The sequence below is a fragment of the Ursus americanus genome, chromosome 13, assembly GCF_024610735.1.
Source record: "Ursus americanus isolate L20-20 chromosome 13, mUrsAme1.1.p, whole genome shotgun sequence".
NCBI classification, from domain to species: Eukaryota; Metazoa; Chordata; class Mammalia; order Carnivora; family Ursidae; genus Ursus; species Ursus americanus.
In genome coordinates this window covers 69,380,687-69,522,637 of record NC_142139.1, presented here as the reverse complement: position 1 = coordinate 69,522,637, position 141,951 = coordinate 69,380,687, and the positions used below count along the sequence as shown (strand labels likewise).

The following is a 141,951-nucleotide window of genomic DNA, read 5'->3' as shown; positions in this document are numbered from 1 at the left end:
GCCTGTCGCCCTCTTCCGACGCTGGGAGGAGCCCGGGAGCCACTGACCGAAACCTCCCCGCTCCCTTCACAAGATAAGTCTGGGACAGCCAATCTTCGCCCTGTGCAGGGACCCGTCCCCTCTTCGGTGGCGGGATCCTGCCCTAGGCACCTCTTCGGGACAGGGAGAAAGACCCCCGCAGGAAGCCAGGGGGTATTTAGCTGATTTTAGGTAGAATGCTGGTGTGTCTGTCCTGGAGTCACGACTTGACCCTTGCCACTCATCTCAGCCCTGTTCCAGAGTCGCTAGAACTCCCAGCAATTAAGTCTTCCTGCGGGTGCCAGAGGTCCCGGTTCAGCAGAGGGCAGGGGTGGGGCAGGGGGGTGAGGAGGGCGCATTTCGCTGAGAAATATTCCTTATGTGTGCTGCCACCCTGAACTTTTGCCCCCTGCGTTCCAAGGTCACCAGTGTTCTCAAGTTCTTTCTGGTCATCTTGGACCATCTGGTGGCTTTGCTGGTGATGCCTTGGAAAGTGGCAGCCCAGGCTGCTGGCTCCTAGCCCTTTGGGGGCTTCTGTGGCGTCTGGGTGGGCTCTGACATCCTGTGTTTCACTGTCTCCATCCTGCACATGTGCAGCCACCTAAGCACTACGTGGCCGTGATTGGCGCCTTCTACCACCAGCAGCACCGGACTCCCAGGGCTTCTCTAGTGGCCGTTGCAGTAGTCTGGCTGCCGTCAGTTTTTATCTCCTTCATGCCTGTCCAGCTGCACTCTGGCCTCAGCAGATGGGGCAGGTGGCGCAGGGTGGATCCTTGCTCATCTCTACAGAGCCCCCTATGTCTATTCGAAGATGCAGCCCCAGCCTCAGATGCACCTAGGTGGCAGCCTCCTTACTGGCTATACAGGTCACCTACAGTTACATTTACCAACTCACCTGTCGCTCTGTGCTGCAGCTGGTGAGCGCACCTGGCTATTGGGGGGGGCAGCATGGGGACCCTATCAGCATCTACCCCAGAACACTTTCTTTAAGGAGACCAAGGTGCTAAAGACCTTGATTATCACCTTGGAGTTTTGTGTGCTGCTGGCTCCCCTTCTTCATTCTCGGCTGCCTGATATCCTGCCCTGTTTGTTGGGGAGACTCCTTCAGCATCTTTGGGTAGTGTGGCTGGGCCAACTCAGCCCTCTCCTGTGGTGTATGCGTTTAACAGGCAGTTCCACCAGGCTTTTGTCTCAGCCCAGAGCTGTTGCTTCAGCCCCTGGTCCTCTCAGCTGTGCTGGACATGGTCATCTTCGGTGATGAGGACAGGCCCTGCCTGAGGGAGAGGGCTGCTGCCTCCAGTGGAGGCCCCCCTTCTGTAACCAGCTTCCCTGGTCTAGAGGATGAGATGGCCGTGAGCCTGGTCCTCAGTTAAGAGAGCCTCGTTCCTGGAGAAGTTCACCGGTACTCCTTTATGCCCTGAGCAAATGGCTGAAGCAGGAGGTTATAAGGTGAGCCATGGAACTAGCCTGTGGAGTCTGGGTGGCTTGAAGCTGAGGAATTGAGAGTCTTAAGTTATGGTCACCTCTGCAGCGTTGGGGATGCCCTGTGGAATCTACAGGGCGTTTTGGTATCATGTTCCTGGACTCTAAATCACAGGACTCTCTCCGAGTTTTCTCTTTCATCGCTGTCACTAGTTCTCATTACATGGCATCAAAGCAGTCCTCATCCCAAAGTCTTGCTGGACAAGGCATATAGCCCTTGATCAAAAATATCTTTTCTAATTCCTCAAATCCTTGAAGGGAGTCAAAGTCTTTGATGCCACAACTAGAGCGTAAGCTGTATGTGCACACTTTTTGGAGAGGCAATGCACTGTGTTATATTTACACTATACGCTACAGGGTGAATGACTGAAGACAAAGTACGTGGATGGTATGCCTTGAAGGGGAGGATCTGGGTGTGTAAGGGGACAGGGTGGAGAAGCGGGTAAATTGAGGCATTGATAGAAAACTTCATCATTTGGCCAGGAGCTGGCTCTGCCAAACCGCCTCTTTCCTTCATTGTTGCTGGGGTGTAGTCTGCAAACTGAGTTTACCTCCACTGGGTGGTGGTGATAGAGTTGGTAGTGGGTGATGGTAGTAGTGATAGTGATGCTAGCATTGGTAGTGATTGGTGGTAGTTGTAGCGGTATTGGTGGTGACTGGTGATGATAGTAATGATGGTGATGATGGTAGTTGTGGTAGGGGTAGTGATAATGATGGTGATGATAACTGTAGTCGTGGTGGTGGTGATGGTGGTGGTGATGGTGGATAACGGTGGTGGTTGTGGTAGTGGTGGTGCTTGTAATGATGGTGGTGCCGATGATGATGGCAGTGGTGATGGCGGAAGAATGATTGGGCGGACCTACGGGTAAAACCACCAGAGGGCGGGCTTGAGAGTCAGAACTTCAGAGTGAATCATTATACTCCAAGAGTTCCAGGATGAGGCTCAGAAGGGGAGTCACTTTACTGAGGTCACCCTGTGAGTGAGGGACCAAGAACAAACCAGGAACCCAGTACCATGACTCATGCTTATATTGGGGGCATCTGGACTAAAGGCAGCCCCATGCCCTAAGGTCTGTCCCTGGCCAGCGGGCACAGTTCCCTTGCAACTGCTGGCATCCTCCCCCCTTGGCGCGGAGCTGCAGAAGCCAGTCTTGAAGCATACTTGGCTAAGCCGTAGTTCCTGATTTGCTCATTAGCATACACTTTAGTTGGCCAACTAGTCCCTGGGGGAACTTGAGGGGATGAATCAATAAGCCGTGAAATTTTGAGGTGAGAGCGGAGGACCACGGTGCCTGGGGATGCTATGGCAGGAGGTCTTAGAGGGCGTGCTGCTGAGGATCTGAGAGGTGGACAGAAGTCACATTGCTGAGGCCAGCTCTGTATGTGGATTAACTTTTCCCAGTGCCAAGCGGGGAGCAGGCCGAGGGCCCCCAGAACCAGGCTCTGTGGGGACAGCTTTTTCCCATGCTCAGCCAGGACCCATGACCACTAAGTTAACATTATGACATCCTTCCCCTCCCTCATAGGGTAGAGGCTGGGCAAGTAGGATGGAATGGCCCCTTTTACTTTTGTCCAGAGATGATTTTGGATTGTGGAGGAAAGATGGCAAGACCTAGGGATAGCAGCCGGAACTGTGATTTTGTGGCCTTGGACCCTGGGTCCATAGCCAGAGGAGGTCAGGAAAGCCTTTGATCTGGCTCTTTCGGAGCTGGAGCTCCCAGACCACCTCACCTGCACATCAGAGAGCTACGGGGGAGGGGGGGTGTCCCATCTTGACTAGTCTTTATGTGCCACACACTGTGCTAGACACGTTATGTGGGTTTGTCATTATTCAGTATCCATTACTCGCTGAGGCCCAAAGTATTATTATCCCCATTTCACAGATACAGAAACTATTAAATAGAGAGAGATGGTTAAGGCTTTTGCCCAAGATCACACAAGTAGCCATGCAGTATAGACTGACCCCAATTCGTGCCATTGTGACCACTCTTCTGGCATAATGGGATAAAGGGGAGTTTGGGGATGGAATGTCTGGTTTTTTTGTGTGTGTGGCTATTTTAATAAATTACTTAGAGCCTGCTTCCTTCTTCTGTTGATGTAGGGATTTCCTCTTTCTGTACAAAGTACAGACATGCGTGGCCCCGGCCTGGCTCTTCCGTTGTTCCACGGGCCGAGATGCATGTTGGTTGTCACTGGGGTGGGTGGGTGTTCGGGGCTGCTCTCATTCTCACTCTGCCTCACTCACACAGCCACTGTGGGCTGCCTTCCTGTGTGCACAGGGATGGGCCAGCGTGGCCCAGTGAGGTCAGGAGACAAGGCATTAGAGTTCTGGCACCATCATTTCCCCCAAGTGTGATGTAAGGCGAGGCATGTGCCTTTGCAGAATCTTTCGGGGCTGGGCCATTGTTTGTGAAACCTGTCTTTAACATGCCTCAGGCCTCCTGGCCTGTCCCCTTCCCTGCCTGGGTCGGTGAGCTGTAGGGGCTGGGGGCAAGTTGAACTGGGGCCTGATGGAAAGCTGCCTCTAGTGAAAAGGGGACAAGGGAGCTCTTGGGAATAATCTGGCCACTTGAGTTTCTGGGGCTTCTGGCTTGGTCGCAACAGCCATCAGTCCAGGCTGTCTGGCATGGAAGTGATGGGGGGGTTGTGTTGAGAAAGCCTGGGGTTTTAACTCTTCCCTGGTGGGTGGAGATTGCCAAGGGCTCTGTCCAGACTGCATGAGGCTTGGTGGCTTTGGGAGGGCCTTCCCTGTATCCCAGACCCTCTGCTTCACCCCGCAGCAGGCATGCTGACCCAGAAGGAAACTGAGTGGGGAGGAGGAGCCCGGGTGGAACTGGGCTCGGACTGGAGACAGAGGGAAACCAGGAGGGCTGCAGGGGGCTTTGAGTTCAAGTCCTCCAAGGGCTTGAACTCTGGACGCTGGGTGCACCTCTGTGAAGCTAGCTGTCACCACCCAGAACTCACCCAGAACTCATACCCTGTCCCAATTCTCCTGTTTCCCATCTGCCTGTTTGGGCTTAGGACCTAGTTTGTTAACGGACTTTGGAAACAGTTTAATGCCTGTCTCTTGCCTGGACAAAAAGCCCCTTGAAGCAGGCAGCATGCTTTATCCTTCTCTTATTCAAAGCTTGATGTTTTTATTCAGAAAGCACTAGAAAGATCGGTTTGGAAGCATGGCGGGGGCCAGGCTAGGTGCTGGAAACGAGAAAGATGGCTGTGAAGTTGTCAGCATAGACCTGACGGAGTTGCAGGAGCCACTGAGCCCTCGCAGGAGCCACAGGTATCTTTCGTTCCCACTCTCTTGCCTCCTGTCCTTTCCAGAGGCGTAAACTGGGGCTTCTGGAGCCAGGGACCATGGGGTCTGAGTGCCGGCTCCGCCATTTATTAGCTGTGTGACCTTGGGCAGATCACTTCTCTGTATTTTAATGTTTACATCTGTAAAGCGGGAATGATGCTAGTACTACCACCTAACATTGTTGTGAGGGTGAAATGAGTTGAATTTGTGAAGGGCACAGAGGGTGTCTGGCAGGGAGTCAGCCAGTTCGACACGTGTAAGCGAGCTCTCAGAGCCTTGCTGCCTCCACGTATGTCCTGGCGCCTCGTGTTTTCTTTGTTCATTTGTGGAATTCTTTCTTGCTAGTGGGTGATTGCGTTGGATGTCCTAACAGATACGTAAAGTAGAGTGTGCATTTTTTTTAAAGATTTTATTTATTTATTGGAGAGAGAGAGAGAACAGGGGGAGGGGCAGGGGAAGAGGGAGGGGGGAAGAATCTCAAGCAGACTCTGCCGTGAGTGGAGCCCAATGCGGGCCAGTGTAGGGCGCGTTCGGGGTTGATGTGGGGCCTGATCTCATGACCCCAAGATCATGGCCTGAGCCGAAACCAAGAGTCAGATGCTTAACCGCCTGAGCCACCCAGGCCCCCATGGTTTGTGTTAAATAGTGCTTGTGCGGGCATGAACTGTCACATGCTTTTCTTGACCTCTTTGTCTCTGTGTCCCTCGTCAGTGTTTTGTGGATAAGCTTCAGATTAAAAATAAATATTAAGATGTTCATACTCAAGTATTGACTAATAAAGAATGTAAAGACATTTTAAAGAATGAAGCAAATGAGAGTCAGGATTTTCATTAAAAATTCGTAATTTTTGTGTAGTTCTTAGACAAACATCTGTAGTCTGTTGCAAATTCACTCCCAAGGCTAGGCTGGGCTGGATCACGTGATCATCTTTCTTCTTTAATTATACATTTTCCCCCATCTTTTTTTTCCTTTTTGTTTTGCTTCATATCTTCAATAAAGCAAAAAAGGTATGGTTTTCCATTTGCCATCCTTTACCGATATTTTTTCATTTGTGCTCTATGTTAGGTAAAGTTTTCATATCGTTATTATTTTTCTGTGATTTGGAAGCTGTAGATTATATTTCTGCCCTTTCAGTGGGTACCCTCAAATTTTTAGCATATTGATTTAACTATACATTTTCTAACAAAGTCTAAAATTCTTCCTTATCTCTGTCTTTTCCCACTCAAGAACTTAAAGATGGTCTAGCTACAAAGTGAATGCCATCCTTGCTCATCATTTTATTGTTTTCGAGAACTTTCATTTGGCTTGAAGAAATCAATCTTATTGTGGAAAGTTTTAACTATATGTAATATTAGGGAAAATAGTGTACCCATCGCCCAGTTTTGGTAATGACCACCACTTTGTCAGTCTTGTTTCATCTATAAATTCTCACTTACCTTCTTCCCAGAATATTTAAAGATTCTAAGGCATCATACTATTTTCTCCACATACACTTCAGTATGAATCTTTACCAGATGCAAAAAGCAAAACTGCCAGGTTAAAAAAGAAAATTCAACCAAGTAAATGTGACGATCTAATTGGCTTTATTAAATGGTTCATGAATTATTAAATGATTCATGAATGATTCATTCTGTCTAGCAAGTAGAGGGCGTTCTGCTGAGCTGGACAAAGGCAAGATTTTAAAGGCCGAAAGAAGGGTGCCTGGATGGCTCAGTCAGTAGAGCATGCGACTCTTGATCTCGGGGACCTAAATTTGAGCCCCACGTTGTGCCTGGAGTTTATTTAGAAAAAAAACAAATAAAGGCAGAAAGAGGGCGTAAAAAAGAAGAAGAAAGTAATTTATGAGCAAGGAATGCATCGTATAGGTGGGGTTGCCCTCGTAAGGGGAGTGGACGGGTCGAGCAGTAAATTTCCTAGTATTGACCCGGAAATTCCATGTTAACTGGTTAAAGGTTACATTCCTGGAGGGTTGAAACTGCAGTTAGGTCAGGTATTACGCCTTGGTTTGCAGACTTGGGCCCTTAACTTAAGCGATGCGGTTTTGGGTGTATGGTTTCTTTTTGACAATTCCTCCCTTTTGAGCAGACCCTCAGCTTGACTGAGATGCATTTTGATTGCATCACTCTCAGCTCCTGCCTAAAGTTCTCATAGCTGTTGTTGCTTTGTGCGGTACCCACAGGTCATGATGTTTTCATTTTATCTCTGTGATACGTACAGATTATGACTTCAGGTTTACATTCTTTAGGTCAGCCATCGCTTTGTTCCTTTTCTGACATTACATTCTTAGGGAGATCATTTGCTTAGTGGTTAGTGGCTATGAACTTGCACTTAAAGCTTTTTGAGAGAATACAACACGCCAGGGAGATTATTGTGATTACGATAAGCAGGCTAATTCCCAATATTTGGAGTGTACTTTGAAGCCATGGTCCCCGAGACCCAAAGCAATCAAAATCAAATAAGTCAGAGAAAGACCCCAAGGAAGGAGTCATCTTTTTAAGCCACGTGGCTTGTTTTGTGATCTTATGTAATTGAGTTTCAATTTCCCCAGAAGTGCTAATTCAGGTCCAGCAGATGGTGTTGGCCACAGCACAGAGGCCTCCCTGCCCCACTAAAAGGTAGCCAAGGGTTTATTAAGCCTATCATCCAGAACAATTTAGGCTAGAGAATCTAAGGATCTTTGCTGGGTAGCTATTGCCTTAGAAGCAGATTCTCCAATAACTTTAAGAATTAAGAAGTTAGCTTTGTTCACATGTATCCCTAACCAGGGAAGTAGGCACCTGCCAAAGGAGTGAATCCTGAATCATGAAAGCCACCTGCTAGGTCTTTTCTAAATTCTGAGGTGTTGACCAATAAGATGACTTATTTTGCTTGTGAAAAGTTACAGACACAGTTAGATTTTTCTTTTAGCCTGAAATAAAAGATTATTTTTTTGAAGATTTTATTTATTTATTTGAGAGAGAGAGCAAGCATGAGCAGGGTGAAGGGCAGAGGGAGAAGCAGACTCTCCGCTGAGCAGGGAGCCGAGTGTCGGGCTCGTTTCTGGAACCCTAAGATCATGACCTGAGCCAAAGGCAGATGCTTAACTGACTGAGCCACCCAGGAGCCCCTAAAAGATTATTTTAAATCCCAGAGGTTACCCCCCTTAATAGTGGCCTGGGAGCTAGAGGTGAGGGTGTTATCTTTCCAGGCCAATGCCAGAGAAAAGGAAAGGGAAATACAGGTTTCACGTTTAAAGTATTAAGTGTGATCCGTCATCTGGGGTGGAAGCCGTATTCCTTGATTCAGCTACGTCAGTCTGATTTAGAGGTCCCCACCATCTGTACAGGACTAGGTATCCGGTAGAACCTTTTTTAGCTGTGTGATGTGTACCCAAGGCTTAATACCTTTTAACTTGATAGCAGTGATGAGAACAAAGGCAAGAGAAACGAAGCTAAAATTAAATCTTACAACTGGCAGATAAATCCCTGAGATGTACAGATTGTAACACTCCTACAGCTCCCTCAAGGACTTCCTTTAATGTTTTACCACCACAGCTTTGCTCTTGTTAGTGTTGCTTTCCTCTGATAATCATAAGCAATTCCTCCAACCAAGATATGTGTTAGCAATCATCTTTCAAACAAATGGCCCACTGACATACAACTGAGGGTCTCACGACGGTTTTACTAGATAGTAGCGAATAACCTTATCTGAATAGCAGTGAGCCCCTCGAAGTCCTGGGAACCTTGCTTCCAAATTCCTTAGAGATTTCCCTAACCCCTGTCCCTAGCCATCCCTGACCCCCACTAACTAAAAAGTGTATAATCTGTTGTACCTCACAATCCCAGGGCAGCTCTTTCTGCCCACGGCTCCTGTCCCCATGCTATAATAAAAGCACCTTTTTGCACCAAAAACATCTCAAGAATTCTTTTTTTTTTAAGATTTTATTTTTTATTTATTTGAGAAAGCAAGAGAAAGAGAGCACGAGTAGGGTGAGAAGCAGAGGAAGAAGGAGACTGCCCCATGGAGCAGGGAGCCCCATGCAGAGCTTGATCCCAAGACCCTGAGATCATGACCTGAGCTGAAGGCAGATGCTCAACCAACTGAGCCACCCAGGCGCCCCAAGAATTCTTTCTTGACCATTTGCTTGCAGCCCCACATCAGCAGTGTTAGGTGGTCAGGAGTACTTGGTAAAGTCCTTTCCAATGGGGCTCATGGGCCATTTTCTTCCGATGACATTTTCAGAATACTGAGTCACCAGGCTCTAAAGTGTGACCAGAAGGATCCTTGGAACTTGTTGATAGTGTACTTGGGCGTAGGACATAAGAGACTTTCAGAAGCAGGTCATACTAGCACGAGACAACACAGGGGATCGGCAGAAGGTTGTATACTGATAGAATCCCAAGAAGTTTGCAGAGTTTTTCCTTGAAGCTCATACCATTTGTCCAGTGAAGTGGATGCCTCAGTCACTGGAGATCATAGGGATATACCCCAAATGGGAAATGGATCTTTTAACAGTTTTTTTGCTGTTGTGGGGACATTGGCCTTATAGCAGGGGAAAGCTTTAACTCATCTAGAAAACACACAGTAACAAGTATATACTGACAATGCGGCTGCGGTACAGAGATCACGAGCACCTGGCTCCAGGGGTCCCAAACAGACTAGGTTTGGCCACTTGCCACTGACAGAATCCAAAGGCAAGGACATGAGTGGTGGCAAAACGTTAAAGTCATTTATTTCAATGTGGCCAACACTGAGAAGACAGCAGACTAGCATCTTGAAGACTGTCTTCCCAGGTGCTGAAAATACTTCCAGGTTGATGTAAGGAAAATGTGGGAGAAAGGTTGGTGGGTAAGTGCAGGTGGGCAGTGAAGATCAAGTCCGTTATTGTCTTGGGGTCAGTCACATGGGGTCGTTTTGGCTCAGGGTAGTCATTGCTTGAGCGGGTAGTCGTGGTTCCCATCAGGGGATCCTTTGCCCTCAGGGTCATTTGCCTGAGTTATGAGATAAGCTGGACAGAAGAACTTAATCAATTAGGAAGTTTGAGGTCAATATGGAGGTAGTCGGAGTCCTCTTTCAATAATCTATACCAAGGGCGCCTGGGTGGCTCAGACCGTTGAATGTCCAACTCTTAATTTTGGCTGAGGTCATGATCTCAGGATCACGGGATCGAGCGCCATGTCGGGCTCCACACTAGGTGTGGAGCCTGCCTAAGATTCCCTCTCTCCCTCTACCCTTACCCCCTCCTTTCTCAACTCCCCCATCTTCCTTGCATACACCCACTCTCTCTCCTAAAAAAAAATAATAATCTATACCAAGTGGCAGTTGAGTGAAGTCTAGCTGTAGGTGTTTAAAAGGTTCAGAGGGAGGAGGTCTGAGGCCTCTGGGAATAAAAACAGTTGTTTTCAGGATTACGGACCTGAGAAGTCAGACATTGCTGGTAGATGGTTTTTGCTATTTTGTAGAAGTCTTCCCACAAATGCCTACTCACAGTTTGAATCATCTTCAATGCACTACGGAGAATGAAGGAATGCAAAAGCCCAAACGTGGAGATTATCAGGGAGCTGGGAAGAACCAAGTGGCCGTCTTGGGTTCTCATACCCTGACTGTCCATTTAATTTATAGCCATTGTTTACCCACCTTAATTTCTCTGACTCAGGAGCAGACTGTTTCCATGTTATGGCAAAGGTGTGACCATGGGGGGTCATTTTTGCAGAAGCAGAACAGACTTTTCCGCATATGCCACAATCTTCATAGATCCTGCTGTTGCCTTTGCAGAAAAGCCAGTGACATATTGAAATTTCTTTCCAAAGATTCTGTTTCCACAAACCTTCTACGACTTTTTTTCTTTTTAACATTTAGATTTTGTCCTAAGTTTTTCCTCTATAAATAACCAGCCTCACTTTAGGACCAAATTACTTTCTTTTCCTCAACAAGAATGTGTTTTTATTTCTCATATCTTTTCTTACCAAAAACAGACATCTTACTTTCCTTGCATAGAGTTTTTTCCCTTGTTATTTCCAGTAGTCTATTAAATACACTTACTAGAATTCTTAACTCTTAGAAATCTTAATTTTTAGTGAAAAGTAAGTGGTAACTAATTATGAACTGTAATACCAGCATTTTCGATTTGTAAACTTACAAATATATTCTATAATTTCTAGAAGCGTATGCCTTTTAAAATTTTCCAGGATGGCATTAACACATTCAGGTATCTTTTAGTTTTCTATAATGAGAAGGCAACAGTTGATAAACCTTGATGTGGGAAACAAAGGCAAAAGAAAAATTAAATTTCCATAGTATTTACAGCCCAGTCACAAGTTCTTGAAACAGGCAGAGGACATTCCTCTAGGACCTCAGCTGCCTCGATGCTAATGCTTTGCTAAGGGCAAAAGGCAATCTTAGCTTAACATTATCCCAACCCCCCAGGATCTTGTAAGTCTACTTTAACATATAAAAATTCCTTTGGAAACTTCTTCTATTTCTACCCCCAACATATATGTTGGCAGTCATCCCCCAAGCATAGGACCCACTGATATAGATCTGAAGGGTCTCATGATACAGGTTTTATTAAATAGTAATAAGTGACCTTTTCCTAACAACAGCTAGCCCCTCAGGGTCCTGGAATCCTTGCTTCCAAAATTCCTTCGAGACTTAACCCTATCCCTAACCCCCTCCCAACTTGAAGTATATAATGGGCCACTCCTCATGACCCCAGTGCAGCTCTTTCTGCCCACAGGTCCTGTCCCCGTGCTTTAATAAGACCACCTTTTTGCACCAAAGACATCTCAAGAATTCTTTCTTGGCCTTCGGCTTTGAACCTCAACGATCTTTCTTCCATCAAACCTCTATGTTCGGTATTTAATGCTTTAGTATTTTGTCTTATTTGGAAATGATCTAGATATTTAATGAATTTAGCTTAACTAATTTAACCTCACTTAGCAAAACTTTAAGGCTTTAGGTTACCAAAAAGATTTGGGAAAACAATTTAAGTAGATCTAAATATTGCTGAAAAGTTTAAATAAACTTTTATCTTGTTTACATCTATTTAATTTACTTGTTCTTTTTTTTTTTTTTAAGATTTTATTTATTTATTTGACAGAGAGAGACAGCCAGCGAGAGAGGGAACACAAGCAGGGGGAGTGGGAGAGGAAGAAGCAGGCTCCCAGCGGAGGAGCCTGATGTGGGTCTCGATCCCACAACGCCAGGATCACGCCCTGAGCCGAAGGCAGACGCTTAATGACTGCGCCACCCAGGCGCCCCTAATTTACTTGTTCGTAATAACTATGTTTAGATTACTACACAGACCTCATTAAACATTAGCCAAAGTGAGCCATTATCCTAAGCTCTTAGTTTTTGTTGATACATCTTATAAGGCGTAATATGAATTTATTTGGCTGGTAAACTCTGGTAGAATAAAAGTCTTATGTTTTATGTTGATAACTCTAAAAATATGTCTATTTTAATTAAATCATCAACCTTCAACTAGCTTTTATATTGAATATTTTCCCAGATCGTGTGAACCGTAAAACCATTTGGCTTAGTTTCTGTCTCTCCAAGAGTTTTAGAATGCCCAATCCTTATAAGCACTCGCCTTCAAACCAGCTAAACAGAGAGCTTTTACAAATTAATTTTAGCAGTACCATCTGGAGGTAGAAAAATATCTCACATTTACAACATACATATATGGACACACAAAAACAGATGCAGAGGACCTCATAATTTCTAATATTTGTGGAGGAGATTTTTAAGATTTGCATTTTGTTCCTGGACTTAACCTTAGGGAGGTCGTGCTAGACTTTGGACACAGGAGCCCTTTTAGCAGTTTATATTTTAAAAAGGCCTCTTCCTTTTTTTCCTCCTTAAGTCTCAGGTGATCGAGGCCTGTGTTTACATTTCAAAAGAATGAGAAGGTGCACAACTTTAAGGGACAAAGAAAAAATGTCACTAAGGTCAAAAATTTACAAGTCTTTTTGATTTAAAGGGAACTTTTGGGATTGGTAAAGAATAGGTGAATTTTGCATTGCCTTTATTTTCTTATTTTATTTTTATTATTTTTTAAAGATTTTATTTATTTATTTGACAGAGAGACAGCCAGCGAGAGAGGGAACACAAGCAGGGGGAGTGGGACAGGAAGGAGCAGGCTCCCAGCGGAGGAGCCTGTTGCGGGGCTCGATCCCAGAACGCTGGGATCACGCCCAGAGCTGAAGGCAGACGCTTAACGACTGAGCCACCCGGGCGCCCCTGCATTGCCTTTAAAGCTGACACCCCCCCCCACCAAAGATTTGTAAAATCAGGATAATTGTTCTCGATTCCTCAGAGAATTGGGTTGTAATTTGAATGACATCATAGGTTGATCTAACATATCCATCTACATTATCTTCAGTTTGCTTCTTTTCCTCTGGGTACATAGTTTTCATTTTAAATATTTCTGGCAGTATTGAATACTACCCCCCCTCCTTGGGTGGGGCCCCTAAAGAGGGTGCAAAGAATATTACCTTCCCTAAATCCAGAGTCACTCCCAAAGATCGCCAAAATAAAGAACCAACAACCTGCTAGTCTCAGGTGGGCAAAAACCAAGCTTTCAGTTATGCAAAATGAGACCCAGAGAAGGCAGAGCTAGCCCTGTGAGAGAAGGGATCAGGAAACAATGGGTTTGCATTTGGAAAGGAAGAGACAAAGTGAAACTATTTTTCTCTCTCACCTGGGCACTGGAGACATTCAGAAGAACCGAATCTGGTGGGGTTTTCACCCTTCACTGGCTTCTACCAACTTTCCCAGGACCCGCTCTGCAGGCTCTGGTATCTATCAGAGGTTCCTCTTGGCTGTTAAAGGGAATAATGTAATAGTTTATCAGAAAATGCCTCCGTTTTATCAACTCTGGCAGGGGCCCATATGAGGGCCCTCCTTTCTGGGTAGATATGGGGGTGTCTGTAAGGCCGTTAACTTGGCAGCCTTTTGCTTATGGCTGTGTAGTCTTTTTAGCGGAAAAACAGCTCAGGATTAGTAGAGTAGGTTCTCAAAGGAGGAAAGAGGGGAGCAGTAGGAATTACATCTTGTTTAGTCTAGTTTTAGGCACCTCTTACATGAATTTTTCTTTAGCCTTTTGCAGTGAATCTTTCAATGAAACTGTTTTGGAACTTTGAAAATTTTTTGGAAGTTTCTGCCTGCCAGTTAAAACAGTTTGATTTGGACACCCGTTCTTTCAGGTGCACTTCCTAAATGATCTTATCTCATTGGGATATTCCCCATCATGGCCATTGTAATTCTGGGTTGTTCTTAGTAAAATTTTGCCACTTCTGTAGATAGTCACAGCTGCCGGCACCATAGTTTTTCGACATGAACTAAGCAAGTGTGCTGGAAGATGGTGCACTTGATTCTTTGGATTTTAAGGATTCCAGTAGCTAAGACTTTGTTTACATAAAACAAGACAATCACATGTGTACATTAACACACCAGCAATAACCAAAAGATGTCATTATGGCCTGGCCAAGAGAAGCCACATGTACCACCAGTAATGCCCAACATGTACGAAGCCTGCAGACTCCATTATGGAAACTGGGGACTGGAAATGGGGAAAGGACTAAACCAGCAAGCTGTGGTGGGAACTGGGGATTCCAACGTGGAATTGCCGGCTGCACCAAGGGCTAAGTGATGTGATTTGATGTGAGGTGGGGCCTGTGAGCAAATGGTCAAGAAAGAATTCTTGAGATATTTTTGGTGTAAAAAAGTTGGAGTTATTAAAGCATGGGGACCCGTGGCCGAAAGAGCTGCCCTGCGATTGTGAGGAGCAATTGATTATATGCTTTTAAGTTGGGAGGAGCAGAGATAAAGGAAGTTTCCAGAAGGATTTTCTTTCCTTTTCTCTTTTCCTTTCTTTTCTTTGTTTCCCTAAGATTGAGAGAGTACGCATGCGGGTGTACACACACGTGGGGGGAGGGGCAGGGGGAGAGGGAGAATCTCCAGCAGACTCCCCGCTGAGCACAGAGCCCCAGGCAGGGCTCAGGGCTCATCCCACAACCCTGAGATCATGACCTGAGCTGAAATCAAAAGGTGAGCCGAAATCACCGCAACAAAAACTTACGATGTACTGTTTGTTGGCTAACTGAACATAATGAAAAAAAAAAAAAGAGTCAGACACTTAACTGAGCCACTCAGGCATGCCTCCAAAAGGATTTTCATATGTTAAAGAAGACTTACAGGATCCTGGAGGCCTGGCTATTGTCAAGCTAAGGTTGTTTCTTGCCTCTAGCAAAGCATTAACATTAAGACAGTTGGGGGGCGCCTTGGTGGCTCAGTTGGTTGACCGTCTGCCTTTGGCTTGGGTCATGATCCCGGGGTCCTGGGATTGAGCCCCACATCAGGCTCCCTGCTCTGCGGGGAGTCTGCTTCTCCCTCTCCTTGTGCTCCCTCTCGCGCTCTCTCTCTCAAATAAATAATAAATAAAATCTTAAAAAAAAAAAAGACAGTTGGGAGTTCCTGGAGGAATGTCATACTCTGCCTGTCTCAAATATTTGTCAATGGGCTGCAAGTTGTAAGGAAATTTAATTTTATCTACATTTCCTTTGTTCTCCACGTCCTAAGGACTGGTGCTGGGTTAGAGGTTCTTGTCAGTCTATACGGACCTGTTAGCCCTGGGCTGGAAAGCGGATGATGTCGCTAGGACTCACCAAGGCCGTGGAACCATGAACCAGAAGTGCTCGCGAGGTGCCACATCTGCTACTCATTGTCCCTGAATGCCACCAGAAATATACTTTGGATCCCCACAACTGCCACCAAATCTGTTAAAAAAAACAAAATTCATCCGAGTACATTTGAAGATCTAATTTGGCTGTATTCACCGATTCATGAATTGGGCAACGTCCCATCTAGCAAGTAAAGGGGAGCTGTGCTGAGCTAAACAAAAGAAAGGTTTTTAAGGGCAGAGGGAGAGCATTAAAAAAGAGGAGGAAGAGAATTTATTAGCAGGGAATGCATGGCTTAGGCAAGGTTGCCCTCCTAAGGGAAACAGAAGGCAAGTATCGACCAGGAAATTCCATGTTGGCCGTGGAAGTTTATGTTCCTGGGAGGGGCGTTGGTGGTGGTTTGAAGCTGCAGTTAGATTAGGTCTTAAATCTTGGTTTACTGACCGGGGGCCTTAACCCAGATGTGCTGTTTTGGGCCCGTGGTTTTCTCTTAACAGTAACCATAAACACCCCCTGACACGTAAGAACAACCCGTCATATCATCTAGTATCCAGCCTGCATTCATATTTCCCTGGCTTGACCAAACGTGTCCTTTTACACCTTTAGTAAAAGGGCTGACCTCTTGCATTTGGTTGACATGTCTTTTCTTACCATTTGTTGTTTTCAAGTGTTTTAGCATTTTGGTTTGCAAAATTCTTCTTTTGTGGGTGGTCTTTGCCTCTCTCTGAATTCTCTCATCCCTGGACGGTGACTTTCATTTGCCTCCACCCCTGCCACGGGGCATCCGGTTAAGAACCAGGTTTCTTCTTGGTGGCTGAGAGCCCTGTGGATGTTGGTGAAGCTGCTGGCCCAGTTGGCTGGCAGTTAGCTTGGCTCAGGAACCCCTCCCAAGACAATGTCTTTGGTCTTTGCCTTCAAGAATAAGCCATAACTCCCAGAAGTAGTCAAACGTAGTTTTATTCTGTCTAAGCGCATAAATGGGAAGCTCTCCCTCTGTCCCTGGTGTTATGTGGTTAGGTGGCTTTGATCTCCCTTTCACGGGCACTTTTCTTCCCATTTATTGACAGGGACTGAAATCCCCGAGGGCTCTGCGGGTGTTCAGACCTGTAGCCCAGCTGGCTTACCGCTTCAGCCACCCTCACTTCCTGGTGTTGTCCAGAGACATGGACCGTGTTTTTGAGTACAGCTAAATCTTTTTCCTACCCTACAGCTAACAAGGCCCTCTTGTGCTCCTTCGCCTCTAAGAGGTTTGTCTTAAAAAGCTCGGGCAGAAGTTACCTACTGGTCACTGACTGTCCTGATTTTCATTCTCGTAAAGTGTGAGTCCATTTAGGAGACTCTACTAGGAGTCCTGGAGAACAGAGGGAATCATATTCGTGGGGGAACGAATAGGAAATTTAGGGAAACGAAAAGAGACAGGTCTGTGGATCCTGGCGTCGGTGAGGTTGCGCGTTCCAAGTCATTGGCGAGCCCTCAAAGGAAATGGTTTGCGTGTTTTACTGGGGAGACTGGATGCAGGGCCCCAGGGTTTCAGTCTCAGGATAGAGTCACACAAGCCCTTCTGTGGCACAGAAGCAGAGAGCCCCCCAGAATCTGTGGGACCGCTGTGGTCTTTGACAGGATTTTAGAGGCAGCCACTTCCAGTGGGTTCCATATAAAAATCACCACAGTGAAAGATCTCATGTGACTGTAGTTGTTAAACACAGAGAAGACAGAGCACCCTGAGAACAGCCAAAGGAAGGGCATCATGGGTGGAAGGAACAGCCATTGCAAAGCTCTTGCATCAAGAAAGAACTTGTCATGGAGAAATAGGAGGTCGGTGGGACTGGGAGGTAATGGGCAAGGGAGGAGTGTGGTGGTGTGGGAGCTAGAGCCATACTGAGGTCGGGTGATTCAAGCACCTAGGGCGCAGGGCTTATGGAGGTGCGCTTACTCTTGGTCAGGTGTGTGCCTGGCTTGCCTCACCAGAATCCAGGCCCCAGTGTAGAAGGCCAGATAACTTAGAGCCTGGCAATAAGTTATTTGAAAGCACTGGGGTGCCACTACAGGATTTTATGTAGGGGAGAGGATGATATGATTTCACTGACTCTTTAAAAGATGGGCCTCTGGGTGGCTCGGTTGGGCATCTGCCTTCGGCTCAGGTCATGATCCCAGAGCCCTGGGAGCGAGCCCCACATTGGGCTCCCTGCTCAGTGGGGAGCCTGCTTCTCCCTCTCCCTTGCCCCCTCCCATGCTCTTTCTCTCTCTCTCTCTCTCAAATAAATAAAATCTTAAAAAAAAAAAAGATTACTCTCATAACTTGTAACGGGAAATCTTTAGAAGAGGCCTGAGGAGCATGGCACCGTTTCCCCCCTCATGATGCCGAAGGAACAGAAAATAAAAAAGGGCAAAACCTCTCAGTCTTTTGGTGGATAGTTGCTAAATAATCCCTACAGAAGCTTGGCTGGAGACTGTAGTCAAGACACTCTCTCCCTTAATTAGTGAGTGAACAGAGTCAGCTCTGGGGCTCAATATTATTCAGATACTTGAAGAGTCTCAGTGTTGCCAGCAATAGAGTAGACAGAATTACTCTGCATGTCTCTTACGACAAAAATGCTTAGAAATACTCAGTAAATAAGAAATAAATTTAGACGTATATCTGGTCATAGGATTGAGTAAATGAAAAAAAAATTTAGATATTGTTGGAAAACAAGATTCTCACTATAAGAGAAAGTGTCTATAAATAACAGACGGGAGGAAAAAGGGGAGAATGTGTTGGCTTGCTGGTGTTGGATTAGAATTAAAAAATCAGTATAGACTTATATTTGACAAAATCAAGAAACTCTTAGCTCTTTGAGAGGGCCTTGTATTAGTCATTGTTCTGCAGAGAAACAGAATCAATAGGTGATAGCCCCCCTTCTCTCTCTGTCTCAATTTATTATAAAGTATTGGCTCACATAATTTTGGAGGCTGGGATGTCCCAAGATTGCCATCTGTAAGTCAGAGACTCAGGAAGACCTGAGGGTCGGAGAGCCAATGATGTAGATGCCAGTCTGAGTCTGAAAGCCTGGGAACAGGAGCATGGAGGTCAAGAAAAGATTGACGTACCAGAACTCAGCAAGCAGAGAGCAAATTCCACTTTTTTGTTCTATGCGGGCTTTCAGTGGATTGGATAATGCCCAACCACATTGGAAAGGGCAACCTACTTAACTTAGTCCACTGATTCAAATATTCACTTAATTTCTCCAGAAACTCATTCACAGACACAGCCAGAAATAATGTTTAACCAGATATCTGGAGATCCTGTGACCCAGTCAAGTTGACACATAAAGTGAATCATCAGGAGCCTAGAAGCAGTGGCATCTCAGGAGCAATTAACATACAGAAAGTCTGATCTTGATTTTAAAATATAATTTCCCAGTGAAAGGAATCAGAGATCCTTGGATAAATGAGTCTGAGGGCAGGGTCAGGGAAAGTTTAAGGTGAACTAGAATGTCTTGTTAGTCCAGAAAGGACGCTTTCAAAAACCAGCGGAAACATGTCAAAAGGACACAGGAGGCAGCTTGAAGGAACACAAGAATAATCAGGGAATCAAAATGAATAATGAGAGGAATGGTTTTTAACACCATATTTAAAAATTAATGAGTTTATTTTGATACTAACTTCAGTGATGATAATGACTGAGTTGGGGTGGGGGGTGTCTGTGGGATGGAGAAAGGAAAGCTCTCCTTAGAGAAGAACTAATAAACATCGAAGGAATAATAGAATTAGAACAATTACCATTTTGCAGCAATCACATCAAAACTAATTCAGACAATAATAGCTAATTTAGACACTATTGAGCAAAGTATTTTTGGGAACAAGGACATTCAGACAGTCTGAAAGTATCACCCCTTAACTTATTAATGACGAATGAGGAGAAGTGTCTTTTTAATGGGTAAACCAGGTAGATATTAATCAAATAATCAAACATCATTACCGCAAATGTAGAAAATGGCATCATGTTCCTCCTAATAAGATGGACTGAGAAGGATACAATATTAACTGTGTACAATTCTTGACCAAAAAAAAGTTTACTGTGAAACTAAGAGTAAAATAATCAGACAAATCCACAGACTTTTAAAATGTCAATGTCATGGGGTGCCTGGGTGGCACAGTCGTTAAGCTTCTGCCTTCTGCTCAGGGCGTGATCCTGGCGTTATGGGATCGAGCCCCACATCAGGCTTCTCCGCTATGAGCCTGCCTCTTCCTCTCCCACTCCCCCTGCTTGTGTTCCCTCTCTCGCTGGCTGTCTCTATCTCTGTCAAATAAATAAATAAAATCTTTTTAAAAAATAAAATAAAATGTCAATGTCATGAAAGACAAAAGGCAGGCACACTGTTCCAGATTAAAAGACACAAAAGAGACAAGACATGTAAATGACATGTGTGGCCTTCAACTGGATTAGAAAAAAAGACAGTCATAAAAGACATTATTGGGACAAATGGAGAAATTGGACTGTGTATTAAAGTACTATACCATTCTTAAATTTTCTGAGTGTGGTAATTGTATCATGATTATAAAGGAGATGTATGCAGAAGTGTTTAGCAGTAAAGTGTCATGATATCTGTGACTAACTCTCAAATGCTTTAACAAAAATTTTAAAAGTAAATAAATGGTGTGTCTAGTTTGTTCTTTGTGAGATTTTTCTGTGGGTTTGAAGTATTTCAAAATAGATGGGGGAAAATAATGAATAATTGAGGTCACAAGAAAGAAATCCTTAAGGGACAAGAACAAAAAGAGAACTTAAAACTACACTGTGGCTGCCTTCAGATGGGGTGTGTGGAAACATAGGGCACAGAATTTCACTGTCACCCAGAGATAAAGATGAGTCCAGAAGGCAATGCAAGAAGAGGGCTGGGAGCAAGACTCCCCTATTAAACTGTGACCCTCAAAGTACAACACCCTCCCTCAAACGGTGAAGTAGTAAGAAAAGCTGTCCTCTGGGACAGGGAGATGACAAGGAAGCATGTCAACCTCAACTTGGACTGAGGTGGAAAAAAAGTATCATCTGGGAAATTAGACCCACAGGTCTGCTCACACCGGTTTGGGGTTTAATTTTTTCATTTTTCATAAAATATTACAACTACCGAGATGAGAAATAAAAAGTGGTTCTATATGTGTATTTTAGCACAATTAAAAAATATGGTCCCAGACTATTGACACCATGACTATCTGGAAGGGGCAAAGGCAAGACAACTCTTAAGGCTGTATAAAATCTGCACGGATAAAACTGCTGAAGATGGGCTCATGGCTCCAAACTGTAAAATATACAAGGAAACAAGCCACCATGAGTGAAAGCTAACACAGAGAATAGCAGGGTTAGAGCCCAGAACTTCAGCTAAAGGGATTCACAGCTTATAACTATAAAAATGAAAATATACCAGGGGCGCCTGGGTGGCACAGTGGTTAAGCGTCTGCCTTCGGCTCAGGGCGTGATCCCGGCGTTATGGGATCGAGCCCCACATCAGGCTCCTCCGCTATGAGCCTGCTTCTTCCTCTCCCACTCCCCCTGCTTGTGTTCCCTCTCTCGCTGGCTGTCTCTATCTCTGTTGAATAAATAAATAAAATCTTTAAAAAAAAATGAAAATATACTAAATAATTTCAAAGCATAAAAAGGAGTCAAAACAAAAGAAAGTAATACATTGTGAAAATGACTAGGCAGATTTTTTAAAAAAGGACATAGAATTTCTAAAAATAAAAGTATATTCATTTAATCACCAAATCTCAATGAGTGGGTTAAACAGCAGCTCTGATATATCTTAGAAAAGAATAAGTGAACTGTAAATGGAACTGAGAAAATTACCCAAATGCAGAATAGAATGATGAAAGATGAGAGAAACACTAGGTTTCCAGTGTTCTCTAGACCTTCCACTAGGTGGAAGGAGGAGGAGGAAAGAGAGAACACAGTGAAAAGGTCTATCATGTATCTAACTCAATGTCCAGAAGGAGAGTTTAAAGATGGAAGAGAAACAATATTCAAAGAGAAATCAGTGAGTGTTTTCCAGAACTGATGAGAGATACAAATGCAGGAAATAGATTCCAGATTAAGTAAAAAAAAAATTCATACCTAGTTCTAGATCCTATAGACATCACAAAGTTAGTACAAGTATTGTGAACAATACAATATATTAAAAGTTGTGGAGTGCCAGCATAGCAGTGCTTAGCCTTAAATGCATATACCAGAAACAAAGGAAAGTTGGAAAACCAGCAGTCCTCAGCTTTCATCTCAAGAATCTAGGCAAAAATAACAAATCAAACCTAAAAAGCTAGAAGAAGGAAATAAACATAGATATTGATGAAATGGAAAACAAAAGCAAAGAAATTTACCAAACCCAAAATCTGGTTCTTTGACAAGATGATTAATATTGAGACATCTCTAGCAAGACTGATCAAGAAAAAGAAGACAGCACATTACTAAACCCAAGTTCAGCTGCCTGTCACTTGAAAGCCCATTACTCTAGAGATGAGTTTTTTGCTGTTGTTGTTTTTAAAGGTTTTATTTATTTGACAGAAAGAGAGTGAGGGAGAGGGATCACACAAGCAGGGGGAGCTGCAGGCAGAGGGAGAAGTAGATTCCCTGCTGAGCAAGGAGCCTGATGTGGGGACTCGATCCCTGGACCCTGGGATCATGACCTGAGCCTAAGGCAGACGCTTAACCCACTGAGCCACCCAGGCACCTCTGAGAGTCGAGTTTTTGACTGGAAAGAAATTCGAGCTTTATTCAGGAGCCCAGCAACACAGGGAGAAGGCAGACACTTGACCAAAAGCCAACTCTGAGGTTTCTGCCTGGCTCTTGGGTTTTTTAAGGGGTTTAGGGTAATCAGCAAAGGGAGTACAGTGGCTTGCAACATTTATTGATTTCGTGCAGACTTGCTGATGCCAGCTACAGTATTATCTCAGTGCTTCAGGGTTGTGTGAGAGGGTCCAGTTCTGGTTTCATGATGTGCAGGAATACTCTGTTCTTTTTGCAGAGGAGGGCAGGGTCTACAGATGCACAAAGCCAGGTCAGTAAAATCATTTGTGTGACCTAAAAAAAGAAAAATTTGTATTTATATTGCTAAAAAATGGCTGGGCTAGTCAGAAAGCCGAGACATTTTCAGACTTGCTGGCCTCTGTGGCCTGGGAAAGTTTGGTCCTTCACTCCTCAAGGCCTAGTGGTCTGCAGATCTCAAAGAAAGTAAATTAGTCTGTTACTTGTCAAAGGCCTTCGGTCAGCAAGTAAGGAGTGTGATAAGTTAAAGCAAGTCAACCTTTAAGACTGGTTGGAGTGCTGTTGAAAGAGCATCACTACAGATCATACAGTTAGGCTACAGATGTTAGGAATAACTTTACACTTTTAAAACACAGCTTACCAAACTGACAGAACAAGAAATAGAAAAGTTGAATAGTTTGATATCTATGGAAGAGATTGAATCCATTGTTAAAAACCTCACAAAGAAAACCGCAGGCCAAAATAGCTTCACTGCAAAATTTTCCAACCATTTAAAGAAGGAATAAGTTTTGCACAAACTCTTACTGAGGAATAGAAAAACAGGGAACACTTGCCAACTCATTTACGAGGTCAGCACATTCTAGTCACAAAAGTCTGATAAGTATATTACAAAAAAGAAAAGTAATGCATCAAGATTAAGGGCAGTTTATTCCAAGAATACAAGGGAAGTTTAATAGTTGAAAATCAATCAGTTCACCACATGAAAGGGAGAAACAAGAAGAAAAAAAACCATATAATTATCTCGACAAATTAGGAAAAGCACTTGATAAAATTCAATACCTATTCATGATGGGGGGGGGACTCTTTAGCAAGCCAAGAATAGAGGATAATTTTTTAAAAATCTGGTAATTATCAGCTATAAACCTACCAAGAGTATCATATGCAGTGGTGAAATATTGAAAGCTTTCCTGTGGATGTTACAGTTATTCAACATAGTACTGGAAGTTCTAGCCAGTTCAGTAGGGAAGGAAAAGAAAAAGTGGAAGGACTGGAAAAAACGAAAAAAAAGCTGTCTTTATTCACAGGTGATACAATTGTGTATATAATAAATCCAAAGAATCTATAGATAAGCTACCTGAAAGAAAAGTTAATTTTAGCAAGATCACTGGACACAAGCTCAATATTTGAAAAGTCGATTATATTTCTATGTATTATCAACAAATATAAAATAAAAGAATTTGAAGATATTATCTGCGATGGCCCCCAAAATACCAAATTTCTGGGAAAAAAATCTAACAAAAGAAGTTGAATACCACTTCACCAGAGTTTCTCAACCTTGGCGCTATTGACACTTTGGAGTGGATAAGTATTTATAAAATATTTTTATTTATTGAGAGAGAGCACGCACAGCAGGCAGAGGGGCAGAGGAAGAGGGAGAAACAGACTCACTGCTGAGCATGGAGCCTGAAGTGGAACTTGATCCCGTGGAATCAAGACCTGAGCTGAAGGCAGACACTTAATGGACTGAGCCACCCAGGTGCCCCTACTCTTCCACGTCTTAAACTCCTGGTTTCTACTCTCAACTTGACCTCTACCCTAATTCCACCAGCAGAGGGAGCCCTCTGTTCCAGGTGTGGGCTCAAGACGATGCCTTTTCTACAGATATTATCAAAACAATAAAACCGAGTCTGCTTTTTTTTTATTTAAAGATTTTTTTTTATTTATTCGACAGAGATAGAGACAGCCAGCAAGAGAGGGAACACAAGCAGGGGGAGTGGGAGAGGAAGGAGCAGGCTCCCAGCGGAGGAGCCTGATGTGGGGCTCGATCCCATCACGCCGGGATCACACCCTGAGCTGAAGGCAGACCCTTAACCGCTGTGCCACACAGGTGCCCCCTAAGTCTGCTTTTTATTATCACCATCTGCTGGCAATTCTAAACTGTGTGGGTAATAAATGCTTTTCTGAAAAAATAATTTATCGGTCTAAGTTCAAAATAATGGCTGTGGTTGTGTAAGCTTCAAATGGAACTTACATAGTACTGTCTTTAGTAAACCTTATACTTGGAAGCTAATTCAGGGAATTCACAGTGATACAGTGGGCTGCCACACATTTATTTTGAAAGTAAGTTCTTGGGGTGTTTGAGTGGCTCAGTCAGTTGAGTGCCTGCCTCTTCATTTCTGCTTAGGTCATGATCTCAGGGTCCTGAGATGGACCTCTGCACTGAGCGGGGAGTCTGCTTGGGATTCTCTCTCTCCCTTTCCCTCAGCCCCTGCCTCCTGCACTACCCTCCCCCCCCCCCCGCCCCGCCCCGCCATGGACACAAGCAGTGTCTCTAGAATAAAAAGATCTTTTCAAAAAAGAAAGAAAGAAAGAAAGTTCTTAATAGTTTGGAATCGTTAAAGCTCATTTTAGGTACATTTATGTCTTCAGTCATTATGATAACACATATTCCTGTGTTTAAACAGTAGATTCAGAATCGGCCAGGATAGCACAGCAATTGTAAATACAAAAGAAATAGCATGAGTTAACAGTAATTATGTCATTTTAATTATGACCACTTGGAGTTTTACTTATGTTTAAAATTTAAAACACTGAGAGAATACAAAGTGTTTGGTATATTTTTGTTTGGTAAGTGCAAATTTTAGTTCATGCATGATATGTTTTACCAAATTTGAATATCCTTAAATTGAAATTTATTCTTTTTTTAATGTGAATTGTTGCTAAGCTAAAGAACAAATCAAGACAGTAATAATTAGTACTGATTTCTATGTGATTGTTAACAATAATAATTTTGTTGTCTAGAGGAGGAAGATGTTTAAAAATGACCCACTCCCCAGGTAGCCAATATGCTGGTTGTGAATCCAAAATACTGAATCTTTCATCTCTGAATATACGTATATAAGGACAAAGTTTACTACGTCCTGGGGTGCTCTCTATCCTTGCAGTTTGAGAACTGGGTGAGGAAAAAAATAAGCCGTTTTTTCTGGCCTGCAGAGGGACAGTGAGGAACATATCAGATGAACTATGGCCGTCTTCATAGTAAATCAGCTGATGTTCCATCTGTGGTTCCACAGAAATGGCTCACATGTGGGGTTTTACTTTACTGAGTTTCTGTGAATATTTTCTCTTTTCAGAGTCGTGAAAAGGAGTGACTTCCTAATTATTCATCCTTGAGCCCATAAAGGGGTCTTAGGGAGTGAATGCAGAGTTGGGCTCCTGGCCTCCCAGCCCAGCTTGAGCCCAAACAGGTCACACCTACATATCAGAGTCCACACGTCACATGCTGAATTGTGTTCACTCGGAGTCCATATGTCGAAGGCCTAACCGTCAGTACCTCAGAATGTGACTGTATTTGAATACAGCACCCTTAAAGTGGTGATTAAATAAAAATGAGGCTCTTGGGGGAGGCCCTAGTCCAATGTGGCTGATGTCCTTCTAAGATGAGATGTGGACATACAAAGAGACCCCAGGGGCCCACGTGTACACAGGGACAACCATGTGAAGAAGCCAGAGGCCAGCCCCCTGCAAGCCAAAGAGAGACGTCTCAGAGGAGACCAACCCTGCCAGCACCTTGATATTGGACTTCCGGCTCCCGGAACCGTGGGGAAAAAACCAAAAGTGTGTTAAAGCCACCCAGTCTGAAGTATTTTGTGCCGACAGCGCTAGCAAACTAACACATCAGGTGGCATTTGTTTGAACTGAGGGTTCCACAGCTAGAAAGTGTTCAGAAATTACTAGAATAGGGGTAAGAGCACAGACTCTCAGACCATTCCTCTGGGTTTGAATCCCGGCTTTGCTTTCCAGCAGCAGAGCAATGGGGTGGGCCATTTACTGAATGCTGGGGGTCCAGTTTTATGTCTGCAAAGTGGGAGTGATAACCACTACTTGGGATTTCAATGGGGATGACATGGGGTAGTATATGGAAAGTGCCAGGCCCATCGTGGGTGCCCAATAAATGAGGATGCCGAGCCAGAGCATTCCCCACTGCCTTAGCTCATGTAAGTGAGATATCTTGCCCAAGATGGCCACACTGGGGAGAGCTGGAAGTCTGTGGATTTTGTAATTAAGGGAGGGTCATTTTAAAAAATGTTTGCTCAGTTAAGTTTTAAAAATTTTGCTCAATTTGCATGTAGTGTTAACTTTGAATGGTTGGAAAGATCGAAAAATAAGTGTCTTCTCTCTGCTTATAAAAACAGGATATGTTTATACATATATTATGGAAATACACGTATTCTAATAGATATATTTTAGAAAATTTGTGTGAAAGGTGCAGGGTCTAGAGAAGAAAACAACTCATAATAAAACCACTCAGGGACAATCACTCCCCACGTTTTAGTATGTTTTCTTTCAATATTTTTTTTTCTGTTGTCTTTTTTTAAATCGAGGACATCAATTTTGTGGCACATCTTTTCATTGAAGTTTTAAGCTTGGGCACTTCCTATGCCATTACGAAGTCTTCACATTCATTCTTTCCTCCTGTCCTTTAAGTCCCACTGCAGCAATAGGGTCTGCTGTGAGGTGGCGCTTGAACTGGGGAGAACGGATCTGGGTTTGGGTGGGTGTGCAAACACCAGCATTAGGTCCTCGTAAGGAGTCCCTGGCAGGAGCTTGGAGGCTGAGATGAGGATGGGCCTGAGCCTGCAGCCCACCAGTGAGACCCCCCACCCCGTTCCCCATCTGGGTTCCTGTTGTTCTGGCCCTTTAAGAAGGGAGCTAGATTTTGTCAAATGCTTTTTCTGCATCAATTGAGAGGATCATATGGTTCTTGACTCTTTTCTTATTGATATGATCTGTCACACTGATCCATTTGCGAATGTTGAACCACCCTTGCATCCCAGGGATGAATCCCACTTGGTCATGATGGATAATCCTTTTAATGTACTGTTGGATCCTATTAGCTAGGATCTTGTTGAGGATTTTGGTGTCCATATTCATCAGGGATATCGGTCTGTAATTCTCCTTTTTGATGGGGTCTTTGCCTGGTTGGGGAATCAAGGTAATACTGGCCTCATAGAATGAGTTTGGTAGTTTTCCTTCTGTTTCTATTTTTTGAAACAGCTTCAGAATAGGTATTATTTCTTCTTTGAATGTTTCTCCCTGGGGAATCCGTCAGGCCCTGGACTCTTGTTTTTTGGGAGGTTTTTGATCACTGCTTCAATCTCTTCATAATTAATTGGTCTGTTTAAAAAATCAATTTCTTCCTGCTTCAGTCTTGGTAGTTTAGAGGTTTCCAGGAAGGCATCCATTTCTTCCAGGTTGTTTAATTGATTGGCATAAAGCTGTTGATAAAAGTTTCTAATGATCCTTCCTGTTTCATTGGTGTTGGTTGTGACCTCTCCCCTTTCATTCATAATTGTATTAATTTGACAAAATACAGCATCCTTTCCTGATTAAAACACTTCAGAGTGTAGGGATAGAGGGTACATTCCTCAATTTCATAAAAACCATCTATGAAAATGCAAATATCATTCTCAATGGGGAAAACCTGGAAGCCTTTCCCTTAAAATCAGGAACACGACAAGGATGCCCACTCTTGCCACTATTATTCAACATAGTGCTAGAAGTCCTTGCAACAGCAATCAGATAACAAAAAGGGATAAAAGGTATCCAAATTGGCAAAGAAGAAGTCAAACTGTCTCTCTTCGCAGATGACATGATACTCTATATGGAAAGCCCAAAAGAATCCACCCCCAAATAGAAGTTATAGAGCAATTCAGTAATGTGGCGGGATACAAAATCAATGCTCAGAAATCATTTGCATTTCTATACACGAACAATGAGACTGAAGAAAGAGAAATTAGGGAATCCATTCCATTTACAATAGCACCAAAAATCATACGTTATCTCGGAATTAACTTAACCAGAGATGTAAAGGATCTATATTCTAGAAACTACCAATCACTCTTGAAAGACATTGAGGAAGACACAAAAAGATGGAAAAATATTCCATGCTCATGGATCGGAAGAATTAACATAGTTAAAATGTTTATGCTACCCAGAGCAATCTACACTTTTAATGCCATCCCGATCAAAATACCAACGACATTTTTCAAAGAACTGGAAGAAACAGCCCTTAAATTTGTGTGAAACCAGAAAAGGCTCCGAATCGCCAAGGAACTGTTGAAAAGGAAAAACAAAGCTGGGGGCACCACGTCGCCGGATTTCAAGCTATACTACAAAGCTGTGATCACAAAGACAGCGTGGTACTGGCACAAAAACAGACACATAGACCAATAGAACAGAATAGAGAACCCAGAAATGGACCCTTGGCTCTTTGGTCAACTAATTTTTGACAAAGCAGGAAAAAACATCCAGTGGAAAAAAGACAGTCTCTTCAATAAATGGTGCTGGGAAAATTGGACAGCTACATGCAAAAGAATGAAACTTGACCACTCTCTAACACCATACACAAAGATAAACTCCAAATGGGTGAAAGACCTTGATGTGAGATAGGAATCCATCAAAATCCTAGAGGAGAACATAAGCAGCAACCTCTTTGACATTGGCCACAGCAATTTTTTTCATGACACATCTCCAAAGGCAAGAGAAACAAAAGAAAAAATGAACTCGTGGGACTTCATCAAGATAAAAAGCTTTTGCACAGCCAAGGAAACAGTCAAAAAAACTAAGAGGCCGCCCACGGAATGGGGGAAGATATTTGCAAATGACACTACAGATAAAAGACTGGTATCAAAGATCTACAAAGAACTTCTCAAACTCAATACATGAGAAAGAAAGAAATCAAAAAAATCGGCAGAAGATATGAACAGATACTTTTCCAATGAAGACATACAAATGGCTAACAGACACATGAAAAAATGTTCAAAATCATTAGCTATCAGGGAAATTCAAATCAAAACCACATTGAGATACCACCATATGCCAGTTCGAATGGCAAAAATTGACAAGGCAGGAAACAACAAATGTTGAAGAGGATGTGGAGAAAGGGGAACCCTCTTACCTTGTTGATGGGAGTACAAGTTAGTATAGCCACTTTGGAAAACAGTGTGGAGGTCCCTTAAAAAGTTAAAAATTGAGCTACCCTATGATCCAGCAATTGCACTACTGGGTATTTACCCCAAAGATACAGACATAATGAAGAGAAGGGCCATATGCACCCCAATGTTCATAGCAGCATTTTCCCCAATAGCTAAATCATGGAAGGAGCCAAGATGCCCTTCAACAGATGACTGGATTAAGAAGATGTGGTCCATAAATACAATGGAATATTGCTCAGCTATCAAAAAGAACAATTTCTCAATATTTGCTGCAACATGGACGGGACTGGAGGAGATAATGCTAAGTGAAATAAGTCAAGCAGAGAAAGACGATTATCATATGGTTTCACTCATTTATGGAACATAAGAAGTAGGAAGATCGGTAGGAGAAGAAAGAGAAGAAGAAAGGGGGGGTAAACAGAAGGGAGAATGAACCATGAGAGACTATGGACTCTGGAAAACAAACTGAGGGCTTCAGAGGGGAGGGGGGTGGGGAATGGGATAGGCCAGTGATGGGTATTAAGGAGGGCACGTATTGCATGGTGCACTGGATGTTATATGCAGTAATGAATCATGGAACTTTACATCAAAAACTAGGGATGTACTGTATGGTGACTAACATAATATAATAAAAAATTATTATAAAAAAAAAAAGAAGGGAGCTAGAACTCGCTAGCAAGCCTGACAAGTGGTGTCCTAGGAACTGAAGGACAACAAACAGCTTCGAGATTGGGGCTGGGGTGGGGACCCTCCACAACAAGGAATGGCATACATGGAGGCCAGTCAGATAGAGCAGGGTCTAGGGTTGGGTTTCTCGTCCTTTCTTCCTCTGTCCCCTTCACTGCTACACTTTCCTTTCTAGTCCCGCCCTTTCTCTTCAGCTTCCCCACCCCTGCCTTTCTTTGCCCTTCTGTGAGCATTCCCACTTCTGCTCCAGATGGTCTTCGTTTCTGGAGACGGTTCCTGCTTACTAAGAATTTCTTAGTTGATCTTAAAATTTTCTGTGGAAAAAAAAATTGTGCAAACAATGATACTTTGATCTCATCAAATTTCCAGTCTTTCCAGTTTTCTTTCTTTCTTTTGCCAAATTGATTTTGCTAGGACCTCTAAGAGAAATGGTTAAAAAAGGCATTGGTGGGGGTGCCTGGGTGGCACAGTCGTTAAGCGTCTGCCTTCAGCTCAGGGCGTGATCCCGGCATTCTGGGATCGAGCCCCACATCAGGCTTCTCCACTAGGAGCCTGCTTCTTCCTCTCCCACTCCCCCTGCTTGTGTTCCCTCTCTCGCTGGCTGTCTCTCTCTGTCAAATAAATAAATAAAATCTTTAAAAATAAATAAATAAATAAATAAAATTAAAAAGGCATTGGTGAAGGGCTCCTGGCTAGCTCAATCTGTAGAGCGTGGGTGGGACTCTTGGTCTCGGTGTTGTGAGTTCAAGCCCCATATTGGGTGTAGAGATTACTTAAATAATAAATAAAATCTTAACAACAACAACAACAACAACAACAACAACAAAGGCATTGGTGAATATCCCTGGCTTGCTCTGAAATTAATGTGGTATTCCTAGTGTTTCCCCTTAAGTTCCAGGTGGTATTTTGACTCTTTCATTGAGATCCTTAAATGAATTTGCATAGAGTTGTCCTAGGTGTGAGTTTGGTAAAGAGTATAGAATGAGATTTTGCTCTTTGAATCAATTTTAATGTTCACAGTAGAATGGAATCTATCCCATTTATGGTTTTGCTACAAAGGCTTTATTTAGTCTTATTTCTAACATCACCTCTTTTTTGTCCATTTTTTAGGCTTTTTCCCCCCTGGTGTTATATTTTTTATCATATTTTGCTATAAGGTCAGTTTTTTTTATTAACTAATGTCCCCAGTCTCTGTCAGTTACTTGGAAAAAAATATTACTTGTTGGCTGCCACAGTTATATGCCCTTCCTCCTTCCTCCACACTTTAGAATGCATTTTGGGGTTCCTGTCCTAATCTACTGTGATAAAAAAAATTTTTTATTTTTTTACATTCTGTAGCTCTTCTTTCAAAAATTATAATATTTGTATACCATTTTCTTGCTGTGATTATTGCACTTAACTAAATGTTTAAGCAAATTAAATGTTCGTCATGAAATGTTTTCTCTCCTGACATCCCAGTTTGTAAGTCATCATTCATCCCTTGGTGTCTGCATTATGTCTTTTAGTCACTTCCCAGGAAAGATAATGAATGTCAAAGCAAAGCTTAGAAACGTTTAGTGAGTCGTAGAACTAACTCACAAGTACACCAAAGACGGACATTAGATTCTTATCAGAAAACAAAGACGAAGAAAGAAAGAAAGAGAAAGAAAACAAAAAAAGGACTTACATAAGGGAAAGGGAAGAAGGGGGGGAAGCTGCCAGTCTACAAAGAGTGAATTTTGTTTTCTGATTAAGGTGATTTATCTGGCCGCTATCAAAGAGATTGGTCGGGCAAGCTATTCTGGAATAGATTGACTAGGTCATTAGAGAAAACCGTTTCAGTTACTTGTGGATTTTCCAAAAGTCTTGAGACTTAAGCTATCCAGGACACGGACAGGCTGTCTATAAACAGAGTCTGCCGATGTCCTGGCATCCCCACCATAGACAGGCCAGGATCACTCAGTCCATTGCCCTCAGCAGAACTTCTATGAGAGATAGATTTAAAAAGCCTTTGCAGGTTTGGAAACATTTTCCAGTTGCCATCATAGTTTATAGATTTTTCTGGTCTTAACATTTTTCCTTTAAACCTCCACAGATACTGTTCTATTTTCTTCTGGCATATGAATTGCTAAGGAAATCTGCGGCCACTTGATTTTTTTTTCCCTTTGTATTCTGCCTAAATCTTGTATTTGTCTTTTTTTAATGCCCAGAGAAAAGAATTTTGCCATGATCAGTATCAGCCATTTGTCTGTCTGTATCTATCTATCTATCTATCTATCTATCTATCTATCTATCTATCATCTATCTATTTCTGGAACATGGTAAGCCACTTTAATCTATAGCTTCACATTTTCCTTTGTTTCAACAAAATGTTGCATTTTAATTTTTTTTTCTGTCCCAATAGTTTTGTTTTCTTCCTCAGGTATACTAATTATCCATATGTTAGATCTACAATGCAGGCCCCTGTATTCATATTTTCCCTAGCTGCTTTAATCTTTTTTGCTTTTTCTTTGAATTCCATGTAGTTTTAGGTGGTTTTTCATGAGAGTGGCTTTTTAGTCACAAAATATTTCTTAGAGTTATTTAGCTTTTAAGTTATATTAGTTTATGGAAGTAACGCATTTAAATATCTAGTTTTCATTGTTTTAAATTTCAGTTTATAAATATTGTCGTTTTGTTTGTATATCTGATATATTTTACAGAAAATGAGAACAATTACGGTAAACTTGAAATGACTGAACAAATTTATTTCTCTTAAACGTTTGGTCCTGGTCTTACTCATATTTATGAAATTCTTAAACATTTCATTTGCATTTATAAATTTAATATACTTGATCTTTCTTTTTTATTAATTGCAGATTTTTATTGAGCAAATGGTAGAGTTAAATGCAGTTGTAAGAAATAATACAGAGAGATCCGTGTACCCTTTACCCAGTTTCCCCCAGCGGTAACATCTTGCAAACTACAGTACAATATCACAACCAGGAAGTTGACCTTCGTACAATCCACCAATCTTATTCACATTTTCTCAGTTTTGCTTATACTCATTTGTGTTTGTGAGCATGTGTATTTCATTCTACATAACTTTATTACATGTGTAGGTTCCTGTATCCACCACCACAGTCAAGTTAAATAACACAAGGATTCTTCCTGTAGGTTTCGTAAGTTATATCCGCTTCCTCTCCCCTCCATCAATCTCCCCCCATACCTCCTGTTTCTAACCCCTTCAACCACTAATCTGTTCTGCATTTAAAAATGTTGTCTTTCCAAAAAGGTTATATAAATGGAATATACTTAGTCACCTTTTAGGATTGGATTTTTTCACTAAATTGTTTAATGTATGTGTGTAAAGTTGTTTATTATATTTCTTTATTATACTTTTGGTGTCTGTAGGGTCTGTAGTGGTATTTCCTGTTTTGTTCCTGATATTGGTAATTTGTGTCTTCTCTCTCTTTTTCCATGTCATTTTATTAATCTTTTCAAAGAACCAGCTCTTTGGGTTATCGATTTTCTCTATTGTTTTCCTATTTTCAATTGCATTGATTTCTATTCATTTTATATGTTTTTCTTTCTACTTTTCTTTTTTTTAAGATTTCATATCTAAGTAATCTCTACAGCCAGCATGGGGCTCAACCTTACAATCCCAGGATCAAGAGTCCCATGCTCCACTGACTGAGCCAGCCAGGTGCCCCGCCTTTCTACTTTGTTTGAACTTATTTTGCTCTTCTTTATCTTTTGACTTGAGAGTTTTTCTTTTTTCTTAATATATGCATGTAGTGCTATCAGTTTCCTTCTTGGCACTGCTTACCTGTGTTCCACAAATTTTGATATGTTCTATTCATTTTCATTCCATTCAATGTATTTTTTAATTTTCTCCAGGATTTCCTTTTTAACCCATGGATTATTTTAGAAGCGTGTTTTTTAGTTTCGAATAGTTGGAGATTTTCCTGCTATCTTTCTGTTGCTTATTTCTAGTTTGATTTCATTGTGGTCAGAAAACAGATAACATATGATTTAAATTTTTTTAAATTTGTTGAGGTTTGTTTTATGGTTTAGGAAATTATCTGCCTTGGACTGTGTTCCATGGGTACTTAAAATGAAGATGTATTCTGCTGTTGTTGGATAGAGTATTCTGTACATGTTGATTAGATCCTGTTTATTGTTTTATTTTATTTTATTTTATTTTATTTTATTTTATTTTATTTTATTTTATTTCATTCACTTATCTTTTAAGTAGGCTCTATACCCAATGTGGGGCTTGAACTCACAATCCTGAGATCAAGAATCATGCTCTATCACCTGAGTCAGCCAGGTGCCACACATGTCGATTAGATCCTGTTGATTAATGGTATTGTTGACTTAACTCTATATCTTTGCTGATTTTCTGTATAGTTATTCTATCAATTGTTGAAAGAGAGATGTCAAAATCTCTAACTGTAATTGTGGGCTTTGTCATTTCTCCTTTCAGTTCTATGAGTTTTTGCTTTACATATTTTGCAGTTCTTTTGTTTTGCACCTACACATTTAGGGTTGCTATGTCTTCTTGGTAAATTGACCCTTATTATTATATGATGTCCCTCTCTGTCTCAAGTAATTTTCTTTGCTCTGAAGTCTACCTTATCTGAAATTAATATAGCCACCTACTTTCCTTTGATTACCGTTTGCATGATAGATCTTTTTCCATTCTTTTACTTTCAACCTGCCTATATTTTTTCTATTTGAAGTAAGCTTCTTGCAGATAGCATATAGTTGAATCATGGTTTTAAATTGACTTTGACAAGATTGTCTTTTAATTGGTGTATTTAGAACATTTATATTTAGTGTAATTAGTGATATTTTAGGGTCTAAGTCTGCTATTTTACTATGCTTTCTGTGTGTGTGTGTGTGTGTGTGTGTGTGTGTGTGTATTTAGATGGGGGCGGGGGAGCAGAGGGAAATGGAGAGAAAGAATCTAAGCAGGCTCCTAGCCCAGTGTGGAGCCCAATGTGGGGCTCGATCTCACAACCCTGAGATCATGACCTGAGCCAAAATCAAGAGTTGGATGCTTAACCCACTGAGCCACCCAGGCGTCCTGTTTTCTTTGTTTTTTATTTCTGTTTTCTTTTTCCTGCCTTTCTGTGGGTTACTTGAATTCTGTATTGATTTACCAATGGTATTTTTTAAATGTCTCTTTATATAGCTGTTTTTAATGGTTGCTTTAAGTATCACATAACTTATCACAGTCTTCTGGTGTTCTCAGTTTACCAATTTGAACAAAGTATAGAAACCTTACCTCCCTTTATGTCCTTTTAACCTCCTCCATTTATAGTCAATTGTCTTAAATATTTCCTCTACATACATTTAGAACCATTAGATAGTTGTAATTTTTGCTTTAGCCATCAAGCACAATTTAGAAGATTCAGGAAGAGAAAGCAAGTCTAGTGTATTACTTATGTTTTTGCTTACTGTATTCTTTTCTCCATTGTAATGTTCTAAGATTCTTTATTTTATTGTTTCTTTTCTATTTAGAGGACTTCTTTTAGTTATTCTTTTGGGGTAGGTCTCCTGGCAACAAATTCTCTTACTCTTCCTTTATCTGAGATTGTCTTGATTTCTTCTTCGAATTTGATTGCTATGTTTTCTTGGTAAATTGACCCTTTGCAAATTTCCAAGTGGATTTTCCCCCAAATTTCAGAGGTTTTCAGCCATTGTTTTGACCACTTTTTCCACATCACCCTCTTTCTCCTCCCTAGGACTCTGATAAAATGAATATAAAATCATTTTGTTAAAGTCTCAGAGATCCTTTAGTCTCTGTTCATTTTTGTTTTCAGTCTTTTTACTCTCTGTTGTTCAGACTGGGTAATTTCTATTGTTTTATCTTCTAGTTCATAGGTTCTTTCCTTTTCCTCTTCCATTCTGCTACTGGGTTTTTTATTTTCATTATTGTATTTTTCAATTCTAAAATTTCCTTTTGGTTCTTCTTTACATGTTCTATGCCTTAGCTGAGACTATTTATTTTTCATTTAGTTCAAATGTGTTCACAATTGCTTGTTGAAGCATTTCTTTTTTCTTTTTTTAAGATTTTATTTATTTGAGAGAGAGAGAAAGAGAGCAGAAGTGGGGAGTGAGAAGGGGCAGAGGGAGAGGGAGAAGAAGACTCCCCACTGAGCAGGGAGCCTGATGTGGGGTTCTCACAACCCTGGGATCATGACCTAAGCCGAAGGCAGGTGCTTAACCGACTGAGCTACCCAGGTGCCCCTGTTGATGCATTTCTATCTTGGCTCCTTTAAAATCTTTGTCAGATAATGTAACATTTCTGGCATCGCAATTGCCTTTTCTTCATGGAGTCTGAGGTCTTTCTAATATTTGGTATCGCAAGTTATTTCTGATTGAATTCTGGATATTTGGGTGTTACGAGATTCTGGATCTTAATTGTATCTCTGTTTTAGCTGTCTCTTTTGGACACCATTCTGGCAGGGGCATGGCGGGCTTGCCTTGTTACTGCCAGGTGAGGTCTAAAATCCAGGTTCTCCACTCATCTGCCATTGACACCTGAAGTGGGGGTTTCTCGTTATTGCTGGGTGGGGGTGGGGATTCTGACTTCCCAGCAGACCTCCAGGGACACTTTCCTGGCTGGGAGAGATAGAAGTGCCTTGCTTCTCCCCACATGGCTTCCACTGACACCATGAGGATGAGGTGGTCTCTTGATTTCTGGGTGGTATGAAAGTCCTACTGTCCACTAGGCCTCCTATGACAGCACTCCAGTGGGGAGGGTGATGAGGCGGGTGCTTTTTTTACTGCTGGGTGGGGGTGAAAGTTAGGTTCTCTTGTGGTCTCTACTGACTGTAGGCAGGGCCCAGGTCTCATTACTGCCTGGAGAGCATGAAAGTCCCAGTTCCCTACTGGGCCTTCTCTGGCATTGTCTTGGCGGGAAGGTTGTGGCACTCTGTCACAAGCTGATGAAGGTGACAGTCTAGGCTCCTATTATGTTTTGCTGGTTTGAGTGAGGACAGCATTTGGCTGGGGTAGAACAGTTATTGTCCGAAAGTTTTCTTTCTTGCTAGCCTGCCCTGAGAGAAAAAAGGTTTTTGTTATGTTTTTGTTTTGTTTTGTTTGTCTGTGTCTTTTGATGTTTCTGGATTGCTGGCTTCAAGCTCCAAGTCTGGGAATTTGAGGCATAAAGAAAACCTAGGAAATTTACCATTTCGTTTTTCCTTGAATCCTGAGGTCCCTAGCTGGTCTGCCTTCTTCTCTCCACCTTTCAGTCTCCTTATGTTCATTTTATATATAATGTCCAGGGTTATTAGTTGTATTTAGTGAGAGGAATAGGAAAAAGTACATCTACTCCATATTCCAGAAGTCCTCACTTCTTTGTGCATATCAAACAGATGACTTTGTGGGCTATAAAGCAAAACATTTCTCTGTGCTGTACTTGGACAACTCTTGTTGATCTTAAAATACTCTAAATCCAGCCCTCTTTAATATTATAATACTGTTTGCCAACTTAGTCAAATACTCTTAACTGATGTGATATGGGTTGGGAGCAAATGGTCAAGAAAGAATTCTTGAGACTTTTTGGTGCAAAAAAGTGTTTTTATTAAAGTACCAGGACAGGACCCATGGCAGGAAGAGCTATACTGGGATTGTGAGGAGCTATTGATTATATACTCTTATTTTTAAAAATGTTTTCTTTGGGGTGCCTGGGTGGTGCAGTCGTTAAGCGTCTGCCTTCGGCTCAGGGCGTGATCCCGGTGTTCCGGGATCGAGCCCCACATCAGGCTCCTCTGCTGGGAGCCTGCTTCTTCCTCTCACACTCCCCCTGCTGTGTTCCCTCTCTCACTGGCTGTCTCTCTGTCAAATAAATAAATAAAATCTTAAAAAAAAAATAAAAATGTTTTCTTTATTTATTTGACAGAGAGAGAGTGCACAAGCAGGGGGAGCCACAGACCAAGGGAGAGGGAGAAGCGGGCTCCCTCCTGAGCAGGGAGCCCAATGCAGGGTCAATCCCAGGACCCCGGGATCATGACCTGAGTCAAAGGCAGACGCTTAACCCACTGAGCCACCCAGGTGCTCTGACTATATACTTTTAAGTTAGGGGTGAAGGGTAAAGACCAAAGTTTCCAAAAGGATTTTCATATACTGAAGAAGACTTATAGGATCCTGGAGGCCTAAGCTATTGTCAAGCCTCTAGCAAAGCATTAACATTAAGACAGTTGTGAGGTCCCGGAGGAATGTCTTACTCTGCCTGTCTCAAGTATTTGTCAACAGGTTGTAAGTTGTAAGGAAATTTAATTTTATCTCCCTTTCTTTTGCCTTTGTTCTCCACATCATTACATCTACCCATTTAAAATTGTGACTCTGAGATTCATTTCACTTTTTAAATTGGAATCACCACCTAATGTGTTAGATTCTCCAGTATGCCAAACCGTGCAAACATTACAAGGACTTTCGATAACAGTCATAAACTGGATATTCTCAAACTTCACCTTAAACACAAAGAGAACACGGCAGGAGGGAACTCTAGGTCCATCGCTCCAGATGGGACTGTTTGGGACCCCGCGTTCCCTGCATTCAGTTCTTTCATAATCTTTCAATCATACCTCCCGTTTTGGGTAAAATTCTATAGCTGTGCTATATACTATACTAGCATGCTTCTCCAACTGATTGGATTCATCAAATTTATTTCATTCCTGGTTTCTGCATCTGGCTCCCGGCCACCAAGACAATTCTACTGACATTCTAAAGATGGAGAGTCTTTATCCGGCGCTGTTCGCTGTTCGGGGAGCATGGGTGTGGCAGTCAGGCCAGGGCTAGATTTGAGTGAGTTCCAACTCCGCACTGGGTCGTTGGGTGTCCCTGGCTAAACCTGAGTTACTCTTGTACAGTAGGCAACAGTCTCCATCTGGAAGGGCTGCTGTGAGGATTTAATGAGTGCAGTTTATACGGCAAGCTTCTGTAAATAGTTGTCTTCTTTTCCACCAGCATTTACTCGGCGGCACTGCTTCGTCGGCTCCAGTTTTCGCTGCTTCTGTGATGAACGTCATTGCCTCTGTTACATCTTTCCGTGGCTCTGACAGTTCTCTTTCATCTCAGTCTGTTGGTTTATCCGCTGCGACATGGAAATCAGGCTTTCTTTGATTTCCTTGGGAATGTGAAGCAGTTATTAACTGGAATTTTATTCTCTTTTCTCAAGAGAATCTTCCAGTATACTCTTACCATCTATGCTCTGCTCTTTTCCCTGCTATATGCTTTTCTTCTTGGTTTTGGGTTTTTTTGGCTGTAGAAATTCTGTCTATCCTTTGTGCTGCTTTTTGTGCAGTTTACTCACCTCTGAGTAATAGGGCCCATTTTATCCTCACCTGATATTGTCCCAAAATAGTGTAGGTAGAAGCACTTTGACTCCCTTCCGCGTTTATCCAAGCGTCCCTTCATAAGTTCCACCCGTGGTGGAGGCCTGCATGCTGGCGCTTCTGTTTAGCCCCTGAGCCGCCTGACGAGAGTGTGGTAGAAGCGATTCCGGGGCAGCCTTCCTCTAGGAGCTTTGTTTTTACCGTCTCTCAATGTGTTGAACATCTGTACTGCGGACCAGCTCTAAAGAGGTGGGGGCATGGCTTGTTTAATGGGTTTTTGATTTGTCCCTCTGTTTTGGGGAGAGATAGCCACTTTGTGGAGAAAGTTGGGCCTTTGTTTTCTGAGACCCCAGGCATATTTCTCCCAGGTCACATCTGGCCCCTCCCAGCCTCACGCCTCCCGGTCGGGGAAGCCTGGTCAGAGAAACAGTGCCATCGTGTGGCCACTCGGCATTCTCTCCAGGCCTGCTCCCATTTCATTCGAGCTTGTGTGGAGTGGGTGGGGCTGGTGGGGTCAGAAACCAAAAGGGTGTCTCTCTTGTTCTTCCTGCCACTCTCCCATCCTCAGCCCCCTCAGGGACTGCAAGCCCCTCCGGGCTGGGGACAGAGGACCTGTCAGGCCTTCAGAAGCTCCTCACGACCATGCTCAGAAAAGAGACTCATGACTTGAGTTCTCCCTGCACCGGGTTTTGTCTTTATTCTAGGCCCTTTTTATTCTTCAAACTATCTAGAAAGATAATTGTGGTAAATACGATATAATGCCACCATCTTCTTAAGAAATACTCTAGGAGAAACTGTGAGGAAGCAAAATGCATCTCAATTTTTCTCCATTTTTCTGTTCCCAGGCCTCTCCTCCCAGTCCACCTTTTGAGCTATGCTGTCCCCATAACCTTGCCCGTATCCCACTGCAGGTCACGTTCAGACTGTCCCATCTCTGTATTAAAACCTGGGTCTTAAGTGTTCTTAGCTCAGGGCCTTGCTTTGCTCTGAGGTTCTGGATTCAGGATGATCACGGGCTCACATTTCTGCACCTTTCAGGACACAGGAGGATTTCAACTCTGGTCTTCTAGATTGTAATAGCCAGGAGCTGTCTGATGGCGAGAATTTCAAGCCCCAATTAAGGTGGGTGCAGGAGTTAACTTGTGGATGTAGCAGGGTAGTATAATCTGATGGACTGCAAGTCACCATGCTAGTGTCTACCTCGCCCAGGTACACCTTGTCAGTGACCCCTTGGTGTCAAGCTGGACTTCTTTGAAGATTCCATCAATGAGGGCAAAAGAAGGGCAGTGATGGGCAAGAGGTGGTGAAATATTTGGTGCCCGGAAACTTCCTTCCTCCTTATTCCTCTGTTAGTTGCCTCGGGAAGGGAGCATCAAGCCGGAAAATCTGGTACCCCACGAACTAGCATGTAGGAGCCACTTAAAAGTGTTTGCTGAACTTAATCCTAGGAGACAGTGTGCTCCCATGGGCAAAAAACCCCCCCAAAACCCAGACCACGCCCCTCTGCCATTTCTGCGATGCCTCCCCCGGGCCGCGCGGTGGCGCTGTGGCTCCGCAGAGGCCGGGTGGTGCTGGGGCGCGCCGGGGCGTGCGGGCTTCCGGGGACCCTCAGAGCGGCGGCGGCGACGCGCGGGGCGGCTGAGGTGAGTGCGGCGTGCGGGCCTGGGGGCGGGTCGCCACCCCGGGCCGACCCCGCGCCGCCTGGGCCTCCCGCTCGGGGCCTATTCCCCCGGCGTGGGCGGCGGGCCCGCCCCAGGGAGGACGAGGCAGCGTGGGGCTCGCCCTGCAAGGGTGCACGCTTCCGCAGGGCCAGGAGACGCCTTCCTGGCCCCGCTACCGACTTGCCCGGGTATCCTGGGCACGTCCCTTCGCCGCCTCGGAGCCTGGCTCCTCATTTGTTAGAGGAGAGACCTTGGCCGCGGTGCCTCTAAGACCGTTTGGGCACCGCCACTCGAGGTTGTGAGTGGGCCCGGGGTCTGTGCTCTGATCCCGCCGGGTCCGACCGCCCCTCAGGCTCTCTCACCTGTCACCCTGGCCCTTCCCTGCTTGGACGGCGTCTTCCTCTCCTCCGCCGAGAATGACTTTGTGCACCGCATCCAGGAGGAGCTGGACCGCTTTCTGCTGCAGAAGCAGCTGTCAAAGTAAGTGGAGTGGGTGGAGGGGGGGCCCAGGCTGCCTGTGCGGGAAGGGCGGGTTCACGCGGAGCCACTTTTGCCCTCTTCCCAAGTAGCTGGTTCCTACCTGCCTCTGATCTTGGCCTTTGGGTTCAATAACCTGCTTGCTAGCCTCTCCCGGCCGCATCTTTCCTGTTTAATTCTCAGCATCACCCAGAGATGGAAGGGTGTCAGCACAGGAATGGAATGGTACCACTAACTCCCTGTGATAACCTCTATACTCGCGTCCTTTGCAGTCGGCCAGGGACACAAGGGGGCAGAGGGAGCCTAGTGTCAAGCCTCCTGTAAACTGGGCCTGGACCTGGTGGGGGTGAGGCCCTAGGTTCCTGCTCAGCACCCATTCCCGTCCCTTCCCAGGGTACTTCTTTTCCCCCCACTCTCCAGTCGCCTCCGGTACCTGGTCCACAGGACAGCAGAGAATTTTGATCTTCTGAGCAGCTTCTCTGTTGGGGAGGGCTGGAGGAGAAGGACAGTCATCTGTCACTTGGGTATCAGGTGTGTATCTTAACGCATTGGGGGCCCTCAGTAGCTTCTGTGGGTTGGTGCGTGAGCTGGTCTGGAACCAGGACCAGCAGCCTCCAGGATGCTGCCTCTATCCCCACCTCAGCTGCTTAAAGGCACTGTCGCCTTCTGTTTCAGCAGTGGAGGAGGTGTGCGTTTGTGGGATTCATTTGGCAAATTCAACTATATGCTTGGGCCGAAAGAGAGAAAAATAGAGCCGTTTAAGCAGTGAGTGTTTGCTCTGGGCAACCACGGAATGTGAGAAGCACACCTGAGCCTCATGCATCAATGTTACATGTGCATCTCAAAGAATCTTATCATAGTGACTGTGATCCTAGTGTTAATGTATTTCTTTTTTTTTTTTTTTTTTTTAGAGAGAGGGAGAGAGAATCTTAAGCAGGCTCCGTGCTCAGCACAGAGCCCAATGTGGGGCTTGATCCCACAACCCTGAGATCATGACCCTGAGATCATGACCTGAGCAGAAATCAAGAGTTGGACGCTTAACCAACTGAGCCACCTAGACCCCCCCTAAGTTGTATATTTTTCTAATAACTAAGTTCCTAAATGCAAGTACTTTTAGCTAGCGTATACCCGAAGATTCCGCTTTCTCTGATATAGTTTATAACACCAGAGGGAGAGCTGGTTGCTTTGGGCTTCTTCAAAGCTGGCATCCTCTGCAGTGCCTTCCTCTGGTATTTTCAGGGGTCATTTTGGCTTTGGTTTTGGCCTAATGCTGACTCGAGAGCCTCATGCCTGAATGATAGGTAGCTCCAGTGAACCATGTCTGAAACACTGCTCTGATCACACCTCCTGTTCCTGCTCCAGGTTACCCAGCTCAGATGGACTCTCTGGCCCCTGCCACCTTCCTGCCTCCCAATTTAGCAAGTACCGCGGTCTTCGGCCCACTTCAAACCACGGAGCACCTGCTGGTCCTCGAGGGGCACGGGGCGGCCGGTGGCATCGCGGACGCAAACCGGACCAGGCTTTGTATGTGCCCCGAGTACTGCGTAGGCAAGGAGAAGGCGTACCATCCTCTACCCCAGGTCTCAAGGGAGACCCTCCAGCTGGTGGGCTCCTGGAGGAACCTGGAAATGTTGGTGCTGGGGACCTCACCTCCGATCAGGATCTCCCTGTGTTGATGACTCAGGCACCTGAGGACCCAGAGGGCCCAGACCAACACTGTGACAATGAGCAGCTACTGGACCCACTTGGCATTGAGTCCCCACAGCCTGAGAGCCACTCAGGGATGGGAGAGGGGTTGGAAATGGCCACACAGCTCGGGTCCAGTCTGCGGCTGGACTTGGACGAGGGGAATGGAAATGAGGTGGAGAAGCGCCTGGCGGCAGAGGAGGAAGAGGAAGAGGTGGAAGAGGAGGGGTCTGGCGGCTGCTCCGGGGACGATTACAGTGAGCTGCTACAGGAGGTGATGAGGCTCTTAAGCCCAGAGAAGGGAGGGCGGAAGTGAGGTGGGTGTGGTCAGGGGTAGATGGGGACCAGGGGTCCTGGAGAGGAGGGGCAGGGTGTGTGCTGGCTGAGCAGGGCTGGGTACTGGGTGATAGGGGTCCCTTAGGAGACATGGGGTGGAGCACCGGGACTTGCCCGAAGGAGTTGGGACTGACACAGTGGAGGGGGAAAGGCTCAGGGGATCAGGGCTGTGGATTTGGGTCCCCGTTTAACTGTGTAGGAGCTTTTCGACAAGCTCCTCTATGGGCAGCTCATTTTGTTTTTCTAAATCTTCATTTCCTCATCTGACAAGCAGATGCTTGTTACCTTTGCTTCACGAGGTAACAGATAGGCTATATGAGGAATTGCTTCATAAGGGACTACAAGCCTTGGTCATGAGACTGGTTCTTGTACCTGAAGCTTCGTGTTACAGATCTCATTTCCTTGGAAGTGTGTGTCTGCCCTGAGACTGGCTGTGGTGTTTGGCTGGGAGGGTGGGCATCTTTTATTATTATGTTATACACGAAGGGTAGAGACCAGGTAGACTTGCTTAATATCACGTTGTTAATAAGGGGAGGAAAGATCCTGGACTTCCCAGTTCTGTCTCTTACTTACTGACTGCATCTTTGGGCAGAATTAACCCTTTGATTTATAGTGCTCTTGTCTGTAAAGAGGGTATATAGAGTATAGTTTTCAGGATTCTATGAGATGTAATGCATGTAAATGCCAGTTCCCCAATGGGGACTCCATAAAAGTAAGGTACCTTCCCTAAAACTCCTGCCTCTCCACCTTCTAGCCCATTCTGCCATCATGCCGCCTTTCCCAGACCCCTGCCAGGTGTGGCTCCTGTGGGAAGCGGCTTGCGGTGCTCTGCTCCCTGCCGTGTGAGTCCTGCTTCTGCCTGCAGGGCTCCGTGTGTGGTTTTGAAAGCACATGTATGGAGCCCTGTGTGTCGGAGCTCCCCTTGCTAAAGGGTGTAATCTCTCCCAGATAATAGACAACCTGACTGAGAAGGAGATCCAGGTAGAGAAGATCCATGTAGACGCGTCCTCCTTCACGGAGGAGCTGCCTGGAGAGAAGGATTTTGCCCACGTGGTGGAGATCTACGACTTTGAGCCAACATTCAAGACTGAGGACCTGCTGGCCGCGTTTTCCGAGTTCCAGTGAGTGCTCACGGGGCTTCAGGGAGGCAGGGGAGGCGGGCGCTAGGACATGGCTTTGTTGCTGGGGACACGTCCCCGCCCCTGCCCCAGTGTCTTGCTATCTGGAAGGAAGGGCAGAAAGTGGATGTGGTCGCTCTGGGCTCCATGCTCCTGCTGGCCATGACTGTACGGAAGAGGAGAGCTGGTTTTTAGTGGTGGGCATATTCGGCGGCCCTAGATCTGGTCCTGCTGGCACCTGGTAGCAGCCCTCCATCCTGCCCGCCGCACACCCACACGCCTGCCAGGAGCCAGGCCCCCCATCGGGATGCAGGACACAGGCAGCCCACTGCCTCCCCTTGTTCCATGTCCCGGCCACCCAGCCAGTCAGTCTACACATCGAGGGCCATTTCTGTGCAAGAACTGTTTCTGGGGTGAGCTGGGCCTGAATGCTCTGAGGCAGAGTCAGGGTGGAGATGGGCACCAAGGGGCTATGTTGCAAGCAAAGACTTCTGCTTCCCCACGTTTTTTGGATCTAACTCCAGTCTTTTCTCCTTTTTTTCTTCCCTCCCTTCCCTCCTCCCTCCCTTTATTTATGCTCATTTTCCTTTCTGCAGTCTCCTTTCTCTTTTTCTGCTTAGTCTTTTATATATATTTTTAATGATTTTATTTTCAAGTAATCTCTACATCCAACATGGGGCTCGAACCCACACCTCTGAGATCAAGAGTCACATGCTCCACTGACAGCCAGCCAGGCGTCCCTCCGGCTTAGTCTTTTAAAAATCCCTATCTTGGGGCTCCTGAGTGTCACAGTCGGTTAGATGCCTGACTCTTGGTTTCGGTGCAGGTCATGGTCTCAGGGTGTTGAGATCGAGCCCCGCGTCAGGCTCCACACTCAATGCGGGGTCTCCTTGGGACTCTTTCTCCCTCTCCCTCTGCCCCTCCCCCTTGCTCTCTATCTCAAATAAATAAAATGAAAATCTTTGAAAAAAATTAAAAAATAAAGATTCCTTTCTTCATGCCCCCCCTTTTCTGACTATTTCCCAAACTGCTCTCCCTTGTGTCCCTGAGCCTGAGGAAGGCTGAAGGGGCAGGTTGGTGGGGCACGAGGGGCTCATCTGCTCTCACTCCCTAAAGATGTGGCCACAAAGGCCACTTGTGACTCCTTCAGCCAGCACAGGCAGTGCCCACAGAGAAACTGGGGCCTCAAACTGCTTTTGGCCTCTCACCAGCCCCAGACTCAGTGTGGCTTTCCTGAGCAGTAGGAAGAAAGCTGATGAGGAGTGACACGGACATGCTTATTTTATGTCCTGCCCTGTGTACTCAGCATGTAAACCCTTTGTCTCCACTGTAGACCCCATGCCCTTGGCCTTGCTGTGGCGGTGCCTGTGTGTAGCCTTCTTCACCCTTGTCACTGTGCTCTTTGAGCCCTGTCTCCCTCAGTTCTAGGAGTCTGGGACCTACCGAGCAACAGGGGTGATACTTGTCTTTCTGAAGCTAACCGTGTGGTCTTCAAGAAAGGTTGCTGCAAAGGGTTGTCTCTTTCACAGGGGAGATAGGAACTTGTCTTGGGCTCATAGTGTTGGAGGATTGGAGGTGGGAGGGGACTCCTTTTACAGAAAGGGTTTCGCCTCTTGCTTTCGTACTCACTCTGTCTCCTCTTCCTGGCACAGAGAGAAGGGGCTCAAGATTCAATGGGTAGATGACACGCACGCGCTCGGTGTCTTTCCCTGCCTGGCCTCAGGTAACGCAGCTTCACGGTGGCCTTGGCCCTTTCTCTGTCTGCCGTTGACAAGGGAAGGTTCCCCCGGGTCCGGGGTGCGGGCTCACCTGAGCAAGTGGATTGGCAGCCCGTGCCCAGCCCGCCCAGCCCGGAAGTTGAGAGGCAGCAGCGCGGGCGCCAGGCCGGGCAGCGCCCTCAGGTCAGAGGCTTCAGAGTCCGGTGAGGTTTGCTGAGCACGTGTCACAGGCTGAGCTCTGGGTGCTTCTGCATGTGCGATGAAATCATATGAAAGTGCTCTTTTTATAGGAAAAAGCCTTTAAATTTAAGCTGGCAATTTCATCTGGTTCCCACAGCTGCATTTTCACTCAGCTTTCATCGCAGCCTCAAGAAGTAGGTCAGATTACTTCTGTTTTACAGGTGGGGAGACCAGGGTTCCCAGAATGGCAGCGGTCTGCCCCAGGTGATGAAGCCTCTCCGTGTCGATTCTGGGACCGCGGTGCCCCTCCCCCCTCGGCTGCTCTCCCAAGCCGCCCCGCCACACCGTGGCTCACTTTAGGTGTATTTATCAAGACCCCTGACCCCCTTGGCTGGGCTTTTCATAACCACGAGCTTCTGAACACCGGAGCTGGTGTGGGCCCAGTTCTCAGGAGAGCCTGAGGTGTTGAGGGAGCGGGAGGACCGGGGTGTGGAGGCTGCTGCAGCCCCACGGAAGGAGCTGACTGAGGGCAGGCAGGGAGGATGGCCACGGGGTGCAGTGGAAGGAATGAGCACTGGGTGAGGCGTGGCCGTGGCTGCCTCCTGAGCTCCCCCGAGCTGTGTGTGAGGAGCAGGTCCTGTCCTGGCCTTGGCGTTCTCGTGTGTGAAGGGCTGGCTTGCACCTGCCTGCTCTGATGTGCCATGGCCCCAGCACAGCTCCGGGCAGTGAGGGCATGCCCCGGGAGGATCTCGAGTGGGGAGGGGGGAGAGTTTATTCGAAGCTCCTGGGCTTTAGAAGGTGGGAGCCTGCCTTCCCTCATGTCAACAATTGCAGCCTTGCTGCTGTGGCTCCTGACCGGCCCAGGAGAGAGCATGGAAGCTGAGCTCAGAGAGCACAAGTGCCTTGTGCAGGCCTGTGCGGCTCTGGGGGGATGAGGTGAACAGATGGCGGCCGTCTCTTGCCTATTGGGAGTACTGTCATGGCCGCCCTGTCCCCGAGCTTTAAATGGGTGCATAAAGCAGCTCGGTGAGTTTGGGGTGATACATTCGTTCTTTGGCCCTGACAGGGCCTCACCAGGACGAACTGGGATGGTTCCAGATGTGTTTTCTTTCCATAGCCGCTGAAGCCCTGACCAAGGATTTTTCTGTGCTCAAGATCCGGCCCCTCACGCAGGGAACCAAGCAGTCAAAGCTGAAAGCCTTGCAGAGGCCAAGTAAGGAAGCCGGCTGTGTCCTGATGGGAAGGCTGTGTGAGCTTATGAGTGTCTGGTTGGGCAGGGTGGGGCCTTCCCTCAGATTAATTCCCTGTTCTTCAGCGCTCTGCCTTGGGACTGCTGGGCTACAGTGGCCAGACGGGTGCTCCTCCCATACCCCGGGACCCAGGGGTGCCTAGAGAGGAAGGGCCCCATTAGGGAGAGCTGTTTGCCATCTGCTCTGTTCTGGGCTCGCCCTTCTGTGCTTCCCTCTTCTAGGTGTTGCTAAGGGCAAAGCTTGATCTTTCCTGTAGGGTCATGGAACCGTATTTTACAGTGGGGTAAGAAGAGCTTGGATTTTAGGGGTCAGCCTTGGGTGTGATCCCACTTCTGGCACCTATTTAAGTTGATCTTGAGCAAGTCACCTAATGTCTGTGAGCTGGTTCCTTTCTCTGTAAAATAAGCAGATTGTCCAGGGTTGACTGGAGGGGTGAATAAAACAGCCCCGCAGACCTGCCTGGAGCAGTGAGGGGCACACCGAAGGTGCCAAATAAATGAGAGCGCCTCCTTTTTCCTCTTGTCCTTCCCGAAAGCATGATGGGGGATGTTCGAGGCCAGTTTTCTGTGGCTGCAAAGTGGCTGGCAAGTCTGGCCCAGAAAAGGCCTGCTGAGGCCATCTGATGCTGTCGTGGCCCATGTAGCCTTTGCCCCAGACTTGGGGACAATAAATATCCGGTCAGTCCAAGAGCTCCAGGTGTCCCATCTTGACTTGATTTCCCTCCCAGGTGGCCCAAACAGGGAAGAGGCCGAGGTGGCAGGATCAGGCGAGGACCCCCCGGGCATCTGGCCATGCTGTGGGCACAGCTGGGCCTTGGAGGTTGTCTCAGATGGCCTCTAGGCTTCTGTGTCACTGGGAAGAGCGGTAGCCATAGCCATGAATTCAAGTCCTCATCCTCTGGGGCTTTCCTTTTAGAGCTCCTGCGTCTGGCGAAGGCAAGACCACAGACAAATACAGCCGTGGCCAGGAGGCTGGTGGCCCGGGCCCTGGGGCTCCAACATAAGAAGAAAGAGCGGCCTGCAGTTGAGTCTTCTACCTCCCTGAGGCCCTGAGAGGCCCAGCAAGCCTGGACTGGCGCCCGCAGGACTAGGCCAGTGCCCCAATACCACAAGCCTTTACAGGCACCAGAATAGCCCTGTGCGGTTTATTAGGGTGTCCCTATGGGGCGTGGTGGGCTTTCGTTTGGTTTAGTTCCAGAAGTTGAGAAAAAATAAAAACTTGAAAGTTGCTTCAAAATGAAATGGTCTGCCAGGGAACGGTAGGGGGTGCTGTTTGTCTCCCATTTTAGACCTGGGGCTGCTGAAGAAATGGGTCCTCTAGGTTGGCCTGGAGGATCCCAACAGGGTCTCAAAGGCATTTTTGCCCAGTGTTTACCCAGTTTGGGGGCGGGGGGGGGGGGAGGGAGGAGGTTCCCTTGTTGCATGACACCCACGCAGTCTCCTAACATGCCAGGCACCCTAACCTGCGCCATGTGCTGCGGGGCACCACCCCTCGGCCTGGTCCTCCGGTTACCTGCTGCCGCGGGCTACAGTTCTGTGACCATACACAAAGCCAAGAGGCAACACCTGAAATGGCCGCCGAAGTTGACTCCTTCACAGGACAAGGGTATCTTCAGGGACAAGGTCTCGGGTCACTCATGTTTCTGGTTTCAGTGGAGTTGGTGCCGAGGCGGCCCTGTTTGGTGCTCTGGGGTCATGGTGGACCCTTCCGCTTTGCTGGGCCACAGCATGCTCTCCATACAAGTGGGAGCCCCCGTGCCCTGGTGAGAGTGGTGAGCCCCGGCCGCCCACCCTGCCCGCTCTGGGAAGAGCCCGCCCCTGCTGGTGCGTCCACTCTGCACACCGCCCCTCCCTCAGAGCCCAGCCAGGGCACCGGCCTTGCGGGCGCCTCCTACGACGGTTTCAATCTAGGTGTCCCATCCCGTCCTCACACAGCTGCCACGCCCCGACAGACTCACTAAAAACAAGTACGGGAAAGGTCAGGACTCGCATATTTGTGATTTTTGTGATCCTTAGACTGCTGCTGTCCGAAGGCAGGAGTCGGTCTTTGAAGACGCCCCGGGAACCCACCTCTAGCATGAACTCGAGAGAGTGGGCGAGGCTCCCTCCCCACCTACCGTCCGAGGGAGCTCTGCTGCTCAGGGGTGCGTGCAGGGGCCCAAATGAAACACAGATGCATATCATAAACTTTTTATTCAAAGTTTCAAGTATGTGTAAGTGTCCGTGATGACACATGGCGCTCGGTGGGTGTCCTCATCACCCAGGACCCTGGTTATAGCACCGTTAAATCAGTTACCCACAGAGTTGGAACAACAGAAGAATGAGTCACTTACACAGGTGGGTCGGTTTTCTCTTGAGCTATACTTTCGAAGGCCCAGATGCCCAATATTAAATGCCACTAAATTATTTTGTGTTTCAAAGTCTGTGAAAATAGAATAATGGTATCTTGTAAGAGGATTTAGGAGTGGGGGGAGCACCAACTCTGAGCTTAGTTAGAAAACATGTGGCAGCATTATTTGTCTATGTGAGGATAATAGAGTAGAGGCAGTCTGTTTAATCGGAAGAGAGGTCTAGATATTCAGGTTGGCTAGAAGTGACCTAAGAGGAGGAAAAGGGAATTCAGCCTGACCACCTTAGGTTGATAGCTCACACCACCACGTGGCAAATGATCTGTCGTGAGTTGAGTGGGGTGGTGTGCCACTTGGGGTGGACCGTAGTTTCAGTGGGACAAGCTGCTTCGGGGGTCCCAGACAAGATGGCTCTTGGTGCCCACAACCCTGCTGTCAGGCCCCATCCTGGAGGTTGTCCCAGGCTCCAGAGGTCAGGCAGCAGCCCCCAGCAAATGACAGGCACACCCCGTCCCCCCGAGCCTTGGACACGGCCGCAGGGGGTCGGGACAGGGCAGGGGCCGGGCTGGACGAGGGGGAGTGTGGCCATCAGTCAGACTGCGGTTGTTGGGGAAGATGCGCTGTGGCCTGAAGACAGGAGGTGACCTGGTGCTTTACCGTGTGGAGAGCTGGTTATTTATGAGTCCACTGAAGTGTTCAAACTTTTTTTCCGTCTCTTCGCTGAAGGAACCGCCTGAGGGGTGGGCATTGGGGAGACAGTTTGGCAAATCAGATGCTCAGCCTTCTCCCACATTGGAGCTGTGGGCCTCAGGGGCCCTGGAGCCACTGCCCTCCCCCAGGTGGCCTGCCGGGGCCTGCTCTGTGTGACGCCCCCAGGGTGGCCACTATTCGCTGGCCATCCCTCGGGCCAGGCACAGGTCAGGTCCTCTGTCAAAGCTGAGCAAAGGAGTGGCTAACCCTAGCGAGTTTAGTTTTTGCCATCACAAGAGCAGGAGCCGTTGCTTTTCCTGCAGAAGGGGAAACTCTGCTTCCCCTCTTGTTCTCCAGTGTATGTATAACGCAAGGAAACCTTTCTCTACTGGTGACCAGAAGCCACAGTGGTTGACTAGCTTCTAGTTCTCCACAGAGGAAAACGATAACAGAGCCCACAAATTGCTGACGCCCACATGTTTGAGGTCACATGTGTAACGAGGCGATGGCCTCAGCTCCAGCCGGGTTCGGTGCCGCCCTCTCCCTTGGCCAGAGCTGGCTGCGAAAACCCAGCCTCCGTCCAGGCCTTATGTGTCTACAGCTTCCTTCCTGTGCGTGGAAATGGGAGGCTGGCTCCATTCCCCATGCTCTTTAACCAAATTAGGAAGCTGCTCGGGTTCCTCGACAAAGCAGGGCCGTTCTCGCCTGTCTGCTGGAAGGTGGGCTGCAGCGGACCTGGCAGGCCTGGGGGCTCCCCCCACGCTGAGTGCCCAGGGCCCTCACCTATGTGGCAGTTGTACATCCAGATGCGGTGGCCGTCGTAGCGGGTCCTGCACTTCATGATGTTGTTGCTGTAGTCAGACTCCGCAACCTCGTAGTTGGGGTTAATGACAACCTGGGGGCGAGGCAGATTGCAGCCGGCTGCTGAGTCCTGCCGTGGCCACCCTCCACCCCAATCCCCGGACCCCGCCGAGCCCAGCCCTGCCTTCCAGAGCCGGGGCGACCTCATGAGAGGGGGCATGGCCAGTGCTGGAAAACGAAGGGGTGAGGCCCAGAGGAGTGAGAGTGTGCGCCCCTGGCCGTCTGCCTCTGTGTGATTCACACAAATACCCCCTCCCACAAGGAGGGGTTCATAAAGGGGTTACCCTCTCCTGGGTGTCCTGGGAGGCTTGAGGCTAGTAGAGGCAGGAGTTGGGGACCGGGGGGGGGGGCGGGGCACAGAATAGGCTGTTGATAGGAACTAGAAGGGAGCTGGGGAGCAGGATGTGCTGAGATGGGGTGGGGACAAGGACCAGGCTATGTGCTCCTGGAGGTGTGACCACACATGCCCCTGCCTCAGCCTTTGCCTGCAGGCCCCTGGAAGGCCACTTCCTCCTCATCCGGCTGTCTCCCGCCCTTGGCAGCACTACTGATGGCTGCACATAGGGCCATGTGGTAACGGAGAGGGTCAGTGAATCCCAGGCCAGGGCCATCACACAGCTAAAGCTCTGTGTCTGTCCCAAGGGAAATTTCCATTCATCTGAGGCACTGACATGCTCCTGTTGAGTTAATTAGCTAATTGTGTAGTTCAGGCGTCAGGAACACAAATGTGATCTGGGTTTGCCCGGCTGTGAAATGAGAGCACTAGTAGAGCCCTTCATTGTAGGGCTACATGCGACCACAGGGTTTAGGCACGGCCAGGCCTGGCATCAAGCTTTCAGTGAGCCATCGCTATTAAATAGATGGCATTTCCAGAACACATGATGATACCCATTCACCCAGCAGAGTGATAGCAGCCCTCACACATAAAGCACCAGGCACCGTGTACGTGCACGGAGACATGGATAGTCAGTTTTTAAAATAAAGGGCACTCTCCTCTTTGCTTGGGCCTCTCCAAGTCTGCGGTTTTGGGTTTGTGGGTGGAAAAGTGCTTGGCTGTCTGATTTCCAGCCTCTGAAATTGCCCAGGAAGACTTTCAGAGCCTCTCTGTGGTCACTTCTCTGCAGGTGTTGGTTCTTCCCAGGGCCGTCTGCAGGGTGGGGACCGTGGGCCAGGCTCTGCGCTGGCGGAATGCCCCCTTGGGAAAGTTTTCAAGGCAGAATGACACATTTCTGGTCACCCACTTTGCCACCCAGCGGGTCCAGCTCGAGAGCAAGCCGGGTGGCTGTGTAGGAACGTGACAGGGCACCAGGGCGCCTTGCAGGCCAGAGTGCACCTGTGCTCCAGACGGGGGAGGCTGGGGATGCGGCGCCCCTGCTCCCACGCCGGTCAGGGCCCTGGCTGGAGCAGGCCGTTGTGTCTGCAGGGAGGCGGGAGAATTGTCCCCTCTGCAGAGCCTTTCCTGAGGCCAGCTTTGCTGGGAGACCCAAGTCACAGACACTTGCAAGTGAATGGCTCTTTATGAGATTGCTTTCAGCCTTGACAGCACAGACAAGGCAGTGTGAGGGCTCTGGCAGAGGTGGGGGTGGGGAGGGCAGAGCCTGTGTCAAAGGACACCGCAGGTGTGGGGTGCCTTAGAGTCCGGGGAACAGCTTCTCGGCCTGAGGACCCGAACTGGCTGCACATGTACTTTGATCTGCAAGTGTCAGGTGTTGAGTGTGGATGGCTCAGGAGGCTGCCAGTGCCCCGCAGGCGTGCATGCCTCCCATGCTTAGGTCACCTGTTGACCCTGATGTGCCGGCCCCGGGTGTAGGGCTCCCGCACTTCAGACAGCCTGGCCTCCCTGCACGCGTCTCGTGTTTGGACATGGGCAGGAAGGGGGCTGCCTCCCCCATCACCGGGGAAAAGGCCCCTCCTCCCATCAGCCGGGGCTGGACCCCCCCCTACCTGGAACAGGTAGTCTCCGGGGGGTACGTCGGTGATGTCGACCCACTGGCAGTCGATGTCATGGCGATACATGTCCCAGCAGCCCATGGTGATGCCCTGCTCACCGAAGTTGGCACACTCGTAATTCTTCTGGATGTCTGCAGTCAGGGGCAGAGAGAAGCCTGGTCACCTTGCACCCCGGCCCCACTGCCTCAGTGCCTGCCCTCTGCGCTCCCCTTCCCCCACCGTGCCCCAAGAAGCCCTGGCTGGCTGGGTGCTGTCCCCAGAGCCCACGCTCAGCAAATCTCTTCCTTCCTCCAAGCCCTCCAATCTCGGCTTCATCTGGGCTGGGCGTCCTGTCCCCACCGTGTGGGTTTCCGATCTGCTCTCATGGCCCCGGAGCCTCTTGCCCAATTCTCTACCCACATCCCATCTGTCCTTTTAGGGCCAGCCGAGTGCCCCTCTTCCACAAAGCCCTTCCTAGCCACTCTGGCATTCCCATTCGCTTGGGAATGAAGTGAGTGCTGACCTGGGAAAGCTCTGGTGGTGGTTGTTTAGCTTAGCGTGGGGGTCATCTTGCCCCCCTCTGGAGAATCAGCACTGGGATGTGGGCTCAGGTCTGGTCTGTGTGTCTGGCACACGTAGGTGCTCCAAACCCACTCGTGTGTGTGATTTCACGGCATGGCGTGTCCATGACCGACTAACGCACATTTATGGAGAGGCTACCAGGTCAGGGCACTACTCGAAGCGCTGGGCACATGGGGAAGCAGCGCTGTGTCTCCCCCGAGCTCCGGTCAGGTCAGGTGGCAGGTGTGCCCACCCGTGAGGGCACCAGCTGTGGCGGCCTCCTCGAGGTGTGAGCAGAGTGCTGCCCCTGTCTGGGGGAGTCGAGAAACCCGGGAACCTCAGAGAGGGTCTTTTGGGTTTGTACTCGGAGGGCATGAGCCTGTGGGGCGGGGGCTCGGTGCTGGAACACAGGGAGAGAGGCTGTGGCAGCCAGAGGCGGAGGGGACCACGTGCCAGGTTTGGGCCTCCCGCAGGGGACCATGTGGACCCACCAGTGCCCATCGGCATAACCCTGGGGGATCCAGCACCTTCATAGACAGGCCTTGCCCACATGTCCCAGCCCCAAGCTGTAGCCACGGAAGGCCCTGAAGGGAGAAAGGTCACGGGGAGAGTCGGCAGTGGCTAGGGTGACAGAGTCGGGTGTCAGGCCTGGGCTCCCGGACAGATGGGAGCATTGGAGTCCTTCTGAAGCCACCCACACAAAGATACCTCCTTCACATTCTGTGTCCTCCAGGCAGAAGCTGGCTTTGTGGCCCTCGGCCACCTTGGTACCATTGAGGTTCAAGAGGTCATAGTGGGTGAACACTTCCATGCTGTGGTAGTGCCTGGAGCGAGAGAGAGAGAAAGAGAGGGAGAGGGCCTACAGGTCAGTGACCGGAGCCGCCGCCACCAGCCAGCAGCGGCCTCGAGCGGCCGCGTGGTCCAAAGGCGTGGCCTGTGGAAGAGGAGAGGGTGGGCGGGCCTGAGGCGAGGGAGGGCAGAAGCAGAAGCCTTAACCGTGCTGCGCCCCCGCCGAGGGGCCTCGCGCTCTCACCCGCAGGACGGGACTAACCCCACGCGCCGCGGGAGGCCTTGGGGGGTTGGCCAGGTGCGCTGGGGGGGCAGAGGGCCTGCCGTGCGCCCGATACCTGAGGGCTCTGTGGTACGTGCTTTTCCTGAGCCTCCTGGGCACTAGAGTGGCTCCCAGCCCGTTGCTGTTTGCTATGCTTCCTGCAGACTGATAAAAGTGACTTTCCCAGGTCTCTGCGAAACTTTTCCAAGCGGGGGTATGGCGGGGAGTGAAAGAACAGGAGGGGAGGGCACGTGCGGGAGGGGGAAGAGTGGGCACGGGAGAGCCGGGGGGACCGGCCGAGACCCTCCACAGCCCGGACTCCAGGCAGCGAGGCCCCAGCCCACCGCACCAGCTGCGGAGTGAGCGGCAGGAGTCTGCGCCCCTCGCCCGGGACACGGAGAAAGGCAGCGGGGCTCTCGGGGCCTTGGGAAGGAGCTGAGCTTGGCAGGCGCCTGCCTGTGGGCTCGGGATGAGAGCGGAGGAGGGAGCTCCCGTGCCGGGGGCTCTTGCCCCTGCGAGTCGTTTACAGAGCAGTGTCCCGTCTCTTGGCTCCGGAGGACTGAGAACAGATGCGGATTCTTGGAAAGTGGTGCGCTCGGTTCAGAATAAACAACGGAAGATGGCTGCCGCGTGAGGCCCCGGGCGGGCCAGGCCCAGCCTGAGCGGCAACGTGTGTATCACAGGCGTGTGCAACTCTTTGAACACGCTTGTCTCTAGCATCACTGGGACATGGGGCAAATGGGGAAACAGAAATACGAGGCACCCAAGTCACGCGGAGAAAAAGGAAAGAGGGGATGATCACAGGACCCGCTCTTAGGAGTCCGGCAAGGACTAGAATCAGAGAAACCACAGGAAGACCTCCCAGGCGGCTGGGAACAGAGGGGTACTCAGCACCTGTCAACTCTCCTGGTTACTCCCGCTCACAGTGGTACCACAAGTAGTATTTTCGTAACCACCACCATCGCTACTGTTCCTGCTACCGGGCCCAGGCTTCCTCACCCCCCAGGCCTCCCGGGGCTGGCCTCTGGCTCCCTCCGAGGGAGCAGGGGCAATCAGGACAGAGGCAAGAGGGGAATTAAAACGATAGGTTTTCGGAGAGGAAATTAGAGGCTCTTTCCCCCTTCCTCCTATGTTTGCTCGTGCTAAAAATAATGCCAGGAGTTCCTAACTTGGGCTTTTCCCAGGTCGCTCATGTTTCTGTAAAGCGATGCTGAGCCAGGGGCCCCCTGAGAACACTCACAAGGACACATTTTGTGGCAAGTCGAAGTGATGACTTTGAATGAGTCTATTTTGGCTTCTCGAAGGAGCAGGATGAGACATGAGGTCTGACTCATTGCCTAAAACATGTCTGCATCTTTCAGAGAGGGGTTTATGTTACCATGTTTACTGGCTGGAAAGACTGAAGAGAAATGGGTTTATGTTCCGTTGTCTAAACAAAATTCAGACGGAGTCCACAGATGGACTGTTGTAAGGCTGACCTTCTCCCGCTCCCCCTGCTTCCTGCAGACTTGATTTAAGAGTTTTCCCTAGCTCTTCAGTTTTTCCCCTGCGAACACGAGGAGGGAAACAGCTGGTTTGGAGCCTCTAGATTCCAGCTAGCTGCAGTCCCGGAGCTCCCGTGCTTTACCTCCGGGACAGGTGTGGACGTCACCCCTGGGGCCACGTCTCCCTCCCCACTGGCTGGCTGGAGAGGCCAGGACACCCCGCAGGCCCCCCAGGAAATACAGATGGGGCCCCCAGGAAGGCAGGAGGGCACATATCGGTGATAAGGGTATACTTCCTCTTTCCAGGCTGAGCTGCCCTGACCTTTGGAAGTCTAACAACGGGCCGGATCTGTGGGGTAGAACTGGGGAAATTAAAACTTTTAAAGAAATTCCAGGGGCGCCTGGGTGGCGCAGTCGTCAAGCGTCTGCCTTCGGCTCAGGGCGTGATCCGAGCATTCTGGGATCGAGCCTCACATCAGGCTCCTCTGCTAGGAGTCTGCTTCTTCCTCTCCCACCCCCCCCTGCTTGTGCTCCCTCTCTCGCTGGCTGTCTCTGTCAAATAAATAAATAAAATCTTTCAAAAAAATAAAAATAAAAAAAATAAATTCCAGAACCTAAGGAGAGCGAGAGTGACCTGACACTTGGTGGAAGTCCTTGTAATTTGGATAAAAGGAAGGATGGCCTTCTACCATAAGACTGCAGAGCTCGTCCTCTAAGACACAGTATCAGTGTCAGAAGCAGATGACACGTGGAAGCTGGAGCAAGCTAGTCCAGAGGAAGAGGGCGGGTCTGGGCATATCCTTTGTTATCCTAGGGCACTGGGGCCCACAGAAACTCGGAATCAGAGAGTCAGTGCGCACGGTAGAGATGTTGTCACCCTTCATCCTGTCCCCCACCAGCCACGTGTCCTCTGGTGCTTCCTGGCTGACGCTCAGCGGCAGCTGGGACAAGGCTGCTGTCCCCATTGCAGAGAATACGGCGGGGGGGGGGGGAGGTGTTCCAGGTCCAGGAGGTGCTGTCATGAAGGGCGAGGGCCTCTGCTCGCTCCACCCCACCTTCCCCATGTGCTGGGAGCCCTCCGGCCAGAACAAGGCCCTATGGATGTGACAAGGGCCTAAAACTGGCTCCCAGAGGCCACACCGCATCTGCGGGGCTTTGATCCAACACGGGGCCTGCTCTGCACATGCTGGTAGCCGGGCAGAGTAAAACTCTCCCTCGGTAGCAGGGCTGTCCCCGACTCGCTGGGCAGACACCTGTGCTGGGCATCCACCGCCCTGCTCGCCAGCTCCCAGTGCCCCTTGTGGGGCTGCCTGCGGTGTGACACGCAGGGGCAGAGCTGCTCTGTGTCCAGGTCCGTCTGGACCCTGTGGGACCTGTGACATGACGTGCCAGTTAAACAGGTGTGGCCCCGCTCCCTAGGGCACAGTCAGGGTCATCGACCAAGGGCATGATGCATATGAGAGAGGACAACTCAGGGCATTTTCTTCCATGTCTGGTTGGCAAGGAAGTTGCTAATGGGGTCAGTCTTTAGGTTTCACTTGAAGGCTTTCAAAGAACATATTTCCTCATTGTAGCATTAATTGCATTGGGAGTGATAATTTTCCCCATGCATGCTAATTTGAGCCAGGGCTCTCAACTTTGGCTCCACAGTCTGTAAATCTGCTGAAATAGGATGGTAAATCTTCTAGAAATATTTTTTGAGTGGAAGAAGGGCCTGCTTTCATTAGACTCCCAAAGGGACGCAACAGAGGTTTGGGTCCAGAAGTCCTACTCAAAGGTCCTCCTACAGAGCCTGGAGATGTCCCCTGGAGCTCTGGAGGCTGGGGGCAGGGGGACCCTCTTATGCTCCCTGAGATCCCATGGTCATAGGTTCTCAGTTATGGGTGAGGAAGAGGCAGCTTGAAGGGACATATGGCCAGCATGTTTTTTCCACCCATTCCTCCCAAACCACCAATTGGAACATCTGTAAGCAAAGATGACGGGAAAAGCAGGGGGTGGGGTGGGGTAGAGATCGGAATGCCTGGGTCTCCAGATCAGAAGAAACACTTCCATGGTGTCACCATGTGTATTCTTGGAGGACAGACCACTGCTTGGAGAGCAAGCAGATGTCCCACGGAAACTCCCATCATGTAATGTCTGGGTGGACCGCCACGTGTGGGACAGAGATGCAATTATGTCCAACTTAGAGCGGGCAGCGCCAGCCCCCGCAGCCCCAGGGCTCCCACCCTCTAAAGGAAATCAGGCACCAATCTGGTCACGACTTTAATTTTACTCTTTGACATCCACCCTGCAGAAGGCTGACATGCCTCTACATAGAGATCAAAAATTCTTTGGCTAATTAGGACATTCAAAACATATGGATAATAATTATGAAGGAAAACGAACACCCTAAGTTCTATGCTAGTCTTTTCTTTTGAAACAGATTGAACAGTTCTATCCCTAAACCTGTTTCTTTTTTAAAGATTTTATTTATGTATTTGAGAGAAAGAGACAGTGACAGAGATAGCGAGAGAGAGCACAAGTGGGGAGGGGAGGGAGAAGCAGGCTCCCGTTGAGCAGGGAGCCCGACGCGGGCTCGATCCCAGGACCCTGGGACCATGACCCGGGCCGAAGACAGACGCCCAACTGACTGAGCCACCCAGGCGTCACCGTAAACCAATCTGAATGTGACTGGACCATCTGTTGTGACATGGAGAAGCAGACGAGGACAGATTGCTGATGAAGATTCAGCAGAGGTAACAGAAAGAGCACACACTTTGGAGTCAGACAGATACGAGCTGGGGATCCCTGCCCAGCAACTTCCCGTTGGACTTCCTGGACAAGTCATATAAACACTGAGCCTCCATTCCCTTACCCTTGAGAATGAGGCTTCCATGTGCCCGGCACTCAGAAGGGGGTCAATAAATGTCAGTTCTCGTGCCCCTCACAACGGTCAGTATGTTTTCCCACTGGAAGGATGCCTAGTGGTCAGCTGGGCCGGGGCTTCTCAGACTTAGACGTGATATACACACGATCACCTGGTGATCCTGTCAAAATGCAGATTCTGATGCGAAGGTCTGCAACGGGCCGACTCTGCCAGCCCACGGGCCTCCCTGTGAGAAGCAGGGAGCTCTGCCGCAGAGACGGAGGGCATCCCGGGGGGGCACTCACTGTGGACCCCTTGGGGGCTTGCTGCCCTGTTGCATGGCAGGGCCTACCCCCTTCATTTTCAAAAGTGTGCTCTCTTCTGTTCCCTCTACCTGCCCAAGTCCAGACCCAGCAGGAAACTGAACAGGCTCGGTTAGTGGGCTCTGGATTAGAGTCAGAATCAAGGCAAAGAAACAGAAGAAATAAGCCAAGGCCATGAATCGGGTGGCTTCTGTTGGCTCCAGCTAGGGCTGGCTCTAGGATTTCTGTTCTTGTGCAGAACTAATAGCACTGGGGCCACATCCACAGGCTGAGGGGTGGCAGGGATGCTGGAGGTCCCGGGTGATGTGGCCCGGATGGCCTGACATCACGCAGCTGGTTGGAGGCACGGCTGGGTTGAGAGATCAGGGCTCATGACTACTGGGCCTAAAACTCTTGTCTCCATACCCACTACCTTCCTCAAGATATTTCAAATATATATATATTTTAAGGATATTTTAAAACATATTTTATTTATCTATTTGACACAGAGAGAGAAAGCACAAGCAGGGGGAGTGGAAGGGAGAGGGAGAAGCAGACTCCCGCTGAACAGGGAGCCCGATCCCAGGACCCTGGGATCATGACCGGAGCTGAAGGCAGACGCTTAACGGACGGAGCCACCCAGGTGCCCCCTCAAATATATTTATAAATGAACTCAGAGTCCCAAAATTGCAGAACCCCAAGCACCCTGCAGAGTGTGAACTTGCCGTAGATGCACTTGAAAACCATTGACCAAAGGGTCAGTGGAGAAGCATCGGGTACTGAAAGTTTGTTTCCTAATGTTCGGCACTGGAGGCAAGAACGAGACCGGGTTTGGGGAAGGTGAGGTGGGCCGGGGCAGCTGGGAGTAAATGTGCGAGGTGACTGTGGTGACCCGGGCCCCCTGTAATGTAGGGAGACCCTGCCTCCTGGATGTGTGGCCTCTCAGCTCTCAAAGGGACCCTGCAATTCTGAATCCTACGCAGGCCTGCAGCGTGTCGGGCCAGTGTAGGCTGCTGGCGATGCAAGAGGGCTCACCTGTGGCAGTCATGCCAGATCCACGCGTGGCGGCCGTTCTTGGGTCGGAAGTCGGACTGCCCATTGTTGTGGATCTGGGAGGAGAAGCGCAGAAGGCGTCGGTAGCCTGTGGTGGGGTTGGTCTGGGCGGCCGAGGCTGAGAGGCAGTTCTCCTCCATGGCGCACTGAAGCATGAACATGGGGCGGTCCTCCAGGTAGGTGCTCTGCTGGACAATCTCCGCATTGAGGACCAGGTCAGGGGCAGCTGCGGAGGGCAGACACGATGTTCAAACAAGATGAGAGCCCCCTCACCCCTCCCAAGTCTTTTGCTTCTGATTCCTGAGCTGGGACAAACCCCCATCCCTGCCTAGCACCACCATCTGGGGCTGGCTCATAGTCTCTCAAGGTCACCTTTCTTGAAGAACACTGCTCCAAATTCCTCTTCCCCTTCTCGAGAGTCCTCTTGGACACCTCTGCAGCTATCCGTGCAAAATGATGGGCAAAATGTTGACAACTGTTTAATTTGACTGATGGTGCACGAGGGTTCATTATCTTGCTCTCTCTACTTTTGGGTGGCTGGAGATTTCCCATAATAAAAAACAAACCACAGCAATGATATTGTGGCTGCCTGAGAGCGAGCTCAATGGATACCTTGGTGCGACCCTTCCAGGAGGGATACACACAGAGTTTCTAACACGCATAATACTGTATGTAGATTTACAGTCTGCTAATACCGTTTCCCTTCAAATGTATCTTGACATATTTTCTTGTTAATAAATATCCATTACCACATGCATTTCATGGCTACGTAACATTGAATTCATAACCCTATCTCATATCTTTAGATACACTGGTTGCTTGCCATTCTCACCCTTAAAGATAAAGCTGTGATTAACATCCTGTAGTAAATCTGTGTATGTAACTTATAAGTTATTTCTTTAGAATATATTTCTAGAAGTGGAATTGCTGGGCAGAAGGGCTGCATGTTTTCAAGGCTCTGATGCGTGTCGTTCCATTGCCTTCTTTTTTTTTAATTTTATTTATTTATTTGAGAGCGTGAAAGAGAGAAAGCATGAGAGGGGGGAGGGTCAGAGGGAGAAGCAGGCTCCCCACTGAGCAGGGAGCCCGATGAGGGACTCAATCCTGGGACTCCGGGATCGTGACCTGAGCCCAAGGCAGACGCTTAACCGACTGAGCCACTCAGGCGCCCGCTCCATTACCTTCTTAACAGATCCTTTCAGTTTCCACTCACACTGTTGCTCTACATGTTTCCCCAGGGGCATCTTTTTTTTTTTTTCCCTAAGATATATGTCTTTATTTGAGGGAGAGAGAGTGCAAGCTAAGTGAGGCACAGAGAGAGAGAGAGAGAGAGAGACAGATTTCCCACTGAGCGCGGAGCCCAACACCTCTCCGGGGCTCGATCCCACGACCCTGAGATCATGACCTGAGCAGAACTGAGTCCGATGCTTAACTGACTGTGTCACCCCGGCTCCCCCCCCCCCCGCCCCCGGCCCCAGTGCATCTTTTAAAACGAAGCTTGATTTACTCAGTGAGCATGCTGCACACAGCAGGTGTTAAGAAAAAATTACCAATGGCTTCAGTCTCTGTTTACTAAACAATCCTAGTAGAAGGTTTAGCTTCTTTACGAAATGATTAACTGGAAGTTTCCCTTTATAAGTCTATTCCACTGACTATTTCTAGTTCATTTTAATTCACAAAAGTATTATATATGAATTATTTGCAACAAGCCCCACCCTTTTTTTTCTAACAAGTTGCTTGTAATTTCTGAGGCGGGTGTGGGTCTGAGCTTTGCTTCCCTCAAGGTCACTAGAGCCTGGAACACTCCCCGTGGCCCCCAGGCTGCACGAGGAGCATACATGTTCTCAAGAATACTTGTTACCCCCGGGGCCGGCAGCCTCTAGAGAAAAGCAAGTCCACCTGCGGGGTTTGGATGTGGAACTGAAGAGTCTGAAGGGGGCACACAGATGAGAAGTGGGGTAGAGAAATACTTCCTCTTGGGGGACACACACCAAGAGGCAGAGTGTCCTGGGCACACTTTTACTGGAGGGTGTGGTGAGTCTCTTGTTCATGGTCTGTACAACACTTGGTACTCAATGGACAGCCCCTGTGCTTACCTCTGAGCTGAGCAAACGGGCCTCCATCACTCGCTCCTCTTCCTGAGAGGAGGCCAGCCTTAGCTCCAGCTCCGGAGTCTGCAGTTAGTTGGTAGCCTGGGAGCTGTGCTCTTAGCACCTGCCATGCGATGGGGCCTCGACCTCCCTATCATCTGAAACATCCGCCAGAAGCTTATCCGAAGCGTGCATTCATCCACCCGTCCACCCCAAGTGTTCAGGCAAACCCTGCGCTAGGCTCTCTGGACAGTGCTGAACAAGGCTGACATTACGCTGTCTCCGGAGAGACAGACAGAAGCCCATATTAATTACTTACTTACAGTTGTGCCAGAGCTAGAAGGAGAAATATAGGGGGTGTTGGAAATTATAACCGGGGGACCCAGACTGGGGGAGGAGGTCAGGAAGGATTTCCTTGGAGGCAGTTAGGTTTTAGCTGCTCCCTGGAGGATGAGCAGGGATTAGAGGAAGCAGGTCTGCAAGGCTAAGTAGCATGTGCCAGGCCCCTGAGGCATGAAGAGCACAAAGCCTGCATGGTTGGGCCACCGAGGAGGGGTGGGAGGTGGAAAGTGGCCCCAAATGAGGCTGGACAACACTTGCCTTGTGCAAGTCCCTGTGTTCACCTAAGTGCCTTGGGAAAGCCTGGCCGGGTTTGAACAGGACGGAGGTATGAGTGGGAGACCAGCATTGATTCTGGCTTCGGGGAGGGGGCGCAATCGGAGGGGCACATCACTGTGGGGAATCCCGCCAAAGAGCCTCTGCACTAACGTAGTCTGGAAGAATGGCATCTGGTCACAGGCCGAGACAGCGGGAGGAAGGAGGTAGAAGGAGTGGAGAAAACACAGACAGGTAGCAATGAGGATGGATTGTATGTGGCGGCGGGGGGGGGGGGGTCAGGAGGAAGAGAGAGAAAGGAAGACTTACAGATACACGGTGGAACTGGTTGGATGAGAAAAAGTAATTGCAAAGGGTGGCTCAAAAAATATACTTCATCTCTGAATACTCTAACGTGCATTAAGCCAGATCCGCCAAGAGCTGTGTTCCTGCCCAAATGGCCACTGCCCCCCCCCAGTCGTCACTCTGAGTGATGCCTTTAGCCTAACTTGCGGGGTTCTAGGAGCCCCATGAAACTTATTTTTCATCTGCCATGAGATGTCAAGGGCACTGTTTATCTCATAGCTGTCTGTCTTCATGAGAAATTCCATCTCAGAATCTAGAACAGTGGGCTTCTCTAATCTCATGGGTGTGTTTCTACTTCATGGACACTGTGACTGACATTAATGACCAGGTTTCCTTCTTTCCTTGGCTGTTAGGAAGCTCACAGTGAATTTTATGACCTCCCAACAGTAAATGTATAGGACTCTACCCCTCTCTCTCGGTTCCATTTTGAGCCACTACCTTTTCGCCAACCCTGCTTTTCTCTTATGCTACCTTGAATTTTATTTAGGTTTATATTATGTTACTTTCCTCTTGGAATGATGGTAGATTACAAATATAAATAAATTAAGAAGCAAAGAAGAGGCCCCCGACTGCTTCTCTCTGCTCGGATGTCCTTCCTGGGGAGGCCAGTGATCTCTCCCTCAGACAGGAAGGACAGCCAGCACTGTCTGTCCAGATGAGCTCACGCCGGGGTGGCCAGGCCCGCCTTACAAGGCTTCGAAAATGCCAGGCTATCTAAAGGGGTCAATGGGTGCGTGAAGCTCACTAGCTCAGGTCTGACATCCCCTAGCTCCACGACGGTAAGATGGCGCATCATTGTCTCCCGTGCACGTGCCCATATTCACTGTCACATTTCATTTCCACTGTCTTAGAAAAACAGTAACTGGAGATTGGAGTGTTTAATCAACTCTGCCAAGATCAGCTAATAAATGGCAGGTGGGATCTGCTCTCAAGTTCTCTGGCCAGATCCGGGGCCTCTTGCACCTCCCAGATTGACAAGGGAGAAGGCTAAGCATGGGTTTATCAGGCCAGGGGTGGGAGAGCAGCGCGGGGGCCTCAGGAGAGCAGCGTGCCCACAGGGCTGCGTGGTTAGTGCTTCCTCCTTCTTCTCTCTCTCAGCGCATAAGGGAGCCTTCAGAGCTGGGCCGTTCTGAGTCCCGGCGGGGGTTCCCCTTCTATGTTTTCAGTCTCTCTAGGATTCCCAGGGACTCACCAGGAAGCTAAATTGTCTCCAAGTTGTGAAAACAAGCAATGCTTTTTGGAGAAGGGTGGGAGGAAGGAAGCCAACACACACCAAGCATGTCCTTGTTCTCCTTCCCTGGCCTCAGACGCGGCCCCAGAGGAAGGTGCTGTCTTCCTCGTTAACTGGTAAGAACAAGGAGTTCTCAGTGACAGAGCTAACCGGAGGTCACTTGGTCTACAGCGGCCCTGCCATTTGAACCCAAGGCTCCCAGACTCCCCAGTCCCTCCCTCCCGCTTCTCTTCCCACTGTCAGCAGGCAAGTGGCAGGCTTGTGTGTGTGTGTGTGTGTGTGTGTTTGGGGGGAGTTCCTCCTGCCCCCAGTGCTTCTCACTTAAAACTAATCTCTGCTTTCCTCTCTGGCTCCACTCATGGCAGACGCCCCGAGCCTGGCCAGGAATATCCAGTGGGACTCTGGTCCCCTCTTGGATCCTGGCGGGGAGGGGGGGATGTGACCCTCCGGGACTCTCACTTTCTGAGCAGGCGACTCCGGCCCCGTACTGCACCGCGCCCTGGGGGCAGGCCACGTCCTCATCTTGGCGGCAGTGCGCCAGGGACAGCTCCGTTCCCGAGCACTTCACCCCGCTCATGACCACTTTGTTGCCGTAGGTATTTCCGTGCCAATACCAGGTCTCCTGGAGGAATCAAAAGAAATGGAAAGCGTGTCACCCCCCATTGTCACTTCCTCATATTCCGTCAACTTTCAGCCTCGGGAAAATCCCAAGGCTAAAGCTAAATGAGCCCATTTTTTTAGATGGAGACAGTGGAGGCCCACACAGCCATGTCCCCAAGTCATGCAGTTTGTTGGTGGCGGATTAGGGGAGACCCTCAGGCTCCGGTTCTGTCCCTGGTCCCCGTGGGGAAAGCGTAGCTAAGGTTTTGGTCAAACGGCTGTCCAATGTTGTGCGTCAGGAACAGCATGTGACTCCTGCTGCTCGGTCCCCAGCCCGGAGCCCAGGGCAGACATGACTAGTCCGTCATAGCCCTCTCTCCTCTGAACCTGCATGTGCTCTCAGCACGGTGCTCCGGGGAGACACTACCGATCGATCAGAATTGGCAGGAGAGAAGAAATCTATTCACACATGATAGCACAATATGCATCCATCCTATTCGTTCTGCTTACCTAGAGAACCCCCACATCCTCTAGAGAGAGAACCGGGGCTTCGAGAAGGGACAGGCTGTGTAATCGGTGGCAGATCCAGGCCCACGTCATGACCCTGCTGAGGCCCAGGTGTCTTAAGAATGAGCTGATCGGGAACGAAAATAGCTGGACGAGCGCTCTGCTGAGGAGCACTGGTTTTTCCTCTCTCTGGAGCCCCAGACAGTGCCTTGGCTTGTCCAAGCAGCATCAGCAGAGACGCTGCGGGAAGCCCGGAGCCTGGAGGGTGTGGGCAGGGCTCCCAGAGGCCAGTCCTTCTGAATGCTGCAATGAGGAGCCACAGGGCAGCCTCTGCTCAGGACTCAGCTCCTACCCTGGACCCGGCCGGCCTGCGGCGGGCAGTCAGGCTCTGCAAGCCTTCGGATCTGACCCAAGTCCCTCCCTAAGAAATCCTGTTCCGAGGGACAGGGCCCCTGGGCACGGGAGCTGGAGTCAGGTTAACAAAGCAAGATGGGGGCTCCCGCCATTTTCCTCTTCTCCAAATACTGAGAAAGTCTCTGAAGCCAGGACACTGAGGACCTGGGACTATTCACTCCATGTCACAGGGAGAAGAAGGGATGCATGGGAGGGTAGCTGCTTTGCCCCAGATCATTATACAGCAGGCTGGTGGGGGTACAGATGGGAAGAGACCTCAAGCCTCCCATCTCTGCCCCCCCCCCACCAGCCTCCTTCTGACAATGTGTCCTCACAATACAGGGTCCAGAAGTCAATGAGTTTTGAAGCCAATGCACTTCTTGCCTCTCCTCTGCTGCCTTCTGATTGGGGCAGGGGCTTAGCGGAGTCCCTCTCAGAAAGGGGCCGGCGGGAGGAGGGCACAGATGATGGGACAAGGCTTAGAGGTTTACCAGCCAATCAAGGGGAGAAGGTGTGAGTACAGACAGACACCAGTTGGGAAACATAGTCTGGCCGGAGGGGCCTCCAAGGGAGTGAGCTAAGGCATCTGGGGTGTTGGGCCTTGGGCTCGGTGGTCTCCACTGCCCCGTAGGACTGAGTTGCTTCCCTCTGCACAGGCACATCAGCACACCCCAGAATCAGCCCTCAGCCCAGGGTGAATCCCAGCGCTCTAAGTGGACTGGACCCTGGAAACCAGAGTCCAGCCCCTTATTCTGTAGCGGGGAAACAGAGGCCAGAGGGGAACATGACCCACCCTAGGACTCAGGGCTGTGAGGGGCAGAGCTGAGGCCAGGATGAGGTTCCTGTTCCCCCTCCCCCCATCCAGGGCACTTTGCTGTCCACCTCCCGGGTAGCTGGGGAAGGCGCAGGGAAGGCAGGGCTGACTGGGAGGGGTAGGGCCACACTGGATGGGGGGTCCAAGATGGGGGCTTCTCACCTGGAACGCATTACTGGCAAACCCGAGGCCCAGCTGCCGGCAGACCACCATGGCCTCCACAATGCCCCAGTTCTCGCCACACACCGTCCCCCATACGAGGGACCCGTTCCTCTCCACCAGCACCTCCACCCGGCCCTCGTAGGGGTTCCGGCCGCCGTTCAAGCGCAGCTGTGGACAGAAAGAAAGGCAGAGTCACCAGGTGGGAGCAGAGGGGAGCTGCCCTACCGTACTGCCACCCGTCGCAACTTCCCCCAAGCCAGGGGGTCCTGCCTGGGACACAGTCAGAGTCAAAAGCATCACTGAGAGTCTACACGTGCCTGCACCCTGACCAGCATGATCTTACGTATTAGGTCCCCACCCGCAGGCAGCCCCAGGCCTCGAAGCGTGTGCACTGACCCCCACCACGCACCACAGCTGCACGTGCCTCTAACCCCTGCTCCCCTCCGTGAGACTACCGGGGAGGGCTGCCCTCAGAATCAGACTCCTGGGAGGATGCCTCAAGAGACCTTAAAATGTTGGAATTCCCTGAGACTTCTTCCGGGGCCCTTTTGTCAGCTGGTTCCGGCTCCCGATCTCATCTGCCCCTCCCCCACCGTCTTCTCCACCAGAACTCCCTTCTGAGACCCTGTAGCCAACTGCCTATGTGACAGTTCCACCTGGCACCAGGGAGACCCCAAGTCTGAACTTGGCATCTTCTCAGCGTCCCCCTAAACTGGTGCTCGACCGCCCGCTGTTCCCTATTGCCACAAAAGGCTCCGCCGTCTCCTCCGGGGCAGCACACTTTCTCTACAGGGCCAGGTGGTATTTGAGGCTCCGTGGGCCGTGTGCTCCGTGTCGTCACCACTCAGCTCTGCCGCGCGGCTTAAGAGCAGCCACGGCTGGTGTGTCCATGGCCGTGCGTGGCTGTGTTCCAGTGAAACGATAATGACAAAGACAGGCGCGGGGATAGGTTTGGCCTGTAAGCTGTGCTTTGCTGATTCCAATCTACTCTGTTATACGAGCCGGAAATCCCAGAGCCGTCCTCTCTCTCCCCCCATATCCGGTCAAAACCTTCCTTCGAGGATGTGATCTCCAAAGTCTCTTTCCAATCCATCGCTTCCCTCAACTCCCTGCAGAGCCCCCTGTCCCAGAGCCGTCACCTCCCGCCTGAGCCAGACCTCCTCCTCTCTCTCCTGGCTGCGCTCTGGACTTCATCAACTGACTGGCCAGAAGCCAGCGTCAGCTTAGAGAAACCTCTGCTGGTGTGGCTTCCCGGCTTGGAACACGGCAGCGGCTTCCCCTTGCTCCGCTACTCACGTTTGCATCCTGTTCTCCGACCCCCAGGCCCGCGGGCCTTCCTTTGGGTTCCACGGCTACCCAACTCTCTTGACCGAGTCACACAGGTCACACGTGAGCCCACTACCTACAGATGCGCGTCTGCCCGGCCGCTCCTGGTTCACCCTTTCGATTCCGTACCCTGCGACACTCCCTCTCGTTGGGGTCAATGGCCGTGAACACACTCCGTCGCTGCCTACACGTCTCCTTCTTAACATTTACAACAGTTACAATCAAGCCAACTCACAATTTGTTTAACGTCTGTCTCCTCCGCTCGAATGTAAGCTCCCAAGGGCAGAGCTGTGTTTGTGTGGTTTCCTGCATCATTGATAATTAAGACAGCACCTCACAAATGTTAGGTTCTCCAGCACTACTTTTGGAATGAATGAATGAATGAATGACCAGTCTTATGGACTGAAAGCATGGACCAACTTAGGTGACTTCAAGCAGAGAGATCTGGAGCCTGGGGAAGGGTTCTAAATATGCTGCCCTTAATCCAAACACCTTACCCTGCTTCCTTTATACACTTAGCAATGCATTCTTTTGGGACAGGCGTGATGCCTCCAGGAAACCCTGAGCACATTGGGCTGTTGGCTCGCCAGTCCTTAGCGACAGCATAACTCCTGGGGCACGGGTCGCAATTCTTATTATGGACTTTGGGCTGCCAAGGTCAATGAGGTCACCTGGCAAACAGACAAGCCAAGGGCAGCATAATGCCGGGTCTCCCTCCCAGGCTTGTGGAGAGGAAGAATTAAATCAGATGATTCATGTAAAGTGCTCAGACAGGGCTCAGCACACAGTAAGTGCTTGAGAAATACTAGTCAGCATCCTAGCAATGATCTTCATTAGGGGGGAGTCCCATCAGAAATCTAAACTCTCTTCAGAAGAAATAGAAGGGGTCTGAGAAGGCAAGAAGAGGGCTGGCCTTCGGGAGGCCAACGTTTGTCTTCCTGAGTGTTTCCGGGCTGAGAGTCTGGGGCAAAGGTGGGCACTGGACACGGTCTTAGATATGGATCGTCCTTTACCCACAACTACCATATCTCTGGGTCTATGTAAAAACACAAATAAAATGAGCAGAGCCATTGAGAAAATCCCAGAATGGCAGAAGGCAGGCGACCCAGCTTCAACACACCAAGAAAGGGCCAGTACCTTGGGCAGGGCGTGTGTTGAAACCCATCAGAGGCATCTTTAGGTAACCACAGGCCATGCCCCTCCCCTGCTGTGGTTTCCAGCTGCCCCCCCCCACAAGCCTGTGCACCCTGGGGAGGTGGAGGCCATGGTGTGGACCCTTCCAGTGGGCCAGGGGAGCACTGAAGCTCCAAACGCCAGCGGGCGGTGAAGCTAAGAGCAGAGTGACTTTCATTCGGGTTTGTTACCGTTTTTGAATTCCCTGTGGGCTGTGCCTGCCTTATTGACTATTCTAACAGTCACGGGGACAGATGGCTCCTCCTGCTGCCCCCTTCCTAGGCCACCACCTCCTGAAAACTGACTTCATTTTGTCATCTTGAGGCCAACGAACTATGAAGATGGAGGAGATGGAAGAACCCCGTTTCACTGTCCTGTTGCCAGAGAGCAGGGGGGCTCCCAAGTTCAAGTCCTGCTGTGAAGGCCCCTGTTCCCAGGCTCTCTTTAGGAGGTCCCAGAGGACTCTCTCCCTCGTCCATCTCTGCCTGTGCAGCCCCCCGCCCAAAGTTGGTTGGCCACGTGGCAGCATCCCTGTCCCGCATCCTAAAGCCACAGGAAGTCTCGGAGGCTCTGGCTGAGGATCGTGGCTGCACGTTGACTCTGGGGTAAGGAAACCACGTGGTCACCAGTGGTGAGTTGGGGCCTCTCCTTGAAGCCCTTTCCAAGGCTCCAAGCTGTTCTGTGGTTCCCCAAGCCTGAGTAGGCCTGGAGCAGCCTCTGAGACGGGGACCAGGGTTCTACCTGGAAGGAGTCCAGGCCCTTCAAGATGCATTGGGGACCTTTTCTCATTTTCTAGAGTGGACTAGAAGGAGCAAGAGGCCAGCCATGAAGCTCTAACATGGCCTAGGACATAGCTCTCCATGCCCAGGGCCCCACTCTGAGGTGCCAGCATTATGGAAACAGCCTGGCGCGCTAGCTAGAGGTGCTCTGACGTCACCAGGATTGGTGGAACCCCAAGGGGCCTGGGGTCAGCCAGCAGCCTCTGGCCCTCACCCCTCCGCCTCATCACCCAGTGAGGTTGCCAGGGAAGGTCAATCCTCCTCAAAGTTTCTGAAAATAACCCTGGCATTTCCTTTCTCTTATTCTTTTGGTTCTCGAAAGCAGCAGCCTGGGGTTTGCAAGAAGGGAGCGGAGCGCAAACGGCTACATTCTCCTGAACGTCAATAGGGAAAGCAAAACACTTGCAGCCAGTGGAGTCCGGCAAGGCTGCATCGTGTTTTGATAAGGTTGTGGTTAACCAGTCCCACACCTATTTTGGGAGGTGAGGGGGTAGGAGGAGAGGGAACACGACCCAGATGTCAGCCTGAAACGAAGCATGGGCACTTTCCAACTCACATTCCACACACGGGCTTGGGAACACGGCCAGGCCAGGCCTGCAGCTCAGAGGTGAACCGGTCAGCAAGGGTGGTCACCCGGTAAACCCACCTGCCATTCCCAGAGCCTCCTGGGCCTGGCTCCTCCCTCCCAGTGGCGAGAAGAATGAGGCTTTACGGTGGCCGGATGTCGAAAGCCACCCGGTTCCAAGTCTGTGGTCTTTAGTAGCCATTCAAGAGAAAAGTCAATTTCCTAATGAACGGGGGAGGCAGAGAAGCCAGGGACGTCACGCTCTCACCTCCTTATTTTCAGAGGAGTAACCTCAAGCCTCAAAGAAATTAAATAAGGAATCAGCCAGTGAGTGATGGTGAACTGACTTGCGTCCCCATGACATTCCTGTGCTGAAGCCCTCACCCCTAATATGGCTGTATTTGGAAAAACCGTGTTTCAAGACGTAATTAAGGTTCAATGAGGTCATAAGGGTGGGCCCCAGTCCACTATGACTGGTGCCCTTTAAGACGAGGAAGAGACACGGGGGATGCACATGGAGAGGCCGCGTGAGGCCACATGAGAAGGTGGCCATCCGCAAGCTAAGGAGAGAGGCCGCGGGAGCAACCAGCCCTGCTGGCACTTTGATCTTGCATTTCTAGCCCCTTGAACTGTGAGGACGAACATTATTATGGTGGAAGCCTCCCCGTCGGTGGTGTTTTGTTATGGCGGCCCCGGCAAACTAACACCTTGGTAACAGCTGGGAGTCTCCAGTTCAGCCTGGCGTGGTTGCCCGTGCCCCTGGGAGCCCCGAGCCACGCCACGTGACAGGCCGGCCCATTGCCTTCCCAGGGGATGGCGACCAGGTGTAAAACTCTCCCACGCCTCATGCTTGAGCTCAGGGAGCACCTGCCGCAGCCCCGAGGGCCCGTGCAAGCGTGAGGCCGTTGGTGCTGGGAGTGTGGTGCCTCCACTGGCATCACCGAGCTCACCGCCTGGCTCAGTCATCCCAACCACAAAACGCACCTGGAAAACATCACTTTCTTTGGCCTAGGTCTTTCATTGGGGTTGAAAACCTCACTCCACCCACCTCCAATCAGCCTAAGGGAAGGCTGCCACAGCATACCAGGACCCGTGGCACGTCACCCGCCCCGGCTTTGTACAGCTCTCTTGCAACGAACGCTGCCAGATAATTAGGGACGGCGAGCCTCTCCCACAGCTGGGGGCCTGTGGCCCGTGCTCCTACTCGCGCACAGGCAAGCGCACGGCTTGGCTGAGGGCTGCTCGGGTCCCATTTCGTGCCCCATCGGGCAGTGAATTGCACAACACATGTTCTGGCTGACCAGTTTGGCATGCTGGTGCCAAGGTCAGGAATCACTGTCGAAGCAAGAACCCAACGGGGGAGCCATTTTGTACCCTGATGTGTTTGCATTTGCTCATTTTTAAAGTAAGCGCTTAAGAAACTCTTCCAACGGGCCAGCCGGGTAGCAGATGGTGCATAGGACCCAACCAAATACATGGGACAGTGGAGAGCAGTAAATAGGACGGGCTGGGCCTTTCTGGAGGATTGGCTAGACCAAGAGGACTTCATCTTGCTGGCTACCCCCACGGGAAAGATCACCCAAAGCCAGGAGACACGATGTAGGTTTTTAGAGACTCCATCTCAGGAGAAGGGTGTGCCTCTGGTATAATGCTATTAAAGTTCCCCTTTCTTTCCCTCTGGTTACCAAAATACAGTCTTCTGTCCCAAACTATTGTCTGTATTGTGCTTACCCTTGTGTACCTTGTAGATCTGTTGTCGATGTAGTTCCTCGGGGTCCTCGGACAGGGACCAGGCCCAGGGTGTCACATGCGCTACATACGGACCCTGAGCCCCTCACAGAAAAGGACTGCGTGGTGATCACCCCACATGTCCAGTCCCCGCGCAGGGTGTGGCACGCAGTGGATGCCCGACGTCTGCCACTAAGGGCAGTGCGCTTATCCACACATTTTCTCACTTGGCACGCTAATGAATGTCGTTAATAGTGGCAGCAGCGGAGCCCGAGCCCTTTCTGAGTTCATCATCAGAGCACTCGAATGCCACCTGTTAGAAACCTTAAGCAGGAGGCTACCTGGCCCATACTTTCTGGGGCTCAGTGACCAAAACAGAGCACAGCCCCTCACCTTCTTCTGGAAGCCCATGGCAGGGATGTTACATCTCACGCCAGCATCTTCCTCGTGGTTGCAGCCCTGAGACTCGGCATTGAACTTGCAGTCTATGATGGACTTCTCATTCCCGGTGCACTCGATTTCATTGAGGTGGATGGGTCCTATCCCTGGGGGAGGAAAACAAACACGTGCCGCTGACAGCTTCTGAAGGCAAGTTTCTGGAAGTGGGCAAGAAAGTCCTAGACAGTGAGAACATGTTTCTCCCATCCTCAAAACTCTTCCAACTGCATCCCATAATCAGCTCAAGGATCCAGGCCTCCTCTCCTTGGAGAGAATTGTTTCTTGTCTTGGGATTCACTTCTCTCCTAAAAGTAAATCAAATGTGCTACTAACTTCCTGTGCGACCTTGGCCAACCCTCTCAGCTTCTCTGAATATTGGTTTTCTTCCTTGAATAAAGGAGCTGGGTAAGAAGACATCTAAGTTCCCTCTGCAACTTTAATACTCTGTGCATTTTGAACCCAAAAGGGGTGACTATTCCTATAGAATCAGAGTCCCCGCAGGAAAGTGAGGGCACACTCAAACTGGATGATTCAAACAGAGTTAGAAAAAGGGATTTTGAAAATAAAGGTAAGGGGTGCCTGGGGGGCTCATTCAGTTAAGCGTCTGACTCTTAATTTCAGCTCAGGTCAAGATCTCAGGGTCCTGGGATCGAGCCCCGCATCGGGCTCCACACTCAGCAGAGAGTCTGCTTCAGGATTCTCTCCCTCTCTCTCTCTCTGTCCCTACCCCGCCTCACATGCTCTCTCTCCCTCTCTCAAATAACTAAATAAATAAATCAATCTTAAAAAAAAAAAAACGAAAAGAAAAGAAAGGTATGGGCAGAGTATAAGGAAATCACAAAATCACAACAGACAGTCCAACACTCAGAGGCTAGCAACAGTGGGACACAGAAACGGCCCCTCGGCCAGCGGAGTGAGGGGAAGATGCCAGCGTCCGACCTAGGAGAGCAAAGAAGCTATATGGAGAGGCCGCCTGTTAAGAGCCATTATCCACGGTCAAGGAGGGACACAGCAGCCTACAGGGACCTTGTAGGGAGAAGAGATACCTGGCCTCCCCCCTCTCCCCAGCCCATCTCCTGCCAGTGCTCCCTGCTGGGCATGCCCGAGTGTGGACAGGGGAACAGTTGGGCAGAGAGGGCAAATCATCTGGTAGGTGACCGACGGTGAACATGCATGGAAGCTGCTCTCACACGCACCCAGATAACCAAGGAGAGCCCCCCACTGCTGGCGAGAGAGAATTCCCAACCTGACCAGTGTCGGCTCCACTCAGCTCACAGGGCTACCTCCCCTCTGTCTAGCCCATCAACATGGATCGAAGCCCTGTTCTCTCCGGGAGTTCTGGGCTGCACTGACCCTCACATTGGTCCCTGCCCTGCCTGGGACCACCTCCGTTTTTCTGATCCTCATTCACCATCCTCCTCTCGCTTGGTCCTGCCCCTTAACACTCAGACATTCACCTCCCATCTTACAGCCCTGAGTCCACCGTCTGGCCTGTCACTTTTGTCTCCATCAGAGTGAACTTCTTGGAAAAGTTGTCTGTTTTGTCTCCTTTACTTCCCTGGCCAGCAGAAGGATCATCTCCCATCTGCTTCTCCGCCAGCCCTCTCCATCCTGGGAAGTGGTATCCATCCGGCCTGATGTTCTCGCCAGAACCCAGAGGTCATCTCTGGTACCCCCTCCTCCTCTGTGGTCGACAAGGAATCCACCACCACACCTGTTCGCTCCCCTAAATCTGGGTGCTTTGCATTTCTGCCATTACGCTCCTCCCGCTCTGTCTTCTCCCATTTGGACAAATGCAACAGCCTCCAGGCTCCGTCCTGCTTGCTCATTCTACAACATTCGCCACAGGGCAGCCCAAGAGTGCTGTTAATGCATATTGAATCAAGTCACTCCCCATTTTAAGTTCTGGAACGGCTTCTCACTGCATCGAAGGGTAAAATCCACAATCCCCAAGTGGCCTGTTTGCCACAATCTGGCCTCTCCCCTAGCATTCCGTCTCTGCCTGCTCCTCCCACCTCCACCGCCACACCACCTCCTTTGGCTGCGTGACTGAGCTGAGGTTTTCCCCTGCCTGGACCCCCTGCCCAGCCCATCCTCCTCCCCTCCTCACCAGCTAACTCTCGCTCATCCTTCAGGCCTCAGCTTTGGGCACTTCCCTAGAGAAGACTTTCTGACTGCTGTCTAAGCTGGGCCCCCTCGTGCAGCCTCCCATCGAGGCCTCGGGTGGCTGTCTGTTCCATGCCTGCTTCCCCACTGGGTGGGAGGCCGCACGAGGGCAGGCATCATGTCTGTTCCTTCCGTGATTTCTGCTGTGGAGGTTTCCAGAGACACCCAGCATCTAGGCTCACCAAGGCCAAAATGAACTACCAGGAGCAACCTATGTTAGTAAGTGAGAGCCAAGTTTCCCTTTCCTTGTAAATTCACAAATTCACAAATTCAATTCACACACAGTAAAGCTTCCAATTCCTTGGAATTTTACAAAATTGATTAAAACACAGGACCACGGCTGGAAGCATCCAAGGCCTCAGAGTGGAGAGGCTGTGACAAGGCAGACCCCAAACAGGGTCCTCGAAGCAAGCAGGGGCCACAGCTCAGGGATTCAGGTGGACACAGAAACAGGTAGCAACCTTGGACTTAGCAGCCCGTGTGGGGCTTGTCTGACGACTGTCAGGAGGGCAATGGCAACAACGATGTATATTTATTGAGTGCTTACTAGGCCCCGGATTCTGTCCTACACACTTCACGTATATGAACTCATCAGATCACCAGTCAGCACAATGAAGAAACGGGCAGCCAACGATGAAGTAAGTGGCCTGGTGGAGCCAGGAGGCAAACCAGGCAGTTGGCCCCACAGTGGGAGCCTGTGGGTTTCTGGAGCCATCGGGAGAGAAGAGCCCGCGGCTGGACGGGAGTGGCAGGTCGCTCTGGGAGAGCGCAGAGCGTTTGGAAGCGCCTGTGTTCTTCATCTGGGGCTGTGCTCCCTGCCCTCCTAGAGCACCTTCTCCTTTTGCGGACCTGACTAGAGGCCCGCCTCCGAGGAACATCTCAGAGCCGTCCTCCGCCATGGCTCTGCTTGATACCACCTCACCCACCCGCAGTGTTTCCTGTTGAGACCTCTCCCTGGGAGGCGAGGAGCCGGCGGCCGGCCTGAGACTGGAGGCGGCCTGCGTCTCCTTGGGAAGCAACGGGCGCTTTCTGAGCCCCACCCCCTCATGTGTCAAAGGCTAGAATAACCTCTCGGGCAGGGTGGGGATTATGAGGAATGGGTGACCCCGAGGACGGCCAGTGACCAGGGGCTCAGGAAACGGTATATAGTGTAGGTATCACTTCTTATATCTCACCACCCCGCTGAAGGCAGGCGACCTCTGAGGGAGGCTATGTCTCGTTTCCCCCACTTGACATGAGCTCCTGGGGAGCAGAAACCATTACCGTAAATGTTTGTGGAATACGTGAATTCTCCATTCCAGGGCCCAGCCCAAGCAGTCCTCGATGAACGCTTATGAATCACTGGCCTACAGGACCGGCCAGGGGAGGAAAGGTTTATGCAAGAGCTTTAGACTCCAACTAACCGCTGCCTGTCTCCCCCCAGTATAAATGTCCACACTGCTCTCAGACATCTGGAGATGAGGCCCCAGAGGTGGGGCCCACGTCCCTGAAGAACACGCATTCACAGCACAGAGACGGGAGAGCCAGTGTGTCTCACCCTCTCCCTGTACCCCCAGCTCGGCAGGGTGGGCGGTGTCCCTGGAGGCCCCCGGCCTGGGTGTACAGCGGAGCCTGCCTGGCGCTGTCTGTGGGCGCCTGGCTCCTTTTGCTGACCTGGGCTTGACCTGCATCCTGACTCCAGCATTCGGCTGCTCCTGGTTCTGGACTAACCCCTGAATGCTCCACCCCACGATGCCTTCCCCACCTGCTCTTTGGCCCTGCTCTTCCCCCAAGCACAAGCCCTGGCCCAGGGGACCACAGGCCAGGGGCGGAAGCAGGGCACTGGGGAGAAGCCCAGCCCCCTGGGGTGACGTCATGGACTCTAGACCCACAGTCAACTCCGTGGGTTACAATCACGTTTTAAGAGCACGGTAGAATATAGTAGGACATAGCCTAGTGTTTTGCATGTTGTAGAGGTAAGCGCTGTTTCCGGAAACTTCTGTTTCAGGTTTACGTGCATGGGCTGTTCCATCACATGTATTTCTGCTTAGGGATTTCAGGCAAAAGGCTTTTCCAGCCACTGCTCTAGAGCTGCCCCGACCAATACAGCCACACTGAGCACGTGTGCGTGGCCAGTCCAGACTGAGATGTGCTCTAGTAAAACGCCCACCTTAGACTTCACCCACTCGGTAAGCAAAATGGACACGATCTCATTAATAGCATTTATATGGATTACATGTTGAAATAATAATATTTGGGATACACTGGATTAAGGGAAATATATTATTAAAATTAATTTCACCTGTTTCTTTTCTTTTTTTTTTGTTTTTTTTTTTACATGTCTACGAGACAGTTTAAAACCACTTCTGTGGCTCATGTTATATTTCTATGGGACAGCCCAGGTGCAGAGTGCCGAAGCTTTTTTACCGAGTGATCCCACTTATGCAACTGGAAATCATTCATTCATTCATGCATTCATTCTTCATAGAATAAACAGCCTAAAGCACTATGAGCTGGGTACAGACTCAGCTCTGGGGACACAGAGGTAAAGGACACAGGCCCTCCCCCCGTGCAGCATGGGGTCTTGGGGGGACATGGACGTGGAAACAGACAGCTGAAGTCCAGAGGTGTGCAGGGCTCCCGGGAACACAAAACACAAAGTGTCTGACTCCGATCTAACATCCATCCTGGTGATAACAGCAGGTCTCAGGGAATCACAGGAGGCTGAAGCCAGACAAACCTGAAGAACCCGCAACCCTGGCTGTTTGCTCAAGGTCACTGAGCAAGGGCGGGGCAGGGCTGGGACTAGGACTCAGACTGCTCGCCTCTTAGTCCTTGCCTTTCACACCCAAGCTACGGGTGTGGTCACTGGGTCCACCAGCCAGAGCCGGGAGCGAACTGACCCCATCTGCTCTGTGACTTGACACTGAACGTGGACTTTTCCCTTCCTGCCTACCAGAGTTGACCTGCCCAGAGTGGCGGGAGATCATAAATCATCCAGAGGTTCTTTCAAGGACAGCATCAAAAATGCCAACTGTCTCTTTCTTCCAGAGTTCGGCAGGTTCCTGGAAACCTTCGGCTGCTCTGGGCAGTGAAATAACTAGGTCAGAGAGCACACGCCCACGATAGATGGAATGCTTATGTCAGCCAGGGCTTATTTGTTCCTCAGAATGAGTGGGCTTTGTTCTGCACGCCTTGGGGAGGCACAAACCAACACATCAGCCCATCAGTGACACGGACCGTGGGGGTATTCGCCATCCAAGGGAACTCCGAAGAGCTCACCATGACCAGGGAGGAAGAGGCCCGGCCTGCGGTTTAACCAAGGCTTCTAGGTGGCACGATGCAATGTTAGCGTCCAGCCTAGACCCCTAAACTTTAGGGTATGCCCAGGAAGCTTGCAGGATGTCAGAAGTGGGGTAGAGAGATGTTCTGAATACATGCGGACTGTGCCACAGTGGACATACCGGGAGAAGCCCAAATCTGAGAACTAATGATTTGGGCTTCAGATTTTCTCCACCACTAACCATGGGGGTGACCGCAGGCTTGTCCTCCTGTGCCTCCAGGCCTTGGCTGTTGGACTGGATGAACGGAGGTCCTCTCCAGCAGGGCATCTATGATTCCAGGACTCTCTCTCCAGTCCACTGGGCTGTTACTTCCTCCAGGCTGTGACCAATGACCTCACCACATTCCTCTCTGTGGGGCGACGGCCCTACGTCTGGCAGTCTGGAAACATCCTCTCCCCACAGGACAGGACGCCCCACCCTCCTTGTCAGAAAGGGAAGCTATCTGTCATGTCCTCATGTCACGTGTGCATCGTTGTTCTCAACGGAATGACCCACTTGAAAGCCTCTTAGACTTTTGTCCTCTGCTTAGATGAAAGATCTGTTCAGGACACTTAATGAAAACCAGGCCCCTTCTCGGTAGCATCACGTGACATCCGGAGAGGGCATCCTGTTCCCGGTCTCCGGTGGCAGGGAGAGAATGTTTGTGGTGCTACACCAGAGTGGGAAAGTAAGATGACCTTTGAGATGCTTGTGTGCTGGGGTGGGCCACGGCCGGGGGAATTCTGAGAGCCTGTCCTGGAGGAAGGGCCTGGGAATTCCAGCTTTCTCAGTGGGACAGTGGGGAGCACTGGGTTGCCAGCTGCGAGACCTCCATTAGAGTCGTCATTGGTGGCTAATATGTTGTCTCATCTTGGTTATTCACTTCTTTCTCTGGGCCTCAGCTTCTAAATTCATAAAACGGGGGGCTCAGTGTTCCCTAAGGCCCTTCCAGCTCTGACTGTTGGGAGAGGCCCGGCATTCTCTAATAGAGCAGCCGCCGCGGGAGGGACGAAGCAAAGCAGGAAGACCCTGAAAAGCCCGAAGCCAGCCCGCCTGGGCTGGGCTCCCCATGCCATGCTCCGTGGGAAGAGGCCACAGAACGCCTCCCCACTCCTTACCTTGCCCCAGCTGGGAGCCAGTGATGGCCTCTTTGGCACTTCCAAAGCCCAGCTCTCTGCAGACCACGCTGGCAGACACCAGGTCCCACTTGTCGTCACAGACGGTACCCCATTCTCCGTTCTTGAGCACCTCCACTCGGCCCTCCCCGATGTTGGCACCACCTCTCAACCGCACCAGGGGTTGCTGAAGAGACACACGGTCCTGCTGAGTGCAAAAGCTGTTGCACAATCGGCAGGCAGTCACTGCCCACTCCCCCTTCCAGCCGCCCCCCTCCACCGAGGTGCCCAGGCTAGAGGCGAACCTGTGCTGGAGTCGTGTGCATGTATGGGGGGCGGGGGGCTCACTCTGGGCCGTCAGCTCTGCTGTCAGCTCCCTTTGCAATCCTCCCCGGGAGCTGCTGTCCTGGACTATGGAGGAGCCCACTGGGGCCCTCAGGGGTTCACCAGCCCAACCCAGGCTTGGCTCGGGAGCCTTGCCACCAGCACTTTCCTCACTCCAGAGCCTCAAGCTTTAGAGCTATAGAAAGCAGCTCCTACCCCCAAACCTGGCAGATTCCAGATGGACCGGGGTTCTACCTTGCTTAGAACAGAGTGCTCCAGTCTAGCCCTGCGGGAGACTTCAGGGCACTGATGCTTACACCCTGCTGACGCTGCTCTGCAGGCTGGTGAGAAGTCGGAGCAGGGGGACGGGGCTAGAGCATGCGACCCAACCAAGAAGGCCGTGACTGAGACAATGGTCACTGCATGGGGGTGGGGAGCCCCGCGCCGGTCAAGCCTGCCCTCTGTCCGGAGGCCGTGCTCACACGCGGCTACTCTTCCTGCTACCGCTCCCTGATTCTACTCCAGGTCCAATTGGCCTGGCTCCTCAGAGGAGGCAGACCCCTAGGTGTGCAGAGAGGATGCGTGCTTACAGTTCGAATGCCCCTAAGTGCTCACCAACAGCCTGGAAGCCCAATTGTCTCGTAGGGTTTATCTAATCGCACACGCATAAGAGCCACTCTCCACCAGGGTTTTTATGCCACTGGATCACATGTTAGCAGGTGGGAGCTGGCTCACATGACTCCATCTGCCCACACACCCTGGTCTGCATCAACTTCCGAGCATGCGTGTGTGTGTGTGTGTGTGTGTGTGTGTGTGTGTGTGGGTGCGGGTGTGCATGCATGTCTGTGTATATGTGTGTGCACGCATGTGTATATGTATGTGCACGTGTATGCATGTTGTGGACACAAGTGTGCATGCATGCATGTGTATGTGTGCATGCATGCGTGTGCACGCATGTGTGTATGTGCATGTATATGCATGTATGCGGACACAAGTGTGCATGCATGCATGTGTGTGCACGCATGTGTGTATGTATGTGCATGTATATGCATGTATGTGGGCACAAGTGTGCATGCGTGCATGTGTGTGCACGCATGTGTGTGTATGTGTGTGCACGTATGTGTGTATGTGTGTGCATGTATATGCATGCATGTGGCACGAGTGCGTGCATGCATGTGTATGTGTGCATGCATGTGTGTGCATGTGTGTGTGCACGCATGTGTGTATGTATGTGCATGTGTATGCATGTTGTGGGCACGAGTGTGCGTGCGTGCATGTGTATGTGTGCATGCATGCGTGTGGGGGGCGCAGCTGTGCATGCATGTGTGTGTGGACGCAGGTGTGCATGCATGCATGCATATGCGTGTGCATGCATGCATGTGGGCAGGAGTGTGCATGTATGCGTGTGTATGTGTTTGGGTGTGCATGCATGTGGGGGGCACAAGAGTGCATGCACGCGCATGTGTGTGTGTGTGTGTGTGTGTGTGTGTGCGTGTGTGTGTGCGTACCTGAGCATGTGTATGCTGGGGGGGCTCAGGAGGCTTCGAGGCTCTGAGTTACTGCTGATGCTCATTTGCTTCAACACAGAGGGAGCGGGGTGGCTACGCAGCCATTCTATGTGCGTTGGATCAGACCAGAGTCATTGTTCCACTTGGGCCTATGTGGTCCTCAGACCACATCCACCGATAGCCCGGCCACGGTGGCCTAGCTGGAGCTGGTGTTTGTTGGCATTCAGTACACCAGCCACCTTGAGGGCCGAGGCATCAAACCAGAACCTGTGTCTCCATCCTCCAGCCGAGGTTCCCACTCGGCCACATGGCTCTGCCCCACTGGCGGTGCCTCGTGGCTGCCGTGGCAGAGCGCAGTGATAGCACCCAGACTTACAGACCATGGGGACGGCTCTGAGCCTGGCACTAGGGAGAGAAGAGGGACGGGGTATGTGCAAAACACCTGGGATCTTCTAGCTTTAGAAAACAAACCAGACACCTGCTGGCTGTGGCCTGTTTGCAGTGGAGCTGGGCCCTCTCCGTTCCCCTGATGCCCAGCCCAAGCTGTCTTGCATAGGTAGCTGTGACTTCCATGTTCTGGAAACTGCTCATATGGGCCGGTAGGTGGGAACAGCACATGGGACGGGGGGCGGGGAGGAAAGGTGGCTGCTCATTTATGAGGGGGCAGACCAGCCATGCCCCCAACTTGATGGAGGCAGAGTGCCAAATCACCTCACCCCAGCCTGGCACTGGCCGAGCAGAGTCAGCCGGCCGTGGAGGAAAGGAAGAAACCAAGGGAAAATGTGATGTAAGCCTCACTCCCCCCCAACCTTTTATTTTTTTTTAAATTCCTTTGGCATGAACTCAATTCCTTTGCTTTAAACCACACAGCAAGAGGAATTCCAAAACAGTAGGGTCTGGTATTCTGGATGACACACGAGAAAAGCTCAGACGCTCGGGCAGAGGCTGTAGGAAGGATGTGGCCATCACATCACGTGGCAGGGGGGCAAGTGAGAGTGTGTGGGGCTGCGGGGGTAGGGGAACGGCACTGTCTGGGGGTGTCTGTGTCGCCTGGCTGCATGCATGTGCCGTATGGTGGGCCTGCGCACTTTGGAGGCCCCTTGGGGACTGAGGGGGCAGGGATGGCCGCCTGCTGGAAGAGTCACGAAGGCACTCCAAATAGTTCCCATACCCCTTGGTTGATGGCTGGGCTCACAGCATTCATTTCACTCCTTTCATTGAAGACTTTTTCTTTTGTGCAAATACACCACCCCCGGCCTGGGAGAGGACACCCAACATGGTTTACTGGTTCCTGCCCGGGTTTCCCATTTCCTTCAGATGACTGCTATCACCCCCCCTCCCAAGAGCAGGCCCTTAGATGCTGATGGGGAGAGCAGATGGCAGAGGGCAGAGCGGAAAGATGGGAGAGACAGGGAGAGGGGAAAGAGACACAGAATGAGGCGGCTTGAGCCCGGGGAGGGGCTGCTCCTCCCGTCCCATGCCCTGGACCCAGCGGACACACCGTCTGTCCCCATCATGGCCTTTCTCCCTCCTTTTACCGTGACGTGGTCAGAGCTGACTCGGAACTCATCCGTCCAGGTGAGCGTGGAGTTTTATCCGGCACGGGGAATCATTCCCTAATAGACGAGCAGCCACCCTTCCTACCCCGCCTCCTCCTCCTCCCATGTGCTATTCCCACCCACCAGTCCCATGAGAGCAGTTTCCAGAACATGCACATCACAGACAGCCTTTGATGGATATCGAAAAAAGGAAGAGGAGGAAAACGAAAAATGAATCTCCTCTTAATGATTTTCAATGAAAGACAGAGGAGCGCGCTTCCTCCGTTTCAGAGGCTGTGCAAGCCTGCCGTGGTCGGGACAGTTCACTTGTCCTAAGAAATCAGACCCTTGACACGGGGTGTTACTTACGTGAGCAGATGTACATCGACATGTCTTGCACGCACTCGCATGCGCACACACAAACGTGCACTCACGCACACGCACATACGTGAACACGCACGCAGGTCTGCTTGCATACATGGAACCTGACTGAGGGCTACAGGTGACACAGACATGGGAATGGCAGGTTTTCCTTGTCTGTCTTGGTGAAAGCTTTTTAAAATTTTTACCCTTTTTTTTTGCAGAACAAAACCAAAACATGTTTGGAAACATTTGTAGTGGAGTTCACGTGCTTTTGAGAATTATGCTGAATTCCCCACAACTTCAGAACACTGTCCTCCTCTGGGAGTTAAGCAGGACTCCCCACCCCTGCTTTCGTGCCGGGCCAGCAGACAGCGCACAGAGCCTGTGACAGTGGATAACAAGGTGCTCTCCTCTCCTTGGTATTTGCCCTCCACGGAGGGGACTCCGGTCTCAGAGTAGCAATGGTGGAAGGCCAGGCGGGGTGCTGATGATTTGGGGCCGGGGCCCAGCTGCTCGTCACACTCTAGAGGTGGCATCTATGCGTGGGGCCAGCAGTGACAGGCATCCTACTACATTCCTGCCCTGCAGGCAAGTGGTCTGAGTTGGGGCCAGCTCTCCTCATTCTCTCCTGGGGGGGTCCCTGCCTGCTCCCTGAACTGCCACCCTCCCCCCTCCCCCCACAACGCGCCAAGGAGCCAGACCTCTGGCCGCGTCCTCACCTCTGGCTTGTAGGCTTTCCGGAATCTTGAGGGCCCGTCGGGGCTGAAGACCTGGCCAGGCACACAACTCACCACAGCTGGCAGCCCATTCTCACAGGTGACATTCTTCACGGGGTCCAGCAACACCTGCGTGCCGAGCTTGCAGCTGGAGATGTGGGCCTCCGTGCCCGTGCAGTCCATGGAGAACGGCCAGTAGCGCTGTTTCTTCCGGGCGGCAAACATTCTGCAGAGGGCGGAAGGCAGCGGGTGACCAGGGCGTCATGACACCCACCCCTCATTCTTTCCACAACCAGGTACGGGGCCCGGGGCCAGCCGCCGTCCTGGCTTCTGGGGACCTGGGGGCGGAGGGAATGAACGGGTCTGGTCTGTGCATCTGGAGCTCAGGCTAGATGAGTGGGCGAGCACTGCTGAGCACCCCAGCCATGCGGGGCACCATGCTGGGCGCCGGGAGCAGGACCTGGACAGGCAGATGTGGCCTCCTTCCCCCGGGCGGTTCATATGCTAGGAGAGGAGGGACTCAGGAGTGGGATAACACTAAAGCCTACAAATGCAAAATGCAGATTGGGATCTAGAAGAGGTACGATCCCTGGTCCCAGGAAACCCTCAATCCCAGGCAAACCAGAATGGTTGCTCACCTAACCCTTCAGATCATTTCAGCACGATTGGTTGTGGTTTCTTGCCTGCGTCCATGAGCAGAACAAGTTGAATGTTAAACTCTCTCCCAATGACATACAAGATCAAAGGTGTGGATCCAATGAGAAGCAACGAGAACAGTCCTAACATGGGCTGAATCAAAGTATAACTTGCCTGGAAATTAAAATGGTCATGAAACTTGGCCACAGACCTTATTAGCAAATCTTCACGTGGGAGCCAGTGAGGCTGATGGTGTCCCCGGAGCATAGCCCAGGGAAGCTCTTAGCCTGTATTATGTGTAAAGCGTTCCTTTTTCTGTGTTTTTGGAAGGCAGAATAAAGATCAGGGTGAGCCAAAGTGTTTTCTAAAACAATAACCAACCAGTAAGTAAGGAACTGGTTAACAGTACTGGGCCTCGGTTTCCTGATCTCCAAATTAGAAGCGGCAATGGGATCTACTTGATGAGATCGTTTATAATACTTGCCAAGCAATTAGAACTGCACACAGGAAAGGCTTCGTGTGTGTTTGTAAAAGAACCGACAGCTACCTTGGCTAAAGGAGAAACAAAGGGGATTGGAGAAGATAGGACTCCCCACGGCTGCCGTCCTGACACGACTTTGGGGAGGACCAGGGCTTGAGCTCGGCTCTGAATGATGGTGGGGTTTGCAAAGGAGGAGGGCAGGGAAGACACCCTGTCCTGTCACGCTCTCCCAGCTCCCAGGGGTCTGTGTGCTTGTCCCTGCTTGGCAGAACCAGTGAGATGCCACAGCCAGCCAGGCAGCATCGCCGCCAGGGGCCCAGTGGAGGGGCCTCCCAGGGCAGGCTGGCCCAGGGTGGGGCAGAAGTGGGGTCCTGTTTCTGCTTGGTAGGGCCAGACTGGAAGTTTCTGCTTCGTCTCAGAGTGAAGGATGTGAACGTAGAGGAAGGTGAAACCCTACAGACACTGCCAATTTCTTTCCTTAACCAAAAATTTCAACTAGGAAAAATTCTAGTGTACCTGTGTGCCCGATGACACAGAATCTTTGGAAAAAGGACTACCCTGGGAAATTCAGGATGTGTGCCCCACAGCCCTGTAGCCCACGGTGAAGAACTTTGCAGGAGGGCTGTTAATAATTCCAAGCACCGCTGCCCCTCCCCACTTCCTGCATACAAGACCCCTGCACTTGGAAACAACCTCCAGCTTGTTCCCCACGACACCCCCACCTCGGACTGGAGAACACACTTGGGGGGAGTCTCCAGCTTGTTCCTCAGGACGCCCCCACGTTATGTGAGAGAGCACACTCGGGGGAGATCAGCTGCACAAGGACTGGCCAGGCCTCCCTGGCCTAAAACATCCTCTTGCTTCCAGGGTTCAGTGAACACCACCCTCACCCAGCAACAGATGTACTGAGCTCTTAATGTAGACGGAAGCACCCACAGCAAACACAGAACTGCTCCTGCCTTTCCCAGGCAGCCCTGCGTCCCTCTCACATCAGCTCACAGGAATGCGCCGTGGCCCTCCACTACACAGGCAGCAGCCCCTCCCCCCCAGTGATTCACCAGGGCCAGGCCAGGGGGTGCAGACACGAGTTGAGGCGCTGGGGAGGATGCGTGGACAGCCCGCCTCAGGCCTGCTGTTTGGAGAGTGACTGGAGTGAGGGGCGGCTTTGGGCCCAGGGGGAAGCCTGCTGGAGAAAGAGGTGACCAGGCCTAGGGCAGGGTAGCAGGAAGAACCCACAGCTGGGCTGCTGCAAGTAAAAATGAAAGGTCCTCCTGGCTCTTCTCCAGCCAAGGGAAAAGCCAGATTTTGTTAGGGATTCTGCCAGCTACTGTGTATGTCCATTCCAATGACAGATTCCAGAATTAGGGAAATAACCACAAGATGGGCTCAGAGACCCACTGGGCCTGAACTAAAACTCCATCGATCACCTGACCTCCATAAGCCCCTCCTCCGACTGGAGAGCCATAGTGATCTGTGAGTCTCCTGGGAGCGCGTCATTCAGAGCCTGTGTCCAGTAAAGTTCTGGTTATTTCCTCTTCCCCAAGGCACACTTCGGTAAAAGGCCATAGGTCCCTTTGGGGAAGGCTGGGAAATTGATTAACATGGTAAATTTTTGGCAGTGTATTGGGGTCCTTTCTCAAGGGGACCCAGCCTCCCCTTCGTTCAAAAGGTCCTGGGTCTGTAAGTTGGCTCGGGGCTGGGAATTGGGGGAGGGGTGTGACTCTCTGTGTTTATGATTTAGGTTCGATTTTTGTTCTCTCAACCTGGGGTTTCTGTTCATCTAGAATGAGTAAGAATTCAGTAGGCTTCCTATCCATTTCACTTCTGGGAACACCGTCATCAACTAGCCCACGGCACCATGATCAATCAGCCCACGCCAAGGGTCTGCAGGAGTCAAGCTGCTCTGATGCCTGCTCCGATTCTGCTGTCATTCGGGGACCACGTCCGTCTGGCCTTGGGAGGCTGCGTGTTGTCACCTAGTCCCTCTACCCTGGGATCCAGTTAGGGGGAGGTATGGCCTATAGTGAAGAGCTTCCAGGGAACTCTTAAGAATGCCAGGGTTTCCCGCACAAATTTATTCCTCAGTCATAGGGAAAGTGTGTCTTCTGGACCCTCCCAGGGTGGGTGAGGTCTCAGCTGACAAATGTACTCCAATGTTCCAGTCTCCTTAAGCCTTTGAATCCCTTCCTCCGCATGAAACCAAGGAGGGCAGGCATTTCCGTTTCGCTCACGGTGGGCCACATTTTGGTTCACGTCTCAGCCAACCAACCAAATCGTTAAAGCTCTTCCTAACTCCCGAGACGTAACATTAGATGCAGAATCTCAGCGTAGTGAGCTCCCATCAATAAATCAATGTCAACTCTGGGATCCTGCTCTAAGAACAAAAATGACCACAAAATGCTCCTGGCTCCAAGAATGGGGCCCCGAAGTTTCAGTGTCATTAGCTTCAAGGAGCCTTCACGGCTCCCCGGACCACAGCATAAGTCAGCTCATGGCAAAGCAGCCCTTGGTGGGGAAACTGACTCCACTCTCAGTGGCCCTATGGGCACAAGGACTCTGAGGGACACGTGGGAACCACCTGGAGGGTGGACGGTGGTGAGCCGAGAGGCTCTCATGAGCTATGGTCCCGGCCCTGGGGATAACCGAGGCCCCTGAGTGGCCCCCAGACACACCAGTTAGCAGACAGAGCAAGAGGAGAGGCCTCAGGCACTGCCCAAGTGAATGAATGTCTAAGGTTACAAAGCTCCTTTGGACCTGGTAGAGACTTGGAGATGGCTAACCCCACCCCAGACAGAATCACTTTGAAAACAATCTCCTCCCTAGGGTGAAGGGCCTCCCTGGGATTGAGGGATGTCAGCAACAGCAGGGACAGGCTGCGGGAAGGGTCAAAGGGAACTGGGGAAAGATGCTACTGGAAGGCGCAGACTCAGGGACCATACAGGGTGGCCCTCACTTGGCTCCCAGGCCTCTGCTGTCCATAGCCTCTCAGCACGGCTCACAGACCCCCTGTCCCCAGGCCAGCCCCACCCCAGCTCCCAGACTCCCTGGGCCACCCAGCCAGGCCCTGCCTCTGGGGGGGAGCAGAGCAGGAGCCGGGGCTGAAGAGGGCGGCAGCAGTGTGGAGAACACACTGGGCTCCCCTGCGGGCTCTGGGCGGGTGGGCTCTGGGACCCCCGAGTGCCCTGCCTGCAGCCCTGCGTCTCCTGTGCAGACCGAGGGCTTGAACCAGGTGATGTCTGAGGCTGCCGTAGGCCCTGGGAGTCCCAGCTCATCACGAACAGCTTCCTCCAGCCGCCTGCCATCACTGCCCCGAAGAGCACCACGGAGGCAGAAACTTCCCAGTGTGCCTTTCTCTTTTGGGGCTCAACGGTCAGTTGAGCCTCTGAGGCTAACATAAAACAAGTCTGCAAGGTTTAGCGCCCGCCCTCCTGCCCTCTCCGGCGAGAGGTCAGGAATTGGAGCTGGTTTTCAGCAGCGTCAGTTAATCATCTCCCAATGTGGCTGAGAACACCACCCACCACCATGGCCTTGGATGCCTCCCAGCCCTTTGGGGCCTTTTCCTGTCCCAGTTTGAACAGGGAAGCTGCACACAGGAGTATGGGAGGAGCAAGGAGAGGGTTTCCAACCCAGCCCACGAGAGGATCGCCCGGGGCGCAGCGCCAAAACAGATCCGAGACCCCTCCTCGAAAGCAGCAAGAGGACTCAGGACCGTCCTCAGCTGGGGAGATGGCTTTCAACTGAACAAGCCTTGTGCTGCTTGGCCTTGGCCTGATGGCAGCCGTCCCGCTCCTGGGACGGGGCTGGGGGCTGTGGTGGGGCCAGCCAGGGGAGGGGTTTGCTTTTCTTGGCTCCAGTGGGTCGGAAAAGCTGAGAAGGTGTCCCCAGGGAAGGAGCTGACCAGCTGGCGGGAGTTTTCCAGAGACTCGGAGGCCCGAGACCACTCCACCTCCCAGCTGCCCTGTGCGACCAGGAAGGTCTGGGCCGTGTCTGAGGCTGAGGAAGGTGGGAATCGACACACCCCCAGGAGTGTGGTGAGCCTGCCCGGCTGCCAGCGCTCACCCCTGTGGCGGACTGGGGGCTCTAACCAAAGGCGGCCAGGCCAAGCCCAGGGAGGGATGGAGCCCGCCCCGACCCCAGGGGTCTGGAAGGAGAGCCTGGCGTGGAACCCACGTCTCCTGACTTCGAAATTCCCTGTCCTTGGTTTGAAAGGAGAGACGTAGTGTCCTGAGTCTACACTCTCTAGGAGTGTAGACCCTGAAGCTGGAGACCCGTGTTCAGATCCTAGCTCTCCTGCCTCTGACTTTCTTTCTTCGACTCTGAAGCAGCCCCCTACTTCCTGGTGCTGTGAGGGTTCGACGGCTAGGAGCAGAGCCCGGCACCAGTCAGCACTCAGAAACAGACCGTCGTTACCCCAGGAGAGGAGAGAGGGAGACCCACTACCAACGAAGGGACTCCAGCGGCCAGCCTGGCAGGGGACCCAATCCCTTCACTGGACACCCCTCGGGGCAGGTTACTCTACGTCTCATTGGTATCGCCTCCCTTTACCCCTGGGAGATGCTAACTTTGGAAACCGTAACAGCACTGTAAGTTTAACTGGGATGCGTGTAACTGAGTCAAAGCGAACCATTTTTCAATTTCCTGACAGTTGCTGAAAGGTCCAGATTTCTCTGAATAATCATTCCCTGAGGAAAAGTGGACATGTCTCCTTAAGCTGGCATTGCCCTTGCCCCCCGCCCCGGCCTGGCTAGTATTGTCCTCGTTCAGCCCCTGTGGTCACTACGCTGACCGTGCGCACCGAGAGGTGGGGTTTTTCCTGGCTGGAGCACCTTGCCCTTCATCTTGGCCCTCACCCTTCCCTCACCCTGCCTCCGTCATGCTTTTGGGGTCTGTCTCCCACAGGAGCGGAAGTTCCTGGAGGGCAGGCTTACAGGAGGGCCACGGGCAGGCCTGCCACGACGTGGGGCAGGAAGGACTCTCCTCTGCGGGGGGCCCCCTGGCAGAGTTGACCAGTAACCAGGCAGGGTGAGAGCCCAGGAGTCAGCCGCCCCCTTACTTGTACACTTTGGTGTTGTACGTCTTCTCCCCCGGGAAGCCAAACATGCCGCAGACCACTCGGGAATTCTTGGCTGTCCAGTGCTTGTCGCAGATCTGTTTCCAGCTCTTGCCGTCCTTCACCTCCACATAGCCCTCTGTCACGGGGGTGCGCTTGCGGTAGGCCGACAGGATGGCCCGAATCCGGATGTCCTCCACCTGGATGTTCAGGCTCTGGGAAGGAGGAGGCACGGGGCAGAGGAGTTACTTGCCTGGTCCGGCCATGAGGGGGGCCTGCAGGCCGGGCACTCTGCAGCCTGCCTCTGCCCTGCAGACCCTGGGGGGGGGCAGGCGTGGCCAGGAGCAGTCAGAGAGGAGCCCCAGGACCCCGGCGGCTTCTCCTACATCCTACGAGCGCGGACAGAGCGTGCGGCAGACTCCTTCCATGGGTTCTCAAAATAAGTGCAGAAGTGAGAACGTGTTCTTTGACCTTGCAAGTTCTACATTAAAAACGATCTGGATTTTGGATTTTACGCCAAAGCATGTCTGCGTGCACATGTGTGCCTGTATGTGTGTGTCCCCACTAAGCTTTGAGTAAAACCGAAGTGTCAGGTGGAGGAGCCTTGGCCATCTTGAGGCTGGTGGTGCCATCCCGCACTCTGCCTCGTCCCCTGGTGTGGGTGTTCCTCAGGCAGAAAACCCCAGGAGAGAAGGGGGAGGGAGGAGCTTTGTGTAGGGACTCAGGCCTGCCCCGCAGGAGGTAGGGATGGACACCGTCACTGAGCTGTGGCCAGGAAAGGAAAGATTCCAGATGACTTGAGGCCCTTGGAAAGCCCGCTCCTCACACCCACTCCCACCCCCACCCCCACCTCCATCCATCTTTCTGAGGCAGTGACCAAAGAGTCAGGACCCTGACAGGAGGAAGCAGAAGAGGCTGGGCACGGGAGGGGGGACTCTTGCCGCACTGCATTGTGGGCTCTCCTCCCCACACCTCTGACACTGAGCGGCAATGTCCCTGCCCCACGCTTACCCCAGAGGCCCAGGGATTTGGAAGAAGGACAGGGGGCCTCAAGAGGCCAAGATGGATGAGAGGAATGGGGGGCTACTTGGAGTTAGTGATACCTGTGCTCACTCGATGTGCCCCCAAACACTACGGAAGCTCCCTCCCGAATCTCTTAGTTCCACCCCCTCCTCTTTCTTCCCCTGCCCTATGGGACCACCACCGGCTCTTGCAAGGCTCCCTGGGTCCCTGCCTCCATCTCCCTCTTCCATCCATCGGCTACAGGGCCAGCCAGCAGAGGCCTTTCTAAAACACAGAGAGATCTTGTTCCTTCACTGTATAATAATGCCCAGATTACTTAGTGAGGAGCCCACAGCCGGTCAGGACTGATGCCCCCTGTGCCTCCAGCCCCCTCACTGTCCCCAGCCCCAAATCTATACTCAGATCTGGTTAACTGCAATGTAACAGCAACAGCCCATGTGCGAGCCGCACAAGGAGTGTTCTAGTGCATTCTTCTGCTTAATCCTCAACTAACAGAATGGGGTGTTTCGGAGCTATTGCCGTCCGTTTTCCAGGTAAGAAAACTGGTTGACTCTAATTATTTCCGAGAACCACCTAGAGGCAGGGAGTGCAGTGTGAGGAGCTCTCCGAGCTGGGCCGGGGGGGGCGGGGGCGGCGGGCACAGGATCTTGGCAACCTGAGTGCCTGAGCCCCTGTCCAGCCAGGATGCAAATGAACCACTAGGTTGAACAGAACCATTATTTGGGTGCCCGGGGATTCATGTCTCCTCACCCCGGCTTCAGGGTGCAAAGCCAGGCCCTGTTCCAGCAGCCCGGCAAGGCAGTGGAAAGTATGTGGGCCAGGAGTGATGGCATTTGGCCCCGGCTCCTCTCCATGCAGAGAGGAAGGAAAGTGCCAGGGGCAGGATTATGTTTGTCAGCTTAAATCCTGGATTCTTTACGGCCTCCATTCAGGCCACAGGACCTGTGCCACCAAGACACGTGGACAGGGACAAGCCAAGAAAGGGCCTGATCTCTGGACCAGCCTGCAGACCAGCCCCTCCTGCCTCTTCCCACCTCAGGAGGCGGGTCTGGAATTCCAGCGCCCCGCAAAATGCCCAGAAGGAAAGTTACCGCTGAGGCGCCAGCCCTGTGACTCCACAGGGCAGGCAGCCCGGACCAACTTTATTAAATTCCGATCCTTCCCTCCCCCATGCCCCCCTGCCATGGGGCAGCAGTGCAGGCTCACTAAGGGGAGATGTGAAATGTGACCCTCGGCACCCCAGCCCGCATAGTGGGGAGGGGACACAGCAGACCCTTGTCTTGGGCCAGGTGGCACCTCTTTCGTAGAAGCGTGGGGGAGGGGGAGCCAAGTGGGCTCAAGGTAATGAGGTGAAGAGAGGAGAATGTGTTAGAGCAAGGTGTCCTTGTCTTTATTCTCCCACCAACTCCCTGCCTCTGTGTGTGTGTGAGTGCGTGCGTGAGTGCATGCGTTCTCTCTGTGTGGGTCTGTGTGTCTCTGTATGTGGGAGTGGGAGGGTGTCTGTACGCCCACGCAGTGCAGGGGAGGTCCAGAGAGGGACAAGCTCAGGGTCGTTCCTTCAAAATGGAATGTCTTCTTTTCTCCCTCCATGGAACCAACTCCTCATTCCGTCAGACTCAAATTCACTGCAGTCATTCATTTATTCATTCATTCAACAAAATTCAGTCTGTCTCCTCGATGGACCTGGCCAGCCCTCCTCCCTCTGCCCCAGCCACAGGGCCCTGTCTCTTCTCTGAATACCAAAAGCTGGGCGAGGGCCCTCACTTATCAAACACCAACCTATCGTTAGACAGCAGGCTCTGGGCTCCCTCAATTCCCATGACAACCCACGAGCAAGCCGATGGTACACCCGTGTTCCAGGTGAAAAATGAGAAAACTTGGCAAGATTTCACTTCTCCCAGTTCACACAGCTGGTAAGTAGGTAAACAAGGGTGAAGACTGAGTTCGGACTCCAACCCTGTGCTTGGGACTGGAGACCACTGGTCTCTGCCCTCCCATTCATGCCCCATCCAGTGCGAGGTACTGAGTCCACCCACACGAGGCGGGGTCAGGGGCTCGGCCTTCTGGGTGGTCCCTTTGGGGCCTGCACGTGTTCGAAGTCCATCCTGTGCTCCGGTGGGAGGAGCCATGAGTCAGACCAGAGTGTACGTGTGGGGAGAGCTGCCTCCCAGCTGCTCTTGGACTCGGGCCAGGGGGCAGCAGGGAAACCCTTCGTGGCGCACATTCAGGGCTCACTGTTCGCTGACGAGCTCCCACAGGCCGCTCAGAGACTTCTGTGCAGGAAGACACACACAGACACACAGAACTTCCCCCTTACTTCACTGCTGTGGAATCTCTTCCATAACCACAAGGGCTAGATTTTTCTTTTCCTCAGAAGCTCAACTCCAAAAGAGACGAGAAGATGTGAAACACTAAACCATAGACACACTTTTTTTTTCTCACAAAGAGCTCTCTAGACTTGCTGATTATACATTAAGCCCTATAGCCCAAAAGGTGGCAATGTGTCTGGCATATTTTCGAATTAAAGTCTGAATGCTGTCTCTCTTGCCAGAGATAAGAGTTCACCCAGATCTCCAATAAGACCTTCTTCCAAGGAATTCACAGAACCTTCTAGACTTGTCCTACTCAGAACTCATCTCGTCCCCAGCAGGGCTCGAGAGTGATGATCAGACACTTCCAAAAGGGCAAATCCAGGTGCAGGGAGGTGAGGACCTTCCTTGCTTCAGCCAGCAGGCTGCTGGAAAGAAAGGCCGCTGCAGGAGCACCGGGGCAGGACTCCCAGTCTTGTATCTGCACAACATTTCACATTTGCAGCATCTGTGAATGACTTGCAAAAATTCCACAATGTGACAGTCTGGGGCTGTCGCCAATGAGGAGAAATCACCAATTTTGAAAAGCTAGTTGAAGATTGCATCAGGTAAAGATACAGGGGGAGGCAAGGCAAGCAAACAGCAAGCCTGTAAGGTCATACTTCACAACTGCAAAGCTCGGCACTGGGTGCAAAGCCCCCCCCCCCATCCTGGGAGGCATGTGTGTAAGGGCCCCATCTCAGCCCAGTTATCTTCCTTCCCTCTGAAGGAATATCAGCCCCGGCCTTCCCACCTGAGAAGGCATCCCTGGAGAGGTGTCGAGGAGGGAGGACCTCGGTGGTGAGATACACGAGTACGCGGTCATCCCAACGAGGACGCACGGCTGGTCCCACACAACCTCTGCTTGCCTAGCAAGCCTCATCCCTCTATTGCTAACGGCTTCCTGCATCTTGCTCTCTAAGCCCTCAGCTGCCTTTATTCAGCTGTTTCAAAAACGGGCCTTCCAGACCGAGATCCATTTTCCCAACCACCAGCTCGGCACCTTCCTCAGCACCTCAAAGCAGACACATCCAAGACACGCTCAGCCTTGCCTCCGCTCACCGAGTCAGGCTCCCGCCCGTCCAGCTTGCAGACCACAAGCCTCACCTGCCTTCTGCGCCTTGCCCTCCTCAGACCTACCGCCCGGCCACCCGGCAGCGCCCCGTCTAGCCTTCCGTCACTGGCCCATTCCCATCTCCGTCTGCCAGTCAGGTGGCAACGGGAACCAGGGGGTGAAATGACCGGAGCCCTGTCATTTCACACAGGCTGAGTGCTCCCCGGTGTGGAGGAATCGCTGACCTGGTCTGCCTCTCACAGCACCTAGCCTACTGTGTAGTCGTGTCTTGCTCCAAACCTTTCCATGGCTCCCCAGGCCTTGGGCTCCCTGATCCATACCACTCCCTCCCTTCCCTTTCTCCAGCCAGCGACCTTCTCTCACTGCCACAGACATCACTCTTAAAGCCCAGCATTGAACCTCCCTGAAATTCTCTTTTCCTTCTGTCTGAGTCCTCCTGACCTCAGGGACAATCTCATTCATGCGTTTGAAACGTGTCTGAGTGCTCCTGGCACCGTGTGAGGCCCTGGGACGCACCGGCCAACCCGACACGCCAGTCTCTTGCTGTCACTCCTGACAGGAAACAGAGAGAACCAAGTCCTCCACGAAGCCCCCTTCTCCAAATATCTAGGCCGCAGAGAATGGATTTCTTTATTCCCCGTGCATTTGCTCTCTGAGTTGCTCAGAGTCCTTGGCTTATCCTGACTGTCTTATACTCTAATTATTTATCTTTCCAATGTGTTTTTGCCACCTCAGACTTGTGAGTTCCTGAGGGTGGGACAGTGCCTTATTTCTGTCTTATCCATGGCCCTAAGGCCAGACATGACACATAGTGGGTCCTCAAATATTTTTGGAACGGACCAATAATCATTTTTTAAAAATCCAATTACAGGAATTCGTCTTAGCTGAACATTGAACTCCCAAGCCAAAAATGTAGTAAAGACTCCCTTTATTCTTCGTTTAATGCAAAATAAACAACTAGGCAGCCCTTGCCTCTCTTCACAGCATAAGCACTACTCGTGTGACTTATGGATGGACAAGCAGAAGGTCTACACCCTCTCCGTGCGCTCCCTTGTCATTGGGCTATTAACACCCTCCCTTGCCTCTCAAACTCTGACGCTAAGGAAGTTACTGCACTGAATTAAAAGCGGATCTGACCCTCCGCACACATCTAGATGGTTTAGCTAAATGGGTATCATCTGTAAACAGCCTGAGGCAAGAATCTGGCCACACTGTAGTTACCTCCTTTTTTTTTTTTTTTTTTGAGATCTTATTTATTTATTTGACAGAGAGAGAGTGAGAGAGCACAAGCAGGGGGAGCAGCAGACAGAGGGAGAAGCAGGCTCCCCTCTCAGCAAGGAGCCTGATGCGGGACTCAATCCCAGCACCCCAGGATCATGACCTGAGCCAAAGGCAGACGCTTAACCCACTGAGCCACCCAGGTGCCCCTGTAATTATCTCCTTTTGATGATCAGATCAGCGTTCACAGAGTAAGGAGCTGAGTAAGAAGTAACAGTCTCTATCCGGGAACTCCCACTGGGTCAGATGGATGAAGGGGAAGAGAGAAGGCATGGCCGCGATCGCTCCTCCGCTCTATGTGATGGAGGCCAGTCAGGTGGGGGTGGTGTGGAGAGCTGACGTCATTCTGAGCCACCAGAGGAAAAAACCTGCAGTCTGTCTGGGCCCTCCTGCTATAAATCAAGAGCCTTACAAGGCTGCTGGAAAATCGAATGCTCTGTATTTCCTTTTCCAACCTGAAAGCACTGGGGTAGGTAACAGAGCCTGCTTCTTCGGAGAACAAGCGAGCCCTGCTGTCTGCAGGAAGCTGGCAGGACACCTGCTCCAGCAACCAGTCCCTCTGACCCAGCAGGGGGGCTGACGCCACCAACCAGCCATGTCCTGGGCCAGACTCCCAACTGGGGTACCTACTGCTTCTCAGGGTAATTATCACCATGGTAACAAAGGCACGATTTGTGGAACTGTCCTTCACTAGCAGACTGCAATCTCCAGGAAGGCAAGGCTGTCTCCTTCCTCGGTCTACTCCCAGTGCCGGCATAGCGTCTGGTGCTCGGTGAAAACGTATCAGAGGAATGTATGACCAGATCCAGCATCCAACTAACTTAGCAACAGCCTCACGGGGATGGAGTTGGGGGGTGGGGATTCCTTGGCACTGACCCCTCCAGCATGGGCCAGGTGACTCATTTGAACTGCTGCCGTCCCCTGCAGCCCCACCCTAGCCACATGAGAGGACTGCCCTACAGAACCCATGCAGGGCAACATGAGTCTTTCTCCTGCCTGCTTCTCCCATCTTGCATCCCACGTCTAATCTTCCATGTTCTCTTCTCTCCCTTTCCAAGCTGCCACGGATTTCCCATCCAAATCTTCACGTTCGAACCTGGAGTCCATGCTGTCCATTTATTTATTTCACCTAAGATAAACTTTAATGCAACTTATTTATTTCATCTAACAGGTAAGTACAATGTCGCTTATTTACTTATTTCACCTCACACACAAATCTAATAGTATTTATACTTTTCAAAGAGTTGTGTGAACAACACCCTGGCCAGGAATCAGGTTCCCAGGTTTGTCAGGACGTGCCCAATTTCAAGTATTTTGTACCGTGATCCGCATAAATGCCCTTTTGCTTTTCAGATGCTATGACCTATTTTTAGTTGGGAAAATAGGTCATCCTGGACCTACTTCTCTTGGGTTCCTTGTGGTGGCTGGCCAGCCCTGACCACATAGAGACTCAATAAATAGAATCATGGAATGTTAACACCAGACAGGATCTTATACATACACCCTTTAGCCCAAACTCCCTGTGAGCTACGAGACAAACCCAGCACAGCTATATCTGATGGCCCTGCTCAACGGGTCGGCAAGACTAGGGATTCAGAGCTGTGGGCTCCCACCGTAGCGTCCGGCACAAACTGCCCACTTGCTACCGTTTCTCCTTCTGCCACAGTGGGAGGTCATCCAGCTATCCCGCGGCCATCGGGGGAAGCAGGACAGACCCCCTTTCTTTCCTAAATCATCCAGTGCAACCTGCTACACCTACTCTCTGGTGGGGGGGGGGGACTTTCGGCTGGAAAGTTCTCAGACCTTCCTAGAGACCCCAGATGCTGGTGAGATAAGGCTGATGCTGAGAGGGAAACCTTGAAGCATTTTGGCAGCTGAGGGTGACTAATACAAACCTGGACTCCTGGAATTTTAAGAATTCACACCAGCCTCAGTTCCTGTGGTTAAGAGAAGAAAGAGCTTTTTCAGGTCTCCGTGCCCTTCCAGAAGGATATGAGAGCGTGGAGGGTAGGGGTACAAGATTCTCCCAGCTCTGGCCTCATTGTCCCTCTGTTGGCCTCTCCAGACCTCAGGGCTGCCTGCTGTCACAAGGAGAAACTGAGCTTGGGGGCCACTGGAAGGATGGGCCACACCTAAATCTCACAGCCTGGGAGTTTCCAATCAGTGCCAGTAACCTAACTGCCTTTGCAAAAGAGCCTTTAAAAAGTGGGTACGGAAGAAGGTGGTGTGGGGGTGTGAAGAAAAGGAAAAGATCTGTATGTTCCCTGATCTCACAGCACACGGCTCCAGCCTTGAGCCCTTCCATGAGCACATGACTTAGCAATGTGCAAAACAGCCAACGTGGAGAGGTCTACTCAGGAGGGCATCTGGATTTGTAATCTCTCCTTATCTAATGCTTTTTCCAACTTGTCCACTGCCACAGACAGGAAACAAAGCCTCTCAAGTTAAGAGCCTCTGAAATCCTGGGAGGTTTAGTTGGGGCTCTGTTTCCCAGGTTTGAAAGTGGCTCAGATGGAAGCAACAGTATTTTGCATTTCATGCTTTGGTCCTGCTTGCCTCTTTTTGAGAAGGTTTTGAGGATTGGCCTCTGACTCATTTGCCTTCTGAGAAGGCTGTTTTACAGTCCAGAGACCCAGGAAGGCTCAGGCACTCCGGACACACAGCTGCAAGTCTCAGGCTCCACTGGAACGGAACTCAGGGGCCCTGCCTTCACCTCTGGGGTCCAAGACAGGCTCCATAGCCAGACGTGACCGTACAGTCTGTGCCAGAAAACCAGAGAACTGAGACTCTACCTGGTGACTTTTCTGGCTGCCGTGAACCAAGGCTGGCGGACCCCCAGGGCCAACCTACTGCAGCACTTCATAGTCTGCTAAGCACTTTGACAGAAATCATCTGAGTTTTTTCCTCTCCAGAATATTTAAAACTCCCTTGTAAATGAAGAGTGCATGCTGTGTCATTCTGATGGAGAAACCATTGCCACCCCGCATGACAGACTGTCTAGCTGGAAGGGACAGAATTCAACCAGCTCATCTTCAGAAAGAGAATGGACGGCATGCCCAGTGTTCTGGCTGCTGGCCAACAGGTAGCTCAGGGTCCAAACCTGTGAACTCTCCCTTGGTGGGGTCATTCATATGAAGGAGATGTGCTTCTTCCCTTCTTTAGAAGGGAACTCATGAAGTGTCAAAGAGCCCCAGGGGATGCCCCAAGCAGATGGAGGAGTCCACTGGAAGCACAGTGAGCTCACTGAGTGAAATTCATCAGCCAGGCCCCAGGGCTTAGTGACTCAGGCCTCTGGCATTCCAAAGTGGGATGAACTTGGTCTAGACTGATGCTCAGTTTTCTTCCACTCTCTGCTTGGGGAATTCCAGTGTGCTCCGGAGAAGGCACAAGCCTGGGAGGGTCACCTCTAATGGTCCGTGATCTGCCCCCAATCTCCAGGAGTCAATAAGGACGGATGTTAGAGATCCTGGTCACACCCTTTCGAGGGTGGGAAGAGATGGGATGGGGGGTGGGGGAGGTGACCTCATCACGTTTTCATTAGGCCAGTCATTTGCACCTGGGGTCATAAGACACAGAGAAAGCATTAACTGACCTCTCATTTTGACCACGCTCCACTCTTGGCCACTTGAATTCATGGACCGCTACCTGGGGAAGTCCAGGGAGGGCCTTAGTGCTTTGATGTGGAAGAGGAAGGGCAGAAAGTCTGCTCCTGCTTTCAAGGCCAAGGTTGGGTGGGACCAGAAAAGAGGCAGGGAGAGAGCCAGAGCACAGAGCCCACACACCAGCGGGCATCCCTTCTGTGTGCGTGCGTGCATGTGCGTGTGTGTGCGTGTATGAGAGAGAGAGAGATGCCGATTCACACAACGGTGCGCCCTGCCCACAGCCAGCTATGGGCACCCCTTGCGTGGGCTGGGTGTATTTTCGTAAATGCAGAGTAAGCAGGGATCTTAGAACTTGGCAATCACCTCATCCTGCTTCCTTCCCAGTGCAGGAATCTGGCTGCGCATTCCTGGCAGGAGGTCATCCCATTCCTGCTTGAATGACTCTTGTGACGGGAGCTTGCTACTGACCGGGCAGCTCCATGAACTGTGGGGCAGAACTAAGTGTTACAGAGTTTTCACTCCGAGCTGAAATCTACGTCCCATTACCTTCTTACCCATCTTGGTTCTGGGTTAGAATAAACCACACATCTTCTCCATGGTAACACTGCAAATATTTAAAGAGAACCCACATGGCTCCCCTCCCCTCTCTTTTCTTGTCACCATATCTTCATTTCCTCATATGATATGGTTTCCAGACCTGTCTCCATCCTGCGGGTCCATCCTCTGGGTGACCTAGCTAAAAGATGGCCCCAGAACTGAACCCTGGATCTGTCCTTGATCCAAAAAACTAAGAGTTTAGGGGAAGAATTCTTCCGTCAGTGTATGAGTGCACATTCACGCTTATGGGTTTTTTTGATTTTTGTTTTTTGGGGTTTTTTTGTTTGTTTGTTTGTTTTGTTTTTGTTTTTTACCACTATATCATAGCTTTGGCTTATACAGAGCTTTTAGTCAGCCAATCCCCTTCAGGGATTTTAGAGATACAATCAATGCTTTTCAGTCACTCTCCTTGGTTTTCACTCTGTGGCTGATTTTTTTTCAATAAACCTTGACATAGGACCTTGTATTCATCCCTGATATATTACGGTTTGGGCCTATTATCTTAACTTACTGAGGTTTTGCTGAATCTCATTCAATAATGTTGTATTTCAGCAATCCCTTCTAGTTTCGTGTCTCCTACAACTTTTATCAAGGCATATTTTACTCTCCAGATAAACGTCTGCTGTTAGAGAGGCAGGAGCCAGGCCCCAGAACTACGGTTTGAGACCATCTGCTGTGTTCACGGATTAACCTGCAGTCTTCCCGGGCACCATTAGTCATCGCACTGCGGCCCCACCTAACTGCATGTCCACCAGCCTACATCTCTTCCTCTTATCCACAAACATCTAATGGGGCCATTTCTGTAGCCAACAGGAATGATTCCATGACTTCAGCTACTGACACAAGCTTTTATATGAGGCATTTCGGAGAAACTTCTCAACATCCCACAAATATCCCCTGTAGGTGGGCTGGGCAGCTCCCTACCCATCAGGCCAGCTCTGACAGTAAGCATGAGCTCTAGCCACAAAGTCCTAGATGGAGGGGCAACTCTCAAGGCTTCTCCTCAGATATCTTGAGATGAGGGCCCTTTCATGACCTGTATTCGGCTGACACCAAAGGGAAGAGGTTCCAGGGACTGCTCACCATTTGAAAGTTTCCTCAGCGTGTGAGGCTGGACAAGAAACTCCCATTGTGGCTCATGGGAAACAGCCTGACTGTATAAAGGCAAGAGGGAGGGGCGCCTGGGTGGCTCAGTCGTTAAGCGTCTGCCTTCGGCTCAGGGCGTGATCCCAGCGTTATGGGATCGAGCCCCGCATCAGGCTCCTCTGCTGGAAGCCTGCTTCTTCCACCACCCCTGCTTGTGTTCCCTCTCTCTCTGGCTATCTCTCTCTAGGTCAAATAAATAAATAAAATCTTAAAAAATATATAAATAAAAATAAATAAAGGCAAGAGGGAGGCCTTCTAGGAAGCTGCAAAGCGTGGAAGGCGGTGGGAGTCTTCCCACCCTTCAAACCAGCCGTTCCCCATCCCCCTGGTAGTCCTGTCTGGGTTACTGTAAATTCGTTTAGGGTCTAGGCTTCTTGCCTTGAAATGATCCTCTAGCTTTCCAAAGGCATGCATCTTGTCTTCTCAGGTTATAAGGCCATGTTTTCTTTCCCTAATGGAGACCCAGACCATGCTGTGTGTATAACAGGCACCCAACAAATGTCCAGAGTAAAGACAGGAACTGAGCTGTTATGGTGGACTCTTAGCACTTCCAGAATAAAAACGTACTTCTTACTAGAATGTGGGGGGTCATTTATCTGCCTATCCTACCCAGTCAAGGGTCTGCTTTTTCTAGGAGCCAGATTCAATAAACACTTCTCTGTTGAAGTGCCATGCCCAGAGTCCTTTCTCTAGAATCATTTTTTCTAATGGCGGATGAGTCTTCTCATTCTCCCACCCGCAAAAACCCACTGACATTTTGGCCCATCTTCTCTTTATTCAAACCATCAATGACTTTCTTATACCCAGAAGCCTGGATCTTCACTTGACAATCCAACTGTATTATCCCGAGGTTCTAGGCTGAACACAGGCCCATTAAAGATGCTATAAATAAGCTCATTTTTCTATTAAGCAGGGTGATGCTGTGAAGGAATGATTTGCTTCTATGCGCTTCTTATCACTGTTTTTTTTTCTTATCACTGTTTAATTTGATATTTGATCCTGGGAGATTCTTCACCTGTGGGGATGACGATCTGTGGTATGCATTCCTAAGAAGGAAATTTAGGGGTCGGAGACACTGTTCTGTCAGGTACCTAGCACTGTATCTACTGGATGCAATGGCGAATTAGGTACACCCCTACCCCCCAAGCAGCTTCCAATCTCCTCAGAAAGTGGGTGCTAATGGTCCCGTATGAGGTCATAAGGAGCGGAGATGGAACATGTGAAACCGGGCTGGACAAGCCCATCCTCCAAATCACAGACCTTACGGGAAAGCGAAGTTGTCATCGATCACTGGAACACTAACGCACATCAGCTCTTTGACAATCTCTTCTAACTCTCCCAGATAAAACAGCAGCATTTGAAGAGTGTCAGCTAGAAGCAATCTGATCCTGCTAGCTGAGAGAAAGCTGGAAATCCTTTTCCATGCTATAATGCCGGCTTGGACTAGTTCCCAGCGTACTCAGCGTGCTCTAGGAACATATGAGAAAAGAGTGGGACAGTGTGAGTCATGAGAGGAAAATGTAAAGACCACAGTCTGGGGAGAACTTCCTCTAGAGCCCAAATAGGGCAATTTCAAGTTGCCTTTCTTCAGCGTTGGTTCTGAGGTCAGCTGGGGGCTAAAGCACACCGAAGGCCCTTTGGCCTGGCTTCATGGCAGATCCCACAGTGCCTTGGGGGGCGACATCCAACATGTCCTGGAGGAGGCTGCCCACTCTGCCCGCCCTCAGCCCCACATACCTTGTACATAAGAGCAGTGCCATAAACGTTTGTGGGTTTTGTTGTTTGGGTGGAGAACTTATTGAAAAGCTAACTCTGAAATGTAGCCATAAATGTAGAAGGGTCACAAGCCCTCTGGCCATTTCCAAATGCTGACTTGGGTCAGGCTGACAACATCGGAATCATCTGAGAGCTCTTTCAAAACTAGTCTGGTTCCCTAGTGGGACTTCCGATTCAGGAGGTCTGGGGTGAGGCCCCAATAAGTGCGTTTTAAAAGTGACTCGGATCCCCAGCTAGATTTCGAAACAATGGGCCTTTGGTAGCCAGCCTCCGAGATGGGCCCCGATGGTCTCCACTTTCTGCATTCACACCCTTGGGTAGTCTCCTCCCACACTGCATACGGTTAGTCTGTGTGACCAACAGAATATAGCAGAAATGATGGTCTATTCCCTCCAAGATTGGGTTACAAAAGACTGTGGCTTCCGGGTTTTGCTCCCTTTCTCTCTCTTTTGAATCACTGAATCTGGAGAAGGACAACTGCCATGTCTTAAGAACACTCGGGCAGGCCACAGCGAGCTCATGTGCAGACGATCAGAGGGCTCCAGCTGATGGCCAGGAACTAAAGCTGGTCAACAGCTGCGTGAGTCAGCTTGGGACAGGGCTCCCAGGCCCTGGTGACCTCATGAGAGAATGTGATCAGAGTCAACCAGCTAAGCCGCTCCTGGATTCCAGACACTTGGAAACTGAGATCATGAAGTCTATTGTTTGAAGATGCAAAATTTGGGGGGTAATTTGTTCCACGGCAATTGATAACTAGTACGTTTTCCTAGCCCAAACGGCAAGCTCCTGGGCAGAGCACAGAGGGGCTTTCCTGCCCACCCTCCGTAGCTTCCTTTCACACTGCTCCCGCATTCACATCGCAGCCTTGGGCAGTACTGACCTACTTATCCCCGTTCATGCCTCGGGGCTTCCAGGCCTTCACCCGAGCCATTCTTTGTGTAGGGAATGAGCGCCCTTTCCCCACTGGTGGCCTCCCCTTCTCCAGAAATCCTCCCCTCAGCCACCCTGCATCAAACCAGGTTGGCTGGGGCTCCCTCCTTAGCACTCTCTCGGAATTAGTAGGTGAGAACCGAGTTACATGGAAGAAGGAAAATATCCACGTGTGGGAGTCCTCAGGAGCACAGGACTTACCTCTATGTGGTTGACTAACGAATTGTCGAACTTGAAACCAGGAATCCTTTTGTCACTACACACCACGCCCACGTCTTCTGAGTGCTTGCAGTCGGTGACGCCCCAGCCGTTGGAGGAACAGGCCGCCAGGGTCGCCTCTCTGCCTGTGCAGTAGATATTGTCCAACCAGATGGGCCCTGAAGCAAGCAGAGAAGAGAGAGACCAAATGGTGTGTCCAAGTCGGTTTGAGTCTTCGCGGGCACCAGTGTCATCCACAGAGAGAGAATTTGTCTCTCATTTTGCCAGTTACTGTGGTCATCAATCATTAGTATGTTCCAGATATCGGATATCATTCTAGGGCATCTGGGTTCCCTTTCCAGAGCGGGCAGCTGATGTGATTCGGGGGTGTGTTAATGGAACGTGATTTGGAAACCAGATTTGAGCCCAGATGTCACGTGGTTAGTAGAACGGGCAGAGATTTTGGATAGTAAGCTGGGTTTCATTCTGGCAGAGCCACTTAGCTATATGACCTTGGTCAAAGCCCCTCTTTCTCATCAGACACCTCAGCTGCAGGGCTGTGTACAGATTAGAGATAATACGTGGCACGTACCTAGTTTGTTGTTGGCCCATCGTTACTCAAACAAGGTGACCATGATGACGATGGCAATTCTAGTTAGACTGACCGTGGTGCAGGCCAGACTCACCTTGCACCTGCAGCACAGGCTGAACTCTGACCCCTCAGCAAAAAGGTAAGCTATCTTGCAACTGAGGGCTTGGAGTTTTTAAGGTATTTTCATACGTATCACCCCCTAACCTCCCCACACCTCGGGGACAGTCATTCCCACTTCCCAGGCACAGGGCTCTGGCTCAGAGGTGGCTTATCAGGCAAGGCCGTCCGCTGAGCCCAGAGCCTGGTCCATTCAGTGCCCTTCTCTCTTCCTGCTGTTTCCCAGCCACTGAATCAGAGACGGCCCTGCTCTGCTAACCCACGGAGCCGCCCCCTCACGTTCCAGAAGTCAGGTGAAGGCAGGGCTGGGAGACCCTGTGCAATTCTGCTGGCCTCCTGTGTCTCTGATTTGCACCAAGTAGAGACTTCAGAATGCAAAGTGCTAGAGGGTTTGTCACAATGAGATGCCACTTCACACCCATTAGAATGGTTACTGTCAAAAGGACAGAAAACACTAAGTGTTGGCAAAAGTCTGGAGAAATTGGAACCCTTGTGCACTAGTGGTCGGCGGGAATGTAAAATGGGGCAGCCACTATGGAAAACAGTAGGGTGGTCCCTCAAGAAATGAACAATGGGAGGTACAGGCTTCCAGTCACAGAGTGCAGAAGTCACAGGGGTGAAAGGCACAGCACAGGGAATATAGTCGATGGTATTGCAATAGCGCTGTGTGGTGACAGATGGTAGCCATGCTTGCGGTGAGCACGGCATAACGAACAGACTTTTCGAATCGCTATGTGGTACACCTGAGACTAACGTAACATGTGTCAACTATACTTCAATAAAGAAATAAATATTTTAAAAATAAAAATGGGATTACCATACGATCCAGCAAGCCCCACCTCTGGGTATGTACCCAGAAGAGCTGACCACCCTGAGACTATTACTCGGCCTTAAAAAGGTAGGAAATTCTAACACAGGCTACAACATGGATGAGGCATTATGCTCAGTGAAATAAGCCCGTCACAAAATGACAACTGTATAATTCTGCTTAGATGAGGGACTTGGAGTAGTCAAGTCCATGAAGACCGAAAGTGGAAAGGAGGTTGGCAGGGCTGGGAGAGGGGAGCATGAGGAGTGCTTGTTTAATGGGCACTGAGTTTCCGCTCTTCAAGACAAAATGTGTTCTGGAGATTGGTTGTACAACAGTAGGAATGTACTAACACTACTGAATTGCACACTGAAAAATGGTGAAGACGGCATATTTTATGGTATATGTATTTCACCACAATTAAAAATAAAATTTTTTATAGTGCTAAAGGGTTTTCAAAGTGATTTTTGTTAAGTGCCCCAACAAAATGAAACGAAACAAAATCAAAGGTCTCCTTTTTCTCATGGCTCCAGGCAGGACTCGACAGGATGATGGGGCCAGATAACCAGACTCTCTCTGCCTCGGGCCTGGGCACCACGCATCTTGGCCAGCTACTTAACCAAACCTGTTTCCCATTTCTAAACTGAAAACAAGGATCCCCAACAAACAGGTTACCATGGAGATTTGATGAGATAATGTATGGGCCTAGTACATGTTCGAGCCCTTTCCCTTCCTCCTTCCAGCTACTCAGATAAACAGGGAATCCCGTTGTTTCCACGCAGGGAAACAAGGATGCAAGGAAAACGCAGATACAAACACTCCCATTGTAGAGACGAGAAAACCGAGGAGAATCTGAGGTTCTTCGAGGTCAGGGAGGACGTGGGGCTAGTCCCTGACTCTGGGGCCCCGCTGAGATGCGTTTGCTGTGACGGATGGCTGGTCAGCGCTCGAACCAGCGCGCCTCAGACGCATTGTAGGGAACAACAAGCTGATTGAAAACATCTGGGCTGAGGGTTTCCAACTGGTTTCTCAATTTGGCCTTGCTTGCCAGCCGTCAAGCTCCTCGGAAACATATGTTCCCTAATCAATTGCTGCTTGGACAACAAACCAATGTTTGTCTTACTAAGTACTAGCAACAGAAAAGACCCTCCGCATCTGAAGCGCGGCCTCTTTGGAACATTCTGTGGCAAAGCTGCTGAAGGGACAGAGATGGTGAAAAGATGCAGGGCCCTTACTCCATCTGCAAGGAGAGAAACCACCCTAGCTCAGGGGAGGGGAAGCAGGACAGCACGCAGCTGAAGGAACGAGGAGCTGCAAAGCAGACACTCCATGGCCCGCTTTACTCTAATACGGAACATCTGAAATTAGCTCCCTGGCGCTAAGGGAACGAACTTCCCCCGAAGAGCTGCTTTCCTAAGAAGCTTTCGCTCACCGCCAACGGCCCTACTCTTGACAAAGTCTCACTAGGTTTTTCAAAAATATTTTAATATTTAATATTAATATTTAATATTTTAATATTAATTTTAATACTTTACTTATTTGAAAGAGAGTGAGCGAGAGAGAGTACACGAGCAGGAGCAGAGGGAGAGGGAGAAGCCCCACTGAGCAGGGACCCCCCCCCCCGCCGATGCAGGGCTCGATCCCAGGACCCTGAAATCATGACCTGAGCCGAAGGCAGACGCTTAACCAACTGAGCCACTCAGACGCCCCCTCACCAGGTATTTTTTTGTAGATGGCGGAAATGTAAATTTCTACACAGCCCAAGATAGCACTGCCAGGAATGATATACTAATCTGGCCCGATTCCATGACAATATTTTTCCCTGTATGGTCCCTGCCTATCATCTAGACTGTCAGCCAGCTCAGGCTCTGCCTGCTGGGGTGCAGGGTGGTCTGGGCACAGTTCCGTAGACGCCATCTCAGAGCCGCTAGGAAAGTGACACTTGGATTGTAGATGGGGCTCAGTTTTGGACACAAAAAGCCAGCCAATCAGAAGCCAAACCTCATTCTACTCTGTCCATTCATTCATTCTAAGAAACGCTTCTCCTGACAAAAGAAGAGATGTATAAGCCAATCCACAAACCATTTGGAAGACAGAGGTCACAAATGAAACTCTGAATGCCAGAGTGCTCCCTGTGTTGTCAGGACAATTGTTCATGTTAGAACCTCTGGGACCCCACTGGGGTCATCTGCTGGCTTTGTTGCTCTGATCTGAACAATGGGGGTGAGGGGCGTTGGGGGGGCCTGGGGAGGGATCAGATCTGAGCTCAGGTCTGAAGACAAGCAAAGGAGAGCAATCGCCTCTGGTTCAGGTTGCTCTGAGACCCATCCGGAGGGTGAGAAATAGAGCAGCTGTCCCCTCCAGAACCCTCCAAAAGCGTCCCTGAATTCCCCAAGCTCAGAGACACTTTAGGGGGAAAGACCTCTTGACAGTCCAGGCTGGAAAACCTGGGAGGGCCTGGGTGCTCTCCTGGGGCTTCATTACTACCGCCTGCATGTCAGAGGCGCCGGTGATAGCGGACGCTCTGGAGGGCCGGCCGCGGCGTTCCCAGTGCACGCACAGAGCCCACCTGCAGGTTAAACTCCTTCCACGGGAGCACAGCCCAGGGCACTGGTCACATTCTCTGGTCCCTATGCAAGGACTGCTTGCCGACTGTTTCCAGTATTGTCCTCAATCAAAATGAATTAATCAGCTAATATTTACTGAGTGCCCAACACCTACCCAGTGCTAAGAATCCTAACCTGACGCTGAAGAATTCAAACACGTTTATATATATTTAAAAGATCTCTCATGATGCAAAAACCAAGAACCACTTTACGTAGACAACATATCCCCAAAGTCCGGGAGACATGACGGTTTACGATTTTTTTAGCATCTGTTTCTCCCTTCCTCTTTGATACTTCTCCTTGCCTAAGTCCTGCTGGTTTAATATCTACCTAGATGAGCCTCCCAGGACTCTTTGGCCTCTTGTTACTATAGCTTCTCTCTGCAGCATCTTCCCCTGGGCCTATGTCAGCCACTCTGCCACGGTCGTAGCCTAGACCTCGTCGTTACCAACAATGGCGCCCTTCCCAGTGTCCATCTCAACGCTTCTGCCGTGCGGCCGCATCTCCACCTATCCCCAAAAATGTTTCTAGCACACTCCTTCTTGTACTGCAATCTCCACCCTGACTCGTGACCCCAGCCGCCCTCCACACAAGTCCCCCACGCAGCACCATCCTACTTACCCAGTCCAGACTCTAGGGACCATGGTTTCAATTGCTCCCTCACACACTCCCTCTGCTCCCCTGAACTCTTCTCCCATTATCCTCCTTGGGCGGCAAAGTCTGAGCCAGGTTAACCTACCTCCCAGGCCACCCCATGCCCACACTTGGGCAGGTGAACTGGGACAGGGGAAAAACCACATCCATCTAATCTGATGACAGGTAAACTTTATGTCTGAGTAGAAATAAAATAATGCTGTCACTGGAAAAACCCCACAGTCATTGGAAAGTATTTGTTGTAAAATACCTAGGCTTGAGAACCTGGGATTGAAAACACACACCCAATGTTACCCCTGGAGCACTCAGCCAGCAGGATACATGGAGACGTACAAGTGTGGAGACATGTCAGAGGATTTTGTTTTTCATTTTAAAGTGGGCTCCATGCTGGGCGTGGAGCTCAATACAGGGTTTGAACTCACGACCTGAGATCAAGACCTGAGCTGAGAGCAAGAGTCAGATGCTTCACTGATTAAGCTACCCAGGTGTTCCAACATGTCCAGAGTTTTGTAAAAAACACAGGAAGTGGGCTTTAAAAGCCCAGCATTTGCAGGCTGCCTAGGTGGCTTGGTCAATTGAGCATCCGACTCTTGATTTCGGCTCGGGTCGTGATCTTGGGGGTGTGGGATAGAGCCCGGTGTTGGGCTCCACACTGGGCGTAGAATCTGCTTGGGATTCTCCCTCTTCCTCTTCCTCTGCCCCCCCTCCCTCCCTCTCCCCTCTCTAAAAAAACAAAAACAAAAACAAAACCCAAAACACCAGCATTTGCTAACTCATCTTTGCTGCTTTAATGTCAACACTGCTAGGGAAGCCCAAGTCAGCTTCGGAGAACATTTTACTCTAAGTGTGGTCTCTTGGTCTGGTTACTCCCACGGAGCATATTCAACTGCATAGAGGTAAGATACGTACGAGATGGGTTCCCTTTTTCCTATAATTTCTAGAATAACAGAAAGCAAGGGTTGGAAGGGAGCATAATTACGATCTATTTCAATGACTCCCAAACCTGACTACATATACGGTCACTTGGGAGGGTTCCAAAAGTTAGTCCTAGACTCAAGCCCAGACCTCAACCCAGAATATTACAGGTTAGCCCTCCTCCCCACCCCCCACAAGGACTGAGCTCAGGGTTCTGGGCTCCAATACCTGCCCTCCCTCAAAGCTTTCACCAAAACATCTTTCTTTTTTTTCTCCCCCCGAAATATATTGATTTGAACTTGACAAGGGAAGAAAGAGTAGCCCAACCGAAGTTCGAAACCCAGAGTAGCTCTGTTCCTGTCACGGACGAGCCCAGAACAACATCTTAGTGTTAACAGCGTGAAGGCTCCAGGAAAAGCACAGTGGCGAGAGTCAGGGAATGTTGGCCTACGGGGAGCCTTTGTGAGAAAGAGCAAAAGGCACCCCTTCGAGGGGGTGACTGGAAGAAAGGCACCCTGTCCCCTGGCTCACGAGGCCCCCAGGCAGGGCGCATGGGGCCCCGGGCGCAGACGGACTCAGCCCTTAGTGAGGGTCACCAACCGGTCTGCCCGGGCCAGCAGGAGGCACTGCCAGGAGGCAAGACTTGCTGCGCCAACACCAGGGAAGTCCCGGGCAAAGCAGGACGGCTGGCCCCTGTACCCCTTCCCGGCACCCGTCTGTTCCCACCTTCCTGCCCAGATGCAGGGCTATGGGCCATTCACACGCGACAGCAGCTGCGGCTCCCTTTACAGGCTAACCACGCGCGGGACTGTTCCTGGCTTTCCAGCGACCCAGCACTCAGTTCCAAAGCACAGAGCGTTACCTTCCCCCTTGCCGTACGAGGCGCTGGCGGTCCAGGCCTTGGCCTCCACGTAGCCGAGCTCCCGGCAGACGACGTGGGCGGCATGGATGGAGAAGTCATCGTCGCACACGGTGCCCCACTGGCCGTTGTAGTACACCTCCACCCGGCCCTCGCTGTGCTTCCTCTTCTGGCCCGCCAGGCGCAGCTGGATCTTCACCACGTCTGAGGGCACCTGGGGCCGGTGGTACTCGGGGGCCGGCTGCTGGAAGTACTCGGGGTACTGGGGCCAGCCCTCGTACTGTGCCAGGCTCAGGGACGGGAGCAGCGAGAGCAGGGCCAGACAGCCGCCCAGGCGTGAGCCTCCACGCCTCTCCATCCCCGGCCTCTGACCTGAGCGAGGGGGCGCTGGGCAGTGAGGGGCAACAGGCAGGAGCGTCCTGGAAGACAGGGAGGGATGCGGTTACCGGGGTCTAAGAAACATCCAGCTTAGTATTTAAAGCTCTTCACCTTCTGGACCCCACCCCTTCTCTTCTCCCACCTGTGACTCCAGTGGACGGGTGTGTGAATTCCTACTTCTTTTGCCCACCCACCTTTCCCTAGCTCTGAAATGCTTTTCTGCGGTGGGGCTCTGGCAGTCACAAGAGCACATTCACACTTCATTTGAGCACAGTGTTGGTTTTTTTGTTTTTTTTTTTTTAAAGATTTTTACGTATTTATTTGACACAGAGAGAGAGAGACAGCAGGCACAAGCAGGGGGAGTGGGAGAGGGAGAAGCAGGCTCCCCACTGAGTAGGGAGCCCGATGCAGGGACTCCGTCCCAGGACCCCAGGATCATGACCCAAGCCGAAGGCAGAGGCTTAACCGACTGAGCCACCCAGGTGCCCCTTGAGCAGAGTTCTTAAAAAGATCATCTACAGAGATGTGAGCAGCCTTCAGGGGAAGGAAGGAAAGATAGCATGATACCCTGGGCTGGCAAGAGAAGAGAGCTGTTCCCACTCCAGCCTGAGGGGCTGGGGAGGGAGTGGTTGTCAGCACCAGAGAGAATGGCCAAGCTGAGAAGGTCGCCTCTTTGGAACTGTGGCTTCAGGGAAGGGTCTTAAAGCCAAATCACAGCAACAAGAGCAGGAGGAAAAAATACCTGACCTCTCTCTCTCCTGGTCTCCTACTCTCTTTCCGGGGTCTCCTACTGGGCAAGCCCACCCTGCCTCCTGGGGCGCAGGGGATGGTGGGGAGGGAGAGCAGCAGGTGGAAAGGGCAAGCAGAGGGCATCCAGCACATTCTTCCTCTTCCTCCCCACCTCTGTACAGCTGCTTCCCAGGGCCCAGACCCCTTCCTGCCTCCTTCATGCCATATCCCTACTGAAGTGCCCTCCAGGGTTCTCTCCTTCCGAGGTGGGCTCATTATCTAGACATGCTTCTCAACCTTTCCAGACACCTCCAAGTCCCCAGGTAGATTACAGACTTCTCAAGGGCAGGACTTGTAGCTCATTCTTTGGCTCCTCCAGAGTAAACCTTACAGGTTTACGGACATGTTTATTGAAGGAGAAAGTGATCTGGTTCCAGGGACTGAGCCCCTGGCGAGGTACGGAGCTTGAGAGTGCTGCATGGAAGGAGTCCCGTGGGCACTCTCTGGGCGTTCCCGTGTGACATGTCCTCCTTCCTTTGGGACGTTAGCTGACCGGGACAGAAATGGCCTCTTTCGGGTGCAGAGAATAACACCAGGAAGGATGCCAGAATAACACGGGCTGCTGTTCTCTCTACACACACCTGTGAACCCTCCTAGGGCTCTGCTTTCAGGCCCCAGGCCTTCAGACACACCAGCATGCTGCCCACCCACACCCCCGATCTCATTACACCGTGCACTCGGGACCACACGGGCAAGGTTGCTGAACGAGAAGGTCAGTGGCAAAGTCTCCGTAAAAAGCCCTCATGCAGAGCCTGTCCTTAGCTGAGCTGTGGTCTCTGCAAGCAGCAGGCTCAGACGGTCCTGATGCACGGTCCTGATGCCAGTGATGTCCTGGGAACAGTTCTGTCCCTTTTCACAGCGTCTGTCCCTGAGGGGTGCAGGGGACTGGGGCCAGTCTGCTCTTAGCACAGAGCGGAGGCATAAAGCTCTTTGTGGCAAACAGAGGAGGGGCTGAGTGGCCTGTCATCAGGCAAGGGAGGACCTGACAGCAGAGTAGGGGACGCACAGACGCTAGAGCCACACAGCTTGGGTTTGAATCCTCGTTCTGATACTAGCTGTGCAACGTCGGGCAAATACTTAACTTCTCTGTGCCTCTCTGTGTTCCCTATCTGTAACATGGGGTAATACTATCTAGCTCACAGAAATGTCACAAAGACTGAATGAATGGCACATCGCCATTCAGTGCTACAGGAGCATTTCTTAAATAAAGAATTTAAATTCTCAAGATTGTGGTCACCATTCCCAGGTGGAGACTACCTAAGAATTCCACAGCGAGGATTACAGCAAGAGATAAATACTTAGGCCATCGGTCCTAGTCCTTCCATAATCCGGAGAGAGGGACTACTAGCTTAAAAGGACTGCAGGTGTGTCCCAGGAGAGGAAGCAGTCTTGGGATGTGGGGCCCCAGAAGCAGAACTGGGACCAGCAGGTGGAAGCTAAAGATATAATACTTTCTATTTTAACCAGGTACAAAGGATTAGGCTAATCATATTCAGTTCGTGGCACCGCACCATCGAGGAAGGACCAGATAACTGCCCAGAACTGTCAGGACGGCCGGACAGTGCCCAGTCCCCCGTAGTGGGTGCGGGCTGAAGACGCCAGTGCTTGGGGGCCGGTCAGGCCCGAGGACTGTGGAAGGCCCCCCCAGGTCCACTGGAGATCCACCCATCGTCATCCTGTGACTCACAAGAAAGGGCAGAAAGTCACGGGAGTTCCTGCAATAGCCCCCTTCAGACACAGCCCGGCAAATGACAGTGTGGCTCTGAAGGGAAGCATCCTCACCTCCCCTGCCCTCACTTCATTCCCATCAGAGCACATTTGCACCCGCAGGCTCGATCAACTGTGCCTCACTGAAACCTTGAGGCGTGATGAAGAAGGCAGGGATCCTGATTCTTCTACAAGGGAGAAACTCAAGAACTAGAGAGGATTAAGGACTTCCCTGGAGTTGCACGTTAGCGCAGGCAAAGCCAGAACTAGAAATCCCAAGCTACCAAGACAGCAACAGTCCACCAGCACAAATTGTGCCTGGGGCATAGAAGCTTCTGCAGTTCGGCACATAGCTACCTCGTTGGCTTCAGTTCGAACTACCCTTCTCTCCCCGCTCTCACTCCAGACCCTCACAGGCCACCTGTCTAATCCTATCAGCCTCTACTCTGCTGAAGCTTTACACCTAGATCGTGTCCCTATGCCCTCCCTCTCCCCCTCCCTCCAAATAGTGTATGTCCATATGCCTGCCCATTCTTCAAGGAAACCTTCCCAGATGCTCCCGTAGGGGCTAAAGGTGGGCCACTCCAAGATGGGCCACTTCAGCATGAAGATTATTTTGAGTTAAAAGCAATCAAAACCCAGCAGATTCAGGAAAAGCTCTTTACCTCCCCCTCAAACGCCTAAAAAGAATTTAGATAGAGGACCTGCTCCACGAAGAGAGCTGTCACCATCGAGAACTACATTATGATATGAACTGGGTGTGGTGGACAGGGAGGAACCCTAGCAAGGCCTGGTTCATCCAAGTCCTGTGTGTTCCATTGTTTCTGAGGGGCCTGAGAGCCCCCTCCCAACATTTGTTTATCCAACATTTACTTTTCCATCTTCCTGTGAATTGCATTTCTTCCTTTGAACACCCAGACACCTACCCCCTTTCTTTAGTTCAGGAAGACATATGTACCTCATTTTGCCTGTCTCTGGAATTTCCATGTCTGTGTAGATTCCCTGTATGAATGAAATTATATTTGATTTTCCTCCCGTTAATCTGTCTTGTGTCAATATGACTCTTAGCCCAGCTAGAAAGGCCTTGAAGGGCAGAGAAAATTCTTCCTCTAGTCAGAATGAATGTCTTCTCTATTTCCTTTAAAAGCGCATTTTGTTTGTGCTTTACACAATTAATCTTCCCAGGGCTAGTTAATTCCTTGAGATGATAACTCACAAGTGTACCTTTCATATGCAAACCAACCAATCCAGAGCCCTGTCCTCCCAACTACCTCCTTACCAAAATCTCATACTCGGGGCCACTATCCCTCGGCCCTAGTCACCCCACGGCCAGGTACCTGACAACTAGACATAGCCCCTTAGCCCCAGAGTGAGCAGAAATTATTCCATCAGCCAATCCTAAACCTGCTTAGCCTGCTTCTTAGGCCTCACCCATTCCTTCCTGCGACAGTCACAAGAAAGGCTCTTGCCCACAGTTTCCCCTCACTCCCTCTGCCTGGGCCCAACCCTGGTGCTTCCCGGTGTGGCCCCCCATCGTGTGTCTTGCCTCCTGTTTCTAGGAATCGGTGAGTATAAACTTCTTCCTTCCTAACGGTTTATTTTTTAGGTGGCCGTTTTTTAAAAGAAATCTTATTCTCTGGACGTGCCTATCTCCACACTGTTCCACCCGTCTTCTTGGATTCTCCAATCTGTGGGAATGGCCAGTGTTCAACTCCTAAATCTTTCCTAGAAAAGTGCTCCTGAACTTTTTGCCTCTTTTGTGAGGACTTCTGCTTCTTACTCTGGGGGATTGTAAAGTATTAGACCCAGATGCTTCTCTCTTCTTTCAAGAATAACTTTTATGCTTTTTTCTTCTGCAACAGTTAGCAAACTAGTGATAAAACTCCAGACAATGCAAACAAGTAAAAGGAAGAAAACAGTCTGCAGTGTCACTGATGGAGGGAGCCATGACCAACGCCGTGCTATGTACCCCTCCAGCCTTCCTTTTGTACATCGGATATCCTTTCACACATTGGAATCGTTTTCTACATACTTGCTGTGTAAACTGCTTTTCCCATTTACCGGTCTATTGCAAATATTACGCCACCTTGACTCTTCTTTTACAAGAGTTTTATCCACATACCATAAAATTGGATAATCTTCTCACGAATTTTTTTTACTGCTATAAAACACTGTTGAAATGAATATCCTTGTAGCTAAGACTGTGCACAGTCTTGGGATGAACTCCAAGAAGTAAAATTGCTGGGTCAAAGAGCTGGCAAAAAGTCAACACTTTCGCAAAACTATATTAACTGCCCTCCAGAAAGACTGTCAACGCATACACCAGCCAGCGGTATGCAGATTTCCTCACAGGTTCAGAATTCTAGCTATAACCAGGTCTTCAAACCTTTCTCCATCTGATAAGCAGAAAAGGGTATTTTTGTTTTAACTAGCATTTCTTTTGTTACTAGTGATGTTGAATGCTCCCCCCCATTCTTATTGGCCACCTGCATTTGTCTTTTTTCTTTCTCCTTCCCTCCTTGCTTTTCTTTCTCTCTCTCTCCCTTCTTCCCTCCCTCCCTTTCTTTCTTTCTTTTGGAAATTCTCTCTTCACGCTTTTTATCCCCTTTTCTACCGAATGTTCATCTTTCCCTTATGGCTTTATAAAATCCATTTTTCTCATTGGCATCCGAACAACCCTCAGGAGGGAAAAACGGCCAAGTGAAAACCAACGTCCAAAAAAGCAAAGCCTGGGTGGGTGCAGAGCAAAATGCCCCGCAGCCTGGCTGCTCCTCCCAAGCGCCCTGCACTTGAGCTTGCGTTCAGCCCCGCCTCGGCCTGAGACCCCAGCTGCCCGCAGCAAGGCGGCCCAGCTAGAGGGCGGCCCCCTGTTTCTGGCCACCGCCCGCAGCCTGCGGCGCCCTGATGCCACGCGGGGAACGGAGCGGCCGCGTAGAGCGGCCAGGCGCCGGGACGTTCGGGTCGCAGCTGCGGAGGGCGGGCCCCAGCCTGCGGGCTCTGCGCTCCTGCCCCGGGCGGGCGGGGCCCTCGGTCGGGCCACCCTCCCAGCCCACTAGGGCCGCCGAAGTCCTCCGGGGCAGGCGGCGGCCGCACGCGGCCCGGCGTGGGCGCACATGTGAGCCCGTGGGGGCGCGGGGCGCGGCGTTCGGGTGCCCAGGGTCCCCGGAGGACGGGAAAGCGAGGGGACCGCGCTGACCCGGGGCCTGGACTCCCCGGCCCCGCGGCGGCCGCTCTGGAGCCGCGCCCGGGGCCCCGCTGCCTCCCGCGGGACTCTCCGGGAACCAGGCCTGGTGAGGACCGGATGGGCTGGGCCGTGCCAGGTTCCGTGGGAGCGCGTGTCCCCTCTCTGCTCGCATTGCCCACGTGTGTGTGGAGGGGGTGCCGTTGGTGATCTGGTACCCGACGCGGCCCCCAGGCTTAGCACGGTGCCTGGCGCATGTGAGACCCTTTTTTAAGAAGATTTGGATAATAACAGGGTACAGCTGGCTCAGAGTAGACCCATCCTCATTCCTGGAAGAGGGGAGGGGGAGGGCAGAGACCAGGCGGACCGCACGCAGGCCTTCCAGATGGCTGGTGAGAGTCACAGTTTTACTTACAAACAACAGACCTCACAAAGGAGCTGGAACAGAGCACCAGGCAGAAGTTCTGAGATTATAGTTAGGTTGGCACAGTTCTATTACCCCTAGAAAACCATTTCCCCTTCTTGAGTGTTTTTCTCTGTAAAACAGATACACCATTCCGACCTGTGATAACAATTGTTCAGCCAGTGAAAACAGTGGCAAAAGCAGAGGAAGAACCTGATTGCCTTATCCTCACTTTTCTCTGGGAGGCGGGAGTCCCGTCGTGGCGGAGCTGTCCTCCCCAAACCCGGCGCACTCATACAAAGTCATTACTTTCACCTGCTTTAGGTGCCTTGTGTGGATTCCCAGCTGTGAGGCTTCAGAGGACAGGAGTGAAGGAGAGCAGTCAAACCTCAAACAAGAAAGACTCCCTCTGCTTTCTGCCAGTGGTGTACGTATGTCTCCTATCACGCACAGACTTCTTCCAGAAAGGGCCATTAGAGCAGGTGGGAAATGTCATTTTTTATTGAACAATTGCAGGGTTTGGGGCTGAATTTTCACAGCGCCTGCAGTATAGCTCCCTCTGTGGATTTTTCCTCTCAGAGGAGGTGACAGATAAGACTTAGGGTACAGACAACACACCCTCCCTTCTTTTCCTGCAAGAACGGAGGAACAGCCTGTCTGACCTCCTGGTTCCTGTGCTCCATCTCCTTACTCAGTTCCTTTCAGTTCAGAGAATCTTTATAAATTGTGCTATGTTCATGCAAAGTAGTATCACCACGCTTACTGAGTATGTCACTGAGCACCTATCACGTCCCCAGTGTGGTGCTTGCTGCTGTCAGAGAGACATAAGAAATGGGAGGAGCACACATTCTTGGGGGGTGGGTGGGTCCTATTGCCCCATCTAGAATGTAAATGCTGTCCTCATTTTCCTCCTGTTGTCTCTTGGGGTGGTCCTATCTCTCTGGAATGGGAGAATTAGAAGAGAATTTACTCAAGTTTTAAATAGGTGGACCCAGATGATGGGAGTGTTAAGAGTTATGGGTATAAGAGGTCTGTGTGAGTTAGAACAAAATCAGAGGTTTTTTGCCAGAAGGGACCATGCAAGGGCCATTTGAAAGGGGAAGGCCATGTCCGGGGTCACTTAGCTAAGGAGCAAGAGCAGGGAATGATTTGTAGCTCCTGCTTCCCAAATCCAGGACTCCTCCCACTTCAGTACAAAGGTCAGGAGAGGCTATGGGAGGAGGACGGCCTTGAGCAGGGCTGGGAAAAAGAATTAGGAAAAGAAAACATGGAGTAGTCTGGTCCAGAGCAAACTACATGATTAAAGCAATAGGTGTGGAAGTCAGCAATCCGTGCAGAGACTGAAGGAGGTGGCATTTGGAACACAGTGTTTAGAAGGTGCTGGAAAAGAAGGGTGGGTGGGCAGACCTTCAGAGCAGGAGGGAATTCAGAGCAAGTCCATCGAGTCAGCAAGTCCATCTCATTTCATTTTATAGATGAAAGAAGTGAGGACCAAGTGTTTACTAGACTGGCCTACAGTCAATGGTTGGTAGTTAGCAGGGTCTTTTCTTGACCTTGGATCTTGGCTTCCAATTCTATCTCCTGTACTGGGACGCCTTTTTCTGTCCCTGTCTGTCCCCATTTTGTTTTTCAGCCAGGCTCTAAGTTCCTGGCTGAGGCCAGCTTGCAGAGGACTTGGAAGGATCCTGCTGGACCCAAGATGCAGCCGGGGGCCATGACAAGAGCTCGGGCTCAGTCTCTTCCGTGGTCTGAGTCCCTGGCACCCCCGCCTCCAGTCCCTCATCTGTGACATGAACAGGGTACGCTAGCACAGGGAAGGCATGCAGGTGTCCACTTGCAGGTCACATTCACCCAGCTCGTGGTGGCTAGCTAGGGAGCTGAGTGGCATCGAGACCTGAGAAGCAAGAGGGCTGGCATGGGTTCGTGAGCACTGCCACAGAGCGGGGCGGGAGAGGGGCAGCATGCCCGCTAGGCGTTTGCCATTCTAGGCACTGGGCAAACCATCTTAAGAACTTTCTGGTTCTCAGATTTTATGAATCCACTGAGGTCCTAAACGTCCTCAGTGAGAAGACTGTCGTTATGGGTTGAATTGTGTCCCCTGCCTTGCTCTGGTCAGTCTTTCTAGGGGCTAATCCCTCCCTCTCCGAACCCTGGTCCTGATTCTGCTGCTAGACCTCAGTAATGCTTCCTCCCTGGATCTCTCACGATGGCCAGCCGATGCTCTGCTGTGGAGCCCACCCCGAACACATGCTGCACCCCTCCGTGTGCACATCTACTCTGCTCCACGGCTGCTCTATTCACATCCGCTGATCGGACCAGAGGGCATCTGATACTTGATATGCCTCTCCGTGGTGGTTTTAAAGAAGCTCTCCTCTATGATCACAAGTCAAGGCGCTATTCAAGTAAAGTGGATGGGAGGGGGCTTTTGGCTCCCTCGTCTTCCGACGTGTGGGTCCTCTTGCTCCCAGCAACCCTTCCTCTTCTCTCTCTCCAACCTTTCCTCTGGTATCTGTTGGCACCACTGGTTCCCCGGAGAGGTCTGGTGGGCATCTTGGAATCAGAACACATACGTCTGAATCCTGCCTTCACCATATCCAAGCTCTATTGATTTGGGGACAGTTTATTTTTAGAGCCTGAATTTTCTCTTTGGATTATGGAAATAACCTTCCGTGTGTGTGTGTGTGTGTGTGTGTGTAGATTACATGAAATAATGTAAAAATTCCTAGCACACAGCATAGACTCATTCACATTAGTTTTCTTCTTTCCTTCCTGCCAACTTAGAACCCCCGATTGTGGGTACTCGGTAGGTACTCAGCAAATATTTATTGAGTGAGTAAATAAAATTCCTATTTACATCTTCACACCCTACCCAAATTGCCTTTTTCTTCTCATCTAATTGCACTGGAAAGTAAGGTGATAAATTCATTCCTTGTGAAATTTTTGTATTTAGGAGTGTAACACATTAAAGAATAATTACTCTTCCAAGGACAGGGCACTTTTACATCGTAACAGGAACGCCTAGATATGAATTCCAATAGTCGAATTTTACATATTGTCCAATGTTAGAAGCAAGGGCAACAGGGTGTTTCCTGAGTAGGTGGACCCTGCCCATGCCCTTCAGATCAGTGCCGTAGCTGCCTGCTCACGTCGGATTCACTGTGAACTCGCGAAGGTGGCAGGCAGGCGCTGGGGTGATCTGTGGGAGATGAAGATCCCCTGGATGCTAACGTCTCACCCCACCAGCTCATCAGTGCCGGTATCTAGACAAGAGGTGGGATCTGGGAGGGGCAGAGTGAGGCCCGGTCCCCTCATCACAGCTGATTTCCTGGGAAATGTGCCGACTCACTGTACGCACTTGTTAGCCCTAAAGGATGAGCCCCTAACCACCTGCTGGACTCGACACCCTAAGGGCCTGTGAAGGTCTGAGGCAGTGAGCCACACTGACACTCCGAGGGGAGAACAGCTGTGTCTGCAGGGTCCACACGGCAGCCCCACGGGGAGCAATGACTCCTCAAGACCCACCACCTCGAAGAAGCCAGCTCCAGCTCCTTCTGCCTTCCCACTTACCTCCAGCACCACCTTTAGCTGCGCTCTGGAAGCGAGAGGGGGCTGGGCATCATCTCGTGCTTTGAGCGGACCAGGTAGGCCAAGCATATTCCATTCCCTCTCTGAGGCCAATTCCCAAGAGAGGCCAGCCTCAGGAAGGAAGGCAGGACGAAAGCTCAGGGGGCAGCTCAATAGCCTCCATCTTCCAGCAGAACATTATATTAGAAGGTGCTGAGAGGTAGACGTGCTTCGCCTTTGGGGGTCTGGTCATTTTGCTGTGCAAAGGTTGTGTGAGCAATTCCACGCTCGTCCCCCCACCCAGGGACATATAACATTTTCTTATTCTCTGCCTGTTTTATGTATTCATTTGCCCTCCTCCCCACCTTCTTCTACAAGCATGATCTCTGCTTTTGTATAGAAACCTGGACACTGCATGGGCTGGTGTTGAAGGTGGGATTGTTACAGAAAAAGCTGGATTTTTAAAAAAAATGAATAAACCCTGTATTTATTGGTCACTCATTCTGTATCAATTACTGTGTGAAAAGTGCCTTACAAGTATGGACCAGTTGATTCTCTAGACCAGAGCTTCCCAATAGAAATATAGTGCGAGCCACATATATGATTGAAATTTTTCTGGTAGCCCCATTAAAAAAGTAAAATGAAATAGGTGAAATTAATGTTAATGATATATTCTATTTAGCTCAAATATATCCCAAATATTATCATTCCAGTATGTAATCAATATAAAATTATTAATGAGATTCTTCACATTCTTTTCTTGTACTAAGCCTTTGAAATCTGGTGGGTACTTCACATTCACATTCACAGCACGTCTCAATTCGGTCACGCACATTTCAGGTGCTTGGTGGCCCCACTTGGTGGTGGCCGCCATATTGGATGGCAGAGCTCCAGGAAGCCCTCTGAGAGAGTGTGATGAGCACCCCGACTTCCCCCAGGAAAAACCAAGGGACAGAAGGGCTATGTGATTTTCCTAAGGTCACATGGCTAAGAGGTGATCAAGGCGGGACTTGCGTCTAGGCAGCCAGATACCAGAACTGATACGTTTATTCACTAATCTTCTTACCCCTGTGGCTGAGACTGGTGCACCCACACTCTGGTATACCCGGCCTTGCCCAGGGACCAGTTTGCCTGAGAAGACTGCTTTGGGTTAAAGGATTTGAGCTTCACTAAGAAATGTACGAGGCTCCAAATGATGACTAACAAAAGCAAAAGAAAGCCTGAATTTTAATTTCAGTAAAACAAACAGAAGGGCACTATGTCTCTTACCTTTTCTGGTGCCTAATCTAAACAAATATGGTAAATTTTCCCTTTACCTTTCTGGACTTTGTGTTTTTTTTAAGATTTTATTTATTTATTTAACAGAGAAAGAGCACAAGCAGGGGGAGCAGCGGGCAGAGGGAGAAGCAGGCTTCCTGCAGAGCGGGAGCCCGACACGGGGCTCGATCCCAGGACCCAGTATCATGAGCTGAGCCAAAGGCAGACGCTTAACTGACTGAGCCACCCAGGCGCCCCTACCCTTCTGGACATTTGATGACATTTGGATTGATGGAAGACAAGTTCCTCCTCTTCACACCTACTCTATCCTGGTCAGAAATTTTATTCTGCTAAAGACATCAAAAAAAAAAAAAATGGTGGAGACATCTGATCAAATGTGGTATCTGTGACCACAGCTGGGGGAGATTTTGGCAACAGGAAGATCTATTTTCAGCATTCACCTTTGAAGACCTCCCAGGTCATCGACGGCCCAATAAGAGTCCATGCCAGTGAGGACGCATTACCACCCAACATGGAAATTCCAGGAGCTTCCTCCACCCGGAACACAGGCCAGCTGGGTCCGCAGAACATTTCTGTAGCTTGCTCCCACATACCAAAAAGCAAGCTCAAGAGGGTTTCAGCAACCCTCTCCAGGCAAGCTGAGGAAAGTTCACGAGGGGGAAGCTCACCTTGGAGAGTGTTCTGTTAAAACCTCATGTGACTGAAGTCGAGGAACTACAGTAGCAGATGGTCTTAATTACTCACACAGTTTAGCTCGGGAGTGGGCCATCATCAGGGGGTTCAAGGCAAGATGCCCATGGACCGTAGTATGTGTTTAACACGAATGGGAGCCAGTGTGTGCCAGAAAAAAGCTGGCTGTGGCCGTGGCTTATCAGAAAGTGGTAAATTATCTCTCCTAATATTTTCTCACTCGGCTCTCGGCTAAGCAGTTGAGGACATTCTTACATTCAATTCAATCCACTGGAGGATACAACTTTCACACAATGGATGCTAGTATAAGCTTGGCCAACGAGAGGCTCTATGTCCCCAGGGGGTATCTGGGAGAGATAGGGAAAGAATTCTTCACATGACTGGGATCAAAGGTCCCAGGCATTCCTGACAAACCGGGACTCAGCTCACCTTCCTCAAGCACCTTAAGCAACCCGGGCACGCAGGGGCCCACTCAGACAGCCTGCACGTTCTTCCCCCATGGAGAATGGGCTGCATGCATTCCCACATCTCTGCTGTCAGTACACAGCATGGAGTAATAGTTTAGAGGCATGCAGAACAGACTTCAAATTTCATTTCCACTTCCTCGCTTTGCGACCTCGGGCACACTGAGATTTTCCAAGTCTCTGCATTTCAGCTGTAAAACGGATGCAATATGTACCTAAAAGCAAATTTTTATTTTTATTTTTTAAAGATTTTATTTCTTTATTTGAGAGAGAGTGAGAGAGAGAGAGCGCACAAGCAGGGGGGAGGAGCAGAGGGAGAGGGAGAACCAGACTGAGCAGGGAGCCCGATGTGGGGCTCTATCCCAGGACCCTGGGATCATGACCTGAGCCAAAGGCAGAAACTTAACAGACTGAGCCACCCCAGGCGCCCTAAAAGCAACTTTTTAAAGGGAGAACAAGAAACACACTATTTTTCAGGATTGTTATAAAAATCAAAGATCGTATTTCTTAAGTTCCTGATCCACAGTAGGTGGTCAAAAATATCAGGTAAAGTATTTGGGTTCAAACAGGTGCAGCCTGCCAGATCAAGGTCAGGCGATTTACGTGCCAACCGCAAGATGCTAAGCTGCGTATGGAAATGGCTGTATTTAATTTTGATCTTCAGATCTGGGGGAACTGGTAACTCCCAAGGATGAGCTTAGTTCCTCCTGGATCCAGCCCTTGGCAAAACTCCATTGAAAACTAGAAATATACATTTGCTCCAAAGACCATATGATACGGAAGAAAAGCTTAATTACCTAAGTCAATAGGTGTCTTCACATGGGCCGTATCACCAGGTAGGTGCTACCTTGTGTGAAGTTCAACGGGAAGATGGGCTCCAGCGAGCCTGCGGTCTCTGCAAATAAGACTTTTAAGTGGAGTCTAAGTCATCAATGCTTCTTGGTCTTGCTGGGGCCGGGGACGTGGTCAGAGGGAGGGAGAGAAAGTTTCTAACCCTGGGTCTTGTTCAAGTTTCTCATCTGATCATGAACAGAGCTTCATCAATGGTCTAATAAACATCATTCTTTGAGGACATCTTTAGCTTCAAAGCATATGTCACCGCAGGACTTTCCAGTACATTCTAGAAACACCGATTTCTAGGATTCCAAGAGTGGCACTGTTCTCATAATGGATAAAGATCTGAAAATCTTTTACTTAATTTTAACCAAGCAGGGCTCCAAAAGACAAAGGAGAAAATGTAAAAACTGGAAATTCCAGGGTCTTTTTCTTAAGCACTATTTCGACAGCTGAATCATTCTGCCTAGCAAAGAATATGACAGGCCTACTCCAGAGAAATCTGAGTCTCAAGTAGCCTTGGGACCACTCAAATGCTTTTCTTCCCCTAGAAGCAATCCCGTCTGAATCACTCCATCATCTACCTGAAAAGGGTATTCTGTCCTATAGAACTTGCCTGCCTAAAAATATTTTCTGAAAAGTCAGATGGCTATTGACTTCCCTGGTACAGCCTTAAACAACAAGACAAGCCATGGCCTCTTACCACGGACGCCTCGCTTTGTCGCACCCAGTCATGTGACCAACCGATTCCCAGTTAGTAACAAAGGCACGCACAGATGGGGGGGCACATTGTAAATATCGTTCACTGTGCGTGTGTAGTGCATTTAGCAGAAAGCCCTGCCCTTACACAAGCTGATCCCCTCAACGGCGCCCCCTCTGCCTGCCCACCAACAGGACTGTCTGGGGCCTCCGAGAGCAGGCCTCGCTCCAGCTTCGCATGACTGGGTCTGTCGTTTCTAGGCCTTTCGTAGGTAGGGGAATGCATCATTCCTCCCAGCCCTGGCTCCACATCTTGCGCTCTGCAGCTCCTAGGAAGGGGCCTTCCTGCGCCACACGGGAAGGGAAGCGTCACATAAGCAAGGGTACCACTCCCCAGCCAGGAGCAGTGGCCCACGACGCAAAGGGCACTTGCTTAATGTTCGTTGAACAGTGGAGCACAGAACTCAACAGAATTCTTTCACCCAGACAGAATGCTCCACTTAACATCGCCGCCAGATGTCGGCATTCAGATAGGGGGTCAAGGGGTGGGGTGGGGGCTGTCTCCTTCATCAGACCCTCACGGCTAGGGATTCCTGCTGGATCAGCAGGAGTGATGAATGGTCCTCATTCACGGCCCAGGGCGCCCCGTGGGGAGGCTATCCCAGCTGTGGTCCTGGTGCTGCTTCTGGCCTCACACGGAACACATTCCTTTGTGGAAGAAGGCTGCCTTTGGTGAATGGGGTGTGCTCAGAGAATGAGGGAAGCGGTGGGGGACGATGGGGCCCTTCTGAACCACCTCAGACAAGAATGCAGACTTTGACACCAGCCTCGGCCAGGGCTGGTCCATTTGGCCCCTGGCCAAAGATTCCACCTCAGTTCTGTCTATTTCTGGCCACGGAGCAGGAATGTTCAGGGCACAGGGAAACGGTGAGAAGGGAAGCATATAAAGCTGAATTTTTTTCATCCTCCAGAAAGAGGCCTTTGTCAGGCCTAATTTGTTGTGATCAACTGGGGTTCCCCACAGTCCACCTCTGGCTCTGGGTGGAATCTCATTTTAACCAGGCTCTCTGTTGGGGAGGCTGAAGGTACAATTTCCAGCTCTTAAAAGTGTGCCTAATGGAGACTGTCGGACCAGATTAGAAATATATATAGCGTCTGTAAGAGATGCATTTTACCTTTACAGCACAAAGCCCAGAGAGAGAGGCAGCGAGCATCCGAACTCAGTGCTCCTGCTTGAAGGCGGTACTATCATAATGGCAGCGGGAACCGTGTGAGGCCAAGAGGCCCCCTGGGTTCAAATTAACCAATCCCTAGGCCCTAAGAAAAGGAAGACCTAGTTTGACTACGGGAGAACATACAATAATTGAAAGAACAGGGTGTTGGCCTCTAGAGTGGTCTCAGATTCAGATCTGGCTTCTGCAAATAGAGAAGGGCCTTACCATCTTGATACTGGAGGTATCAAGGGCCCAGTACCGTGACTGGCTCATGGCAATGCTTGATGAGTGGTGACTATTATAATTAGATAAAAATCAGCAAGAACCTGGAAAAAAATCCCAGGAGGGATGTCACCTCACTCATCAACCACTCTTAACACACTACTTGGACACCAGGTTTTAACCATCCCCCCTCTTCCCCTCCCTACACACACACTGTGTCCCAGAGCTAACGATCAGTAGCCAGACTGGTCTGAGTTTCGGCACCACTTTCGAAGGGGAGGAGAACAGAAGCCAGAGCCAGAATGGTGTGCAGACTTGGTCAGCAATCCAATCACTGAAAATACGTTGTGTTTTTAGGGCAGGAAGTGTCGTTGGGGATGGAACCCACTGCATGCAAATTCCAGGAGGGTAGGTCCAGGCCCAGACAGGTAGGGAGGGGTTTTGGCAGGGCCAGTAAGGGTAAGAGGAGTATACTGGGCAGGAGGTGGAGGGAGTTCTGGGCTAGAGGGAGTCTACAAACCAGTTCTTCAAGGAGATGGCCCCTCAAAAGTGGCCAAGGAAGCATCTCCTGCTTAGCTTCCCTCATGCCTCAGGTAGGGCAAGTCCTAGCAGGACACACTCTTGGCTTTGTCCACCTTCTGTGGTCTCCACTAGCTTCCAGGCCAAGCTCTCATTCAAATGATACAACCTCGGCCAACAGCCAACTGTTCAGGCCCGAGGCCTTCAGATGAGAATAAGACCCCCGGGGCCAGCAAAGGAAGGAGTAGCCGGCACAGAGACCACAGCCCCATCTTTAGCTTGTCTGGAAATGTCTGGCTACACCGAGGAGGGGGTAGGAGGGCTGTTCTCAAGTTTGTTAAGAGCCTGCGATCTGGGATTCTGCTGTCCCTAGAAGCACTGGCTCCCTTCCAGAAGCCGAGTGAGTAACAGCAGCAGGCACCGACCGCCACATCACCAAAGCTGGCCGGGCTCAGCTGCACAATGCCAGCTGGTCCTGTGTCACCGGCGATCATTCCCGGAGATAATGGCATCTACAGAGTCGTGGCACATACACACAGACCTACAAGTTCTTGCCCTTACCGAGGCAGGCAGACTTTCTCAGCTACCTTTGGACCGGATCAGTGTCAGTGGTGTTGATCCTAAGTCTTTTCGGGGCCTCCTTCTGGGAATGATTCTATTCTCACTGCATTTCCAAGCACGGCATGGCTGCCACTGGCGGTTACAGGATGCCTCCACTCTCTATAGCATGACACGCACCCACAACCCTGAGCTCTGGCCACACTGACTGAGGGCATGTGGTTCCCAGAAGACACCTGCTTCCACACTTCCCTGCCTTTGTGCTTGCTGTTCCCTGTTCCAGGACAACACTAGCCACCTCCTGAACACCTACTACTCTTTGTTTAGGAATATACCCACATGTGTATATAAAAAAAATCTGAAGGAACCTACTAAAAGACTATTAGAACTGGTAAGAGTTCAACAAGTTTACAGGAGACAAGATCAATATACAAAAGTTACCTGTTTCTATTCACTTTCAAAGAACAATCCAAAAATGAAATTATGAACTAATTCCATTTACAATAGCACCAAAAAGAATAAAATATTTAGAAATAAATTTAACAAAAGATATGCAAAATTTATCCTCAGAAAACTACAAAACATTGTTGAAAGAAATTAAAGACCTAAATAAGTGGAAAAACATCCCATGTTCATGAAGATGAACTTAACGTCATCAGATGAGAATACACACTGACCTACAGATTCATCAAAGTACCTACTAGTATCCCAAAGGACGTTTTCATAGAAACTGAAAAGCTGATTCTAAAATTTATGCGGCATTTTAAGGGATCCAGAATAGCCGAGGCAATTCTGAGAAAGGAGAACAAAGTGGAAAGTCTCACACTTCCCACTTTCAAAAGGTAATGCAAAGCAACAGTTATCAAGATAGTGGGGTACTGGCATAGACCTATATAGATCCGTGGAATAGAACTGAGAGTCTAGTAATAAGCTCATATATTTATGATTAATTCATTTGGACAAGGGTACCAAGACCATTCAATGGGGGAAACAACAGTCTTTGTAAAAAGAACAGTGCTGGAATAACTGGATAGCCACATGTAAGAGAAATAAGTTGAGGGGGGCGCCTGGATGGCTCAGTCAGTTAAACGTCTGCCCTCGGCTCAGGTCATGATCCCAGGGTCCTGGGATCGAGTCCCGCATCGGGCTCCCTGCTCAGCGGGGAGCCTGCTTCTCCCTCTCCCTCTGCCGCTCCCCCTGCTTGCACACTCTCTCTGACAAATAAATAAATTAAATCTTTAAAAATAAATAAATAAATAAAATCCTTTTAAAAAGAGAGAGAGAAAGAAGTTGGACTCCTCCTCTGCACTATTTACAAAAATTAATTCAAAATGGATCAAACCCCTACATATAAAAGTTGAACTATACAACTAGTAGAAGAAAACATGGACGTAAATCTTCATGACTTTGGGTTTGGCAATGGTTTCTTAACTACGACACCAAAAGCAGAAGCAACACATTAAAAATGTATATATTGTACTTCATCAAAATTTAAAACTGCTGTGCATCAAAAGGCACTATTAAGATGTTCGTGAACCAGGAGAGCAGTAGTAAGGGTAGAAAAAGGCACATTGATCAAGTGTTTGTTGTACTGTTTGCGTGTCTGTCTCCGTTTAAGACTGTGAGCCCCCTAGAGGGCCCATCATCTCTGTATCTCCTGGGTCCTTATAGAATAAATGCTAAGTAAACGTGATGTGAACTGAGAAACAAAGAGACACTATCAAGAATGTGAAAAGACAACGCAGAGAATGGGAGAAAATATTTGTAAGTCATACATTTGAAAGGGCTCTAGTATCCGGAACATATAAAAACTCCTACAATTCAATAAGAAGAAGATAAGCAGCCAAATTTAAAAACGGGCACAGGGCTTGAGCTGACATTTCCCCAAAGAAGATATGCACATGCTCACTGACGCCTGAAAAGACGTCCAACATCATTAGTCACCAGGGAAACACAAATCAAAACTCTAATGAAATACCACTTCACACACACTAGGATGTCTAGGATTTTTTTTAAGCGGGGAAAAAGCAGGTGTTGGTGAAGATGTGGAGAAATCGGAAACTCCACACGTTGACGGTGGAAAGGGAAAATGGTGCAGCCCTTGTGGAAAACAGTTTGGCAATTCCTCAAAAAGATCAACACAGAAACGCCCATGACCCAGCAATTCCGCTCCTGTTTATGCAGCCAAGAGAACTGAAAACAGATGTTCAAACAAAGACTCGTACACTATAATGTGCATAGCAGCACTATTCGTAATAGCCAGAAGGTGGAAACCGCCCAAACGTCCCTCGACAGTGACGAGATAAACAGAATGGGGTCTAGCCATACAATGGTCTATTATTTAGCCGTAAAAAGGTGTGACGTATGCATACCTGTCACAACATAAATAAGGCTCGAAAACATTACGTGAAGTAAAAGAAGCCATGTATGTGATGCCATTTATATGAAATATCCAGAATGGGCACATACAGGCAGAACGTAGACTAGCAGGAGTAGAGGGGGGAGTGGGGGAGGGGGTGGGAGGAGAAGCGGGTGACAGGTAAAGGGCACGGGGGCCTCTTTCTGGCAGTGAGACGCCCTAAAATTGACCGCGGTGATGGGTGCACACATCTGTGGATACACTAGCATCCACTGACTTCAACACGTTAAATGGGTGAAGTGTATGATATGTGAATTACATCTCAATTATGCTGTTTAAAAAATCGCCTTAAATGACACCTCCTGTTAGTGGTATGTGTTTATGAAGCATCTGCCACACGACAAGCACTGTTGGGCGCTGGGAATTCAAAGACATATCTGCCGTGGGTTCCGCCCTCACGGAGTTCACCCGCTACTTAGAGAAGCAATAATAGTGCAGAAATAGGTACAGAAACGGAACAGGGAGGCGGCGATCACGCGTGGGGACGAGGACCAGGGAAAGCCTCAGACAGCTGACACTGAGCAGGTTTTGGAGGAAAGTTCGAGTTTGACACGACTGGGGGCGGGGGGGCGGGGATCATTCCAGGCAGCAGGCAGGGCAGGTCTGAAATAACACAGGGTATTTTGGGGAGCCGTGCGTGGTTCCAAGGGCCAGATGAAAAGCAGAAGTGTTGGGTGTGGTGAGAAGTGGGAGAGGTGAGGGAGGAGAAGCAGCAGAGGGCGAGCCGAGACGGAACTTGAATGTCATGCTGCGAAATGCCGACTTTTCCTTTTGGGGATAAGGAACCAATGAACGGTAAGAGGAAGGAGGGTGACGGGGGCAGATTCGTGACCTAGAGCGGGAGTCAGCAAACTACAGCCCACGGGCCAAATCTATAAATACAGGTTTTGGAAATGAAATGTTATTGGAACACAGCCATAATGATTTACTTGTTATCTGTGGCTGCTTTCCCACTAAAATAGCAGAGCTGACCAACAGCAACACAGCGCATATGGACTGTGAGGTCTGAAATATTTGCTATCCATCCCTAGAGAAAGCATTTACCACTCCCAGCTCTAGAAAGGTCACTGGGGCCGTTGCATAAAAGATGGTTTCACATGGGTTAAGACCGAGGGAAAGGAGGCCAGTGAGACCAGCACCTCTCCCGACCTGGGTAATGTTATGATGGTGTAACAGACCAGCATGGGGGTGGTTGGAGGGGGATGGGCGGGGCTTTGCAGGGAAGGAAAAATACCTGGAGAGTATCAATTCAAGTAAATCAAGAGTGCCTGATTTTTCCGAAAAGGATTGGAGACCAATGTGTGAATTTTAGAGTTTTTTTTCCTTCAGCATTAAAATGGTCTCTAAACATCATTTTTAGCAGAATGCTGTCAAACATCTGAATTCAAGGCAGCTTAAAAGCATTTCATTTAATTTTTTTAAGTAATCTCTACACCCAGCGTGGGGCTCAAACTCATGACCCCGCTATCAAGAGTCGATGCTCTAGGAACTGAGCCAGCCAGGTGCCCCCAGCTTTAAAGTATTTTAAACTTACTCCTACCCTTTGGTTACAGGCAGCTAGAGCAACTCTAACCGATGGTCTTCCTCTTCTCACGTGTTGCAACAAGCCCAAACTCCACAAATTCTTTGGCTGTGCTCTAAGGCTGCTGTTGGCACTAGGTGGGCACCAAGGGGTTGGCTGCCAGCCAACAGAATACTATTTTGACCGACGATTTCATTTTAAATACACGTGTCAAATATCATGCCTTATTCATCTTGGTGTCTCCTACGGTGACTGGCAGAGTGTCTGGTACACAGAAGGCCACTAATAAATCATTTTAGTTAAGAAGAGAGAGAGGACCGGGTCAGGAGGGAAGGAGGAAGGAAGGAAAGGAAGAAAGGAAGGCTGGACTTGGCCACACAATTTTCCCTCGAGGCTTAAAACTCATGCTCCGGCAGCAGCCGATGAAAGCGCAGTTCTCCAGGTGGGTGTGAGCCCCCTTCTTCCCGGGAGAGCCTGGCAGGCGGTCCCTGGTGGTCGTGTGCTAATACACCTGCAGCTGCAAACCCACACATGCGGCACTATCTTCCCCTAAGGAAAAAGTTGCTTACATCTCACAACTCATCTCGGGGCCTTTCACATTATAAACTGTGTTTTTCAAACATCTCTTCCAAACTGCCTCATGGTAGAGCAAATGAGCTTCCAATTCCCAGCCCGAGTGCAGCTGAAGGAGCCACACGCAAGCAAGGCACGCTGCTGACATCTCCTGCCTCCCCGAAGAACAGTGCGTTCTGGGTAACCGTCTAGTCTTGACGTAGGTGGTAGTCATGAGGGCATGTTCATCTTGTAAAAATTCATCCAGAACAGGTATTTGTACACCCATGATCACAGCCGCATTATTCCCACTAGCTGAGAGGCGGAAACAACTCAAGTGCCCACTGATGGATGAATGGAGAAATAAAAAGTGGTCTAGCCATACAATGAAATATTATTCCCTTAAGAGGGAAGGAAATTCTGACACATGCTACAACATGGACGAATCTTGGGGACACATATGTCAAGTGAAATAAGCGGGTCACCAAAAGACAAAGTACCATATGATTCCACTTATATGCGTACCTGGAGTTGTCAAACTTAGAAAGATGGAAAGTAGAATGATGGTTTTCAGGGGCTGGGAGGTGGGGGAATAGGGAGTTAGTGCTTAATAGGGACAGAGTTTCAGTTTGGGAAGATGGGAAAGTTGAATGTACTTCATGCCACTGAACTGTACACTTAAAAATGGATAAAACGGTGAGTTTTAAGTTATGTCTATTTCAGCACAATAAAAACAAAAACAAAAGTTTACACGTGTGTACACTTAGGATCAGTGCCCTTTTACCAATGTATGCTATTCTCGGGGAGGGGGACCAGTTGACTTTAAAAATGTACTCGATTTTATACTTGAATTTGAGTTAGATATTTAGGAAAAGATGTTCCTAGATCTTTGGGTCATGCGGGCACTCTGGAAAGCTATTCATCCCACTACTGCAGTGGTGCCCAGGACAAGGCCGGGGCGGGGGGGCTGGAGTTCATGGATCCAAGTTCAAGGACAGTGTAAAGAAACTGAGCACAGTAAGGTGTTCAAAGTCATCGACGTTAAGTTCTGTTCTCATCATTCGTGTGCTTTGTAGGCAAGCAGCGTTATCTTCCCATAAGCTACTTTAAGCATTGTGTTGGGGACACGTCAAGGTGGACACATGGTAGTCTGCACAAAGCCTCCACGGGGCCAGCTGTGTCTGCTTGTGTAACGGAGAGTCTGACAATGAAGAACTAAACAAAAGGGCTCATCATTCACCCATGATATTACAACGCAAAGTTAAAGGGATCAAAAGCCTTGGGCAAGAAGAAATCAACTGCGACCCTAATTACATCCTCATTCTCTGCTGAGTTCGTTCTCACTCTACACGCATCCTTGCCACACGAACCTTGCCTGGCTATGCTGTTTTTGCCAAGAGAAGTGCGACAGATTTCTTTGAACTCGGGACAGAAATCTTATCTAAACTGTCACCCTCATGCTTTATGCCCCTCGAAAGGATGGTCCTCGTGCCTGAAGGCTTCTCAGACACCGGTGGCGAGGGGAAGACCAGCCAGCACACCTGGCCAGCTTGTGTTCCCCGCCAAGCACGCGCCACGCCTGACAGCGGGAGCACCGCTGGAATCACTGACATAAGAAGGTCTGAAGACCCACGTCACACCTGGACGTGGCTGCACAGAGGCTAACCAGCGCATCGCTGCGGACGCTTGTCTGTGCGATCTGCTTGGCCCGTCCTCCTCTGGCCCACGGTCACTAGGCTCCCGCTGGTTCTCTGGGCCTGGAGCAGCGCAGGCTGCGGCCACTTCTGAGGCCTCAAGGCCCAGCCAGGGTCCGCAGGGCAGGTGGGTCTGTGTGTCACGGCCATGCAGACTGCCCGCGAAGACCCTTCCCCGGAGGAGAAGGAACAGCTAGTCATCACAAGCTGTCCCGAACCAGGCAGCCCTGGGAGTGGGGAACTAACCTCTTACTGCTCCCAAAGCTGTAAAAGGAAGGAAGCCACTTGCCACCACTGACATGGAATCACCGAGAACTGTTCCCCTACAGAGCACGCCTATCGGCTACGGGGGCAGAGGACTGAGGGCTGCCAGAAGACAGTGTGATTCCAGGTCAATGCCGTGCCCCGACGAGTCTCTACAGTTGAATAATGGGATTGAAGCAGCCAGTTTCTCTGTCCCTGAATGGCTGTTTTACAGAAGATCTATTCATTCAATGTCTATTTTGGGGCAATGAACATATGAACAGAAAACCTAGGAGTGAAGAAATAAGAAATTCCATTTTCCCACACAGTCAGCCAAGGAAGGAGAATTCCAACTCATGAGTCTTACTAATAAGATGTAAAAATGATTTATCACCCCACTACAAAGCAAATAAACACAAGTAATGAAAAGGCTAAATGTACAAAATTCTGGTGTTCTGTATCCTCATCGGACAGCGGCAGAATTAACAAAGTTGTCTGTGAATGAAGGACCTCAGAGGGAAGCCTCTTCTGTCACTGGATTTAGGAATCTTCGAGCAAAGATGCCAGCTGCCAGAATACTGAGGCGATGCCCCAGGAGGGGCGACTGTTCTCAGGGAAAGTTTTTTCTGGCTTGGTCTTGTCCAGGAATTTCAGCTACAGTCCTTTCAGTCATCCCACTCCCAGACCCAGGAGCCCGAGAATGGAGGGAAATGCTGCTTCCTAGTTCAGAGAGGGCCACCCCGAGTCCTCAAGTGGGGCTCTGCTTTCTTACAGTTTCATAATAAGCTGGGAAGTAAACCCAGGCTTCCTGACTTTGCAGCTGATTTTACCTCAAGAGCCAAATGGCCAATTACTAAATATTTACACAGGGATTTCTGATAGCAGGTGTATAGGAAGTGATAAGCTCAGGAGGAAGCCAGAGCCAAGACGAACGTTTTACAGAAGAGCTAATAGTCCATAAGCAGCACTGAGAAGCAGAACCAACGTGGCCCAGGAAGGAGGAGGCTGGGTCTGGTCCAGGCTCCGCCAATCACCGGCTGTGCCATCTGACAGCTTATCTCTTTGCCAGTTTACTCAGCCAAAAAATGAATTCCGGACCCATCTTACTCTTTAGTGGGACATCATAATAACCAAATGACACAGTGGCTAGAAACATAGTTTGAAAGGAATAACATATGACATGAACATAGATTATAAAAACCAACAGAACTCAGATCATCTTTACAAAGGTGTGTTGGAGAAAACTGGGAACTTTTTGCATATGGGTTGGGTATTAGATGATAGTAAAGAATCATTGTTAATTTTCTTAGGTGTAATTATGGCATCATGGTTATTCAACATTTTTCAAAATCACACTGAAATACATACAGATGGAATGATTATCAAATTTGAAATCTGGCATTTGCTTTAAAATACTTCAATGAGAAAAGAAAGAGCAAAGGGATAGTTAGAAGCAAGTGTGGCAGAATATTGATAACTTGAAGCTGGATGGGAAGATATGGTGGTCTTCTCTCTACTTCTCTGCATATTTGAAATTTCTCAGAATATAAAATAATTTTTAAATACACACTGCAGAACCTGGGGGACAGCACAAAGCTTCACCAATGGTCATCTCCAGAGCACAGAAAATCTGTTTCCCTCACCAGAAAGACCCTTCCACACTGGTCATCCAGAGGTCAGAGAAGGACAGGGCGAAAGGCTAGGAGAAGCAAGGCCAGGAACCCAGCTGGACAGAAGACAGACGGAAGCCTCTTTGCAGAATTTTCCTGTTTGCATGCATCAAAATGTCAGCCCACCTCCAAAGTCAAGTGCATACTTTGTCTTCAGACCTAAGTTTCATATTCACTTTAGACCAAGTCACTTTTTAACACAAAGTTACAGGGAGACAAACATTCATGCTTACACACACCACTGACACTGGATCTTCTTGGGTCCCAAGAGCCCCAAGGGCCCATGGGGGCACGCACTTTTACATGGGTTTGATGGTCCTTCCTAGGACGGATACTAGGGACCAGGAAGGAGAACAGGACAAAAAGGGAGAGGGAGATGAATGATTTAGCTGAGGCAGGGTCCAGTGAGTCAGTCATTCATCTGGGCACTGACCAGGGAAATGAGCATTTTGACTTCCTCTTAAGCCCCATCCCCGACCATTTTAAGTACAGAGTACACCACATAAATAACTAAATAATTCCAGCAAGGGTGACAAATAGGCTTTGGGGGTTCCTGGACCGACAGGCTCGCGGTGGCATAAGGGAGAAGGCCCCATACCGACCAGCTGGGGGGTCTTGAGCTCCAGCGCTTTTCCTCCTCTTCAAAAAGAAACGGTTGGACTGATTTTAAGAACTTCGCAGTCCAAAGATTTTAGGGGGCGAAATTTATTTGGGGCATGTTTCCGACTTTCATGCACATCGTTCTCCTCGCCTGGACCTGAGGTTTCTTTCCAAGCATACTGAGTGGTTCAGTGCCCCCCACCCCGCCAAGTTCCGCCGCGTCCCCTCACCCCACCCGGGTGGGGTGTTTTTTGGTGGTCTTCGCTTGTTTCTTCCAATCATTTCTATTCCAGCGCTGATTTATGGCGACACCTCCAGCAGGCTGCTACATTAGAAGGCTCCCAAATTTGGGGTTGGGGGAGGGTGTGCAGAGAGCAGTAGCCAAAGCGCCTGCGTAAAAACTGCAGGCACTGAGGACCGCCGGAGTATCCGTGCTAGACTTAAGATTTGGTCTACCCCCGGGGCGATCCTGCAGGCACGATTCGCGGGGTAGCTTGTGCTAGTTCTTTCCTACTCCAGGGCCTCTCTGTGATAACGGCGGGAGAGGTTCCCTGGTCCCCGGACGAGCCAGGGCGACGTGGGAGGGAATACCTCGCGTGCGGATCGCGCCTGTCCTCGCACAGGGCTCAGGACACTCGGGCGCTCAGCCGAGCCTTTCTAGCAGGCTGGGGGAAAGCCCAGTTCCGAGGCAGCGGCCACCAGAGCACACAGGCGCAGCCCCGATAGCCCCCACCCACTCTGCCCCAGCCCGGTGCGCTCCGTATCCCCAAAGCCGCAGTACCGGGGACACGCCAGGCCGACCCCCGCTCCCCGCACGCGTTCCACCTCCTCAAAAGCCATAACTCCGAGTGTCCCTGGCCCCACACCTCACCCCCCTAGGCACCTAGAGCGCAAGAGCCTCGACGAGCTCCGTCCTGCCGGGTCGCGGGCGGCCCCAGCAAGCAAGGAACCGAGCGCCCTGCTCTCCGGGGCGCGCCGGCTGCATCGCCTCGTCCGGCTCGGTAGAGGTGGGGCTGGGCGGGTCCGCCCGAGTCGGAAAGGGCACCCCGTTAGCCTGCGGGTCCTAGCATCTCTCCGAGCAAGTAGCCTTGGCTCGGAGTGCCCGCCGCGCAGGTCCCGGGAACCCCGAGCGCGGCCGAGAGGCAGCTCCGCAGGGAGTGGAGCCTGGAGACCCCGCCGGGACGCTCCCGCTTCCCTGCCTACCGCGGTGGGGACGGGAGGGGCAGGGAGCGCTCTTACTTGGCAGCAGGGGCAGGCACTTTCCACGATGGCCCCTCTCCGCGCCCGTCGCCGCTGACCCCCTTTCCCGAGCAGAGGGGGCGAGCCGACTTCTCAGGCCGCTGGAGAAAGCGGGCTCCAAGTTGCGGACGCCGCGGGCTGGAGTCGCTCCTTCACGCTTTTCCCGGTACTTTTAACGTGAGTCGGAAGGCAAACCCCTCCCCGGACCCACCCCCTTCCCGGGAGGCGGCCACCGCGGCAGGCCCGGCCTCCAGCCCCTTTTGTTGTAATTCGAGAGCGGCCCTCCCCGGGGCCGGAGCGGGCCATGCGGGGGAGGCTGCGCGCCAGAGGGGCATCCCTTCCCAGGCTTCTCGCGCCCAGCTTTCCCGAGCCCGAGAAGCTAGGCAGGGGGTCTTTCCTCTGGGAGATCTCTACCCACCCCCACCCTCAGTAGCTCCCGGAATTTAACTCTTCGATGCCCTTATCCACCAGCATTAGGGTCCGCACAGGACCCATCCTGGTCTCCAGAGAACACAATGCTGCCTGGCGCATAATAGACGCTCAGTAAAAACTGATCAATGAAGGAGTTCAGAAACTTCCATTCATCTCGCCTGGGTTTCTCCTCTATACGAAAAGCCGATTCTGAACGTGAAAACAAACAGCCCCCTTTCTTCCAGCAAGTCCTATCTATGGCCTTTGACAAGCCTCCCTCTCTGAGGATTGGTTTTCTCCTTTGTAATTAAAGGCTTTGGATTCAGTGACCTCTAAGGTCCTTCCCTGCATGGCAGGGCCAGGATTAACAAGCCCTGCTCGCAGGGAAGCGAACAGGACACAGCTAAGGGGCGCATATTGTGCAGAGGGACATTCCATTACTGGCTCTGAGGCTCACACTGGGGGCAAAGTGAAGGGCACCTTACAAGTTGGGGGAGCCCTCTGTGCAGATTGCCAGGGCTCCTGAAGCAAGAGCAGGGCTGGGCCCGGCAGGAGGCAGACAGTTGTGGGCCTCTGTGCAGGCAGAGCCCAGAGGGGACTGTCAACGGACCTCTGGTACATTAAGGGTGGCAATCCTCCTCCAGCTCTTTTCCCCGTCCTCTTCTCCCACCCACTCCCTCCCTAGCAAGCCCAGGGCACCAGCAGTGACAGGTGGTGACTCCCAAACTAGCCTTCAGCTCAGACCCCTCTCTTCACTGTGGATTTGCAAATCCACTGGCCTTGGGGACATCTTCCCTTGGCCCTCTGGACATTTCCCATGGCCACCGCTAACTTAGCATGCTACCCCACACCTGATCCCTAACTCACAGCCCACCCCAACCCCTGTGAGTTCTGTTAGGCAGAAAAGGGGGCTCCTCAGGCCCTTCCTCCTTACCCTCCCGCTGAATCAATCCTCTGGTCTGGTAGGCAGTGGAGGGAGGGGGCAGGAGGAGATGGGTGTGGTTATCAAAGGGCAGCAGGAGTCCCTGTGGTGCTGGAATTTTCAGTATCTTGACTGCGGTGGTGGGTACATGAAACTACACAGGGGATAAAATTGCATAGGACTTAAAATAATAAAAAGAATTTTAAAAACTGGGCAAAATGTATATTCAAGTCGTTTGCCTGCTTTTGTTGAGTTGTTTATTTTCTTATTATTGAGGTATATGAACCCTTTATAAAATACATGTTTTACAAAATAAAAAAAAATGCATAGAACTTAATAAGAACTTAGTAAGCACTCACGTACAAGCAAAACTGGGAGAATCTGAATAAAGTTAGTGGATTGTATCAATATCAATATCCTGGTTGTGATGTTGCCCTATGGTTTTGCAAAATGTCACTGTTGGGGGTAACTGGGCAAAGTGTACCAGGCATCTCTCTGTATTATTTCTTACAATGGCACGTGAATCTACAAGTATCTCAGTAAAATTTTTAACTGACAAAACAAACAAACAACCCACCCACAGGAGCTCCAGGGCCCTCAGGATGCAATCTGATTGCCTTCACAGCTGTCAGGGGCCCCCAGAGGCATTTCCAGCTTGCCCATCTCTCAGCCACATTCTTTCCTCTCCCCCACAGGCCCTACTTGCTGTTCACCATGCCTGCTGTTTCACACCCCAGGGCCTTTGCACGTGCCATTCCCATGCCTTGTCTGCCCGGTAATGACTAATTCTTTGAGATCTCATTCAGTTGGCACAGTCGACACTCTACACAGTGCCTGCACATAGCAGGTGCTCAATATAATGCCAGTGAAATGAGGTTCTCTCCTCTCCCCTCACCTTTTTCTCTGATCCCTCCACTTCTGGTCCTACTCTTCATGCTAAAGCATTAACCCATATAGCATAAAATGAAAGGAAACTAACTTTGTAAACAATGTGTTGTCTGCTTGTGAAAAAAGGCAAAGTCCTTGTGGAGCATTTAGAAAATACGAAAAAGTATAATAAAGAAAGTCGCCACCCTCATGTCCTATCACCCACAGATAAACACCTAACATTGGGCAGTATTTCCTTCAGGTTTTTTTAAGAATCACAGGTAGATACAGTTTTTGTACCCAGCATTTTTTTTTCTCTATTGTTTTTTGTGCATTTTTTCAATGTAGACCCCACCAGTGTCTAAAACTTCTGTGTTTGGTGACATCATTTCTCTATTGTTAGACATCAAGTTATTTACAACTTTTTACTAGTTTAAATTAGACCATGACAGTTATCCTTGGGAAAGGAATATTTATTGAGCAGCTACTATGTGGTTCCTGCAAATTGTTACAGTTGAGAAAGCGGAGGCTCGGAGAAGCTGTGTAATTTCCCCAGACTCACAGAACCAATAAGTGGTCAAGCTGTGATCATTAAAGTGTACTTAACCTCTCCTACAAGTACTCAGCGGCCTCACACCCGAGGCCTCTACAAGTCCACCTGTGCCTCGCCATGCCCCACTCCCAAGAGAAAATGAGTACTTGAAGCTTGCACAGAGTCGTTCATGGATACACTTTCAGGAACTGAACCGAAGACCTGGGAGGCCGGGAAGGCAGCAGACCTCTGTTCTAGATGAAACAGAATGCTTTATGTCCATAGGTCATCCATATAGTCCCGTGTGAACCCCCGCCCCCCCATCTCCCAGGCAGAGGCAGAGCCACGCAATGGATTCAGAGCCTGCGTCCACAGTCAGAATACCTGGGTTCACATCCCGACTCCACCACTTCCTGCCTGAACAGTGACTGTCTTTGCCTGGCTCGCCTCATCTGTAAGAAGCATCTCATTCAAAACGCTTCTAGAGGAGTGAAAGGGGCCGGATGCCCGGGGAGCCGTAGAAGAGTCCCTGCATGTGGGATTGCACTTAAGTTGCTGTTTGGCATCTGCTCCTGCAGGGCTGCGGGGCTGCAGGGCTGAAGGGACGAGGGCATGGCGCTGCTGTGGACTCTGCGGGAGCAGGAGCTGCAGACCCCCAGCAGCCAGAGGGAAGGAAGCCGGCACCGGCCTGCCACCTGCAGGGGCCATGGGGATTGCGTCCCCAGGACACACTCCCGTGATGTGATGGCTGAGTCCAAGGGTATGGACTGTTCTTTCTCTTTTCTCTTGGCTCTTGAGTTCAGTGGCCAAATCACCTTCCTAAGTCTGGGTATGTCCCAGAAGGGCAACCGGGGTCTCAGTGGAGGCCCAGCTAACATCCTCCCCAGTTTTTGCTCTCAGGGGGCTGACACACCCTGACAAGACACAAACTGACAAATAGGAACAATGAAATGGGGGAGAAGCCCGGTGGCAAGTACTATGGAGAAAACCAAAGTGGAGCCAGGACAGAAGTGAGGACAGAAGGAAGCACGGAGTGCTATTTCATCCGGCTGGCCTGCGAAGACCCTGGCTGACGAGGTGGCAGTTTGGGGTGGAAAGTCTCGCCTTCCTGCGGGCTTCATGGCACTCACCTTGCAGCACTCCTGACCTATGTGTCACTTTCTGCTTGACTTATACATGATTATGTATTCGATTTCTCTCCCTTATAGGACGATCACAAGCTCCCGTGGGCAGAGTGGCCTTGGCCTCTGTGGCCACCTGGGGAGCCAGCAGCGCGCCCTGCCCATATCACCAGCATCCGTGTTTGTCGAAGTGAATCAGATTGAACTGTAACATTTGAAA

General features: G+C 50.1%; 2 protein-coding genes and 1 long non-coding RNA gene across 8 annotated transcripts; 2 read left to right on the top strand and 1 right to left on the bottom strand.

The window, feature by feature from the left end:
* Positions 1-40,635: 40,635 nt before the first annotated feature.
* On the top strand, positions 40,636-49,068 carry R3HCC1 (R3H domain and coiled-coil containing 1). Of its 4 annotated transcripts, none has more exons than XM_045774035.2 (8): positions 40,904-41,044; positions 41,415-41,542; positions 41,960-42,070; positions 42,902-43,499; positions 44,510-44,682; positions 46,332-46,402; positions 47,695-47,790; positions 48,743-49,068. In XM_045774035.2, the coding sequence occupies exons 1-8, from the start codon at positions 40,919-40,921 to the stop codon at positions 48,877-48,879; spliced, it is 1,440 nt and encodes a 479-aa protein (XP_045629991.2). In that variant the 5' UTR covers positions 40,904-40,918; the 3' UTR covers positions 48,880-49,068. The 4 variants fall into 4 exon arrangements, with proteins under 4 accessions (XP_087722739.1, XP_045629991.2, XP_045629990.2 ...); XM_045774034.2 differs by having other exon boundaries at positions 41,933-42,070; XM_087866612.1 differs by lacking the exon at positions 41,960-42,070.
* Positions 49,069-50,004: 936 nt separating this feature from the next.
* LOXL2 (lysyl oxidase like 2) lies at positions 50,005-138,052 on the bottom strand. 3 transcript variants are annotated; one of them, XM_045774056.2, is made up of 14 exons: positions 137,879-138,052; positions 111,443-111,858; positions 104,892-105,067; positions 90,919-91,130; positions 84,752-84,974; positions 80,303-80,507; positions 73,672-73,823; positions 67,708-67,875; positions 65,691-65,853; positions 60,933-61,176; positions 54,924-55,039; positions 53,670-53,806; positions 51,648-51,759; positions 50,005-50,907 (listed from the first exon to the last, which is right to left on the bottom strand). In XM_045774056.2, exons 2-14 carry the CDS (start codon positions 111,795-111,797, stop codon positions 50,828-50,830), a joined length of 2,343 nt encoding a protein of 780 aa, XP_045630012.1. In that variant the 5' UTR covers positions 111,798-111,858; positions 137,879-138,052; the 3' UTR covers positions 50,005-50,827. The 3 variants fall into 3 exon arrangements, with proteins under 3 accessions (XP_045630012.1, XP_045630013.1, XP_045630014.1); XM_045774057.2 differs by having other exon boundaries at positions 80,303-80,504; XM_045774058.2 differs by having other exon boundaries at positions 80,303-80,486; positions 137,879-138,051.
* LOC148109115 (uncharacterized) lies at positions 117,335-121,953 on the top strand. Its single transcript, XR_015726545.1, has 3 exons — positions 117,335-117,603; positions 118,222-118,324; positions 119,531-121,953. It is a non-coding gene; the product is annotated as an uncharacterized LOC148109115 (long non-coding RNA).
* Positions 138,053-141,951: the final 3,899 nt, after the last annotated feature.

Excerpts from the sequence above, each read along its gene's own strand:
- LOXL2 (XM_045774056.2), bottom strand. The coding sequence starts at position 111,797 with ATGGAGAGGCGTGGAGGCTCACGCCTGGGCGGCTGTCTGGCCCTGCTC. Across the intron at positions 80,508-84,751 it reads GGAAAGCCTACAAGCCAGAG|CAGGACCGTGTGTCTCTTCA; the intron begins GTGAGGACGCGG and ends TTTTGCACTCAG. Across the intron at positions 50,908-51,647 it reads GATGTACAACTGCCACATAG|GCGGTTCCTTCAGCGAAGAG; the intron begins GTGAGGGCCCTG and ends CCCACCCCTCAG.
- R3HCC1 (XM_045774034.2), top strand. The coding sequence starts at position 40,919 with ATGCCTCCCCCGGGCCGCGCGGTGGCGCTGTGGCTCCGCAGAGGCCGG. Across the intron at positions 43,500-44,509 it reads ACAGTGAGCTGCTACAGGAG|ATAATAGACAACCTGACTGA; the intron begins GTGATGAGGCTC and ends AATCTCTCCCAG. Across the intron at positions 44,683-46,331 it reads GCCGCGTTTTCCGAGTTCCA|AGAGAAGGGGCTCAAGATTC; the intron begins GTGAGTGCTCAC and ends TTCCTGGCACAG.